The 122,023-nt window shown below is 39.8% G+C and overlaps 4 protein-coding genes and 1 non-coding gene across 5 annotated transcripts; 3 read left to right on the plus strand and 2 right to left on the minus strand.

Annotated features, from left to right (window-relative positions):
- Positions 1 to 26,386: 26,386 nt before the first annotated feature.
- On the plus strand, positions 26,387 to 42,242 carry kcnk13b (potassium channel, subfamily K, member 13b). The gene is made up of 3 exons (XM_007568934.2): positions 26,387 to 27,537; positions 36,960 to 37,741; positions 41,606 to 42,242. Exons 1-3 carry the CDS (start codon positions 27,198 to 27,200, stop codon positions 41,762 to 41,764), a joined length of 1,281 nt encoding a protein of 426 aa, XP_007568996.1. The 5' UTR covers positions 26,387 to 27,197; the 3' UTR covers positions 41,765 to 42,242.
- Positions 42,243 to 44,963: 2,721 nt separating this feature from the next.
- trnak-cuu (transfer RNA lysine (anticodon CUU)) lies at positions 44,964 to 45,036 on the minus strand. The gene has a single exon. It is a non-coding gene; the product is annotated as a tRNA-Lys (tRNA).
- Positions 45,037 to 45,112: 76 nt separating this feature from the next.
- On the plus strand, positions 45,113 to 52,234 carry LOC103149664 (26S protease regulatory subunit 4). The gene is made up of 11 exons (XM_007568935.2): positions 45,113 to 45,161; positions 45,662 to 45,715; positions 46,190 to 46,286; positions 47,008 to 47,132; positions 47,221 to 47,406; positions 47,489 to 47,617; positions 47,854 to 47,950; positions 48,924 to 49,113; positions 49,716 to 49,867; positions 50,350 to 50,504; positions 51,877 to 52,234. The coding sequence occupies exons 1-11, from the start codon at positions 45,159 to 45,161 to the stop codon at positions 52,009 to 52,011; spliced, it is 1,323 nt and encodes a 440-aa protein (XP_007568997.1). The 5' UTR covers positions 45,113 to 45,158; the 3' UTR covers positions 52,012 to 52,234.
- Positions 52,235 to 56,154: 3,920 nt separating this feature from the next.
- On the plus strand, positions 56,155 to 74,421 carry LOC103149665 (calmodulin). The gene is made up of 6 exons (XM_007568936.2): positions 56,155 to 56,286; positions 64,617 to 64,647; positions 65,345 to 65,488; positions 71,589 to 71,695; positions 71,858 to 71,993; positions 73,299 to 74,421. Exons 1-6 carry the CDS (start codon positions 56,284 to 56,286, stop codon positions 73,325 to 73,327), a joined length of 450 nt encoding a protein of 149 aa, XP_007568998.1. The 5' UTR covers positions 56,155 to 56,283; the 3' UTR covers positions 73,328 to 74,421.
- A 31,414-nt stretch (positions 74,422 to 105,835) lies between these two features.
- On the minus strand, positions 105,836 to 114,328 carry LOC103149666 (breast cancer metastasis-suppressor 1-like protein-A). The gene is made up of 10 exons (XM_016680123.1): positions 114,061 to 114,328; positions 113,765 to 113,855; positions 113,294 to 113,421; positions 113,126 to 113,205; positions 112,920 to 113,016; positions 112,237 to 112,326; positions 112,079 to 112,143; positions 111,965 to 112,004; positions 111,713 to 111,842; positions 105,836 to 107,208 (listed from the first exon to the last, which is right to left on the minus strand). Exons 1-10 carry the CDS (start codon positions 114,194 to 114,196, stop codon positions 107,028 to 107,030), a joined length of 1,038 nt encoding a protein of 345 aa, XP_016535609.1. The 5' UTR covers positions 114,197 to 114,328; the 3' UTR covers positions 105,836 to 107,027.
- Positions 114,329 to 122,023: the final 7,695 nt, after the last annotated feature.

Below are 122,023 nucleotides of genomic sequence, written 5' to 3' on the forward strand. Positions count from 1 at the left end.
ACAACTCGTAGTTACAGGAAAACCATTTATTATATTCATCAGTGGACATGCTAGCTAGCTTTAGCATTGATGGCAGGCTCTGTTGTGTTAGAAATAAGTGGAAGCTGTGAGCGGCACATACACAGACTTCATTGACAGCGCTAGCGCCCTTCGCCTGGCTGTGATTGGTTGTTTCTGACTGAGCTCTGTGTTTCTATGGTTAGTACTGGGAGCACTGGGAGAAGGCAGAGGAGCTAGATTTTTTTAATTTTATTTTCACATATTTTATGTCTCATACTATACTGTCATGACAATGATAATTATAACAAATATGTAAAAAACATATTTTTCATAAAAGTTGCATGCTGTAGCTTAGTTAGCTTAGAAAGTTAGAAGAAATAAACTGAAAACAAACTGGTGAATAAGAAATCAGTCCCGAAGTCGTGTGCTACTACAAAACCTCCAATACTTGGAATATTTACTTGCGTCAGCATGCCAAATGTTTGGAGTGGCCCCAACGGCAGGGCGGTCTGACCACCTTACAGAGCGTTTCATCTAATAATTATTTACAAACTTGGGGCACTGAGACTGTGAACGTAATAGAACTAACATTACATCTCTTCCTTCGGTGCACCTTCTGGGTTGTTGTTGCAATAAAAGCTCAAAATAATCAGAAATACTTGTCTTTGCGCGTTCGATTGCCATGGCAGGCAAAAGAAAAACTATAATGTAAAGACTAGTAACTGATTTGCTAAGATAAAAGAAAAACTGTAAAAGAGAGCGATCACAGCAGGAGGCAGACACAAAAAAGTACATAAATCAGAGAGAAGCCTGGACTTGGACACACGATTGAGTCACAAATTATTTTTCCTTTTTTGCAATCGTCAGAAATATCAAAATAATGAAATGACCCTGATATTGAAAGAAATGATAGAAAGCAGTGATGCAAATACACTCATAATTTAGAATGATCCTTCAGATAATGATGGTACTTTAACATAAAACCTCATAATATACATAATTAAGAAATATTCTAATTACAGCTTAGATGTTGGAATTTCTCTTGAACTGCGCTGTAAACGTTTCTCCACTAGGTGGCAACAGTAACCTGTAGTACTGTTCTACAGCTGCTCCAGCTGCTTCTGGACTGATTCACAGAACCTAAGACAGTCAGTGTTGCTGCAGCGATCCCACACTGCCTGGAAAATCCTGAAGAAATGAACTTGACTACTATTTGAGGTTTCTCAGACGGTATGGGCTCGTTGCTGCTTGCAAACAAACAAAACCTCCTACCTAAACAAAAGAAAAATGCAAAAAAAACGGTGGAAGCTCAGATATTAACATATCTTCATTTGACTTACATTTTAGCTGTGCTTTTGATATTTACCTACTGCTGAGGAAAAATGTTTAAAAAAGAAAAAAAAACACATCTCAGCTTTTAGATGTACCACTTTTATCACAACTTAGTTCCTTTCTCTGTGTATAAATTTACTAAAGTATTTGAAATAATCCACAAATCTAAAAGAAATGGATTTCTTCTCCTGAACCCACATCCTGGCATCAGCCTAATAAATAGCACAGCAGCCTGTGGCTACAGAAACAATATCGGTTTTTCATAAAAGAAAAAAAAATGCATTCCACTGCAACAACTTAAACATGTCATGTGATGAGGGAATTTTTTTGTTTTTAGCTGTTTAGTGGTTTTCTGTGGGGGTTTTTTAAAGTGTGTTTCTCCTTTTACAAGGAATTTGTAATTTAATGAAATTCTTTACTACACTAAAATATTTTTCTTTTTTATATCTCATTTAGGAGCATATACACAAAAACCTTTGCTCCACTTTTTAATCATTGTCAACAGAATCTGCTTGAGCAAATTTTAGTAGTTCAAAATAAAAAGCCTGAAAATATTCACATCACAGAAATGCAACGCCAAGGTCATGTATTAGTTGTTCAGAAATTGACAAAAGGCCGTCGGTAAGTTTGGTTCCTGGGATGTTCAACCAAACATCTGTGTTTCTACTGTAAATGAAGTTATTTTTATCGAATAAAAATCCAAGCTGGCCCGTTACAGATCAAATGAACATCAAATTCGGTTTGAAGCGTCTGGCGTCCCAAAGTTAATTAACCTTTATCAGCGCAGACTGAGCGTTTGCATAGGATTGTGTGGACGTAAATACAGCTACTAGCTGCATTTCCATAACAAATGTGCTCAAAACGTTGTCTATATTCTGCTAAAGTAAAAAAAAAAAAAGCAACAATACAATTTTGCAATTGCGTTGTTTAAATTAAAGAAGAGTCACAATTAAAAATCACACATGAACAATCTTGTTCAAGAAATAACACCCTCCTCATAGCACTTCTTATGGTCTACTGCTTTGTAGTTAGCGCCATTAGCAACGTCCGGTTGTTGATCATGTGACTCGTGTGATGCAAAAAAAGTGTGTCCAGTTGCCATTTCGCAAAATACACACATTTTAATATGGCCGGGGGGAAAAAAACCCTCTCTTTGTAAAAGTTTTTAAGAAATTGGCACGTCTTCCATTAAGTGAATTCATTTTCGAAACGTCAAATTTCGCAATTTGAAGGTTAACGGAAGCGCGGCTACTGTTGGGTCACTGACATCATATTTAAGTAGCAACGGTATAAATGTGAGCTTCAGAACTTTTCAACATCCCCCAAAAAATCTGATACTCGCATTAACTGTTGTGTGATGGATTATCACTTACCCAGGGCGGGGTTATACCAACATCAACATTTTTCATCATCATTGTTGTGCAGTTTGTTTTTTACATAATAAGAAGAAACTACTGGAATAGAGTGAGGCTTTTCTCAGAACTCAAGGCTATTAAAAAAAAAGAGAGAGAGCGATAGAGAGAGGGAGGGGGGATGATTACTTGGAGTGGGTGTACCTCTGTGCATCCATCAAATCTCTCTGCCCATTTGGTTCAGCTCAGGGTAGCAGGAGGCTGACCAGCCGTGGACACAATCCAAGTCCATCAAAGAGACGCAAGAGACCGACCAGCACACATGAACGCAGTCCTACCATCAGCCCAAAACAATCAATCCAACGAGCGAAGGATCCGAACCACACAGAGTAATCAGATGCAGAGAAGCCAAAGCAGAGGTCTTGTTTTACTGTATTCAAACTGATTACTGTATCATATTATCATCAACTGTCCCTGTCAGAGACGCTGACTAATCATCTGACTCACAGAGGATGACTCGGCCCTCTGTTGTTCGTTTAGTTCAAGGACCTTTAATGAGCAGCTGGAGTGGGGAATATCCTCGCTGAGCTAATTAGCATATTAGGAGCTGCAACTCACAGTTATTATTGGTCTCAATCAGGCTAAAGTCAATTGCTGACTTGATATATAAGGTGAACGTGTTGGAGCACCAAAATAGTTTGGCAGTCCAGTTCAGGGGACCAAATTTTAGCCTAACCAAATGTATCACCTGTACGTTTTGGGAAGCTGTTGTAAAAGACAGGAAGAGAAATTTGACTGTACAATCTGACCTTTAAGGATGGATGCCATTATCTGTAATGTGCTGAGCCAGAAAATACGCAGGTAGCTGGAACATTTCAAAGACAGAAGATGCATTCGTTAATTATAAAGCGCTGACCTTTTGGATTCTGAATCCTACAGTGTTCAGCAAATCATTTTGGGACTTAAAAAAAAACAAAACAAAAAAAAACAGATTAAAGATCTTCTGATCTTTGTTTTAAATGTTTTACTTCATATATAGAACATATAATTTTTTTATTTCTCTTCATAACTGACACAGACCCATTCGGTAAATTAGAATATTATAGAAAAATCAATTTATTTCTGTAACTCCGTCACCAGGTGAAACACATCTCTTAAAGGGTCAGTATTATGTGCTTTCCACACCATTTTATAGAACAATCAAGTAACTACTTTTCCTTAACTTGTTATAAAAATGCTATGTCAAATACAACTTTAAAAAATATTGATGTTGTAATTTAGTACTTTGAAATTGGGCCTCTGCCTCTTTAAAAACGCCTGCTCTTTCTGAAACTCCGCCTTTAGGAAGCCATCTCAACGTCACTCCTCTAAAACCCTCTAGTAACATTTTTACCTGCGTTTCACTGAGAATTAAGTTCCACCAGGTGTTTGCTAATTGCTGCTAGCTAGTCTGCAGGAGTTGAGTGGAGGAGAAATGGAGGATGGATGCTCTGAAACTCAGAAACTTAGAAACCAAGGAGGAACTGCGCCTCAAAGGCGGAGCTTGGTCCACCCAGACGTTTACCACAACCAAATGGTTGCCACGGGAGATGATTGGATTTCTCAAACATGCTTGAAAGAATCAAGCCAACACTCAAGGTGTGTTTTTGGTGAGGGAATATAACATAACATGGTGTAAAGCTAAAAGAAAAAAATGTGAATTTGACATAATACTGCCTCTTTAATCATCATGATTACAATTTTACATTAGACCAAAAAGAGAAATGTGGGCTTAATGAAAAGATTAACAAATTCAAAAGGTTATTTTCAAATGGTGTTTTTGAATCTGACAGAGACTCCGTTTTTAAGAATCCTGCCCTTCTTGCAGAGTGCTTTTTAAAAACTGGAGTGGAAAATAGTTCTTAAACTTTTAAACTCCAAGGAAATGAAAAAAAAAAAACCACGTCACCCAAAATGGCTGTTAAATCAGGGAGGCTTGTTAGTTCCATCCTCTTTTGCAACTTCTGCGGGCACATTCTTTCTCCTGTGAGCGTCTGAAACATTCACACTTATTACAGTCACAACCTTCTACCTTTTTTGTCTCGTGTTCCACTTATTACAGCCCCACCGCATAAAGGACGCATCAGTGACAGAACAGAGGAGCCAAGAGGAAAAACACTCCGACAGACGGTGTGGAGAAAAATAATAAAATGTGTCATTTTCCCTTTTTTTTTCTTTTCCCCATGAAAGGCTGTGAAAAAAGGTGCTTATGTTTTTGATGTATTCATGTTCCATCAAGTTAGAAAAGGATTCCAGCAACTTTTAAAGCATTTTATTCTTTTTTTCTTTCAAAGCATTATGTAAAACCCAGCCTTTTATGCTTCCACCAAGCTTTTGCACATCCATTTCATGGAGAGCTGGGCTCTCTCACTGCAATCACAAAGCGTCCTTTTCGATTGTTTCATGGTTTCACTGAGTTCTTCTTTTCACTGTACCTGTGATGTGGCGTTATCTCTTTCTTTTATTTATGAACAACTGAATCACACACATTCTGTATGTCACAGAGGAATTTCTAGACGCAGAAAACTTTCTGCTTACGGATTCTCACTAGCATAATGCAGATTATGGCTGTTGCATAAATCCACCTGGAGATGAAAACTTGACCTTTCATCTCCAGACTCTCTGCTTTTCTGCCCATTTCAGTTAAACGACAGAACAAAGGTTAATATCCTCCATTCTTATAGAAAAAGAGAAATTGCCAAATATTACACTATAAAACCATATTCAATAAATAAGAATAAGTTTCCAAATTTAAAGTGTTTGCTTTATTGGTTTGACATGATACTTTAGTACTAAATATCATGTTTTCATTAGTTATAAGCAGTAAATGGTCATAATTAACAAAATAAAGCCTTGGCAATGACAGTTTGTGTTATTAATTTATGTAAATTGTTTCACGGAGTTACTGAAATAAATTGACTTTTTCAATAATATTCTAATTTACTGTATACTACCGCATATATAGCTAAAACCCACATTTCCATTACAATTGGTGCGCAAAACTTTCAGTAATTTTGAAAAAAAAAAAAAAAAGGTTTCTCCGCTAAATAAGAAACATAATTAAAATCACATGTGAATAAGTTTGTTCACATAAGTCACTAAAAAAACATGCTATCTCTTCATCCTCCAGCTACTTCCTGTCTTCTTCTTCTTCCTGTTTTGCACCAGTGGCAACATCCAGTCGTTGATCACATGACTCCCATGATGCCAAAAAAGTGTTTCCTTTACTCTTTTGTAAAAATAGACCAATTTTGATGTGGTGAAAAAAAAAACTCATCCTGTCTCTAAAACACTTTATCAAAAAAACAACATAAGTTTTTTTTTTTAATTTGCGTGTGTACGTTAAGCAAATTAATCTTTAAATTTCAAATTGTGTGATCATATAAACATTGGAAACACAGCTAGTGTGTTGTGGGGTTGCTAGTATAGATTGATTATTAATTGTGATGTTTTCTCTCTATATGTTTGTAATGTGTTAAGAACGGCTTAGCCGCAGGACGAGAAAGAAAATGTGAAACAGAAGTTCACATTTAGCTTCTTGCTGGATGTTGATGGTGAATTACTGGCAACACAACTGGAAAGGGCTGAAAATAACAAAGTTGTCATTTACCCAGTTCCTCTTCAGAGACTCTGACGTTGATTATCTGGAATCCTCTGAAGTTTAACAGAGGAAGAAAAGGAAATGTCGGGTTTACAAGGGACTGTTTCACCTACAGGGCCACAAAGAGGAGGATGTGCTTCACACTGGAAACCAAGGATGGTGACATAGATAAGCAGCTGGTTCTTACTCACCTCTACAACGATATCAGATCTCACCACGAGGCCGGTGAATGATCTTTTTATCCATGAACCAAAGTTCAGGGGTCGGGTAAACAGTCTAGCTGAGCAACAAAAGGGCGATGAGGCAGAGCAAATCCAAAATCCATGAAGCTGTAATCAATATCCAGGTGCTTGAAGCACAAGCAGAGAGACTCTCAGAGAGAGCAGGCAGAGGACAGCAAACCAGGCAGATACACGAACGGGATAACAGACATGAACGCTGGAAGGCCGAGAGGACGGCTGACAATCTGACACTGAGTGAGTGCAGAGCAGGAGATGATGGGACGAGGCGCATCAGTCAGTAGAGGACTGGAGCAGCACCAGACTCAACTAAGTCTGTCAGTAATTTCCAGTCTCAATCATTTTTGTTTGCAGAATTCATAAACTATTTCATTAGTGGGTTTTGTGGGTTTTGTGGTTTCCATTTTGTTTGTTGTTTTTGGTTTTGCTTCATTTTGGAAGTTTAAGATGTCATTGTTAAGTTCCATTGTTCAGGGTTCTTTACTAAATTTAAGTTTGTAGGTTTTTGAGAGAGGAAACTTGGATTAGTTGGAAAAGTGAAGATCGTGACAATAACCGCAATAATATGAAATTTCCTCTTTAATTAAGATTGCCGTTGTGAAGGACATAATGGATAAGTAAAGAATTCAACTTCAGATGAAATCAACCCTTAGTAACTAGTGAGAGTGGTGGAGATATAGAAATAAGCCATTTAAGTGACTCATCTTTTATTATTATTATTTTTATTTATTTTTTTTGTATGTGTCCCGTTTGGTGGTGTGGCACTCCCAAATGTTGTCCGAGTATCAAGGTGAGGCTCAACATGTTTACTTTCACAAGTGGAGTATCACGACTTTCACCTTTAAGCTCCACTTGATATCCACAGAAATGTTATACAGAAATTTCTTTGGGTTTGTTTCAAATATAAATTATGTGTATAGATGAAGAAGAAAGGGAAAAAAAACAGAGAAAGGTAGGGAAAAGGTTTAGATGTCTGCCTCTAAACCTGCAGAAAGAGAGAAAACAAAACCGAAACACTGCAACAACGAACACATGCATATAACAGAACATCATTAGAAAGTACACGGTACAACACGGTACAAGATTTATTTCATGCCAACTGCAGCCCAGCTGAGTGTGTATCTGACAAACACCTGAATCTAAACGTGTGTGTATGAGTGTGTATGAGTGTGTGTGCTCCTCTGCTGATCTCCATGCAGATATTCACAACTTACAAGCCTTCAGGCTTTTTTTTTTTTCCCTTTCCTTTTGCATTTCATTTACACTCCAGAAGCTAAATCATGGTTCCAGTCCTCTGTGACTGCCTGTGACTTTTTGTAGCTCAAAAGCCGCTTCATGGCACTCCAGAGCTCACAGGCCAATCAAAGCCTTCGTTTATTTTTTGGGTTTTTTTCTCACAATGTCACGAGAAGAAGACGTCAATCTGGCAGCCAGTCGAGGTGAGAGCCTATAAAAAGCACTGGCACAGTAACACAGTTGTCAAGATATGCATAGTCTACATCTGGGGGTCCTTCAGGAACGGAGCCTCTGGAGGGATGAGAAGATGGAAATAGCACTTGTGAACAGAACTTGAACTGCATTAAAACAGTGCAATCTCGCACTTTCACACTCGCATTAACGTGACTATCAGCAACGAGATCGACTTTTTTTCCCCCCCCTCCTTCTCAGGCAGACTCATTTCCCCAGCGTGAGAGTCATCTGCGTTTGCCTGTACGCAATCACTCGCTGGCTTGTTCTCGGCCGTCTTTTCTTCGTCTCCCATCTGTTTTGCTTCTTTTTGGGCCTCTGCTGTACTTCCATGCACACGGCTCCGCAGCTCTCAATAACCCAGGGATTCGGTAAAACAGAGCGCTTTATTGAGAGCTGCAGAATGCTCCCGTTGAGCCAATTTCTGCTTCAGTCGAGTAAATTGAGGAGAGCAGGAGTGACGAATTGAAGTGTTTATTGATCTCCCAGTATTACTTAAATGTGAAGTCATTAGAAGTGTGACAGTACACACTTGTATGGTGAAAGTAAGCACACATTCCAAAGTACTTTGGGCCATACTCTTTCCATTGGTGGATTGAACAGAGCTCTGCGAGACGTTCAAAGCTTGAGGAATCTATTTACAGCCTAATCCCACTTTAAACTTCTCCACAACTTTCTCTCTAACCTGTCTGGCGTGTTTCTTGGACTTCATGATGCCAATATCCTCTTAACAAACCTCTGAGGCTGACACAGAGCAGCCGGATTGGTAGAGAGATTAGATTACACACAGGTGGACTGTGATTACCAATTAGCAAACATCAGGCAACTTCTGAAGACAAGAAGAGAAAAGGGGGCTGAATACTTTTGCAATACACTTCTGTATTTCTTGAATACAGTAACCCTGAATCCTCCCTGACTCCATACTCTACGTCGCCATCCCACCTCCTGCCCCAAAGGTTGCCAGGGAACGGCGCCTCCTCATGATTGCGTGGGAGTACGAACAGACAAGTGGATAGGTGGCCAGAGGAAAGGGAAGTGAGTCTTAGGTAGAAGACGAAAAGTCTTCAGCACTCTACTTGTTACTCAGATCAGCTTTTTAATCTTTTTTCCCCGCAGTCCCGGTCGGTAGTCAGACACAGTGGGAGCCCAATTAGATTTGCGCCGTTGCTACAAAAACTCTCGTCTTTGTTCCCATCGTTCCTCAAATGGCACCGCGGAATGGATGTCTCTGCTCTGGAGATTTCCGTGTGTCACAGCAAATTGATGTATAAAGTGTGTAGCAAAGTTTCCCCAAAGCACAAACATTTTGAAACGATACACGTGATCTCACATGAAGGTTTTAAAATGTGTGATTCTTAATACCAAAACTGTATTCTAAACAAATTATAAATATAAAACAGTGGAAATGTAGAGTAGAACAATAAAACTACTGCCTGGAAAAGCAACTTTCACTCTATTAAAACCAAGCATGCTTCTTCAAGTACCTTTTCCTCTTGACACCTACTTGACTCGCAAAACAGCTCACTATAACGGCGTCGTGAATGCCTTCAGTGGTTCGACCGAGTCTGATATCATTACTTTTGTTGCAGCAGTCTGGAGGGCTGAAATACGAATCCTTTTACACCGACAGAAGCCCTTCTGCCTCTGGCAAAGAGGAAGAAGCAACCAGATGTAATATATTCTGAGCTGCCAGTCGACAAAGTGTTTTTGTTGTAACACGATTTCTCCTGAGTTGGATGTATGTTTTCAAATAACAGCAGCATGGAAAAAGATTTTATTTACTTGTGTTGAACTACAAGCAATGATAGGATTTGTGCACTTTCATTTTACTCCACTGATAATATCTATTGTATTTTCCTGCAAGAAGGGTTCTGGTTTGCACTTTGAAGCTTTCTAACTTGTGTATCTTTTTTTATCTTTATTCTTCTTTCGTTATGACTTTAGAAAGGATTCCACTTGTCATGGACTTGAGGGTGTGTACTGCATAGTAGCTGCTGCCCAAACGGTCAATAAATGCACATACAATACATATAAACAGATAGAAACATGGACTGCATACACAACAGTTTAAAATCAACAACAGAACAGGCAGGAGACAGAAACTCCTGAAAATATGGCATCCCCGCTGGTTTCCGTTTACCTACGAGTTAATGCTAATGCTAATGTTAGTGGCTACAGGAAGTTATGAAACTTGACAGTGGGGTGTGAACTGTGAATAGCTCATAAACTTGGGATCCTCTCCAAAAACACTTAGAACTCCATATATTAATCGTCCAAACACAGAATATACTGCATTAATGAACACAGTGGAAGCCATCTTGGATCTACAGTGGGAGCTAACGCCTACAGTCTTCCATTTCTATACTTTTTTTGTTCAGCCATTCAGCACCAACGAAAGTAAACGACACTCCTGGATTGGATGCTTTGCTAATCCTATGGCTAATAGCGTGTCAGTTAGCATCGCAGCCAGCTATTTAAGCTGTATTTCCTTTTGAATATTTCATATACGGTCTTCTAAAAAAATTCACTAATATTCCTTAAATAATTTGGAGTTATGCCCGCTGTATTCTTAAATTTTACTCTGCTTTGACAAGCTTGTGCAATTGTTCATGGGCCGTTTTCTTGCTATACGTGGAAATGATTTAGGTTCATAATTATAGCAGCGATTTTGAGCTGGATCGATATTTTAAAGGTCTGTGTTCTGCTGAACCCTTTCTGGCTGCTGTGTTGGCTCAGACAGCCTTTATACTGCAAAACAACAAGCAGACACTCTGTCACCTGATGCAAGCATCAAATTTCACAGGTAAAGATCTTGGAAACGTATGCAGCTAGTTATTGAGTGTTTATCACAACTTCCTGTAAGACTAATAAAACAACTGGCTTTCATTCGTTTCTTTTAGCTTGTATTGAATTAAGGAAACAATTAGAGACAGTCTGGACTGTAAACCAAAATATGTATTGCAGTCTGACTCTACACAGAACCTTTCATTGTGATCAATACGACTTGAAAACCTCTTAGTCTCATCATAGAGACGCATGGTTTTTTATTTTAGTTATAAATCAGTTGTTATAAAGTCATCTGAAAGTGCGTCTGTCTGTCTGTGCGTCTGTGCTTGCTTGATGTTCTGGAGGCCCCCTTGTGGTGTGGATGCTCTAAGCAGCTGCTTAAGCTTCCATAGTTCGTTTTAGCATAGTTTTAATATCGTTTTATGTTTTGATTTTGTTCTAATGACAATATTGTATTTGAGTTTTATTTATTTTTGTTTTTTGTTGTTTTTATAAGTTTTAATATTTTTAAGTATTGAGCACCAGCCCCTTTTAAATAATGTTATGTTTATATTTATTGTTGTCTTGATGTAAAGTTTCCTGTCTGGCAATAGATTTGACTCACCTTACTGTACCTAAATCTTCCTAGTGGTATAAATAAAGTTGGTTGATTAATTGAACTCTCGCATCCCTTATTGGACCGGCTCTATGGCAGTCTAACTTAACTTAAGCTTTATTGGTGTTGGTCTGTGTGTATATATAAGTAGTTTAAAGATCACAATGCTTCCTGTGTAAATTATGAATCTATTCCCCAGCAAACAGCAGCAGGATCACAAAGTTCAAGACTCCTCCAAAGCTACACTAATTAGCAAGACACATCTTCTACGTTTCATCAATACACCACCCAAAGTCTACTGGTTACCAGGGAACCAGATTAGCAAACTCCAAGAAGTTGAGGTCCAAAACCACACACTATAAAAAAAAAAATTTTAAAAATCAGCAAATCACAAACATGACTGATTTCAGCTCAATCGATAACCAAACCTGAGCGCGTGCGAATGAAGGATGTGTTCATTTAGAGCTGTAGCTGAGCGCGTGGCGACCGAAGAAGGGAGAGAGGGATCGTTTCTAATGTTGGATGGATGCAGCAAATATGATGGTAATGCAGCTGAGCTGCTCAGCTAATGTGTGTTAAGTTTAACGTAAGTACTATTGGCAAGGTGTTTGATTGTTTCTCATGACTCAAGACAGGCTGTTTGTTTCAAGCGTAATCATGTTTTCACCTGTAAGCAGGGCCGGTCCAAGCCTTTTTGGGGTCCTAAGCAGCTTTTTTTTTTTTTTTGGCTCTCCCATACCAACACATCATCAACACCAGATGATTTAGAATTCTTAATTCCTAATCTACTCTGCGTGTGTAACACACCTACTATCATTAGCATCATCTGTAATTAGCATAGTTTAATATTCAGACGTCATTCATACCTTTGCATGTTTATATAAGAAATTATTGGAAAGTCTTTGGGAACTGTGTTTCACTTCATGTAATCTGATGTCTGCGTTCCAGTCTCTGTTGTAAAACTCACGTTCAGATGGAATATGTTTGAACTTTACAAACAAAAGAGAAGTTCTTTGAGGAACATCAGCAACAAGCTGCGGCTCTCTGGCACTTCCAGCATCATTAGCATTTTGTACTTGAAACTACACGCACTTGAAAATGAGCCTCTAAATGAAAGAGAATGAAAACCAGTTAAATCCTTTCCTTTCTGAGGTTTTTTTTTGGCTTAAAAACATTTTGATTGGGTGTTTGAGCAGCATAATTAAAGCATGAATTTCTCTCTTCATTTGCTAAGTTCTTTGTATAAATTTGGATTTTTTTGTGTGTGTATTCTGCTGACAGCGGTAATGAACACATGCAATCACTGTAATTAACTCTGAATCTCTTCCTCGGGGCGTTCTGCCTACTTTCTTTCTCGTTTTGCTCGTGCTGTAGCCTCTGATGTAACATTTATTATATTTGCCAAAAAACCTAATGGCTGCGCAACAGAAAACATGACATATGCTTCTACAGTAATCATAAAAACAAAAGAGTTCCTCACTATCTTTGCTCAATGGCACCATTATCTCTCTCCTAATTTGTGCCTTTTGTGTCTTAAACCTCTACAGATTTTGTTTTCACAGTGACTCTCTGACATCTTCACACCCATAAATTACATGTTGACTGTGAAATAAAAAAAAATGGGACGATGAGGAAATATCGACCTTACCATTTCCCACCATCAATGTAACTTGCTATATTTTATATTGCTGCAAAAGTATGGACACAATTCATCTGATTCTGTGTAAAAAGCCTTTGGATTCATTTTTAGCTTCCAGCCTTATTGAGCCGATATCTCCCATTCCTTTCACCAAAACGATGGCTTGCAGAAATGTTGCAAAGCATCGAATGAAGAAAAAAAAAAGTGTTTGATCAAAACACGACACCCACAATGTCCAAACACCAGTTAGCGTCGACCCTGACCCTCTCTGGACTGCTAGGAAACCGAAATGGGGGATATTATTTTCTGTCATTGCAACAAGTCCAAACATGCATCCCAACCAGCGAAGGAGCAGCATCAGAAGCAGAAGAAAACATTCTGAGAGTTGTTAAGGAAGAATATCTAAATTAGTTAACTTTGGAAAAAGATTGGCTCTCTCTCTTCCTCTTAGATCCCAGGTCCTCCCGGCGAGCCACGTGTGGCCACAAGGAAAACAACAATGCGTGTTGACGTCACAGAATTACAGAGTTTAATCCAATAGGAAACAATGTATGAATTAACAACAAAACTGCAGAACAACAGAAACATACATTGATTACCTGAGACAAAAAGAAAATAGAAAGGCAAATACACGTCTTTGGAGAGAGCTGGTGCAAAAAGGCAAAAAAGTGGCAGCTATCTGAATTATTACTCCTGGGCACGAACTTTTATGATGTAGGCATGTTTTTCCTCTTTAATATATTCAAATAAGGCGTACCTCTGCTTGACCAACTGGAAGCTATCTTGGACACTGAGAAAAACTTAGAACTCTCCCTAATTTATGGCAAAGATCAAAGGCCATTTGCTCTTTTGTTTAACAAAAAGAGCGGAGACCTGCAGAACATAATATGAAAGTAAATTAAGAGTCAATTTCAGCTGAATTTGGATTCAGATAGATCAAGTAGAAACTGACAAGAACCGGATGAAACAACAAAAATGAAAACAAATTTATTTTCCAATATAAGATCAAAATGGTCCCACACTGAAAACCTTTCCTTTGAACCTGCTCCAAAGTTGATGCTGTAAAAGGATAAGAATGTGTTTGGCAAATGCTTTTGACAGATTGACAGATTCGCTTCCTTATAAACACAGTTTGTCGTGTTAATATCATTTCGAAACAGTTCCTGTGTCGGTCACGTGACTTGCTGAAACCAATACGCGCACCGACACGAGCTTTGGTCTATGGGCTTGACACATGCGCCGACACATCGGTGTTGCCGGACCCATCACTACTGTAAAGATTTCATGGACCTGATGAGCTACAATATGGCCTCCTTCAGAATAACATCATATAAATTGAGGTAGTTTGGCATTTCGTCAACTTGGTCAGATGTCAACTCCGTCAGAGTTTTTCTGACTCTTTCAGTGAAATTGTTGTCAAATCTCACTTAAATGTGCAATTAATTCATTTTAATCTATTTTACATAAATTGCATTACTTCACATGTATCAAGTTTTTCTTTTTACTCACTAGTTTGTCACCACCTTCAGTTCTGTCAACTCTGTCAGATGGACTTTTTGTTGTTTTTTGTTTTAAATAATGTTTCTTTTGTTTCTTGAGAAACATTTGTCAGTAAAATGAGTAAAAATATCACTAGTAGGGTATTTAAAAAATCATTTTATATTTATTTTTGTCAGATGGTGATGACAAAGTTCTGGGTCAGGTCGATTAAAAATGTAATTTAAAAAAACAATGTTGCAACTGGGAGCCTGTACCTTAGTATCTTTACATTTCCAAACCATTATTTGTCATATTTGCATACATAAGGTGGAGAAATAATAAAAAAAAATATGGGAAAATTAAAACCCATTTTGTCCCTATTCTCAAGAATCACTGATCTATTACTGATGTTCAAGAGTTTGTTTTCGCTACAGCTGCAGTTAAATCACATTATAAATGAAGTTGTTGATGATCTTGATGATTTTTTACGAACAACAAAAAACCCCGACTGATTAAGTCAGTCATCAGTTCATACCCACTAACGTAAAGAAGTACCTATTAATGTACTTTAATTTGGTAAAAGAGTTTTTCTTAAATACACTGGGCACCAAAACTGTCTCTAGCCCAGGGGCCGGCATGCTTGCAAATTTGGCCCTGGTCACTGTATTTTGTCACTTTTCTTCACATTTTTTGTCGTCCATTCTGATGTCTTTCTTCAGTCTTTGCCTCCCTGCTCATTCAGATGAGCTGATAGCCACCTGCTGCTGTCTGAGCGAGCTCTGCGCTGGTGGCGACACAGGACATTTCTCAGACATTTCCCGACGTTCGGCTCACCCTCACCTCATCACGCTTCGGTTCAATAGCGCTATATGTGACCTCTGAGGAGACAACATGTTGAAGTTCTGAACTTATTCCTCTGTTCTCACTGAGTTCGAGGTGAGAGCTGCCTCTATTCTTTATGAATTTGTCCAGTTTGCATTACGCCCACGGTGCTGTTTAGAAAGCGGCGTTTTGACATCTCCCAGGTGAAGGTGGCACCATCAGATGAAGCACAAAAAGTGCTGGTGTTGCAGCGCGGCTCTGTCTGGTTTACCAAAGTGGCCCCTGCGGTACAAACATTCATGGGGCGGGGGGAAAGCTGGCTGACAGATGAAAGGGCCCAGCCACTGGAGGTAGCCATGGCAACCAGTCATCCTCACCATGACATTGCAACAAAACACTGTATGTGGTCTTTTGGGATTTCTTTTTCATATTAGGCTTGACTCACCGGCACAAAAGAAAAGGATAGAGCCTGGCTCTTTGAATTGTGTGGGATAGATTAACCAATGAATCATGTGGATACAATAGAGATATGTCAAAATACAGTAAAATATGCATGTTTATTGAACTATGTTTAAGCAACATATATTTTACTAGACTCCTTCTGTGGTTTAATTTCATAATAGCCAACTACTGCTGGTTAAACAAAATATAAAAATACACTTAAATGTTCTTAAAGGGGTAATATTATGTGGAATTGTCTTTTTTTAGTGTTGTATCATGTTATAATGTTGATCTCTCATCAAAATGTACCTGGAGTGTTGCCATGCGTGTTTGAGAAATCCTTTAGTCTCCAATGGCAACCATTCAGCTGGATGTACATAGCTCCGCCTTCAAGGATGAAGCTCCTCCTCTGAGCTGCAGAGTCTGAGCTTCTGAGCAAATCTCGACTGTGACTCCTCCCACTCAGCTCCTTCAGACTAGCCAGCAGCAATTAGCAAACACCTGGTAGAAATGTGGAACTGCTGAGCTTATTATAGGAGCTGCTTCTCAGAGCATCGCTGGTAAAAACGTTGTTAAAGGGTTAATATTGGAGCCATGTTGTGATGAATTCCTGAAGGCGGAGTTTCAGAATGAGCCTGACTTTCTTAAAGAGACAGGCCCAATCTCAAGACGTTAAATTAAGAAGTCAAATTTCTTCTAAGTCGTATTTCAGATCTATAGCATTTCTTTTAACAACTGAAGTTAACATAGTAACTTTATTATGAAATAAAGTGGCACTTTGTTCATGGAATACACATTTTGCTGCCCCTCTAACTCCTGTGTCTAATGTATCCACTACATGTAACTGCTTATTAATGAGGCAGAGGGTTAGCGCTTCCATTAGCACGTTCAGCTTCAGATGTGCCAACAACATCTCACGGTCAAGTGTTTCCGAGGTACTTTAGCAAAAATACAGAAATAGGCCTGTAGAAGAGAGAACCTTCTGTGCCAGCATTCATAGAGGAAGAACTGGCACAATTCTGAAGGTCGATGGGTTAGGAAAACAAGATGGAAGCTCTAAAGTAGCCTTTATTAGAGCAGGTGCATTCAAACTTTATGAGAAAACGAAGAAAGAAAACAAAAGTGGCAAAAAACCTTTGTCGGTTTTAAATGAGAATCCGTGGGCAAAACGCTCCGTCAGCGCTGTGTTGAGTCCTCACCAGATGCACACAGAACACAGGATTTGCATAGTGTAATTGCTCTATTATATGCATATCAGCTCATGATGAATTCTCCTCCCTGTTTGGAGACAAGCGTGTCACATGTGTCAGTGTCCTCACCGAGCAGCTACAGTGGAATCGCTCCAAACTACATGTAACTGTAGTTTGGAGCGATAATCAGCAGGACGGGGGCTGCAGCGATGGAGACCAGAGGGGACATGCATGGAGAATCGTTGATGAAATCTGATAAACACTTCAAAAAACTTGATGTGGTTTTTGAAGATGGTACGGACAGAATTTACAAGAGTTTTCACTCAAAGTGTAATTCAGGGATGTCCAAAGTGCGGTTCTGGACTGATTTTCTTACTGTAATTCAATAATAGGAAAAATGTATCCCCCCATCAGAGATGCAACAAAAAATTTTAGATTCAATGCAAAATATTTGCTTTAATGACAAATCTTTTTTTCATTTTCTTTCATTTTTATAGTGAATCTGGTCACAATTATCCTGGGATTTTTATTATAAAGCAGATTTTAACCCATCCAAACGCATTTAATTCAGTTATTAAGCTAACCAGCTACAGCAAATGTTTTCTGAGAAAAGGTGAACCAAATCCTGTTCTTGTGCTGACAATAGACAATTTTTTTTCCCAAATAATGTAATATGCAAACTTAATGCCTTTCTTTTGAAGGGGTGGTATTACATATTTTTCAGGCATATGTGGCATTTTAAAGCGTAATCAAAAAACTGTTATCTTCAGTTGTTATAAAGATGCTACATTTATCAAATATGACTTAAAAGAAATTTCACTTCATGATTTAACACCTTGAAATTGGGCCTCTATCCCTTTAAGAACTCCTGCTCTTTCTGAAACTTCAGGAAGTCATCGCGTTTCTCCTCTATTCACATTTTTACCAGCGTTTCACTCAGAAGTGCCTTGTTTAATGAGCTCAACAGATGCACAGTTTCACCAGGTGTTTGCTAATTGATGTTGGCTAGTCTGAAGGAGCTGAGTGGGTTCAGGGGAAGGCTGCTCTGTGAGGCAGGAGCTCTGAATCTTGGAAACTGCAGCTCTGAGGAGGAGCGTCGTCCTCGAAGGCGGAGCTAGGTTCAACCAGGCATTTTGAACAGATAAATGGTTGCCATGGAGATTAAAGGATTTCTCTAATATGCATGAAAGACTGAAGGCAACACTGCAGGTATGTTTATGATGAGGGGAAAACATTGTAACGTGATCTACAGCTCAAAAAAGTAGATTTTACACGACACTGCCCCTTTAATGAGGAAAACATGCAAAACTCTTTTTCAGGTTTCATCTACTCATTGCTTTCCTTTGAAAACTACATCTTTGTTTTGTTAAAGTGTTGCACGCTTAGTTTATAGTTGGGTATGTAAAACATTTGGACACCTTTGATGTACCTGAAGCAGGGACAGAGAAGCAGGCGGTAACAAACCATCAGCAGATGCTTCAGCTAGCATACATGCTAAGGAGATTAAAGCTGTCAGAGCAAAGGTTTCTGCAGACTCACCCCAGAGCCCTGGGCTGAGTCTTTCATGCGGGGGCTGGTGTTTTTAAAGCACTCGCAAAACTGTAAGATCAATCCAACTCACATCTATATCAAAGCGTGTGACATGGAGCCATTTCAAGAGTTTCACTTCTCCATACAGATGTCTTGTAAGGCTGCGTCTACGTGAGGAAAATCTTTGTGAGATCTCTTTTAGTCGGAATGCACTCAGGATGTGATGAAGTCGACTTTGACGCTCATTCAGTGTAGTTTTGTAGTTGTTACAAAACTACATTTACAGGCATTAGCAACACTCCAAAAGACATCAAGAAAAATAATCCATAAGGTTGGAAAATTTAGGAAATGCTGACACGCTGCTTGTAAAATCGAAATGATTAAAATTCATGTAAAACTACAGGCAGCTCTACCTTAACTCTTTGCAAAGCGAAAAGTAAACCAATACAGGAAAACGTCCAAAACGTAGCTCAAGACAAAGTAGCAAATTTAGAAATTAAGGTTGAAATCACAGATTAAAACATGCAAATTCAAAATAACTTTTGTGTATAAGTGGAATTATTTGAATGCTGAACTTAGACAATGTCCAAACATAAAACTGTCCAAATTATCATGTAAACATATGATTATTGTTGGTTGTAATATATATTATTAGTCGATAATTGTTGGTGTTTCTGTTTCTGATCCTACTGGGTTTTTTTGTTTGTTTTATTTGATGATCATCCATTCTAGTTAAAATCAAATAGGCACTAAATCGATGAGTTAATTATAAAATACGTGTTTAGTTAGTATGTGAGATTAAATGGTTGAATAAGAGTGTGAACATTTATAAGTTTATACATCCAGCCATTCCCTTGAATATGTGAAACAAAAGTTTTGACATTATGCCCTGTATTCTGTTATTAAACAAACAAAACCCAAAATATGTCAAACCAACCAAGATGTTCGTTTCTGGCACCACAAGGGCCTCTACAAAGATAATAAAACAAAGCACAATTGGTATCACAGCAATCATACCCTTCTTATAATTACTGATCAGCTGTTTGTATGTAACTTCCCATATTTCAACATTTTCTATCTGGCTTTGAGGCAGGTAGGCCTCCTTGCCAGGGGTATGAATAATTTTGGTGCTTTACAGTAATTTGTGTCTGTACTGTTTTCTTATTTTCTATCAAAGTTTTTTCTGCTGAAACACTTAAAAGAGAAGATTATTCTGTCTATTCTCTCTGAAGTTTATCCTGTTGAACATGAGGCCGGTGTGACGTAAACGTTATGAGTTCTGGTGCATTCAGGGACTTCGTTGTTGTTCGTATTTGGATCATTCATCCCTTTGTTATGCGAAGACATTAAAACTGTATGAAAATCCGAATGAGAAATTGATTTCTTCCAGTTCATTTCTTGACTTTCTCTGTTTTGAAAAAGAAAAACCATTATACGATCCAAGAAAAACTGCTGATCTACTGAGATTCTCACACAATCGTCTCTCAGGTTTACTTGGAAGAAGCCAAAAAAACAAAAAAAAGAGAGAAAATCTCCCGTTGATGACAATCGTGTGGGCTAAAATGCCTGGCATTGTTAATAGAGGAGACTGGACAGACTCAGATGAGGCGATAGAAAGTAGTCCAGATGAGCCTGTTTTACAACCAACGCACGAGGATTGCCATCACTAAATGTACAACACATCCAACCTTAAAGCAGGAGGGTATGGACGTTGAGTGACAGTATGTGTAAAGTTGCCGGCAACACAGACACAGCTCCATTTTAACCAATGGAGCTGCTATGACTTGCCCTGGCAAAAACCAAACTGTGCTTTGCTCCTTCCAGACGGCCTGAGTCCGGCTGTTGGGAAACGGCCGTTTCCTGGAGGTGTGGACTCTGTTGAAGTCGTAAATTTTACCCAATCATTAATGTTTTAACTTTACTTATCTAATGCACCAGTACGAAGCTACGAGGCTAACCACAAATTGCCTTCCTCCACTGCAAAGAGAGAAGCACCGATCCAAACCAAATGGCTGTTGATGTTGATTCAATATTTAGCCAACCTGGACTGAACGGCTCCGTTCACTTCCTCTGCTGCCATCGTTAAAACTACAGTCAGAACACAATCCTAAAACAGAAAATTGACGTCAACAACTTCACCTTTTTTGTTGCTGATTTGCCAAGTAGAATTTCTACCAGAGTAATCCGAGTCGAATCTCAATTACTGAGCTTTAAGTGAGATTTGAATTGAGGAAAGTAGTACAGGACGCCAAAAGCCAGGCTAGCGAAGACTAGCTATCGTCAAATATCTGCTATACAGGTCTGCATTTTATTAGTTTCTTCATGCTTAGTGGACGTCTGGAACTAGGTACCATTTACATAAAAGTGAAAATGTGTGGGTGTGTTTCACGTAGAGTGAAAACAGCACCAGTCTGTGTCCAGAACCATGGCTAACTTTACAAGAAGTGGATGAGCTTAAACCTTTCCCTGCTGTTGATTCAGACGTTGTAGGAAAAGGGACAAATTGATCAAGATTGTGTTTTTGCTCCATCTTACTTTATCAAGTATGTCGGTAAGCCAAATTGTTCAGTTTTATCCTATTGTATTCCATTTTTGAACCCAAACCAGGAACAGAAATAGCAGCTAAAACATGATTAAATGTCACCAATCACTAAATAACCAGTAATCACCTTTTCATTTGGAGATTCGAAAAAATGTAATGTTTCCAAAACTGAAGTGGACGTTGCTCTGGTTTTGGTTTGATATCAAAGGTTACTCTGTGTGTCTCTTTGGCCAATCAGCTGTTCTTCACATAGAACAAGCTCATTATCCCTCCTCTGGTCAATTACACCAGACCTCAGGAGGCTGTGGTCGGCGCTGTCTTCAGACTCTAATGCACCATATATCCTTCACATGTTCAGCAATGAGGCATCAAAGGCTCTGCAGATGAAGGCCTTTCACACTCTCACTCAAACCACCAAATTTTGCACGCACACACAGACACACACACACACACACACACACACACACACACACACACACACACACACACCTCACGGATGTACAATTTCACTCTGACACTAAAGCAGCTCTAACGCCTGCAGCAGCTAATTGGCTCCAAGCTAATCCTGCCTCTGGGTGTCTTCGGGTGGCAATAAAGTCTGCTGATTTCGCAGCAGCGCAATGGATGAGAAAGTGGCGACGGAGGCGCTTTGTCGCACAACATGGTTAGCCATTTGCTTTTCAAAGGCTGAGGGAGAAGGAGAGTTTGCTTCTCTGTAAATTAAACTCGCAGGCAATATGAAAAGGACGCAATCACTTTCTCAAACTTCCCTAGACTGGTCTGCCGATTGATGTTGTCCAATGAATTGTCACCAATACGTTTCATTAATTTTTTTATGCGTGTGTGTGATGTTGCTGTTTTATTATTGCTTTGTTCTCAACTATTCATAAGCTTTTCTCCAGAGGTTATTGGGAAAGAGGAGGGGTCCACCCTGGATGGGTAGCCAGTCCATCAACTCACATTTATGTTTAGGTTGAACGTTGTTCAATTTTTAATGAACTCGGCCATATTCCGTTCAATCTTCCTGTTATCTGCTGACTGTCTTCCTCACTTTTGCTGCTCCTTCATTAACCCTTTAAAGAAACGTTTTGCCACTGAGTCGTAGCTCCTATTACGAGCTCAGCTGATGCACAGACGAAGTCTTTGTCTCTCTGAAGAGAGTGCTGTGAAATCCAAATCTGTCCTAGAACGTAATTCTGCAGGTTTTTATGGATTAGCTTCATGTAAGATTTTCTCCAGCCCTCTCGCTCGTTCCTGCAGACAATCTGTCCAGAAGGCTTTTACATACAGCATAGCGACAAGCCCATCATCTTTTCACGACCAAAAAGATTATTGGAATTACTCAATCATCTTTGATCCACTTATTGAGCCGGACATGAATGCATAAAGTCTTTCCAGGAAAATGAAGAATCACACAGCTTCCAGGACTTTTTTCTCAGAGTCAAAAACGACGAGAGGTAAACAGCACACACTGTAGTGCGTGTGTTTTTCTGGACCTAACATTACATTTACAATGATATATTTTTGCCAAATTTACATTTAATTTCATGCTATCAGAGTCTTTTGGACAAGTGATTGGTTTTATTGCTTTTAGCTTCAATGGGACTAGAGATGGAAATTAGCCACCTGGAGATAATCTCATGTGTTTACATATAAATGTTCATTAATATATATTGTCCCCATTCAAAAAAAAGAAACAAAAAACTAGAACCTATTTTTTACAAGTTTCACATTAAGGACAAGAAAACTGGGTAGCAAGGCTCTAAAACATGGTGGCAGCTGCCCCCCAACCCCCGCTTGTAGATCCGCCCCTGCAGATTGGGGTTTCTCCATGTTTCACCACACAGTCAGGAAAGAAAAGAAGACCACAAAGAAGATAAAGACCTTCTTGTGATTGTGTTCCTGACAGAATATTAGCTGCTCTGACACCTTTGAGCATTACTTTACTCTTGTTTACATACAGTCCTTTGTAACCTAGTTCCTTGTTACTATGGTTACCCTGCACCACAAGGATGGATATCTCCCCTCCCTTTAAGATTGATGGTGGGAGACGAGCACTGCGACTGTATTCGCCAAAATTCAATTTAATCTGCTGATTTAGCTGAAATGAAATAAGATTTCAATTGCTCTGTTTTTTTGTCCACTCAGAAAACACATTTACTGACCTGTAAAGTCATCAGGCCGTCCAAGACGCAATGGCAGGATGAGCAGTTTAATCTCTCATTTGACTGCTACCGGTGAAGTGTTTAATCTGTTGTAGTTAAGGGCAGGCATTATTAATATTTGTAATAATTGTCAAAGCTCGGCATGTATCCTTTTTTTAATGTTTCATCAAATCAGTTGAATCTGTACTTAAAATAAATGTTCAGCTTAATGAAAAATGCTGCTCCTTATAACATCACCGCACTTTGAAAGAGCAGAGAAAGTGAGCAGACTAAAACAAACATGGCTGCTTTGTGTAGAATTGAGTGATTCTACACAAAGCAGGTTTGACCTACCTTTTTTTTTACTGTAAGCTAATGTATAGATATACTGTGTGTATACTATATAGATAGATAGATAGATAGATAGATAGATAGATAGATAGATAGATAGATAGATAGATAGATAGATAGATAGATAGATAGATAGATAGATAGATAATTTTTTTTTAAAACATCTAGGTCGGGTCAACACAAACTTCTAGTGTTGGTCAAACTGATACTCTGTGGTAAATCTTTTCTTCCAGTAGGTGCACACGGAGTTGTTTTTTTGGTTTGTTTTAAACTCACATTACATATAATGGTTTCAACACGTTCTGACCTCGCTGGTCAAGATGGGTAACAAAAGTCCACGATAGAAACTTCTACAGTAAAAACTTGCTAAAATAAAAAAAAATAAAAAAATTGAATAAAGAGAAAAAGAAAATAACCTTTTAGTTTGAGTACAGTGATTCAGTGGGGAGAAGTAAATGTTTTTGACAAAATTACCAGTGCCGTTTTCAATGGCTCCCCTACTGCTGCTGTAATTTTGTTTTGCCATTAGAACAAAACCTCTAACATTTAGAGTGACAGAGAGAGAGAGTTAGTATTTTCAGTTAAAGCCCTGTTGAGCAAACTCCACATGTTTACATTTGTTACAGTAGGTCAGAAAACACCCTTTGTTGTCTCACAGGCTTTTAGATTTAGATATCATACAATGGTTGTCATGGTGACCTGAAGGTGGCACTTTTTCCTCCAGTCCTCTAGCAGTTCCTTCTTTTTCATCCTTGTCGCTTTCCGTAGTTGCAAGATAGACATGGGTCCTCATCCATTCTTGTCTGCATCTTCATATAAATGCTAAATTTTTTCTCTGACCAAAGATTCGATCAAACATACACAAGTAGCTATTTTCTTCTGATTGTTCAACAAATATCTGCCTTACTAGAATGCTATGTCGGAAGAATAATGCCGCTTCACGTCATATTTTTTTACGAAAATGAAAATGAAAGTTACAGATTACCTACTAATTAAAATTTGCCAAACCCCATGATCTGATCGACCTAGAAAGAGAAATTCAAACCACATAAATGCTTCAGCTTTACTTTGCCGGAAGAGTGGAGTAGGTTTGGCTGAAAACATTTCTTACTGTACAAGGAACTGACTTGAATATGTAGCAAACCATTAAATGAATTAGCTAGATAAGACGTTTGTTAACGTTTGGGTTCATTCAGTAAACAACAAGATGTTTTTTTTTTCTTTTAATCAGTCCAGCGTATGCCTCGGTTGTTTTGTTTTTTTCTGTGTAATCCGACTCTACTGCAGAACAGGCCTCGTCCTTTGGGATGCGCGTTTTTCAAACTCCTCTGACCTATATCGACCTGACTCTATCATAAAACAAAACAAAACAAAACAAAAAACACAGTGTCTTATCACCGCCCACCAATGGGAGTTCAAAGGTCACGATAAGCGCAACAATTATGCTGGAGAAGCTGGAAACGCCACTTGAGGATGTTTCACTTTGCGTGGAAACTCAAAGACCCAAGAGCCCTGCTGGTGTGTGAGTGTGTTAGCAGTGTGTGTGTGTGTGTGCGTGAGGAGAAAGATGAGAGCATGGGCTTAATTATGGTGCTTGTAAACCGGAGTGAAATGATGCAAAGTGCCTTCTTCCAGAGATGGGCGAAAAGAAGCCACTGACCTTCCCAGGGTTACATGGCCAATTTCGATTCAGCCGCAGTGATGTCATCACATCTACTTAGATTTCATCTAAACCCATGAGTAAAAGTCAAATGAAGGCAAAGATACAACACACCTGTCGCCATGGTTGCGAAACGTCTTAATTTCCCATGGAAACGGACCTTTTGCTGGCATAAGCGATGAGCCTTCGGATCGTCTGTTGATTTGCCTATGTCAACAAGCATTCATACGCATTAAAGCGAATACAAATGTGTTTTTATAAATCTGGAATTACAAGGGAAAAAAACGCTTTTTGTTGGAAATTTTAAATAGATTTTGATTGTTTCGATTCATATTCAACAGAATTTCTAATCCTTGTGCTTCTTCCTGTTTTTCTTCCACGTCAGAACCACAACCTTTGACGAATTTTGTGGGGAATTTATGTGACGGAACAACACAAAGCGTCTCATACTTGTACAGTAGAAGGAATATGTATGTTTTTATGCCTCTTTTTTTTATTACTAAACCAAACAATAGTTTGGATTGAAGCACATTCAGTTGTAATAATTAAAGTCCAAACCAACATCCCGCTTAGAAAATGTGGTAAAGCTTGAAAACTGAAGTTCTCCGTCCAATCTAAGTTGAGTTGTGACTCTGAACCAGGAGTGATAGACACAAATCGACGCTACAAGTTTAAGATTTTTATCTCTAAACAAAATTTATTTTTGAACGAAAACCGAGTTTTATTTTTGTTTCCACGTCACAACTTTGTCTTACTTTGTGTTGGTCACTAATATGCCTTAAAAAAGAAAAAGAAAAAAAGTGCACTGACGTTTAAGTTGATTTCACAAGATATGGAAAAAGTAATTTGGCAATAACTTTTCGTTATTCACCGCAACAACACAAAATCTTACTGAGTATGTTTGGTCTAGTTTCTTGTGCTAATGTCTTAGTACACTTGAAATAAGACAAAATGAACTTACTTACAAATAACTTTTCAGCTTGTTTTGAGTCAATATTAATAATAATAAAAAAAGCTATACTTGCTCCGCTGGCAGATTATTTAACATATGACATTTTTCCTATTTTATAAGTTAACGAGTGCTTTTTCATCAAAATTAAGAAATTATTGTCTTCTATTTTGCTGAAAAGTTACTTATTAGTTAGTTTTGTCTTATAAAGATATTTTCACAAGAAACTAAACCAAAATAACTTGGTACGATTTTGTGCTTTTGCAGTGTTACAACTAACTCCAACAACTTAAGGTCTTTAAATTTCAGTCCATATCCTGATGTAGAACTTGTCATCCATAAGTCCGTTGGCTCCTGGCTGTTTAGTCAAATCGTCCATGTTTCCAGAATTAGCTCTTTGGGTGCCTATCTGATCCTGAATAATTTATTTCCGCGGTGACATTTGCTCACGCGGTCCCGGGGTGAAGACGCGGCAGGCGCGTGGCTCCCTCCACGCTCCTCTCCATCCCCCCACCGTAGCTCCGCAAAGGTCAAGTGTTATTGATCCGCAAACACGCTCTATAATGTCGGAATCAAACCTCCAAAAGTTTGGATCAGGTCGAACATGACGGAGGTGTTGCGTTCAGGCTCATTATTTTGTCTCTCTCTCGCGCGCGCCAGCTGAGCAGTAGGTGATCAGACTCTGGTGCGTAAAAGACGCGCTCCGGGGCGGGGACTGCTTTAGAGACTCATCAGTAAAAAAAATAAATAAAAAAGAGCACATCAGCACGACGCGCTGCATCTACAGGTTGTTTCTCGCATATCTTCTAACATTTTCTCAATCTGATAAGATCCAGCCTCTGGAACTGCTTCAAACATCTCGCTTGTTTGACTTTTTTTTTTTTTTTTTTTTTTTTTTTTTTTTTTTTTGGAACTGGTTGTTGCCAGAAACGCAATGAAAGTCCACAGCGATGGACTTTTCCGTCTCCTCCGTGGAGCGCGTACGGTCCCCCACAGCCGCCGCCGCCGCTCCTTCGCCGCGGTGACAACGGCAACATAATGGCATGCAGGAGCGGCTGCTGCTGCGGCTCCTCCGGCCCCATCAACGAGGACAACGCGCGGTTCCTGTTGCTGGCGCTCTTCATTATCCTCTACCTGTTGTGCGGCGCCGCCGTCTTCTCAGCGCTGGAGCAGCCCAAGGAGCGGGAAGCGAAGACGCGCTGGGAGCAGAGGTTCGAGCACTTCTCCCAGAAGCACAACCTGAGCACAAGGGACCTGCGCAACTTCCTGAGGAGCTACGAGGAGGCGAACGTGGCGGGCATCCGCGTGGATACGGTCAGACCCCGGTGGGACTTCACGGGAGCGTTTTACTTCGTCGGGACCGTGGTGTCGACGATTGGTGAGGTTTGGCAGCAACTGTCGCGCACCGACCGGTCGTTTCAGGTCGAACGCGTTGACCGAACCGTCTTTTGGGTCAATGCTTTGTTTTTTTGTTTTTTCACTCTTTTTCTCCTTCTGCAAACACCAGCACAAACTTATCCCAACTGTGAATGTGCCTCTAAATTCAAAATGTAAATATGTAAAAAAAAAATTAAAAAAAAGTAATATTTTCTCTCTTTCTCTCTCGTTTCTGTTCATGGATTGAGCCAACAGAGGAGTATAGAGAAAAATCTGTTCGTATCCCTTCAGAACTGCACAGGCAACCGCAATTTCACCGTAGATCTAGACCTGTGGCAATAAGCAATTAATCGATCAATCGCATGCTAAATTAATAATTTCTACTTTAATGATTAACCGTTTCTCTCTCTCTTTCTCTTTCTCTCTCTCAACTCTTCATTCATGGTGCTTTGGTCTCAAATAGTTTTATTTTGGAACAATTTTGTTGTTTACAGAAACTTCATAATTTTTTTATTTATTGTTTCTGTTGTACTGTTTATTTTAGATATTACATTACTTGAGAATGGTCTCAAAATAACAATTTTATCATTTATCGTGGAGGAAAATTTATTGTCGTGACAGATCTAAAAATGAGCCAGCTGAAGTTCAATTAGTTGAATCAACTCAGATTTTTACCTAGCTGTCATAAGATGTAGCACAGACTTGTTCAAAAACAGTAAAATATTCCTTTAATTGGTTGCTGAGTGTAAGTGTTATAGTTTGTTATAGTTTGTTCCTCGTTATTTACATGTTACCTGATCCAGATTTCCTGTTGACATGATGAAATACTCACTTTTGGGATGTAACTGATATAAATGTGGAAATCTTGTGCCACCCCCGCTTGCTGTGCCTCCCAGAGCAGAGAGCCATGTCATTCATTCGTTGATGCTGTGCTGCAAATGTATTTTTTCACTTGTCTCGTCACATTACTGAGGAGGAGCAAGCCTGGCACAGCTGAGAATGACTTGGAAATGAAAAGGCAGTCTCATAAATTAATTCTTTTGTCATTAAATGCAGCAAAAATATTAAAACATGCAAGAGTAATTCAATGATTAACAATTAATCCGACATAAATTAGCAGCTCTGAAGCTTGGCTACTTGTCAAACTGTCAAATTGGTCAGAAAATAACAATATCAGTCATGATTAGTTATAATTTTGACTGTTAAACCAGAGGATATTCTGGTTTGCTTATGTTGGTAGCTCTCACATTGGTCTCGACCGAAGTTCTGGAATTTTATTTTGCTTTTGGTAAACACACTTCTTCTCCTACTGTGAGTTTTCCAGGGCTTAGTATACGGCATTAAATGGGAATTTGGTCTCAGCAGAGATGGAGCTGATCTCATCCAACACTGGTATCGAATGTTTATTTTTCAAATACCTGCTGTATCTTCAGTATTTCTGAATCTGATGTCTGGCTGATAGGGTGACTATCAAAGACCAGATTACGTTCCTACAGATTAAACTGTCAGTCAAAAACATTCTCACACCCTTAGATAAACATAATAATCTCACCTTTTTTACATAAAAATGATTGTTTTCATATTGTAGTGTAATGTACATTGAACAAATTACATAAAGTTCAGACCTACAGATGTCAGACTGGTGTACTCTGCCTGTTAGCATTAGCTTCGTAGCATATAGTTTGGTGTCGAAAGCTTAAAATAAATGTTTTTAAAATGTGTTTTATGGAAACATTTAGAACATTATAACCTACCTCGGACTGTTTCAGCAATAATAACTGACGTTAAAACTGTTGCTCCTAAAGAGGAGCAACAAGGAGCGTTAGCAAACAGGAAAGCTAGCTGTATGCTTCCATATTCTTTTTTTTTCACCTCTTAACTTTTTCTGCCACAGTACAGTAAGTATGCTGCGACCCGTTGGAAGGCTTTCACACTAGATATAAAAATTTACAATGTAGAAATTACATATGTAGACATTTCTGTTACTGTTAGCCAATGCTAACTTCAGTAATTAGCTATAAAAGTTGTTAGAAACTGCAGTTTTACAGATTTTTTTTTTGTGCAACTTCGCTCAATCTAATGTTCTCTGATGAATAATTGATACCCTGTAAAGAAAGATTCACCCTCCTCACCCCGGCACCTTCCACAATAATTATTTATTTAATTATTTAATTTTTTTTTCTAAAACAGATTTCAAAAACACCCGATTTCACACAGGACCATTTCCAGAAATCTTTTCATCCACATGGAAATGCAGAGAACGGCCCAGAGCACTATTTCCCCCAAACCAGAAAGTGATGCGATGCTGAGTAGATAATATGCGATTGTTGTTATGTATGACTCGTTTAGGGTTATAGATCATGTTAGATGTTGGGCTAATATATAAGAGTTTTTTAAATGTGTTTTTCCTGTTCATATTAGAATGAGAGGGCAAAATTTTCACTGTGGAACCCATTTAAACCCTTTTTAATTCCCCCAGAAAAACAGTGTTTTCCATGTAGGCACAGGGGAGAAATGGTTAAAAACTGTACATTTTAGAAAAAAAAAAAGTTATAGTTTGGATTCTGTTTACACATTTATCAACTCTCTGTCATAATATAGGAATGGAAGGATTCTTCTGAACCTTTTGTTTTTTTTAGCAATTAGCAAAAACACATGGGAAGATATATTCAGTATAAGCTGACGGGCCTCTGTTCTGTTGTTGTTTATTACTTTATGCAACAACAGAACAATTACGACCCACAAAATATTTTCTGGGTTAGAAAACATTAATAGTGGAAGGTTTTTAAATAATATACTCATTACCATAACGTTGTAGAAATACATCCGTTAGAGTAAAATTATTAAAGTCCAGTCAAAGTAAAGTATCAGATCTGACGTTGAAAAGCAGAGGGAACATCAGATTAGGTTTAGATGTAATTTATATGTCAAAACCAAAGTGCAAAGACAGAATCTGCTTCTGTTCTATCAGTCTCCATCCCGTAACATGGTGGTGGCAGCATCATGCTGTGGGGAGGCTTTTCTCAGCCTGGTTGATAGAAACATGGAAGAAACGTTTGAAAACCCTCTTAAAGCTGCAAAATGGCACCGCACTTTTCAGATTTTCAGGCTCAGTAAGATAGTTGCATTCAGTCAGAGGGTTCTTCAAGAGTCGCTGTATTACAGACTGCTACAGGAGATCCTTCAGCAGTCAGCATTTCACAACCTTGGATAATATGAGTTACAATAACATTTAAATTCCCTGTCTGATTAGTAAAATATTTCTGAAGCTGAATTTTATAAAGCAGTTTGGTCATTTTGTATCACAAAAAGACTCGTTGCTCATTCGTAATTTCAAGCTTTGGACAAAAAAAAAAAAAAAAGCCTGACATTGAAAAAACAGAATTCACAAAATTAAAGTTTTTCAATGTGCTCTCCACAGAATAGCATTTCTTTTATTTTATTTTCACAAAACGTGTTGCCCAACTCTCCAGGGACAGATAAGAGTTGGCCTCCGGTGTAGAGCGCTATCTCTCCTCAGCACACAGCAACAGTGGACAATAAGTACCATCACCAGTGCTTATTGTAGGGGGCCTATCACCCCGGCAGCTAAACGACATGTAAATCTGAATGACTTGTATCTAAATATAGAAGGATTTATGTTTCAGATAGACCCAAACGGCCCTGAAAAGAAGAACGGTCTGCGCGACTGTTTGACATCGAGAGATTTGTGGAAATTTCTCAGGTTACAAGAAAAGAGGAATGTGGCTCAAAGACGGCTGCAGAATGAACGCGTTGTGAACAAGTTATTAAATCTTCTCTTCGGATATTACAGTCAGTAACTGACGACCACAAAGATCTATAAATAGGTGCGCATGTACAGAAGTATGGAAGCGTTTGTATTCAGAGTTCTGGGTGTAGCTTGTATAGACTGTAAGGGAAACTGAATGAAACATTTACAGTTTAAAGAAAAAAAAACAGATCAATTTCTTTTTTTTTCTTGTTTTTGTAATATCATCAGTGTGCTTCAGTATGAGAAACACCAACAGTCGTCTTTACTGCATGAAGTAAAATGGACGCAGAATGAGAATTAGTCTGAACTGCATTTTACCGCATTGCTTGGCAACAAAGTCTAAGTGAAGAAGATGAAACCAGAAGCAACTTTTGAGTTGAACAGAGTTAAGATTTACAAAAATAGATGCAGTGAAAAAGAGAGAAAGGTCTTGTTTGGGAATGTGTTTCTGATTTCCATCCAAATTATGCAACTTTGATTTAAAAAAGAAATAGATTTGGTCACACTTTATAAAAATAATACTGCAGGTTGAAGGCAGTTTTTTTTTGGCACTTTGGTGAAGAAGAAGCTCGTTTTACTTCTTTAAACCACTATGTGTGAAGAAATATCTGGTGTCTGCTCCTTTTACAAACACCGTCACTTATCCCAGGGACTAAATTTCTACCTGAATTCAAAATGAAGAAAAGAAAAAGTTCTGTCATTTCTGTCAATCCATGAAATCTCCTTCAATAACTCAGTAGCAGCGAACAAAGGAATGGAAAAATGACATATTTGTGTCAAATTCTCAGAACCGTCAGCCTCCGTCAGAGTCCTGGGTTCGCTGGTGTCGGTGTGAGACGGAGACAAAGCGCTGAAGTCCTTCAGATCTCCTCAGATTTGCGTCTCCATTTCGCTCCAGCGCCGTGATTGGAACAAATTTACGGTCAGCGTCAGACGGTGTGGCAGGACCTCTGATCGATAGCAGGCTCAAGGCGTGTATGAGGGAGAAATCCATGACGGGCAAAGTCATCACAATCTCTTCAGAGACATGTTGTGTCACACGGTGTCACGCGTTGCCTTTACGGCCCATCAGAAAGGTTTGCCGTGTATTCATGTCAGGGATCAGCCAAGAAGGATGTGCGAATATGTCTTGCATGTGGCCCAAACTGTTGCAAGCCTTGGTTTTCGTCATGATTGGTCCTTTATTCAGCTACCTCTGAATAAAGGACTTTGACAAGCTTACATATTCACACTTCAAAAGAGCATCTAGTTTTCTGCCACACGTTGTGTTTTGAACGTATGCTAAAAGTCCAAATCAGGCCAAATTTGGCTTATGGTACATTTTAAAATGTATCGCATTTACTACGATATTATCGGCATGGTGTCGGCCAAAATCAGAATCGGCAGGTTAGGCTTTTTAAAAAATAGATAATCAGATTACAGTTTTCCAGCCGGAAAACCGCAATCTGTGCACCACTAGCTGCCACACCCTTTATCTGTGCAGCTTTTACTTCAAAATTATGCCCTGATAATACATGTTGTTCTAATCTCACAAAATGTGATCATAACAAATAAGTTGAAATTTGAGGTTTTAATGTGATGAAATCTGAAAGTGCCTTGGGAATACTTTCACAAGGAAGTGTATGAAGCATTAATTCTTAGTTTTAAAAAATTGTAAAAAGATGTGAACACAGAACAAAATGCTTTTGTATGTCCAAGGGGTAAAGACAGGGAACTTAATGATGCACTCAGTATGTGGTGGCAGAATGGTCAATTTTATCTTTTATTCATTGTTCCTTCGTCTACTCTTTAATCCCATGAACCATTCTCATTTTTATCCTTTTCAAAAATAAACTGTCATATTAGATCCTCTATAAAAGCACTGCATGCATCATGACAGGCTGATGTGCTGTAGAGCAGCAGAGAGTGCAGCGTTGTGACGGTATCATTAGTGCATCTCTTAATGCCTGTGCATTTTCTCTCTACCTTTCCACATTCTAATGGAGAATTATATCTGGTTTGGAAACAATGTTATCCTCGTTCGCTGCCAATTCAGTTGGGGTGATACGGAACCCATCCACCCATTGTCTCCTGCAGGCCATTTCAAATGACGACCAGCAGGACACACAGGGGACCAGAAACCATTTCCATGAGGCCCAGTCCATGGATTCTCTAGAAAAGAAAAAAAAAACAAACAAACATAAAAAGCCATGTATTTTGCCAACCTTCTGAAAATCCTATGAAGATAAAAATTCCTACGTTAGTAAGGACCACAAATGGAACACCAGAGCATGTCTTAAGCTAGGATGCATTGATAAATTTGCCAGTCGATTAATTCGTCTGTGTTAATAATAAAAAATAACGTATCCAAGTTATCGTGAGTTAAGACTGGAAGGTTTCAGTTGCGTCAGCCTCATCAGCAAACATTCAGCCTGAGTTTGTTGTTTTGACCTTTTTTTTCCTGTTTTCAACTTCAGATGGTGATATAACAATGCGGCTCGGGACTCCACCGAAGTTGTTTGCAGTGGATTATAAATATTGGAGCGAGACTGCGCCGACTAAAAAGCACACCGTGTTTTTGTCATGAGCATCCACTTTCACGGCTCCTTTTCAATATTCGGATTTGAATCACATCTATTGTTAGAATTTGTTATTTTTATTTCCAACCTTACAACAAACACGTCGGTCTGTGAAGTCGCAAGCATGAAACAGGAAAGTGATTAGCTGCGCAGAGGTTATTGCTGCAACCACGACTTATTAAAACAAGTCTATTTACTTTGTGATATTTTCGACTTCTGTTTTTGTTGCAGATTAAAATAACAGCAAGGGCTTTTTGAGAACATGGTAAACAAAGGTGATGAGTCAGACCACAAGGATCTAAGGCACTGCTGTTTTCTTTCCTCCACAGGCGATCTAATCAAGTTATTATTCTAAAATAAACACACAGAAAGTAACCATTTTGTCTTTCGTCTTACTCTGAAAGATTGCCTGTGAGAATACTAACATAGTTTTAAAGAACTAAAACACTTTTCTAAAGTGTTATGTGGTTGTTCACAATAACCTGTACCATATGAATATGGTAAAGATGTGTAGAAGCTGTGGAACACATGCAGCAGTATAAACTCCATTATGCAAATTAGACTTTTTAAGGTTTACATCATGTTCTAATGTTATTTCCTCATCAAGCAGTCCTTCCCACTCAGCTCCTTCAGACTAGCCAGCAGCAATTAGCACAGTTCCACCAGGTGTTTGTTATCAGCTGAGCTTATTATAGGAGTTACTTCTCTGTGCAACGCTGGTAAAAATGTTGTTAAAGGGTTAATAGTGGAGCCATGTTGTGATGACTTCCTGAAGGCGGAGTTTCAGAAAGAGCCAGAGTTTTTAAAGGGACAGAGGCTCAATTTCAAGGCGTTAAATCAGAAAGTAAAATTTCTTTTAAGTCATATTTGATATATGTAACATTTTTATAACAAGAGAAGGTGAGATAGTTTTGATAACACTTTAAAATGCCTGGAGAACAAACAATACTGTCCTCTTTAAGGTTAAGTGTAGTGACATTTTAATAAGAGTAAAAATCTAAGATTAGTTTTATTTATTTCTCATGCAAATTAACCAATGCTACACTAATAGGAGCTCAGTGAGCTACTATGCATTATAGTTAGCAAAATTATTTTTCAAATTTGCTCTTTCCTAGTTCTCTCAAGAGGGGCTACATTTTTTTAAGCACTGTGTATTTATTGTTTTCAAGCAGTTCATGACCTCAGTGGCTGCATGGAAGTCTTTATTATATGGCTATTGCTATTTTTCTGTAAATAATCTATAGCTGCCTGAAAAATATAAGAGTTAAAGCTTAAAACGAGCCGCATGGTTAATCTTTGGTATGGATGTTAGCACGTTAGCAGCACAACTCAGAAACCATCACCGACACCGTCTAGTTTCATCCTGACTCGTGTCATAATGCAGTTCCTTTCATGCTTGTCTAACTGCAATATTATTATCACCATTACCGTATCTTAAATGGGTCAAATAGCTTGTGACATTCATGTAAATGATATCCTGAAACACAAAGAGAAGAAAAACAAAGTCATAAAATCCAGCTGATTTGGCTTTATTGTCGTGTTTGGGAGAGCGCTCTGGCTCAATTAGCACCTTGACAACCAATTTGAATGAAGAGGCAATCAAATGCTCCCCAAGAAGCCACTGTGTAGCGCAGCCAATTAGTCAGGCTGAAGCTTTTGTTTTCCGTCTCAATGCTGAGAAAAAAAAAGGTAGCAACATTTAACTTCCCTTTTTCCATCTGAAAAGGCCTTGTGGGTCACATGCATTCACCACTACTGTACCTGTTGACGTCACCAAAGGTGCTAGATGGCAAAAACTGTAAAAAGTATTCAATCATATGACATACAGTTTCTTGTTAATACACTTCAGTGTACTCTGTAGCTTAGTAAATACTTTGTAGAGCCATCTGTCAATGTAGCTGGAGCTAGAGGTCTTTAGAGTGTCTCTACCAGCTAACAGCTGCACATTTTTGCCCATTCTTCTTTGTGATGAAGTTCAAACTCACTCGGGTTGAGCTTATTGTTCGGCTTCAACTTTAACGACTCAAATTTAAAATCGGTCTGGACTTTAAGTGTGCCATTCTAACACCTGAACATGTTTGATGCATTGGATCTTGTTGGGATCTAGTAATGACAAATTGAACTACCTCCAGGGACCAAAGAGAGAGGTAGAAAAACTATCAATCCCAGAATGCACTGCAGTAATCCACCTTCAGTTCTAGGATGAAAAAGGAGGAGGAGTTTCACTGTGTGTGTATATGTGACTTCATGTTTTAGCAAAAACTTTATGTTTGATGAAAGTTGGTTTCTGTACCGCAGATTACTGCAATGGTCAAATGTTCACTTTGAGGTCTCACCTGACCAGAGCGTCATCTGCCACCTGTTAGCTTAGATAAAATTATACATATTTGGACTCAAACAACGAATCAGACAGCTTTACCTTTTGTTGCTCTACTGCATTCAGTCTCGGTGAAAACACACTCAAGTTTGTGGTTGTAACATTTCAAACGGTGAAACGGTTCGAGGAGTTCGGAAATTCTTTCAAAGTACTGTAAGTCTGAAACAAATATTTTTATTTGCCAAACAGTCCAAACAAGTTCCAGAAAACTGTAATCCCACTAAGTATTAAAGAGACAAGCATTGACTCGATCACATTAGGTGCTCGTCAGAATCATTAAGAGAGCAATGGCAACCCGGTGGAGGGAAGCATCCAATTTAAAACTTGGAGGACACCTAATTGTAACTGGGTAATTGTTTTCATTGCCAAGAGATTTTATGCTTAGTTTGAATGATAAAGCAACAGGAAGCGGCTGTGGCTCTCCTCTGCTATATGCAAGTAATCAATTTGTTTCCTAGGAGTGCAGCAATTCATTTGCAAGACCATGTGCATGAATGAAAATGGAGGTTTTCTTTAGAAATTGTGTTTGTCTAGAGACAGTAATGCTCTTTGTCCTACTCTCTCTCTCTTTAGTCTTTTATGTATGCTGTGGAGAAACAAAGATTCAAATTAAGCTACCAGTCCTAATGTTTACCTCCCCTTGTCTCAATGATAGCTGCACAATCCTTGTAGTCTGGATCAGCACTCACTATTGAATGTCTTTGTATGTTTGCCAGGGTTTGGGATGACCACTCCCGCCACCATTGGAGGAAAAATCTTCCTGATGTTTTACGGACTGCTGGGCTGCGCCGCCACCATCCTCTTCTTCAACCTCTTTCTGGAGCGCGTCATCACCGTCATCGCCTTTGTCCTCAAGTCCTTCCATGAACGGCGCCGCAACAAGGCCGTGCTGCCGCAGAATGGACGCCGGGTGTCTGAGGGCGAGAAGGTGGGCGGAGCCGAGGCGGGTGCAGTAGGAAAGCCTGAGGAGCTCGCTGGCTGGAAACCCTCGGTTTACTGCGTCATGTTCATCCTCGGGGCGGCGGCAATCTTGGTGTCCTGTTGCGCCTCGCTGATGTACTCGGCGGCTGAAGGCTGGGGCTACTTGGACTCGCTCTACTTCTGCTTTGTGGCCTTCAGCACCATCGGGTTTGGGGATATGGTCAGCAGTCAGAGGATCTCCTACGAGGGTCACGCCACGGCTGCGTACCGGGTCGGAAACTTCTTCTTCATCCTCACCGGCGTCTGCTGCATCTACTCCCTCTTCAATGTTATCTCCATCGTCATCAAGCAGGTCCTCAATTGGCTGCTCAGGAGGTTGGAAGCCTCTTGCCACTGCTGCTTCCCTAGGAGGGGTCCTCACCGGCACCCTCGCCGGAATGTGGTGGCCCCGGGACATCTCCGTACCCGCAGGGACCCCTCCATTGAGACGGATGCCATCAACGAGAGCGAGACCGACCCGGGCCGCAGGATGTCTGGGGAGATGATCTCCATGAGGGACTTCTTGGCTGCCAACAAGGTGAAAACTTTATGTCAGGAACAACTTAACTGCCTCACATCCGGCCTTGGATTTAGCGCTTTTAATGGAATAATACTAATCTTAAGTCAGATATGTGGCAGGTTTGAACAGTGGAACCTGGGTAGTCTCAAAGGATTAGGAACCACACCTGCTCATGAATAGCTAAATACTTAAGATCTTTTCTAAAAGCATTTCTAACTGCCTATGTTAATAGTTAAAACCCTAAATCTATCTTAATTTGCATTATTGCGCAGTGTAAGCCATCTTAGTGGTTTCCAAACATTTTCTGGGCCCCCCCTACGGATTACAAATAGCTGTCTCGTTGAACGACGTGTGTGCGCGCGTGTGTGGGGGAGGATGTGGGGGGGGAGAAGATTCTTAGAGACTCCCTGTCTCTAACTTTTTGGGGGGGCAAAATTAATGTATGTAGCTAGACATAGACAACAACATCGGTAGCCTACAGGCTACTTCTTAAGCTTAAGGTGCTGTATTGTTATTAGCTAGCTAGTCATCCTTTAGCTAACTTTATCTGCATCCAACAGCTTTACTCAACTCAGTCGGTTAGTTTGGAGGAAAACTGTGAAAAGTTCTTTGCATTTTGCTGGTTTGCTGCCATGATTCTAACACACCTGCGTAGCTCTGCACAGCAGCAGCAGGTCTCCTTCACTGTCACACAGATGTAAACCACACAGATGTAGCCCCTACTGTATTTGACTATTTATCCTCCTGTATCACCCTAACCGCACTCTGGCATAAAGTCACAAACTGAGCAACAGCAAAACAGCCCAAGTATTGTAACATAGTGAGGACATTTTTGGAAAGATAGCTGTTTGCTAACATTAGCGGGGTGAAAGAAAGCTAGCATGTCTGTTGTTAGCATTTTAGCTGAATTTCTCCTTTCTAGTTCATTTCTAATTTAAGTTTTACTTCTAAAACAAACAAAAAAAATCTCTTTTTCTCATGGAATATGAGTTAATGCTTGAAGGTCACTCCAGCTTTAATTTAAACTACAGAGGAACAGCAGGCTCTGATGAACAACAACCTCGCTTACCGGGAAGGATTAAAGCCTGCTCACATCAGCCCACCTCCCACACAGAAACAAATCTGGTCTCATTAAAGCTGTTGTTTTATCTTATTATATTTTTTTAAACCGTGTGAATAGACTCAATTAAAACACACTCAGTGCACCACCAACCCGTCTACCGAACACAATTTGCTGCGTATTGATTTTCAAAAAGTCATTAGTGAGAGCAGCGACGACTGAAAGCAGCGTGAGCTTTCAGAGACGTTTTTGGTCCAACACCTTCGTTTTCTGACTAGACCTAACACAAATGTTGTTCTTTAGCTTAATTCATTGGTACTGAGAGATACAAGTATCATGTTTAATATCTTAAGCCCAATATGTAACTAATGTTAGGCTTAAGAAAACTTAAAGCTGCAGTGTCTTTTGTAAAAAAAAATATATGTTTATTTTTACATATTTGTTAAAACTGCCAATCAGTCATGTCAGTACAACATGAGACAGATAATCTGTGAAAAGATCGATCTCCACTTCCTTCCTGAGACACTATCATGGTTTGAAGACTTGCACCGCTCCCTACCAAAAACAGTAGTTGTTTTTTCATATTTTGAATATGAGCTGTCACTCTGACTCCAAAGCTCAGCATTATTTTTTGAAAGGCAGTACTTTGAAAATAATGTATTGCAGTAAATAAATAAGAAGCTCCCACATTCTCAGTGAAACCAGGAGCCCTGTTGATTAGATTCAATGCTTACATCAAATAAAATTATACAGATTTTGTCCTTTGGATGTAAGAAATACAAGTTTGTGCACTCAGGTGATTTTCCTTCTCTGATATTGTGCTTTGAACACTTTTACGTACGAAGCATTGCTTTCTTTAGAGTGTTGTAATTCAGCTAAATGTATTTGAGCATCCAAAAGTATACATACCTCTGACGTTTTTCATGTTTTGTTACATTGCTACCCTCAAGCATCAGCGTATTTCTTTTTTGTTTTTGTGATAGACACAAACTTAACACTTAAAAAAAAAAAAAAAATCTAAACCTAAACAGTGTGTCATACATTTTTATTGAGCCTGTATTTTGAGTCATACTTTGCTGCTGTTGAGTTATAAAAAGCCGGCTGGTTCTTCTTCTCTGTGGTTTATTCAAGCAATGTGTAGCGACCAAAACCAGATTGACAGAGAAACGTTCAAACGCGTCTCTGTTTGCATGTTTACATCATGCAAACAGATGCCATTGTTTGCATGATGCCTAATGGATTCCACTTTATTTAGCTCCATCAGCTCTGCCCAGCTTCCTGCATGATGTCGGTGGGGAAGAGTGTGTTCAGTTTGCTCTACTCTTAGTGTTTTGCATGTGGACAAAGTTTAATTTTCATCACAATAAGCTAGTTCGCAGACGGCCTGACTTTTACCAGGTGCCAAAGCTTAGCTCCCCCTGTAGCAGAGAAAATAATTGACTTCTGCTGGTGTGATATTTAGGAAAAAAAGCACTCAAGTCTTTTTGACTTTCATAAATCCCGTAAAAATACAAATTGGTAGTAAGAATATGTAGATCCTTAAACAGATGAGCAGAGGGACGATTACAATTCTAACAAAACATTTTTGAATACTTACAATTTTATGCAAAGTTGTTGAAAAATTATTTTATAGTGAAATAAACATGGGTATATGAGACTGTAATAAAGTGTAAGGAGTGCATGTATACCTTATTAAATCTAGCCTAGCCAGGTAAAGCCAAGAAACGAAAGAAAAAGTCAAGTTATCTTCTTTGGTCACCTGTATTTTATTGAAATTCCAAGCAGAGCATCAGTGTCTGCAACAAATGTCACGCTGCTCCCTGCAATACTTTTTATGAAAAATACAAAAAATGTAAATGTCAGGTGGAATACAAACCAAAGACTTTCCCCATGTGGTCATCCTGCTGGCTCCTCGTTAAACATAATCATATGGAAGAAATGAGCGCCTTGTTCTTCTCTACAGGGAACTGGGAAACGTTGCCTTGTTGAACCACATCTTCTGGTTGCCTCTGCTGACGCGTGTTTAGTATTTATCACCTTCCTGTCTAGTTAAATTGTCGCACATAAGCAAAGGAAAGATCTGCGTACTTTATATATCGTCTGTGAGAACAAGATGTGCTAGGTGTCAACACTTTGTATTCGTCTGCTTCTGCAGGTGTAAAACTGAAGTATGTAACTTTTATTTTAAAAAATATGTTTTTTTCATAATTGTTAAAATTATCATGTTGAACAGTATAATATGTATTATACTGTTTATTATACATTTTGACAGATAATCTTAGAAAATCAAGCTCCTCTGCCTTCTCCCAGTTCTAACTGCAGTCAGTCAGAAACAACCAATCAGAGCCAGGAGGAGGGTAGCGCTGTCAATCACTCTCATGCTCACACCCTCCCTGTTTGCTCTTTGCTAATCAACACCTGGCTCACCATAACGTAGCCTGCCATTAATGCTAACACTAGTTAACTAGTTAGCATAGCCCCCGATGATGGCAGGTAAACGGTTTCCCTGTAAGGGTAAGTTGTTTCTCTGCTACTAGCACATGAGTTAGCACACACGAGGTTGATTGACAGCGCGAAGGCCCTCCTCCTGCCTCTGATTGGTTGAATTTTTTTCCAACCTCAACAGTAGCTCAGAGATGACCTGTCTCACAACGCCCATGCTGGCAGTTTTAGCATGGAAAAATAAAAGAAAATGTATTTTTGTAAAAGCTACATATTGCAGCTTTAACTGGAGGATGTTGCAGCCTCTGAATATAGGAAGCAAACTTTAACTTTTTCTATTTTTTTCCCTCGCATGCTGACTGGTTTCTCCTCCCCCGCAGGTGAACTTGGCCATCATGCAGAAGCAGCTGTCGGAGATGGCGGTCGGACACCCGCGGCAGTCCGGCGGCTCCTGCTCGCATCAGAACGGATTCTCAGGAGGGGTGGGCGCCCTGGGCATCATGAACAACCGGCTGGCAGAGACCAGCGTGGACAGATAAGGTGTTGTTAAAAAAAAAAAAAAAAGATACAGAAGAATGAAGAGGAAGAGTCTGAGGCGGGCGTGGGCTAACAACCCCCACAGCCACCTCTCAGCAGGTGCAAGCGATTCCATCTCCGTCCGCTTTCCTTTCAGGAACTTGACTCCATGTCAGTTTGCTGAAATCTTTCATTCGGACCGGAGTGCTGGAATGTTCCCTGGTGATGAACCCAGTTTCCATGGTGATGAATAAAAAAATAAAAAACCTGCCTAGAGTGTCGTTTTCTGAGCTCCTTCACACCTAAACGCAACATCCTGGCTTTGTCTGTTGTTTAAAACATGGTTCATGTTCAGGAAATGAAATGATGCCGAATACAGTATGTCATGTTCAGAAATTTTAATGCACATAAGTAATTTGTCTATTGGCATTTTTAAGCGAGAAGAAGCTGGGAATCCTACAACACATTTCTGTAATTGTTAATAAAACCTGTTTAATTTTGGTTTGAGCTCCGGGTCAGATTTGTTTTTTCTCCCCAAAGATGGATGACAAACGTCTCCAAAACCATCGCAAGAATAATAATTCCTAAGTGCTTGAACAAAACAACTTTCTTAGTTCCTCAAAATGCCACCAAAAACTGTAAGAAAGTTAATGTTTGGATCTGTCTACGCTTCATTTCGTGGTTTATTTTTGTGACATTTTATTAGGTTCCTTGTGTAACTACAGCAATCGGTGAAAGCATCGGCAGCCATTTGAAGTGCAAAAACTCCTTTATCCCGCCTCACATCACCTTTTGTCCAAGTGCTTAAGGTTTATTTATAAAATCTGAAAACCTACACAACCTATTTGTTCCAAGAAATTGTTTTTTTTTTTTTCCAGAGGCCTCACTCTGATTGCAGAAAACCACAGAAAGCCCTGATGGTTGTTAATGTGTCAGTGGAGTCGCTGACCGCGAAAAACTGGAAAATGACTTGTTGACACGTGAAAGAGCTGGCAGCGCAGTTGTCTTCTTTCTCTAACACGAATCTGTGAAGATGCTGAAGTGACCATTTTCCAGCCACCGCCGTTTTGCTTTTCCAGCTGAGACTTGAGCTGAAGTGCTTCTGATTTCCAAAGAACGAAAGCAGATCGTCGGACATTTAATAAGAAATAAATACCTCAAATCTATCCAAGTATTTCAATATACATTGTGATTGGATATAGGGCATCATTAGCTTATTCTCTTAATATCTCTCTCTGAGGGTGCGGGGCATGTTGCGTCATAAACTTTTAAGATCAGCTTAAAAAAAAATTCAGTTCTCACTACAGCCTGTTAAGGGGCGATAATGCCTGGCGTATATGCAGTGTTTGTATGAAAGAGAAGAAGAAATGAGTTGTTAAAAAAAAAAAGGAATAAAGTGATTTTGCACCAGAATCTCTTCTCATTAACTTAGTTTTTTTTTTCTTCTGTTGCTGATGATGTTCTGATCCTTCCACATGAATGTTATATGAAGTTGTTTTTTTTAATGATTTACAGAAGTTATTTCTATGTTTTGGTGGATTGTTACTACAATATATAACTTTGATAATCAGTTAAAAAACAAGACCTGGGTGAACAACAGAAGGCTTTCTGTTTTCTTGGGTTTTATCTATAATTTGTAGAAAACTTGAAATAAAACTAAGCTAACTCACAAGTAACTTTACAGCAAGATATAATAGTTTGATTTAAGTCAATAATTCCTTAATATTGATGAAAAAGTACTCGCTCCATTGGCAGATAATTTCATTTATGACAAGAAATTTTCCCATGTTGTAAGTGAAATAATCTGCCAGTGGAACTAGAACTTTTCCATCAATATTAAGGAATTATTGACTCTAAACAAACTACTATATTTTGCTAAAAAAGTTACTTATGAGTTCGTTTTGAATTGAGATGTTCTAGGATGTTGCCACAAGAAACTAGACAGAAATATTTGGTAAGATTTTGTGTGTTATTTTTTCAGTCTTCTGTCAATAACAATGGAGGAAGAGTTGAAAAGGCAAAGGTCGATTCTTTTGTTAAAAGTAGCCAGATGTTTGTGGCATCACATCTGACATTTTGTTGTTGTTGTTTTTTAAAGTTCTGTGTCTAATGAAAAATAAAAATTTCTGACTACTTCCATTTTTAAACAATCTAATATTTCAACCATATGCTTGCACTGCATCAAATTTGCTCTGTTCTTCAATTGGCACAAAATCGTTACTCATCTTTGGACTCCCCTGTCCTTAAGCCTTCTATGCTGCAGCTGAATCTCTCGACTCGAAATCTGTTCTTTCTCAGGAGCAGCAATTTCCAACACGACATGATGTTTTGAGTGAAAACCGTTACTCACTTGTCTGTGGAATCAACGGAGGTATAAGACAAGACGACAAAGATTTCAAGCACAATGCTAAGCACCTGTCTTTGTAGGCCGCAGTCGCAAGCTGTCAAATGTGAATCCCTGTTGTTTTTATTCAACTTCAAACTTTTTCTCAAACTTTTCTCTTCCTGCAAGTACAGAAAATTTGATACATCTTTCAGTGCTGACACCAGGGCACAAACGCCCCGAAATAATTTGAATTCTGAAAGATCTGCTTTTCACGATGGAGACAAACTCTTTCACACGGAATAGCTCAAAAATATTCTTAACAGGGAGTCAGAGAAGCAGTGCCTACACAGATAATAATAGCTTTGAACCAGTGCCTGTGTGCTGCTAGCTCCTGTTTGTGTGCAACGAGCATGCCATGCACTAATGCATGTATGCATGTGGGACAGCGGAGGCTCGGACTGGCATACAAAGACTCTTTTGTTGAGGCTCCATTCTGAGACATGGCAGCACCAGGAGAGTTACTGATAGGAGGGCTGAAACACACACACACACACACACTCCAATAGGAACACACTTGTTAATACCTTGAAGTTTTATTCATTTTTGTCAAATCTCTACAGAAAATGCATTACAGTGAATCGTAAAAGACTTCATGCCCCTTTAATCTTTTCCACATTTTAACTAGTGCATAGAATTAAACATACTTTGTATAATGCTGACATTTCTGTTTAAAATATGATTTTACATGATTTTATATGATACTCTAGCTTTCTGGGTCAAGAAATAATATCAAATCTTTTTAGACAAACTTGTATCACTGGGTTTTGAAAGAGTTATTTTATTATTATTATTATTGTTATTATTTTATCAATCACACATAAATAAAAAGGTGCAGACGCCCAACGTGGGGCTCGAACCCACGACCCTGAGATTAAGAGTCTCATGCTCTACCGACTGAGCTAGCCGGGCTGGCAGTTTCTTCACCTACGAATGTCTCAATACACACGTGGGCTGACAGGATGAGTGCCGTGTTTTTTGTGCCCTGCGTTGTTCCCGTATGACGTGACGTCACATTCAGTCGACAAGCAACCATGGTAAGTGAGCAAGCAATTTTTGCCACGGATAATTAATATATCATTTGTGCTCTAAACCCTAGTTTTGTGACTATGGCTTCACTTTTAGCGTCACAGTTTACACCGCGTAGTCGCTATTTATGGCTGCGTATTTTATTAGTGAAATGGCGAGCTATTTTAAAGGCAGCTGACGATCATTTAGCCTAAAGCTAGCAACATTAGCTTCTTTTTAGCTACCGGGATTTGTGTTTCTCTTTTCCATGTACTAAGTTATTCACTTTGAACTACACTTTAGTCCGTTGTTCTGTTTTTATTATTTTTTCTGTTTTTGTGGATTTTTAAAATAGTTTTACAATTTTTATAGTCTGCATTTACTGTAAAAAGCTAAGTGACTTGGCAGGTTGCAGATAGCAACGAGCTAGCTTTCTCAAGGAAAACAATGGCTTTAGAAAAATAACACATTCATGACGATTCATTCTGGACTTAATTACTGCTCTACTGAATCTTGTTTATTTTCGTAGGGTCAAAGTCAGAGTGGAGGCCACGGTCCGGGAGGAGGCAAGAAGGATGACAAGGTGACTTTTTGCTACAGTTGTGAGAGATATTACTATTTGATGCATCTGAATATGTCAAAACTGCTATAACAGCTGAAAATCGCGCACATTGTGAGGTTGCTTCAATTAATCGCCAGTTTAACATCACAGTTGTGCTTCGAAATAAGCTTCAGAATTGCAATACAAATTGACAGCGTGTTGAGATGCCAAGTCCTGGTTCTGAACATGCTTCAGCACAAGAACAATAATCGAAGATTATAGAGTGAACTTTTTACTGTCCTTGGTTGATTAATCGATCACAGTAAAAATGATTCCAGCTCCATTCAGTAGGAAAACACACAACATAAAAAATTATTTTTTTGTTGAATAGTTTTTAGTTGAATAGTTTTTTTGTGTGAAGCGTGATCGCTTAAGTACTTCAGTACTATATTCTCTTGCCAAGTCTTTAACGAGGTTCTTTTTTAAAATTTTGCTATCATTAATTTCTGTTCGAAGGATAAGAAGAAGAAGTACGAACCTCCAATTCCAACCAGAGTGGGGAAGAAAAAGAAGAAGACAAAGGGTCCCGATGCCGCTAGCAAACTTCCACTTGGTAAAGAAGTGAAAACGCACTGTTATCTGGCAACATGTCCGTTTTTGGCATTATGTACAAAAACCTGCCTGTATGCAGCATTTCAATGGAAAGAGCCCAAACTAAAATCCAAGCTGTCCATCCATATAGAGTAGGAGTAAACTGTTAAAGTCAATATCTCAGTGATCTATTCTATCGATTATTCTGCCGATTAATCAATTAATTGGATAGAAAAATTGGTATGTTCTGCAAATATCATAAATGCATAAAAATACAAATAAACAAATAATTCCATTCCTTCTTAAAATAAGAAAATAAAAATTTTATTGCATAAAATGCAACAACAGCATTTGTTGCATTTTACTGAGTGCTTGATCATTTGTAGCAAAAAAACAGCTAAGAAAGGCTTCTAACGTCAAAAAGGATCATGTTGTTCTGTCAGCAATTGACTATTTCTTTTTGTCTTTCTACTCCAGTTAACAATTAATCACTAGCAATTGATTCATCATGATTAAAGTTTTGACTTAATTACTGCTTTAAATGTGTTGTCCTTTCATCAATTAGTCTTTTTGTGAGTACAGTTAATTAATAAATTGCTTAATTAATAAATTACTCGTTAACTGGAGATTAATTGTGATGAATCGATTGTCAAAATTGTTTTGACAATCGATTCATCACGATTAATCGGATGAATCATTTCAGCCCAGTTTATTTCACACAAAGCGGTCTGTCTGCATTCTAGTCACACCTCACACTCAGTGCCGCTTGAAGCTGCTGAAACAGGAACGGATCAAAGACTACCTGCTGATGGAGGAGGAGTTCATCAGGAACCAGGAGCAGATGAAGCCTCTAGAAGAGAAACAGGAGGTCAGCCTTCGTTCTGACACTCGCCTCTTGTCTCGTCTCTCTGGTGATCACATGTGTGTGAGTGTTTGTTCCCTTCCTGCTTTAACAGGAGGAAAGGTCAAAGGTGGATGACCTGCGAGGAACCCCCATGTCGGTGGGCACCCTGGAAGAAATCATAGACGACAACCACGCCATCGTTTCCACGTCGGTGGGGTCGGAGCACTACGTCAGCATCCTGTCCTTCGTGGATAAGGATCTGCTGGAGCCAGGCTGCTCTGTTCTGCTCAACCACAAGGTGAGGTGTGGGCAAAGCCTCAGCTGGTGTGTATCTATGTTTGTTCCACGGTATAATAGACTCTGGTTGTGTGTGCCTGCAGGTTCATGCTGTGATTGGGGTGCTGATGGACGACACCGACCCCTTGGTGACGGTGATGAAAGTGGAAAAAGCTCCCCAAGAAACCTACGCTGATATAGGAGGACTGGACAATCAGATCCAGGAGATTAAGGTTCAGCGTGGCACACAGTCAAACGAACATCTTAAATACATGAAGTTATTTTTTCGTTGTGTCTTTTTAAGCTGGACTCCTACTGTGTTTAGGCAGAAAAGGAACAAAATTGAATTCAGTTTGTAGCATTTAGCTTAGCCTGACATTACAAAAGGCAAAACTTTTTAAATCTCTCTCTCTTGTATGAAATATACTGTATGAATAAAACTGTCTTGACTTTGATTGTTTGCTGTTAGGAGTCTGTAGAGCTGCCGCTCACACACCCTGAATACTACGAGGAGATGGGCATCAAGCCTCCTAAAGGTGTCATCCTGTATGGACCTCCCGGCACAGGTCCGTTCATTTTAACACTCTTTGTTGTTTTTGGTCCAACCAACCAACACAAAATAATTTAAAGAAGTTGAGTTGATACCTTGTATCTTAATATCAACCCAGATTTTCAGTAAAACTCTGTAAAACAAAGTCTAAATGAGGATTTTGTGATTTAAGATAACTTCTATTAACTCTGAGGTAATCGGTCGATCTGGACTTAAAGTTTTATCACAATATTATGTGATATAGTTGTGATGACGATAAAAGTAACGCTAAAAAACATTTATTACTTTATATTTAAGGTCACAGCCTCACATACACAAATGTACCACACCAGTCAGATAAACAAGTGTGATTTATATCAATACAATCAATCAATTCAATCATACTTTCAAATCTATTGATATTGATTGACAGTCTTATTGAACAAACACTGAGATAAGTAGTAAAAACAGAAATTCTGACAAAGTTGACAGTTTTGGGAGTTTTTTTTTAAACAATATTATTTTAATTTATTGGGAAAACTATGAATCAAAATTCTTAACATAATAATAAATTTATCACGATAAATGATATGATAAATGCCCAGCCGTACAGATTTGAAATGCTCTTTCCTTTCTCCGAACCGTTCTAGGTGAGATGTTCACAGCTTGTGATGCGTTATGCTGTGTGCCTTGGTCGCCATGACGCTGATTAATTTAGTCAAGTTGATTTGTGCAGCACATTTCATCAACAAGACACTTTATACCATAAAAACATAACACGGTAACCGCTTAAACAAGCAATAAATATTACATTTTGTCAAATGCTTTCATCAAATATATTGATTAGTGTTCCAGTAATTATTAATCAAAGGCAACTCTAAACAGCCTTTGATTAATAAGGAACTCAGTGTTTCGACTGTTTTGCAGTTTTCTGGAAGTTTGTCCCAGATCAGAGGAGCGTACATCACACTATTGGAGTCAGGATTTGTTTTAAACCTCTGTCCTCCCAGGTAAGACACTCCTCGCCAAGGCTGTGGCCAATCAGACGTCGGCCACCTTCCTGCGTGTGGTCGGCTCGGAGCTGATCCAGAAGTACCTCGGAGACGGACCCAAGCTCGTGCGGGAGCTGTTCCGGGTGGCCGAGGAGCACGCGCCGTCCATCGTCTTCATCGACGAGATCGATGCCATCGGCACTAAGAGGTACGCGGAGGTCTGCTGAGCGCTGGCTCAGACTGAGAGCGGTAATGAATCACCTACTCTCATGTCGAGGTGCCGGATTGGTGTCACAATGTACCGTCTCTAAATAATCTGTGTTTGTGTCTAATTCTCAACAAGACGAGGTGATGCAGAGCGAAAGGGTTGTTCTTTTTATTATCTTGTTGAATATATGTTTATGCCAAATTCAACATTTGCTAAAAACATTTAAGTATCCAGGTCAAAATCTCTGTTTCGTGGATCATTTATGATATAAAAACTTGCCTTGCAGCATTTCTGACATTATATGCTAAAGTTCTTCTATTGTTTTTGATACTGAGGAATAATTTTAACTAAGTTTGCACTTGTACCTTGAAATTCTAGGTATATATAGATTTGTATATTAATTTTCACATCTGAAATCTAGAAATATTTTTTAAGAGTGGAAGAAACGGCAAGCAGGAGACAGAGCTGGAAGTGTCTGAATATTCATGATTTTATGAGTTTTATACCAAATAGTTCAGGCCTCAGCTTCAAACCGAACCAGCCATGGTTCAGCTCCACTGATGTATGGATATTTGTAAAACCTGCTTTCTGCCTTTTTCAAGGTACGACTCCAATTCGGGTGGCGAAAGGGAGATCCAGAGGACCATGCTGGAGCTGCTCAACCAGCTGGACGGCTTCGACTCACGAGGCGACGTGAAAGTGATCATGGCCACCAACCGGATAGAAACGCTGGACCCGGCCCTCATCAGACCCGGTCAGCACGCCGTCTGATTGGCTCGAAGGCCGCTCGGCTCCGGCTCTCGTATCTGCAGTACTGTAAATCTGTCTGGCACTCAGGAAATGGCTCCATTCTGCTGAGTCATGGCAGGGAGGGGGAAATTGAAATGTCAAGTCTTTTTTCTTCTGGTTTTTTTCTCTGCTTTGGGATGTGAATTTATAATGCCTGTTCCCTTACGGCAGCGCTCCTTTAAACAAAGATTGTCACGTGCGGCAGGAATTACATTCACTTGACATTATCAAAAGCTGTCTTAAGACTGGGAGTTTTTTTCTTTTTTTTTTTTTCTTTTTACGCATTCTAGTCACCGAGAGCAAAATCCTGCAGAGCTTTCTTAAATAACAACCCCTCCAATCTTGTTTATTTTGCAGATATTCCCAAAAGTCTTGACGTTAGTAAATGCACAGTGTGTGTAAAGATGTTATTAATCCGTTTATGTTTTCCGTTTCTCCCACACACAGGGCGAATCGACAGAAAGATCGAGTTTCCTCTGCCGGATGAGAAGACCAAAAGAAGAATCTTCCAGATCCACACCAGCAGGATGACGGTGGCAGACGACGTCACCCTGGACGACCTCATTTTGGCTAAAGACGACCTATCAGGAGCAGACATTAAGGTGAGACGTCCTCCAGAAACAGGAACCAGACACTTCTGATTTCCTGTCACGATAACCTATTTTGCTGGATGATAAATTGTCCCAGAAACTTTTGCGATAAATGAAAATATTGTCATTTTGAGACCATTTTCATCTAATATAATAATAATAATAATAATGCCATATTAATGTGAGTGCACCCTGTCAAAGATCAAAAAACACTTTAATTTCTAAAGAACATTTAACACTGGAACTGGAAAATATTTTAAGTACCTCAAATAAATAAAGAAAAACGGCAATAATTAAAATGGATCGCGAAGTCTCTGTAACTGAAATTGCATCTCGAAAGTTTTTAATCATTTAGATTAGACAGGGAAAACAGGCAAAAGTGGCAGGCAGGACTTTTGCCAAACAAAAACAAAAAAACAAAACAGTGCAAGCTAATTACTTAGTACTGAGTAATTTAATTTCCCTTCAGGATCAGTAAAGTACATTTGAAGTGAATCAAATGTTTTTCAAAATTTCAGCAATATGAAACGGAAGCATCCTTAAATAATTGTTGTCCGAATTGAAATAATGCAGTTTATTCTAATTTATCGTGCAATTAACTGATTTATTGCTTACTTATAAACTAGACTGAACTGTCAGCATGTACTGCGCCATAGCTGCACTTCTTCTAATTAAAATTCAGCATCTATATTGACCTCCACGCAAAATTGAAAAGGTCCAGTGTAGAAAACCTCTCTTTCCATTTTATTTACCAGATTGAAAGTTGTTTACTTTCAATCTGGTAATCTGCAGGGACTTTTCAGTCGGAATGTGTTTGGTTCTGTATTTTCTGCTCTTCCTGATGGGTTTCTTCTTACGGCTGCAGTCACTTATTGATTAGTTATCCCAACCTCATCCAAATGGAGGGAGGAGAAAAAAGACAAAGTTGCTCAAACGGAAAATTCTAAGGCTGGCTTTGTAAATAATTAATGTCAGCAGTTAATTAGGTGAAATGAACTTTCCATTCAATAGTATCTACCAGCTTTAGCTCAGGTCGCTGCTGTAGCTTTGCTGCCATCTTGTGGCATATGATGGAATTATAACAAAAAACTCCAGAAACTTTTATGAATTTGTGTGTGCTTTACTGAACAGGTCAGTAGTGTTTTGTTTCAACATTTCAGCAGGTGTTTGCACAGTTGAGCCTGCTGAACACACTAAGCTAACCATTGTTCCTGTTGTGGTAGTTCATTGGAAAATATAGTACCCCCCGGCCCGCCCCCACACACACACATGTCTGGCTATGTTTCTACATTCTGTTTCACATCTTTGCTGCCTTAAAAAAAAAAAAAAAAGCACAAGACAAGTCTGACACTTCTCCTCTCCTGTATCCTCTTTTCTCCTCCAGGCCATCTGCACAGAGGCAGGCCTCATGGCGCTGCGAGAGCGCCGCATGAAAGTCACCAACGAAGACTTCAAAAAGTCCAAGGAGAACGTCCTGTACAAGAAGCAGGAGGGCACACCCGAGGGCCTTTACCTTTAACGCTCCCATCTTTATTTCTTGTTTTTGTTTCTTTATACCCTCCACCGCTCCCCCACCCAACCCTTTTGTCATTTATTAGCGAGTGGAAGAGTGGCAGCAGCTGACTCGACTCGTCAGCGAAAAGCTTTGATACGTCTTGTGCACGTCACGTCTTGCTCCATCCCCTCTTCCCTGTTACCGTTATGTGTTAAAACAGTTAATAAAAGTGATAAATAGAACCAGGCGTGGGGTGTTAGTCATCACTTTTTAACAGCTTCGGTCGCAGGAGCACTTTAACCATCTGCTGACGTTTACTTCCTGCATATGGAGGTTTGCATCATTTTCATACATTCGGTTTTTTAGAAAGTAGTAAATGTAGTCACTTCCTTTGAACTTTTTTACATTTTGTCACATTATAACCACAGATGCAACGAATGTGACGTGTTTTATTGGACTTTGTCCGTTTGCGTTTCTGTTGCAATTTTGCGTGAAACTTTGTAGATATTTCGCTACTTTTGGAAAAAACACAATTTTACGCGTGAATAAGTTCGTTCAGGCAATAAGTCGTTAAAATCATACGCCGCCATCATCCTAGTACCACTTCCTGTCATGGTTTGTGCCAGTGGCAAGATCTGGTTGTTGATCCTGTGATTCATGTAATGCCAAAAAATTGTTTTCACTGCAGTTTTGCAAAATAAACCAATTTCAACATGGCCACAAAAAACACCTTATCCCACTTTTTTTTTTAAATTGGCCTGTTTCCAATTGGCAAATTTACTTTTGAAATATTAAATTGCTGCAATTGTATGGTGATTCAAAACGCTGCTATAAACATCAACCCACCAATGGGACTAGAGATAGAAATTAGCCACTTGACTATAATGCTACTATATAATGTCCCATTATAAAAAACAAAAAAACTCTGAAGCAGTCACCAACAAATAAATGAATGCCCGTCATAAAACAAAAATAACATTTTTGTCATCTACTGACATGGGGAGTGTTTTCTGTCATAGTTTTGCAAAAAAACTGCCTCATGCTAGCGCAATTTTTTTTTTTTGATACACATGAGGGTTTTTTTTAAATGGCTGTGTTTCCAATAGGTGCATTTCATTTGGTAATTCCAATTTGCTGAGTTTTATGGTCAATGGAAACGTAGCTACTGTGTCATTTCTGGAATATTTCATATTACAGCCATAAACTGAACGATGGCATGCAAAACTCGAATCCACCATTTTATCTAGTGGTCACCTACAAGAGCTGCATTATGTCAAAGCACTAACACTCAAATGTTTACAAAGGTTTGCTTCAAAGAAAAAGAAAAAGAAAACGCAAAGATTTGGTGCATGTTTCCATTTATGCGCGCAATTATAAGCAAGTAGGCGGATGCATAACTTCAGTAAATCCAGCCAAGCTGCTGTTGCTGCAGTCTTGACATGTGGACAGCGGCAGCGTTGATTTAATCCCCCCTGATGTGGAACCATGTGGAACTCAGTGCTCAGCAGAAAGTGGCCCCATGCAGCAAGCATTGGGCCAAGATGCAGGGCCGGCCTTGAGCCGTTGCTGCTGCACTGCAGGACCCTCATCGAAAACGATCAGGCATTTCAAATGCAGGACAAAATCAAAAATCAAATACAAACCCGTTAGGGGTAGCATGTTGCACCCCATCAGCTGCAAACAGCTTTATGAAGATGCGTTTTGGTTCCAACGAGGCGCTTGTCCTGTTGGATCAAGGCAAATTTTGGGACGTTTATAAATCACCGCGAGTCTGTCCCAGATTAGTTCCTAAATGCCTTTTATTTGAGTAAACAATTAGAATAAACAAAATGTTGATTATTTGCCTCACAAATTCTCCACACCAGGCTTAAAAAAAAGTCTCATCAAGGGAGCCAAGATCGGATTCAGACCTTTCTAGACGTCGTTTGGCCGGGTTTTGGGGAGGGAGAAGAAAAACGACGATGTGGTCATATCGAATATGTGAAGGGTCCATGATTCCAAATCTGTACGGCGGGAAATAAACGAAGCAAAACGGAATAATTTCAGCAAAATGTTCTGATTAGTTTTCAGCATACTAACAGGAAAAAAAGTCTTAACCTGAGTTAGCAACCCTGATAGCAAGCTAGCAAGTGGCATTTTTAAAAAACTGAAAACTGTGATATGTTTTTGTATTAACCCCTCTTTCCTCAGATAGCCCTAAATAAAGTCCTTCAGAAGTGGATTCCTTGTGAGGAATTGAATCATGGTGTAAGTGACACGGCAAACATTAAGATTGACATATTTTTTTGTGTTAGAGATGTAAAAATTAATGTTTACAAACATTCTTCACCTCGTCTGGCTGAGGCTGAGCAAATTTTTTTGTTTGTTTCAAAGATTAAAAGTGGCATGTTGCTTCAACTTTGCAATCAGCAGCACTGCTTTGTGTTGCTCTGTCACATAAAATAAAATACATTGAAGTGTGTAAAAAGTTCACAGTTAATTGAACAAAAAAATAATCTTGTACGGTAATAAAGACATACTGAAGATACATTATCTCTGGGATGCAGCAGCAGAAATCTTTTTAGCTCCTTGTTGCTTATTTACGAATGCTCCTCACGGTCCATTAACGACTAAAACCCGTCCCCATTTTAATGGAGACGCGGTAAAGCTTCCATTAATTTGTCCACTAGATGGTGCTTTAGTCACAAATTGTGAGGCGGAGACATTACTTTGCCCTTTTCTGCATCGTCACTCTACCAATCCAGGTTACAGCCCATTATTGAGGAAACTGGAATAATTATGAATAATTACAATTTCCACGAGACTACATATTAATTTTAAAAAGGCTCGTTTTTGTGTACCGTTAAGCTACCACCAGTCCTGCCGTGGTTTATGGCTCGTTTCACACCGCCTCGCCAGTCCAAAGTGAATGTGCGCACTTCTTTCACCGAACCTATCAAACATTTCCCCTGTGAAGACCTGTCGCATTTCTATCCGACTCCGTTATAAAAACATTCTAGTACTATTAACAATAATGGATATCGCTAAGCGGACGGAATTAAGCAGTAAATATGTTCAGCTTTTTACGAAAAACAAAAATAATCCAGTATTTTTATTTATTACGTTTCCATCAAGTACCATTGCCTGGTGCAATGCAGGTCCCGTGTAGCCAATCGATGCGTCCGGCACATAGAATATAATCTTGCAGGTCTGCACTGGCCAATCAGAGAATTCCTTACATACAGGCGCAGCAAAATCTCATGTGTCAAGCGCGCTTCTTAGATTTTACGGTATCCTTCCGCAGCTACGAACTAGTGCCTTGTGTCAAGAAATTGTAACTTCCAGAAAAACGACGAAAACCGTATAAGTGGTTGAAGAAAACTCTTAATTGCTCTCTTTTTAATCTCGGAAGGGAAGGATATTTATTTGAATGTGAATGTTATCACTCAGTTAAGTTGCAGGAGTTTAAGTTTGTTATTAAAATGTAAAGGAACAGATTGTTTTATGTGAGAAGCTATTAAGTGAAATACAGCTACAAAAATAAGACAATTTAGCAAAACATAAATTAATATTTAATTGTCAGTTTTTTATGTAATTAGAAATAATCCAAAAAATAAAAGTTGTTCCAGATGTAAACAAACTATTTGTTAGTCATGCAGACAAACTAATGTAAACGTCAATGTTTACCAAGCACCCCAACAAGCAATATTAGTTTTTGAGTGAGAAAATAAGTCACTATATGGAAAAGATATACATTTATTTTAACTTATTCGGTGTCTAGAGGCACAGATAAAAACATTGCACAAGTTTGAACTTGATTTATATCAGATTTATTGGTGTGTTAATAATATGAAAACTGCTCAACAGATCACTTGTCGCATCATTGAATATATATTCTTCCTTACCTCAATTCAAACTTCTTTGTACTCTGTTATTATGTGCTCTACTTTCTGTGCAATCATGAGGAAAACATAGTCCATGCAAGATAATTTTATCAATAATTAATTGCGTGTCAAAATGAGCAGGAGGATGATCCTCTTCTGTGCACTGCAGACGTTTGAGCCGCGCTGATTGGCGTGCCGGGCTGCTGGAGGCCCGCGCTGCCGCAGACGGCTCTGAATCGCAATAAGGAAGTGAGTGATACGTGCTAGCGTGGCGGAGGGATACACAAGACAACCTGCGCCCCCCTCCTCCCACCTCCCCGCTCTGGCCACGGCCGATATACACACTCCAAAAACCGCCAGTGGAACTCCATCTAAGGAACGAGCACACTCCTAGTCTGCTTCCACAGACCAACAAGCACACAACCCATCCGACATGGTACGTATAGTCATTCATTCTTTGTGTAAGGGGAGGGAAAATGGCGCTTCAAGTGTAGGTACACCTGTGTTAGAAGTGCTTGCTGGTCTGAGCCTTACTTTATATTCCGTTTCTGTATTTGCTGTTCACTCATTGATTCCTGTTATGAGCAACTCATATCCGTACAGGAGGCGGAAACCGCCGGGGAGGCGCATTTTGTGTTTCAGCCGATTCGAATATTAAAATGGCCCTAATATTCGCCATTGTTTTTGGCTTGTTCTTGCGGGTTTATGCCTGAACATGTGCTCTACTTCATATGTGGACTCTATGCTTGATAACTGCGCAATTAGCTAGTTCATGACCGCATGCTGCAGCTCGAATTAAAACTTGGACGACATTTGGAGGTGTCGGGGGAAACTGGTGTGCTATTCTGGGTTATTCTGGGATAATTCTGTTCTTGAGCGATACGGTACTGTTTTTTTTTTTTCAACGCGCCTCCGGAGCTCAGGCGTGTTGAGAGGGAAAAAAAACGTCTTGAAGTCGTACGCTGGTATTTTTCCTTCATATAGATTCACACGGTTCAAGATATGCTTCATTTTTCGTTCTCCTTTTCTCACACATACACAAAGGTACAGTCTGGGTGAAGAAACTGTTTGGTTTCCACTTTTTTTTTTTTTCGAGGGGTTGCACCATCGCGCCACCGCCTCTTAGCTTCTTCTTGCCGCGCCTGAACCTCCGCGGTTCTCATCGTTGTACCGCAACGGAAATTGACCATACCTATTCCGTAAACTTGCGCGGTCACATCTCCATCGAAGGGAGCGGGAGGAGGAGAAGTGTCGGAGCCGAAAACGAGTCGCTATCGGACGGTGTACCGCCTCTCTCGCAGCCCTGCGAGGCTTTATCGCAGGCAAGCTGGGTTATCTAGTTGTGCTTATGTCTGCTGATTTGGTTGCCTCTTTGCAAATTTCTCGATGTTATGCAAATATGGCACCTGTGGGACTCGTGTAAGAAGCTCTGTGTAAATAAATACATGAACAGAAGGTGGAAACAAGTTGAATCAACTTTTTTTTTTTCTTCATCTTCTTCTGCACACCTAGCTGCCATCCTGCTGTACAGTTCCTAATAATTACGTATTCTGCATGTCACTCTGTTGCAGCTGACTTTCTGGTCATCTCTGTAGGCCTGGTGACTTGCAAAAAAAAAAAAAATTCCTTTTTTGGTGCACACATTAACTTGACATCTGCAGCGCAGGAACTGGAAATAATCTGCATATTGCACAGGGGCCTCTCTGAGCCTTGAAGGAGTCCAGAAGCTGTAAACCTTTCAGCTCCACCACGATCAGATGACCCACGTACAGTATCAAGCTTCCATTCAGGTTCACGTTGCAGCGCGCTGCAGCAACCGGAGTGTAAACCCACCAGCATCCATGAAAAGTTTCATTCCAAACCCCCTCACCACCACCATCACCTTATCTGAGCCCACTCAGGTGGAAACGCTCCAACCACCCACCCCCCTCCACCAGCATTGAGGTGGAAGTATCGAATAAGTGTGTTGAGGCCCTATCTTGTTCCTGCTCAGCTCTTGTTTGCTGATGCATGTTTAGTAACTCACAGCGCATCCGATACGCTGCGGTGAATAATTGATGTGTTTGGCAGCAACACCTCACTCTGCCCTACACCTCCCCCCCTCTTCCTCATGCGTCTCGGAGCGACGGTGTCCCGTCTGCAGCCCGTCGGCCGCAGAGCCCCTGTCACCTGCCACCACAAGCCATATGGTGCACTGGGTCTTGTCGCTGCGCTCTCGGAGCATGGTGTTGTTTACACCGCACACCCTACCTTTCTTTTTCTCTCTCTCTGTGTGTGTGTGTGTGTGTGTGTGTGTGTGTGTGTGTGTGGGGCTGCTTGGGCCTGAAGCCTCTCGGTCTTTTGTCCAGCTATGAAGAGAATTGCCCCACAGTGGAATGAACGCCCCGCCACCACCGCTGCCACTACCCCACACACACACACTTGGAGTCTTTGTTTCCCTCCTGAATGTTTTAGCTCGTCACACCCATCTGTCTGGGCGATGGCTGCTTGATCCAGCTCAACAAACTGGTCAGCCACCTCCATAGTTGATCACAGAAAAAGAAAGATCCATGATTGGTACTTTTGTTGTCTAAAGGAGGAAATACTAATTGCGTAAGAGCAAAAGAGGCCTGGGATGGAATGTGATTCTCTCAGTGTGATAACGTCACCAACATACCCTGGTGTGTAATGGTGTTTACACAGATTCAGACCCAAAAAACTAGCAGGATTCAGTTGGTTTCATGTTCAACAGAATGGGAACACATTTCCCTACTGCTGCTAAAGTTATCTAACTTTGATTTTTATTTTCCTCAACAACATCAATTCCTGTTTTTCTTTTTTTTAGCTAGCAGTAGCAAATTTACAAATTTTGCCGGACGATAAATTGTTCCAGAAATTAAGTTAAACGACAACCTTGTTGTTTTGATGCCATTTATGAGTAATATGACGGTAATGCCAGAATAATGCGAGTACTCCCTTTTAAAGATCTACAAACTTCAGTTTTGTACAGAACAGTCCACACTGCAACTGGGAGACATTTTACATATTCAAAATAAAACGAACCATAAATAAAGCAGATATAAAAACCACACACACAACAAAACCATAAATAAAATGGATAAAGGTCTTTAAATAAAATTGCAATTCAAAAAATTTTAATAATGGAAAAACCATCAAGCTCATTTTAATGTGTAATTAATTGCTTATCATGGCAGGCTTGCCTGATGCAATTTATTCACTTCCCGATACTTTGAGTATTTTCTGATACGTTCCCAATACAATATCAACATCAATCCAAAATACTTTTATTACATATGTTGTGTTGATTGCTAGAAAAAGGCTCGATCAAGTCATATTACTCAAGAGAACAATGGTCAACAATGGACATGACAACAACTGACCCATTCATTAACCAGTGGATCAGTCTGTGGGATACAAGCACTGCTGAATAGAAATGCTAAACTAGACTAAACGATTATTATACCTGATATTTTAGATGTCGCCCGATATGCAATCTGATACTCATTTTTCATGCTGACAACAAAAACAATGTTTTTGTGCGTTTAAAAAAACTGCATGTTAAAAGGATAAACTGTGCTGCAGTTTCCTTGATCGAAGTTTGATTAAAAACAAAATAAAACTAGAGAACGAAAGGGGAAAAAGAGCATCAATGTAAGTCTTTGTTGATGTGTAAACAGGTGAAAATGATTGGGGTATTTGAGGAAATAGGAAATATGAGTTGTCAATCACCGTGAAGGGAAAATTCTGGTTTAACAAGCTGATGTTTGCTGGTTAGTTATTGGAGCTAACTGCTAAGGTGTTAGCTTAGCTTTACAACTATTGAATGACGGTTGGCGCTCTGCTGGTTTTATGAGCTAAAATATTTCCAAATCGTGGAAAATATCAGGGAAAAAAACTGTAGTTTCTGTTTTTTTTCCTCCACCAGCTGACCTGGATTGTGCAGCTACAGGAGGGGGACATCACTGTATGCTACAAAACTTCCCAACACCTCCTTTGATTTGTCTTTAAAAGGCATTAAAGTAGGGCACTGTGATAAATCGATAATATCGCTTTGTCACATTTTTAGTATTTGATTGGTTAATATTTGAAAAAATAGGATTTTGTTTTTACCAATGCACTCATGTTTCCATAGTTCAGGAAACACGAGTGCAGGTTAGCACGCCCAAGGTCGCCATCTTGTTTGACGAGCATTATTCAAAATCCATTTATTTAGATTTCGAATTCATGTCAAATTCTATGATGGAAAATTTGCATCACAATAAATTGGTGATATTATGAGAATGCAGTAGAACTTAACACAAAAAACAAAACAATTAGAGGATTTTTGAGCATCTTGTGAAGTTATACTTTGGTATATATGTTTTACAGATTACACTTTTAACACATCATAATCAAATCATTATTAGTAGCAGGACTTAAAATGGTGCTAACAACTGTGTTTCTGTCAAAGAGAGAACTACATGAACCTGATAACCACGCATTTTTTTTCTCATTAAAACAACTTTTTGTCTTGCAATTTTAAGATGGTTTTTTTCTGGTAAAATTGTCTTTTTTTTCCCTCCTAATACAGTTATTCAAAAATTCTTGTAGCCTGACCCTAATTTTCCGACATACAACTCAGAGAAGTAGAGAAAACTACTTTTTGAAAATGTTTTCTGTATGTTTTTTCTTTTAAAAAAGAGAAATTTAACTTGCATTGAAAAAAAAAATCTGACATTTTAATTTTAATCCGTAGCCCAGCCCCAGATTAAAGCAAGAATTTTTAGATCTTGGAAAACCTTAACACCAGGAATCAACCCATGCTTGTTCCCGACCGGCTCATGGAGCTGCTTCCTGCCTGTTTGGACTGCTGCCATGGGCAACAGGGTATGCGGTCGACCCACTCATGCCAGCATCCACAAACACACACAGATTCCTGTTCCCCTACAAGCTGTTATTTAGAGCGACGGACGGTGAATCACAGGGAGTTTCCTCCGAACAGTAAGGGCTGCCACCACACAGAGAGGGGAAAGGGGAAATAAAATGGGCCTGGCATTGCTGTGGCACCAGAAGCCCTTGGCAGCTTGGGTCACAGCCAGAGGAGGAACCGTAGCGCTGAGTCACCAAACCCTTCCCTCTTTCACACACACCCTGTTCAGTTTGGACAGACAGGAGGCAGGTAGAAGGAGAACATACAGAGATAGAATCTGGTTTGTTTAATTTTGGCTGCACGGAGGCGGAGCAAACAGTCACTTTGTGTTTATTGTAAGCTCAGATTGTCCTCACCCTTGAGTTTTAAATTTATCCATCTAAAATTAAGGTCTTAAAATGTCTTAAATTCAAACAAAAAAGTAAGGGGGCCTTAAAAACTTCAATTACAGGTCCTAAAGGGGCAGTGCTATTTTTTGATCTTCACATCACAATGTAATGCTATTCCCTCATCAAAAACATGTCTTGTTTTTCCATGCATGTTTGAGAAATCCTTTAGTCTCCCGTAGCAACCATTCAGCTGTGCAAAGCACCTTGGTGGACCTAGCACCACCTTCGAGGACAAAGCTCCTCCTTGGAGCGGCAGTTTCCAAGCTTAGAGCATCTCTACCCCGCAACCCCCCATTCAACTCCTTCAGACTAGCCTGCAGCAATTAGCACTTGGTGGAACTGCGCATCTGTCCATTATTCTGTAATTATAGTTCATTACAGGAGCTACTTGTCGGTGCAAAGCTGGTAAAAATGTTTTTAAAGGATTAATAGAGGAGAAATTGTTGTGATGACTTCCTGAAGGCAGAGTTTCTTAAAGATACAGAAGCCCAATTTCCAGATGGTAAAAGAAAATTTACTGCAGAATCTAAGTCGTATTTGATGGGCATCAATTTTATTACAACTGAAGTTAACATAGCTATTGATTGTCACTATGTACCTCTAAAACGCATAACATTGCCCCTTTAAATGTTGTGGCATCTCATAAATGCAAACGTTGGAGTCACCTGTAAACATTATCATTGCGTTCAGAGACTTGAGGCAGTTGGAGCTACTGTTGACTAGCTGCTAAAATAACCTAGCCAGCTGGCTTTTTTACACCCATCATCAGTAAAGTGCAAATTTATCCCAGATGTTGGTCTTTGAGTCATCAGCTCACTTCTGTTGTACAAAGCTGTTCATACAATCTTGTTCTAAAAGTTTGAAACTACTATATAAAATTTGTGAATTTCTTTTGTCCAATTCTGTTGTCATACAAATCTTAAATTTAATTGTTAATGGTCTCAAAATATTCTAAATTTGCATCGGTGAAGCCTGCAGAAACCGTGGACTCATTCAGTCGGGTCATCTAATCATTCGAAACTCGACTACATGCCGATCGATACCTGCTGCCGCCCGGTCCACCGCGACGAGACGCCTCTCTGTTTGAGAGGAGCAAAAGGTCGGCTGGCAGCGCAGTCATGTGGCGCTCTGCTAAATGCCAACCCAGCCTAAACTAATCTAACCCTTATGCAACAAATTCAATTTGCTGACTTAATTTCCAAAATGGAGCGGCCTCGCCTCAGAGCACCGTGCTTGTTACGAGGTCCTGGTCTCCGGGAATCACAGGACTCCGGGATGATTTCTTCATTGCATCAGCGCGAGAAACACTCCATAAACACGCAAACGTAACAATGGAAGCAGAGCAGGGCGCTTCACAGGAAATGCAGGGATGGAAAGTATTGGTGTGGAGGAAGACTGCCATTAGTGTGTGTATATATAAAAGTTGCTCTGTGTGTGTTCCCCCTCCTCTTTACTGCCAAGTACACGGATGTCAGTGAGACTGGTCTGTTAATGATAATAAAAATACCTCCAGAGTCATTTACACAAGTAGCTGTTTCTTCACACTTTTATTCTAGTCTTTTCTTTCTTTTTTTGATGAGATTAAAAAAGGGTGGGGGCAAGTTGCTTTGGAAGCATTTAAAGCTTGTGTGAGTCAGCCATGATGGAAGCCGGGATGGGAGGGGGGCGACCACACCAAGCCAGCCGGTTGGTCTTTAGGCAATGCTTCATCCATAAGCAATTCATCAATTAATTACATAATAAATTAAAATGAGCTCAGTCATTTCCATTGTGGTGATTAGTAATTTTGGAAGGTCAAATTTTGTTTAAAGACGCAGTCCGTTTTATTCATGGTTTTGTTTGTGTGTAGTTTGTATTTTTTTTGTTTGTTTGTTTTTTGGTTCTGTTTTATTTATTTTGGGTGTTTAAAATATCTTCTAGTTACAGAGTTAAAGTTTTTTTTACAAAATTAAGGTGTTGAGTCTTTGAGAGAGCGAACTTGCATAATTGTGCCATTGTCAACATGCTTCTTAAAAAAGATCTCAAAACGACAATATTATCGTTTATCACCATTATTACTGGGGCTATGTATTGTCCAGGAAAATTTGTTCTCATGAAAGGCCTACTAATCTGCTTTGTTACAGTATCTTGAAGTGTTGTTGCCTGATTGTTTTTTCTTAATTTTTCTTTTTGATTGTCAATATATACCTCCTTTTTTTAATCTTTCAAACAAAACAGCTATTCAGAAACGGCTTTGATAAGCCTTTACTGTCTAGGCAAGTCAGGTCCGATAACTGATTCTGTCTTATGCTAACATTGGACTGGAGATAAATTGTTTCAAAATGGCAAAGAATTTCTGCCACTCCTGCAGATTAAAGTCCTTCAGTGACATGCTGGAGGAGTTTGTTTTGTCTAGATGTATGGAGATAAATTAATATAGTATTGTCCCAGCCCTACTTGTTGCTGTGCACTGCTAGTTGATGGAAAGCTTCTATACATTTTCCCCTGCTTTCCAGAAACATGAATTTGGCTGCTTGGAAATATTTGGGGAAATGGAGATGAACAGCAACCAAGCAGTTTGTCAGGCTCTTGATTATTGCTGATTTGAGCCCAAAAATTTGGGCTGAAACGATTGATTGCGATTAATTGATTATTGAAATCGTCAACTAATTTAGAAATTGTCAACTGGAGTACACAAACTCCAAAACAAGGATATTTGCTGAAAAAATAACATGCGTCAGAGCAGTAATTAAGCCAAAACTGTAAACGTATATATACATTTTCCATATAAGGTTAAAAAAATGTATAAAAATAAGACTTGTCTATAAATACGTCCTACTCAAAATGATCTATTAAGCAGCTTTAGCTGTCTAGTCATTAAACAATGCATCCTTTTCTACAAATGATCAAGTGTTCACTAAATAATGTCATAAAATATTGTGTTTGTTTGTTTTTGCATTTTTAAGTGTATTTTTAATGCATAAAAAGGCTGAAGTGGTTAAATGAAAAATCTTGTGGAGTACACCAATTTTCTATCCGATTTATCAGAATAATCAGTTAAATGTCAGAATAATTAGTCTGAATAATCGCTTACTAAATTGTTAGTTGCAGTTGCATATAAAACTAATCATTTTTAGTTGCCTTGTGGCCTTTATTTTGAAGTTAATAGGTTGAGTGGAGATGTTTTGCTCTGACTTGTAGCCTGTAAATATGAGACATCCATCCTCACTGCTATGCCCCAACAACGCATCAAAACTTTTTTTTTTTTTTTTTTTTGCTATGCCCCAACAACGCATCAAAACTTTTTTTTTTTTTTTTTTCAGCCTTGTTAAAAATATTTGCTTTTCTATGCGTTTGACCTCCTTGGGGTAGATTGCAGTGGAGCCGGTCAGGGTGGGGCTTCATGTGGAATTTCAGATATCTGAAATGCTTTCCTTGTTGACTAACCTGTCTGTTCTCCCTCTTCCCCCCACCCCCAACCAACCACAGGCTGATCAACTAACAGAGGAGCAGATTGCAGGTACGAACTCCCTCCACTCCCAACAAAACTTTGCTCCTTGTTATTTCGTTTACTGGCTCTCGGTGGATTAAATCCAGCCCCGCATTATTCAATAAAGTCCAGCAGTCGTGTAAGGTAATGTCTCTCATTAGGCGTTCTGGCTGCTTCCACGTCACATGAAGGGAAACAGAACATTGAAGGACTTGGCAGCAGGCTGTCCCTTCCCTTCCCTTGGCAGATCATTAGCTGTTCAAAATGAGCAGGACATAAGGGGATGAAGTATTCACAGCAGTTATGAGTCACAACTGCAACCTACAAAGTCGCACTGAATAGACACTTTTTCGTCCAGGCCTCTGATTGGTTTCAAACACAATAAGCACCTTTATGTTCTCACCATAAAGACACAACGTGGCGCTTTGGTCTAAAACTGGAAGCTCTTGTTTCTTTTCAGCCGAACCGCATTTTGTGCTTAATTAGCTGGCGCCCAGACCCTGAAGGCTAAAGCTCCATACTGCCTCCCTGCTGCATCTATTTAGTTGTTTTAAAACTTTGACTGTCACAATGTCAGCCAGGTTTCTGGGGAGAGCCAAAGGCTCATCAGATTCACAACAGCATTCCAGACGATCCCAATCGGAAATCTATTAGCCGCTGGAAAGTCCTGGTGTGACCCGTCTGCGTTTGCCTAACTCAGACATGTTTCCCTCCTCTGACCCTGCAGAGTTCAAGGAGGCTTTCTCCTTATTTGACAAGGATGGCGACGGAACCATTACCACCAAAGAGCTGGGCACCGTCATGAGGTCGCTGGGCCAGAACCCCACAGAGGCTGAGCTGCAGGACATGATCAACGAGGTGGATGCTGACGGTCAGTGGCACATGCTCGTTTCGTTTTAACTGTTACTTATTTTGCTTTTCCTGACCAGTTCAGAAAAAAAAAACATGCTGCAGATTTTGTGATGGAAGTTTGGAATCACACCAAAAATGAAGAAGTTATAATATGAGTCTTATTCAGGCATCAAATCGGATGTCAGACTCACAAAATTTGATGTTGCACTGCAAAAACACAAAAATCTTACCAAGTATTTTTGGTTTAGTTTCTGGTGGATATATATCTTGGTACACTTGAAATAAAACAAAACTTACAATTATTTTTTCAGCAAGATAAAGGAGCTTGTTTTAAGTCAGTAATTCATTTATGTTGATGGAAAACACTAGTTCTCCTGGTAGATTATTTCACTTGTAACCATTTTTTCATCAGCATTAAGGAATCATTTACTCAAAACAAGCTCCTACATTTTGCTGAAAAGTTACCTGTTGTTTTTATCTCATTTCAAATGTACCAAGATATCTATACTAGAAACTAGACCAAAAATACATTGTAAGAGTTTGCAGTGGAGATGGAGCATTTAAACTGAAAATCTTAGCTATGATGCATTCAATGAACAGGAAGAGCGGGCTGATGACTGGAGCCAGTTATAGAAAACATGTCTGGTTTAATTGATTAAAGTATCCCTATTGTCATTTTTTAAGCATAATTTCACAATTTTCTTAATCAAATTGACAATCATCCTGTTCTACAACAGGGTGTCTTCAGTCAGAGGCTTCAGTAGAACCTCTGTAATAAAGACTGCTACAGGAGATCTGACCTTCTCACATCCATCAGCTTCTACAATAACTCTTTAAAGAATCTTGGATAATATGAGTTATAACATCTAATTTACCTTTGGGCTCAAACTGTTTAAAAATTGGATTGAATTTGAAAACTTAAACTTTGGAGTTGTAAAAATGAACTAAGTTACTTAGGAGTTGAAATTCTCTTGCAGTTTTTCTCAACACCACAATGCAACATAGTGGCTGTGCATAGATAATGGTGGGCAGACACAAAGTACTATGTAGCCTCCTGTAACGAACATGTTAGTGCTACTAAAGATAGTTGGCCATATGAGGAAGTGAATCAAACTGGGTCTTTTGGGACCTGGTTCATTAAAGTTGGTTTTGATGTTTTTCCCAAAAGTTCTGAATGCCGCTGCAAGTCGAACTCTGCAAAAGTTGCCACCAAAACTCCTCCTTCGTTCAGTTCATCTGTTCACATTTACCTTGTAAATATTTGCTGCCAACATTTTTTTGGCGCGTTGGGAACCGTGGGGTTCATTTGCATGGGTCATGTTCAGTCAACCAAAATGTGTCGCAGGAAACTGCAAGTGCTCTGGTCTGGCCCACATGCTGGCAAATCCCCAAATTTACTCAAATTTTGCAAGCGAGGTGGAAGGCTTTTTAATATTTAGGTTAATATGATGCTCCCTCGTTTTTAATCTGCAAAATGACCGTCAGCTGCTACAGGAGCGCCAAAAGTGAGCCCTCCCAACCCAATTTTCTTCTTGGGGAATTAATTTGAGTTGCTGCTGTTGTCTGAGGGATACGGCTGTGATTTTTCTGTCATTGCGTGACTTTGGTGGTTAAACTCCCCCCCCCCACCCCCGCCCCGTTACAGATAACAGGGGATTAGTTGAGGCATCCATTATTGTCCTGCCTCCAAACACATCAGCTGTGTTGTTGCCCATCTCCCTGCGTTTCTCTGCCAACTGTTCGCCAACTGTCCGAGCCAACTGGCGGGCCAGCTTTATTGTCAGATGACGTATCCCTCTGTGTCAGCAGTTTAGTCACTGTGCGTTCGGCTCCATCCGAGTCCACAATGTCATTGATATGGATGAGCAGGTGGAGTTTTCAGAATAAGCCATGTGTCGAAGAGTCGGCGTTGCTTCTTGGCGTCGCACGATCACAGCCGCCGTATTGGCAATTATCGCTTTTAATTTACAGGAAGGCCTAATGGATCGGCCAGAGATCAGTTATTGTGATAAACAATAATATTGTTTTTTTTTTGTTTGTTTGTTTTTAGAGCATTTTCAAGTAATATGATGGTAATGGCATAAAGAAGCAAGAACACATTCTCCTTCAAAAACACGCTAGTTGAGACCAAAGCACCAGACTGAGGATTTTAGTCAAACAGTTTTTGGTAGAAAGAGAGAAAAGAGAAAACCAGTAAATTAAGCAAATTAGGAATTATTGTGTTCGTTTTAATTTATTATGTGATTCATTGATTTATTGCTTATTGTGACAGGCATACACTCAAATTATTAACTGTATCTAAACTAACCATGTTCGGCTTATAAACACTTCAAACAACAAAAAACATGAACTCAACCAAAAGCTGCTCCAATTAGTTAATAAAAATCAGTAGGTCAGACTGAAGCAATTAATCATGATTAATTGATTATTGAAATCGTTAACTAATTTAGTAATAGGTTAATTAACTGGAGTGTACAGATTCAAAAAGAGGTAATTGCTGAAATAACAGTCAGAGCAGTTACATCCAATGGGGTACAAGGCAGGTACCAGGTGCAAAAAACCACAGCTAAATAAATTTCCAGTTCCAGCGTTATGTTGTGAACCCAAAACCAAATATGATATAAAAACTGTATGGTGAAAAATATGTAGAAGTTTGAGTCTGGAAAAGTAGGGAATGAAGAAAATATGCCAATTCCCCAACGTGTTCGCCTTGTGACAGCTTATAGGAACCACATTGATCAGAATAAATCAATTGCCCCTTTAGTCATAGATTATCCTGCCACCCTCGCGAGTTGCATTTAAGAGCCAACACACACGCACACCATTACCAACATCCCCTTGTTCTGCCTCTGCCTCCCTTGGCTGATGCAATCTAGGTCAGACGGCAATGAAGCTAGTAATGGAAAATAAAAGTGGTTACATAAGGCCTCTCTGCCCGCTGTACATCCAGTACCCCATTGGATGTGAGCCGGCCCATTGAAAATCAGCTTTATTTACCAAACAAGCGGACGATGACGAGCGCCAGGCAAGGCGGACGAAGCGGCATCTTTGCGACACAATTGGAAAACATGAAAGAAGAACACGGACACTGGTTTCTGACCGGTTTCGGCCGTTCTGTTACACAACCTGCTGTTAACATGTGATAAAGCAACATGCACCCCAAAACTAATCACTCTCCATTACACAATCCCACCGCTCTGGGGGGAGGGAGGTTAACGCGATGACCACACGTACGAGTGTGCCGAGATGTCTCAACCATCTATAGTTTGCGTCAGCACCTCTTATGTGTAATCGCACCATCTCCCACTCGGTTCACTCCTTATATTCTCTCCTCTTCACATCTCTGTCGCCCACTCACTTCCTTCCGCCCTCTCTCTCCTTTTTTATTTTCTTTCTCTCCCACCGTCTTCTCTCTCCTAGTCTGCCTTCTTCTTCATCTTCATCCTTCCTCACCGATCCAGAACAAACAGCCAAGCATTCCCGTCCCCCTTCCTTTCCCCTCAGATTGTGTTTTCCCAGTTGAGCTTGTACTGTTATCCCTTCACCAGTCTTCCCAGTCTTCCTCATTGCTGTATTTGAGATGGTCACCTCTGGTCATGAGATCACCACCTGCCCCATCACACCACCACATCCCTTTTTGTTCCACCCACAAACACGCACACAGATTCTTTAGTTGGTTACTTGTATGTCTTGCTAAGACTGCTCTCTCATTGGTTAATCAGCCAAAAAAAACCCACCCCAGAACCAATCACTTTGGCTCTTTTAATTCATTCATGTTCCAGACATTTTACTTAATTCAGGATGTCAGTGCATCCTTAACAAATATTATCTAAAATTAAGGCATTGGAATGCGGTTATTGCATTTTAGACAATAAAATGTTTACTTATTCAAAAAATGAATTGAATTGTTTGTGTATTTGCATCTTTTAATGTGTTTCCCACGACAGATGCAAAAAACCTAGCTAGCAAGGATACATTAGCAACTACTTAGTGCTAGCATCAACCAAATTGAGTCACAGAATGACTCAACTTGTCATTCTGTGACTCAACGGAATGGTTTTCATTTAACCATTCAAAGTGGTTAAATGAAAAATCTGTAGAATGTGTCAATCCAACTAATCATCTAGATTAATCAATTACTTAAAATAATCAATAGTTGCAGCCCTAATCATAGACCTTATACCTTGTCGTGGTAGCGTTGTTTAATCTAGAACATTCTAAGCAGTTTTTTTTTTTCTCCTGTTAGGTTAAAGTTTGAGTTGCGCAAAAGCATCTTCATTGCATTTTGTGACTCAACTTGGTTGATGCTAGTGCTAACTAGTTGCTAATATATCCTTGCTAGCTAGGTTTTTTGCATCTGTCGTGGGAAAGTGCAGTTTTATTGCCAGTGGACTTGATGACGTTTGTCTTCGCCATTGGCTACCTTCTGTTACCACCCAATATGAAGCTAGGTGCATTCTGTGCAAAAAAGTTTGGCAACAATGATGGTTAAGGCTGGAGAGAATCACAAAATGAGATGAAACCCTGTATTTCTGTGCATTTCTTTCCCATTTATTTATATTTTATGATGGCTAACAGTTCTAGGTCTAGATAAAAGGAAGCTCTCATTAGATTTCCCCTCCTGCCGTGGAGCCTATGAGCTCCTTCCAGTCAGGAGAGTCTGATCCCAGTTTAATCCTGTTGTGACAACGGCTACATGGATATTGATCCAACAGTACACACACGACACTACCGGCACAGCAGCTGCCGTTAGGGCAACCTGAAGCGCCGCCACTCGTTCGTTCATTCTGGCTCTCACAGAGTCGAGGATGTGTAGCTGTAGCATCTGGTTTGAAGTGCAGAATCCTGATTTCTCTCCATACCCGATTCATTTAAGACCCTTAAAGGAATACACATAGGGCTGGGCTATTTTATTCATTCTTCAAATTTTTGGTTTTTGACGTTTATATTTTTGGAAAATCAGGATTTGCACTGTGCGTGTTTCCATAGCTTTCATATCTTGTATGACAAGCATGTTTATTTTGAATTTGAATTCAGGTCAACTCTGACAAAATACAAGAGTCAGGACAAAATGGTTTGTTTTTCTTAATGCAAAAATAATGTCATGTTAAAAGAATGAAGTCAGAATTACAAAATTTCTTAGGAAATTTAAAAGGGACCTGCTAGAGTGTGCGTGTCGATTGGAATCCAGCATTCTAATGCAGATAATTGGCTAAAGTGCTATGGTTAGCTTCAGTTGTGCCAGTAGCATGCATCTGACGTGTCGGTAATGAGTAAGTAAATACCAATGTGGACGCTCATCGACTTGTTCTATTCAGTATTGCTATATGTGACTAATATGTCAGCAATTAGCTAAAATTATCATTTTAGCTGTAAGGCTAATGTTAGCATGGGGCTACCACAAGCATGTAGAGCAACTAGCATATTGGCTAAAAGTGACATATCACTCAATATGCAAACGTTGGTGTATAAGCTAAAATTAGCTGAAAGGCCAAGGTTAGATTAAAAATGTTCAGTAGCACGTGGGGTATCACTAATATGTTGACTTACTCCATTGAGTATAATATAATTATTATCCAAAACGAGTATTTTACCTTTAATGCTGAAATAAGCTAAGGAAAAATAATTTAAGGTTGTTGGGTTTTTTTTCTTTCTTACGACTTTTTTGTAATTTCAAGACATCCCAATAAATTAGTGTCTTTATTCTGTCAATGCTGACTAAATTCTCATAATTTAAAAAAATTAACACGGCAACTTGCACAAAGGACAATTAAGATAAAAGCCATTTTTAAAAAATATTTTGTCATTTGTAAATTCTTTTTCAGAAAAGAAAGCGAGCAGATTTAAAATCAGATCAGACAAATGCACCAAAAATAGCATGCCACACTTTTCAACATTTTTAGAGCAGTGTGCAGTTTTTCTTCCAGTTCGCAACGGTGATGGATCAGATCCAGAGCTGAGGCATCTAAAGAGCTAAACCACTGGATGAATGTTTTCAGTCGGCTGCTTCTCATCATCCAAATGCTGATATAATGTCATTATTTTGGCTGATCATTCGCCTTTTAACTGATTGCCATTTTTGATGATTAATCGGGCCTCCTTGACTCATTCCTTTGCAGGTAACGGAACCATCGACTTCCCTGAGTTCCTGACCATGATGGCCAGAAAAATGAAGGACACAGACAGTGAGGAGGAAATCCGCGAGGCTTTCCGGGTATTCGACAAGGTACGGAAATATCGCAAGCAGAACCTCTGCTGGAATGCGGTGACTTGAGGAGAAAGAAAACAGAGAAAAAGTTGTTGGTGTTCTTGTTATGAAATCATTGGAAACTTTTAGTCTTTTCACTAAACAATAAGCTGTAAGATGAATTCTGTCACTTTCTTCCAGGATGGGAACGGCTACATCAGCGCCGCAGAGCTGCGCCACGTCATGACGAACCTCGGGGAGAAGCTAACAGACGAGGAGGTGGATGAGATGATCAGAGAAGCAGACATTGACGGAGATGGACAGGTCAACTATGAAGGTATGGGATCACCGAAAATGAAATGCATGATTTTTTTTAAACAAACGGGGATCAGACTGAAGCTCATCTCTACAAACTGTGACCTGAATCTGAAAAGTGTGGTGTGATTTTTATGTTGACTTGTTTCTTTTTTTGTTGTTTTTTTTTTTTTACTCTATCAATAAACAAAACCAAAAATGTGAGATAAGTACAAACCTCCCAATAGTCATCATCATCTAAAATGTTGGATAAGGAGCGTTATTAAAAAGTAACCAAAAGGACTGATCTTCCTTCCCCACTGTAAAACACGGTGGTGGTATAATCATGCTGTGTGAATGCTTTCCTACAGCACGAACAGGGAAGCTGGATGGAACTGAATACACACTTAAGTTTTAACCAGGGATGCACTGATCCACTTTTTTCACTTCCAATACCGATATCTGATGTTTAGTGTGAACCGATCCCGATCCAATCCAACGGTGCTGGATTAACTTAAAATGTTTCCTTTTTTCCAAATTCATTTGATAATGCTGCACCAGTACAGCACACTTAAATACACCAATAGCTTTCTAAGTTTGGTCCAACATATAAAAATAACTTTAATTTGTTCAGTCAGTTCAGTTAGAAGTATAACAGCCAATGGAAAATAAATAATAAAGAAACTGAAATTGACAAAAAAAAAAAAAATAGGTTGACTACTTTGGTCAAACATATAAACAAACCTTCTTGTAAATAGTTCAGAAAGTACAACTAGGAATTCTAAATATAATGCAAAATAAATGATGAATGAGACCACTCTGAACAAACCATAGAATTAGACTGAATAGATCTGCCACACTCAGTATCTAAATCAATACAGATATCGGTATCAGTTCGGTGTGTCTCTAGTTTTAATTATACTTTTCAGAAACCAAAGCTTCATGATGATACACTGCTTTGAGTTTCTCTGTTGCATAACATCCAGATTACAACACATCGATTGTCGTTTGTTGTAACGTGACACCGTCTCAACAGAGTCTCGCCGTATTGGCGTGCGCTCTCTACGTTTATCGTTTTAGCTTGTGTGTGTGTGTGTGTGTGTACCGCTGCCGCCCTGCGCACAAAGCCCTGCGTTTTTAATCATGACGGTTTAATGAGCAAAAACGCAGAAGCTGTTTGGAAGAGGGGGGTCAGTAATTAGGATGCGTGTTCTGAACCTGCTCAGCTTGATTAAAAAATTAATAAAGCATTTAACAATTTAGCAGGTGACTGCCCATCACGGCAGAGCCTTAAAGCTGGTGACCTCATTGTCCTCTTTCTCTTTTTTCTTTTTTTTTGTCTCTACAGAGTTTGTACAGATGATGACCGCAAAGTGAAGCTTGCCCGCCCCATCCTGACCCCCCTCGCCCTCCCCTCTTAGAAGAAAACAAAACAAAAAAAAAAAAACATGAAAAAAAATGTTTTACTTACCTCTTGGAAGAAAATGTTCATTTATTCATACTGTTTCTGTATAGAAAATAATTGAATGTTGACTTAAAATATCCTTCTGTCCACACAGGAAAAATATATAAAAAAAAAATACAAAAAATGTCTGCATGAAAATGATGGTTAGTGATTCTGCCCCCTCTCTCCTGTCCCCTGCCCCCCAACATGAAGATCAGTTTAGCATCAGTACGAGTAAAAACAATAACGAACCCTGTAACTACGACCTTCAGACTAAATTTAAAGCATCGGGCCAACTCCTCCCAGCTCCATATGCTCGTGGTAACCGTCTGGGCTGGCCATCTCTCTTCTTCTTCTCTCTCTGTTTTCTGTTCTTCATGCATGCAGCTTGAGACCGGAGCACTAACCCCGCCACCCAACCCATCCGTCCCCCCTCCGGACTACCAGAGCGTGCTGATTCCACTATAAGCTGTCCTCTTGTTGGTTTGGTACAGTTTTTTTTTTTTTATTATTATTATTTTGTATTCGCAGAGGAACCCTGTACTGTTAGTTGAGAGAATATACCAGGTTCTAACTCAAAAGCATTAAAGTGGAATGGGATTTAATTGTATGCTAGATAAAGAGGGAAAAAAAATTGTACAAAAAAAAAGACATTTTAAAGCGTTTGGCATGTTTTTATGTTATTCGGACGGCCATCTTAGTAGTAGTTTGTCCTTCCTTTCGCAAAAGGAGGGGAGGAGTTAAAGAGTCTTACAGTGAGCTTTTTTTTTTCTTCTTTTCGCTGAGATGGAGTGTCTGTCCTCTTTTTCTTGCAAGAGAGAATCACTGGCCTTCACGTTTCTTTCTTTTCTTCTTCTGTTGTTTCGACTCAGACGGGGAGCATAGTGAGGGGGCGGCGCCGTGTTTGCCGGCGCCGCACCGGGTCTGCGCAACTGTTCGTCCTGAGTTCAGTTTACATTCATTCCAAGTTGTACATGCTAGTCTTTAATTTTTTTTTTTTTTTTCAAATAAAAGACCATAAACTTCATCATGTCTTGTGTCATTTTTCTTATGCTTGATTATGAAAGCGATCACTGAAAACAGCATAACAAGTCTGTATGTTTACTTGACTAGACAAATGTGTCAACAATAAAACGATTACAATCAGCTCCATGTGCCGTGTCTTTGGGTGAGCTGTGCTGTGTCAAACTGTGTGAAGGGAGTGCGTTTGCCTTCGCGTTCAACTGTGGATACACACACACTCATCTATGCCAGCTCTCTTCTCTTTTTTAAGAAGACCCAGCTGGTTGCTAGGCAACAAGAGCATGCTGGAACTGGGATGTTGGAGGAGGAGTTGGGGGTGGAGGGGTTGGAAAGACAAGTGGGAGTTTGAATAAACCCTCCTGCTTCTGCTGATGACTCCATGTTGGCTTGTCCTAGTAAGGCAAACCAGGCCAAAGCACTGCTGGGTTTGCGCTTCATCATTATCCTCCTCTTTGCACTGACTGCAACACTTGCAGGGCATTACTCTTAAATGTCTACAAACTTGGAGTCGCATCACTTTCACTGTAAGGGGAGTGTTGTTTGAGCATGTGTTGGCCGGCTCTCCACCCACGCCGCGGAAAGGAAACACTTACACATATGCCTTTAAGAGAGGACGAAAAGCCACCCAGAGAGGAGAGATTCGGCTTTCAAGGGAACAAATATGGATTCTATGTTCTCTAATACTTCTGTCAAATCATGGGATGATTGACAGAATCATCCCATGATTTCAGGGTGCATGGTGCATCCTTAAGTCTTAAATTCTTTTTATTTTATTACATGGCCGGTGATGCGTTTTCCAGTCACATCGTATTTTAAATTAAAATTAAGTAAGTCAGTTGTAATAAAAATGCTATGTATGTTTATGTAATCAAAAGGTATTTGATTACATAATTAAATGTCTTGAAATTGGGACTTTGTCTCTTTAAAAAATTCCTGCTCTTTCTAAAACTCTGCCTTCAGGAAGTCATCACAACATGGCTCCTCTATTAACCCTTTAACATTTTTACCAGCATTTCACTGAGAAGTAGCTCCTATAATGAGTCTCAAGAGACGTGCAGTTCCACCAGGTGTTTGCTAATTGCTGCTGGCTAGTGCGAGAGGCTACCGCTAACTAGCTGCCAATGAATCCTTGTTAGCTGATGGTTAGTATTGTTTGCATTTGTGATCGCAAATAATCGCAAGTTGGCCAGATCACATTCGTCTTTGCCACTGGCTCACTTCTGTTGCCCACCCGTACTGTAATATGTGTATTCTGGGCAAAATAAGCTTGGTACTACAATATAAAAAATTACATTTTCTTTTGTACATTTTTGCTGTAATACATGTCTTAAAATCCATTCATCGTGGTCTTTTAAAATGTCTTAAATTTGAGTCAGTGAGACCCGCAAAAACGCTGCATCCAGTAATTCCAGCCATTGGGGCAATAGACTAACACAATGAGCTTCTCTTCTATTTCAGTCATTTCTTGACCAAACAGGTTGGGCAATAATCAAGCCTGGATGTATCTTGTCAACCTGAACCTAAACACTCCTAGGAGCTCCTGTTTGGACCCATTTACCCTGTTAAGTCTGAAATTCAAGTCATTTCAGAAACTTCTGCAACACTAACACTCCAGTGAGAAAACAGTATACAGTTACCTGTTGGCTCTTACAAACAGAAGCACATGCTAGAAGTGTACAAAAAAGGGTGTGCCACCTCACTCAACCACCAGCTGCTCACACTGACCAGCAGCAGGCTAACATAAACCCCCCCCCAGCCAAACACAGACCGTCAACCAATGAGGGCTCAGACGGGGTGTGGTTTTGGTAATGAGGCTATGGGTTCCCTGGAAAAGGCGACCCTTCCTTTCAGGGGAGGAAGGGACATCTGAGCACCCTGCGGGTTAAATTAAGAACATCAATATTTCATGTGTAAATGAAGCAGCACTGTGGAGGCGGTAACGTGAGAGGGATTGACCGGGCAGGGCTATCGCGTAGCAGCACCCCTGGAAAGAACAGGCCCGCTTGTGAGATGACATACGGTGTGACTGTGTGTTGCCTGTGTAGGACACATTCTGCATATAGTACACGTGTGCAAGAGAGGAGGGTGGAGTTGGGGACTGTGTGTGTGTTGGAGCCGTGGAGCTCTGTTTGGTGGTGTAGCATTGGGTTGCTTTAGCGTGTCGAGGAAGTGGATGAGGATGATCTCAGACTATCAAAGCTTCAAAACAAGAACGCTTCTGGCACTTTCTACCAACGTCTGTTAAGCGCAATGGGCGAATGCAGTAAACAAACACAATTCTTGTAAAGGTATTCATACTTTATGGAATTCTCAACATTGTATTCGGACTTTAAGTGACCAACAAGTGGAAAGAAGATGAAATGTTTTGCATATGGACAGATTTTTGCTGTACTGTCCACAAGAACAGTTTGGTGGCTTTTACAGATGAATGGCAAGAAGCCATAAAAGAAATGCTTAACCACAAAAAAACAGAGGACACCGCAAACATGTAGAAGAAGCTTCTCTGCTGCATGAAACCCAGAATGAACTTTTGGGCCTATAAAACTTTTAGTGGCACCAGAATCATCAATATGGGACAAGAAAACCTGTTGAAGGTTGTAAAAGACTTGAAGGGTAGAAAGATCACCCTAAGAATACAGTCCAGATTCCAAAAGAATGATTGATATGTATGTGTGATTGGAAGGACACTTTGAAGTATCTTAAGACATTTCAAAATTGTGAGTTCAGTTGATTTAGATTGAAGATATTCATCCAGTAAAGAGGTTCACACAACGTACAGACCTAAATCCAATTGAGAATTTGTGGCAAGACTTGACAAGAGATGTCAACTAATGCTCCTTACGCAGTCTGACTGAGAAGGAGCTAATTTGCAAAGAAAAACAGGGAAAAACTTAAGTCTCCAGGAAGCAAATGATGGTTCTACAAACTGTAGGCCTGCACTGTCACCTTGCAGCAAGAAGATCCTGGGTTCAAATCCCAACATGGGGGTCTTTCGGTTTCAGCAGGAACTCTGTGTGGGTACTAAACTCTGAAGTACGAGCATTTGTCTTTATGTCTTAAGTTCTTTGTTCACCCTTAACTTCTGCAATGAGGAGTTTACCCAACATCACTATCATATTGCATCTTCTTTTAAATTCTTTTAAATTCTTCATGATTACTGCACCTTTCATGCTAAAAGAAGAAGAATTGGAGGCATTGTCAGTGGTTAGCTGGTGTGGATGATTCTGCAGCCTGGCAGCTTCTTTTGGTCCTTGGAGGGTCGTTTTCTCCACGTTGTGCTAATGACAGCCGTAGAGGTGGTGGAGCAAAGCACCGCAGGGGGTGGGGGTTTGGCACGTCTTGCTTGTCGTACTCTGCAATGCAGCGTGGCCCGCTCCACCTCCACCTCCACCTCCACCCAGCTAATCTCCCGTCATGGTGCCTTTGCAAGTACTGGCAGCAAGCGTTGCTCTCTCCCAAACACTTTCCCTAACCCAACAAAAGCTCCGTCTCTTGCTTCGGTGTGTTTGAGTTTATAATCCGGCCCCTTGCTGTTCCTCATGTTTGTCTTCATCTCTTGCTCTGCTTCCCCCTCTCTCGTCCTGTCCCTTCTTCTTTCCCCCTCATTTACCTTGCTGCCTCATTTCGGCCCGCTCTATTTGTCTTACGGTGCACTTTGTGTGTGTGTGTGTTTTTTTATGGATTCCAATCACTCTTGCTCAACCTCCAGCCCGGTTTATGGTTGCGTCAGTGTCGCCGTCACCGGCTCCGAGACCGCTGCTCATTGGTGCCAGGCCTCACTCTATTTACCTAGAAGAATAGGCTCATCCATCTTTGATTGTTGTGAAAAATTACTGCTTTGTCACGAGAACCGAGCGTCTCGGAGCCTCATGCAATATTCAGAGGCGATGATATAAGATTCCTGCTAATGAAAAAAACAGCAGGCAATACAAACAGCTCTTTAATAACGGCCGAGCAGAACAGCCTGCTCCCTGTTGATCTCAGGAGTGCAGTTAACTGGCGCTGGGCAGAAGCCGAGAGTCCCCGTGACTCAGTGACGGGCGCCTGATTGCGAGGGCACCACCATTCACCGACTCGTCTCCTCTTCAGGCCGCAAATCCACCACATTGGTCCAAAATGTAGACAAGTACTGCGTGTCACGGCTAGTGACAAACACAGTTTGAATAAAGATGAGCAGTAATATCTGGCCAGGAAAAGTTCGTGGCTGCTGTAACTGCTTTGATTGTGGAGCTGAAATCAGAAAGGTGGATTTAGTCTTTTTTTTTTTTTATGTCAGACAGTTTAGAAAGTACTTCATAGAAGGAATGAAAAGGGGATTTATGATTCGAAATGCCTTTCAATCCTCTGCTTCTGGCTGACAACTCACGCTGCAGTTATGGTTTTGAACAGCAGATGTCACTATAGACGAAATCTGCCTCGCAACAATAAGTGCGAATTAGCAAATTATTTTTGATATGGCTAACATTTGCAAAGCAGCCAATCTGGTTTCAGCATTCATTGTGCAATTTGACATTTTAAAAATAAATTCACTTAATGGAACCAATGGCAATTTCGAAATAACTAACTCACTAAAACATTTTGCTGCCATAATGGGGTGTTGTGTTTTTTTTTTGTTTTTTTCTGATCATATCGAAATAGATGTATTCCGCAAAACTGCAATGGAAACACATTATTTTCATCTCACTAGTCCCAGGATCAACAACCGGACATTTCAACTGGCGCAAACCACAAAGAAGTTGAAGGATGATGGAGCGGCCATGTTTTTTAATGACTAATCGTGTGAACAAAAATGTGACTTTAATTGGGTTGCATTTTTAGTGGAAACACCGCAATTACAAAATTGTGATTTTTTTAAAACATTATTGACAAGGATTTGCACACATTTGTAATCGAAACGCAGCTTACAATATTTAGTCAGAAGACTACTAAATCACACCAAAAACTCATCATAATGGAGAAAAGCGGGTAATTAAACAATTGTTTGCAATTGTTACTTAAAGTAAAAATTAATTGCGCAATAATTTTTACTTTAAGTTGATAATTAAGTTGAACAGAGTTAGCAAAACAACAACGCTAAAATTAGAGTTGCATACTATTAAGCTACACTAAGCTAAACAGGCTAATTATGTGACTTTGTCCTTGGCCACTGTAAAAAAACAAATCTGTAGTAATTGTTTTTGCATGCTGAACAGATCCACATGTTTTGTTCAGGTAAATAAATACCTTTGTATTGAAGTTTCGGCCCATTGTTCATCGTAATCTTAGTCTGCATTTAGATGAAATTGCCATTTTAGTGCGACACCTTCAACATTTTGTGCCTCTACCTGGCTCCACTAAGGAAAAAACCAGCTCACTTCTCTGGTTCTGTTTTGTAGTCAACTGGTGTTTCCTATTTTAGGACAAAATTTGAGGGGTTGGGGCCAAGACCGTGGCTTTATCACCAACCCTAATGAATAGCTCAATCCGACTACGATTGTAACACACAGGAAACAAGAAGCAGGGAGAGAAAATGAGGCTGAGTAAGGGAAGAAGAAGAAGCAGAAGAAGAAGACAAGAACAAGAAGCAGAAGAAGGAGAAGAAGAGTGTCACAGAGAAAGCGCTGAGCTGGAATCCTCCTCCTTGGGATTTCCTCTCTATGATGAACCCTCTCCCCTTTAAATCTCCCCAACAAACCCTTTTCTTAATCTTCTTCCTTTTTTTTTTTTTTTTACTGCAATGCAATCGTTTTCAAGCTAATTGCTTATTTCCTCTCCAATTCCCTACCACCGTCACCTGTGCAGGCTACCCCAGCCCTGTCTGTACCCCTACCTTTATGCCTGACAGCTCACTGCCAATCCCCCCAGTCCCCATGCACACACACACACACACACACCCAACAGGCTGGCACCGACACAGGAGAAGAGAGGGAGACTGAGAGAGGGCAAGAGAAAGATGGAGGAGCGAAAACGGGGCCAGGCTTGCAGAGGCAGTGCGGAGGCAATACGATGCAAATGCAACATAATGCAGTGGCTTGGGGGGTGGGGGTAGTGGAGGGGTGGGGGCATTGCAGATGAGACATGGCAAGGACGTCCAAGAGAAGGAAAGCTGCTCACCGAAGGCCCCATAGGGTGACCTTGGTGAATCTAAAGGAATAATGTACGCTGCTTATTAATACGTAATTGAAATTTGCAACAGAAACCACGGATGAAAGTGAGAATGTCGGCGTCTTGTCGCCGTCAGAAGACAGGCAGGTCGGACATGACATCAGAGCCAACGACGACAACAACAACAAGCCCTCCTTCCTCTAAGCAGCACATAAACATTCAGCGGCTCTTAAATGCTGCCTCATAAAATCTGCACACGCGGGCCTAAGCGTCTTAATTATTTATGACCACCATCTGAACAGCAAGCAAGGAGGCTCAGATGAACCTCTGGCAGAGCAAGTCACTGCTGCAACATGGGAACGGCTTACAGGAGTTAAAGGGGTGGTAGGATGCAAAATCGACTCGTTTGTTATAATGTTGTTACCTCATCAAAAACCTGGAGTGTTTGCTTTGATTCTTTCATGCATGTTTGAGAAATTCCTTAATCTCCATGGCAACCATTCAGCTTGGGTGGACCTAGCTCCACCTTCCCGGTCGAAGCTCCTCCTTTGAGCTGCAGTTTCTATAAGCTTATGCCTGACAGAGTCGCCCTGCTCCTTCACTCAGCTCCTTGAGACTAGCCAGCAGCAATTAGCAAACACCTGGTGGAGCTGCGCGTTTGCTGTGCTCATTACAGGAGCTGTTTGTCACTGAAACGCTGGTAAAAATGTTGTTAAAGGGTTGATAGAGGAGCCATGTTCTGACGACTTCCTGAAGGCGGAGTTTCAGAAAAAAGCCGGAGTTTCTTAAAGAGACAAAGACCCAGTTTCAAGGTGTTAAATTACAAAGTAAAATTTTGTTTAAGTCATATTTGATGTATGAAGCATTTTAATGACAGCAATGTAGAATCAAATGTACTTGTGGGCCAGGAAAATAATTTAATAAATAAATAAAATAACCAAAAGTTATACTGAAAACTATTTATCTGCTCAAAAATAAACAAAATATTTATCTATAAATTTATTTAATTAATATGGACAATACAAACACATTGGTGTTAACCAGATCTCTTTATAGCAAACATGCTGATTTTCAACAGGTGTCTTTAGGAAGCTTTTGCACATGAATATATTTGAATTAATCGAATAACTCTTTGGTAGGTAAAAGGACATGCAGCTCAGTGTAGATTCAACACTAAAATGTTGGTTTGCATGTTTATGGTATGAAAAGGAGAAGGGATGTTAGTGAAAACATAAGCAGTTTGCCATAAGCATGTGGTTGAATACAGTGAGAACAAAAAGAATATGCTTTCACAAATACAGAATCTGTATCTCATTGCGACTATATTTTATAAAAAATTGGTTGTATTTTTGTCATCAGTTATAAAGAGCCATTGTGGAAAGACAGGTAATGAGGGGGAGTCCTGCCGCTGAGCAGAAGAGAACAAAGCCCTTTCTCTCCTTTTCTTTTCTCTTCTTTTTGTTGTTGTTGGTTTTACTTGCTGACAGTTGACTTTCCGTCACTCAACACAGCTTTGGATTACGACTGACTGTCGGCTGGCTGACTGACCCATCCGGGGAACGAACGCCGTGCCCTTCCCATCCTGTCGCCTGTCAGCATCTTTCCCATGAAATACCAGCCAAACTCAGGGGCTCTGCATTCCCGTCACATTTCTCCCCGCTGTGCCTCTGAGCGACCCCCTTTGACAGCAGCTTTTTCTCTGTTGTTTTTTTTCTCTCTCTACCTCCACATAGCACAAAATGTCGCCCACGGCTTGCCACGGCCGATGGTAATAATAATTTTTTTAAAAGAGGTCTGAGTCAGACGGTTGTCTCTGTTTTTTTTTTTGGAGCTCAGATTTACAGTTAACGTGGAATTAAGAGATGAAGGTGCTGTCGGCCATAGAAAACAAGACAAATACAGGATGTAAGCAGAAACCAAGCTGTCTCAACGCGTTATTTGGATAATTGAATCGTTCCTGGCAGCACTGAGAGAGCGCAGGCCGCTTTGTGTTTGGCTTTGCTGAATTATTAAATGACAATAAAAGGATGTTAACATTTAAGGGAACATTACTCAGACTGATGCGTGTTTTAGGCGTTGCAGAATAATAGGTTATGAATAGCTATAAATAATTGCTTAGGGCAATTATTAGCAAAATCAATAATTTACATTAGGATGACCGAGTCGGGGCAACAGCAGATTATCAGGAAATAATATCCAAATAACTTCAATCTCATTTATTGATCATGAATCAAAACTGATCAGTTTTAGATATTAAATTCAATAGACGGATTTAAGTCCAACACTAATCTTTGTGATAGACACAGGTCCACATGAAAAATGTCTCCCTCAAATATGAGTTTATCAACTAAACTGTTAAGTAAAAGATGAAAGAATCATGAAAACTAATCAACTATTAAAAGTAAAACAGTAACAACCAAGAATAAAACTAATTTTAAAAAGTGATGATGTCACCATTCACAGTGAACTGTTAATCTTAAGAAACCAGCTTTATTTAAGAGGAATCTGGAACGGCCAAATTAGCTTTCAGCTAGGGAAGATTAGCTTGTGCCAAAATTAGCTGTGAATAACTCAGCGGCACCAAAATATGTACGAATAAAACATGAAACATCTTATTGAATGATATATGGTAATACTACAGCTCAAAATGAACATACATGCTTAAACGCTAAGGTTTATATGGTAGAATTTGAAAATGAAGGCAGATTAGCTTCTGGCTAATAAAGATTAGCTTAAGACTAAATAAAGAACAACTGGATGGGTGTTCAAACAACTAGCTCACAATGAAAATAGAAGTGGAGATAAAAACATTATTTTAACAAAAGTACTTCCATTAAATAATTAATCTAATTTAGTATTTTAGGATACCAAGATGGTGGCTTGAAGATATACATCACACTGAAGGTCTGGCTGCTAGTTAAGGATATCTAGATGGTGAATTTCTGCTTCTCAGGATTCTTCCAGGATTGAACTGTTTATAATATTTCCTTAAACATAAACCATCTTATTCTGGTTCAATAATTGGTTCAATAGTTGTTTTAAGTAGCATAGAACTGCATCACAGCTGTAAAGTGAGTGTGTCTCTGTACTGCAGTTAGGGTTGCCACCCTCATATGCTCCTCATATTTCAGTCTCACTCTGTATTCTTCAACCATAACTTCTACCAGACCTTTATTGCGGGAGGCGTATTTTTCAGCCTCCCTCTTGAAGTAGTCCAGCTGTTGAAGAATACTCTTGTCGGTTGTAACTTTGGAAGAGCAAGAAACCTTTGATACACCTGTAATCTCTGGTACGTTTCTTCCATGATCACGTTTGACTTGCAGGCGACGTTCTTTTTCCAACATTTTTTTTGCAGTTTTTGAATCTCCTCCTGCTGTGATTTGACTTCAGCCTGATATGCAATCCTTCGGTCTCTTTCCTCATGGAGTTCAAAAATCTTACTCTGCACTTCTGTTTTAAGATCGTCTACCTGCTTTGTGAGATCTTTGAGGTGTTGGCTCATCTCTTTCACGTCTTCCACTAAGGGGGTGATCTTGAAGCCAGCAGAGGGAGTCGTTTTCTGCTCGACTTCCAATAATGTTGGACTCTCAAAGCACAAAAGAACTTGATTCCCCCTGGACCTCTGCTGATTCATCTTCCGGGTTAATGGGGCTGTCGCTGTCATCTTCCAAAGGGAAAATGATAGCACCGTAGTTGACTTGGATGTTGAGGTCCATCATGTTGACCCATGAAAGCTCAGCTGGAAAAGCTTCATGTTCACAAGTAATCTGCTGTTGCTTCATGTCGATATTCTGGTAAATTCTCACTTCTCTGAAAGGCGTGTAATATCTGGAATCGATATCCGGCTCTTTTCGATAAATTTCAAACGTGCTCTGAAGAGTGATCTGTCCTGATAGAACTGTGGAACAGGTCTGAGAAAACGCTGCCTGTGAGCTACATTCAAGAGAGAGATTCCCTTGTGATATCATAGAGTGATGACATCACTGCTGATGTCATTGATACCATTGGAACTGAACATTCTATTGTAGCCTGACGTAAAAACATTTTGCTAGACAATGTCAAACAATGAGAAGTTTTAACTTTTGTTATCAAACATTATGAAGCAAAAAGAAGCAAAACCTCAGAAATATACAGGGTAGGGTTGCTGCTGTGTGTTGTGATTGATATCAGACAGAATGGATCAGGAGAGGACCACTGCAGACCCGTTCGCGTCTCTTTATCCCTCAATCATCTCCTGAGGCTGATACGGTACAGAACTTTTTGTTATTGATTCAGTTTCTTCTTGTGCTTTTAAAAGACTATTATAAATTGATTATTTGCTTAGAATGTTGAGTTTGGATGATAATTTATTTAATATATAATAGTAATAATAGTATCAGAAAAAGTAATATGAATGGCAATTTAAAGAACAAATCATACTAATAGATTAACAGTACAAACCTAAATATTTCCTACTTTAAAACGGTTTGTTTCTGTATGTTTTATTTAGAAATGTTGATACATTTTATGAATAATTGTTTAGCGGTCATTTAAAGCATTATTTAACTATTATTTAACATTATTTAATTAACGTGGTTTATCAGTTTGGATAACTTGACTTCCTATCAATGGAGAAAAAACATGCTAACCAAGAATACACCAGACACAGACCTGCAGCCCAGGGGCGGTTCTAGACGGGGGCCAACAGGGGAACTGAAGAAATTATACTAAATAAATGTCTTGTTTTGATATTCAGTGGTAGATACTTTTAGCCAGTAATAAAAAATTTGAATTCTGCACTTTTAGCTGCTGTATGGAGATAGGATCACATTTTCCTTTTGCATCGGCTAGATCAGGATCTGCAACCTGAATCTGGAGACACAAGTGGCTCTTTGGCTCAGAATATTAAATGATGAAATATATTGCTCTGTTTTTGTTTGTTTTTTTTCTCATTATTTTTAAGTGCTCTCCACAAATAAACACTGACTACACTGGCCCTTCATGGTACATTTGGTCTAGAACCAGCCTCCAAACCTAACTCTTTATTTGTATAAATATTTTGGTAATACTATTTTTAATACCATAATGTTCACATAACTTTTATATTTCGGGTTGTCTGAGGACACATTTTGAATATTAAATCAGGTGTTATGATCAATTACTCAGTACTTGAGTAGATTTTTACCAAATACATTTTACACCTACTTCATTAAAGCTAAAGTAAATCTACTCAATTATAAACATGTTGAAGGTGTGCTACTCTGATTGGAGTACCATTTTGGTGGGTGTCCCTTATTTTGATTTCTGAAAGGTGGCAACCGTACTGTACACTGAAAAAAGCAGCAACAACCTTTTCATCAGCGCCACAGGGTCATAGGTCCAGTCACCAGGTGGGTGGTGGATGGTCCACTCTGACTGGCCTGCTGTGGCCGATTGTCCACACCATCCCAACGCCATGAAATAAATCAGGATCAAGCACACTGAAAAACCACATCTAAGTGAGCAAGAAGGAAGGTAAATGTAATTACATTTTACATCCCTTTTTTGTTTTTTACTGTATACAAACCACTTTGTAAACACATTCTTTCTTTTTTCATTGTTAAGTGTTTGCATAAATTATGGAGTGAAATGCTCATGAAACCCTAAGACATCATCTATAATTTAATTCAGTCATGTGATGGAAGTTCCTAGGAAAAATTCATCCTAAAATATGCAGTTAGAAAATTTTGACCATTGTGAAAAACAGTCACATTTAAATAATCAGCAACCACAATGTGGCTCAAACCAAAAACAGAAATGTAGCTTAAGCATCAAACTGGTTGACTTAAATGTAATAATATTTAGTCATCTAATATGACTCCATTTGAACAAAAAATAAAAATGACATTTTCATTGAAAGACTCATGATTTTTATCGTGAACTTTTTAACTGGCATCTATTGTTGCGGTTGATGTTGCTTTGGTGGTACGTTTACGGACTGTGTTGCCGCACCCTTTGTCCAACATAAATTTCAGCCAAGGGACACCAATAAAGAACCACCTCTGTAAAAATGAACACTGGGTGGCCTCAAAAACAAAGTTTCTAATTACATCTAAAATCCCTGTAAAGTGACAAAGAAAAATCTGCAAACACTTCAACAGTTCAACATTCTCTCAGACCAAAGAAAAAAACATAAATAAATCCCCTCAAAAAGGAGGTGGACATACATCTGACCCAAAGCTGTTATAGCTGATAAAGGACTAAAAACATCTACTGCTGAGGCAGCTTCGGTCATTAATTTCTTTATCTTTCTAAAATTCATCTAATTACTGCCCAGCAAACTAATGAGGAGGATCCTTTCATTAAATCCAAACAGCAGCCTGGTCCTTCATTAGCAGCATCCCCAGCTTGTTTTTGTTTTATAGTGGCTAATAAAAGAAACATTTGGCAGCAGTCATGATCAGACTGATGGTGAGGTGAGTCTGGGGGTCACAGACGTCTTTTACGTTAAACGGCCCCCGTTTGCTTTGATAATACTGACTGTAAAGTGGAAAGCAGCGATGCTATGTCATCAGGATTTAAGGTGGGAAAGGATCAGGCTCTTAGAATGGCACCGGCTTTCTTAAAGGTGCGGCGCAGTCAGATGAATTCATCTGTTACTGCAGCAGCGTCAACTCGCATTGAAAAAGTGCGAAAAGGCCAACTTTTAATTTGACTGCATTTGTTTAGTGGTTAAAAATATACCACTTAAAGAAATATTGATTACTTTTTATAAAACCACGAGCTGACCAATCGATTCCAGTTTAAACAAATGTAACCAAAGGATTTACTATTATTATTATTTTACGTGAGAAAGCTGAACCAGTACTATGAATAATTAGCTTTATTTTATTGTATTGCTAGATAACTGGAATGTATGTGATTGAATTGAATTGTATTGATTTATCTTAAGAATTTGTGTAATTAATACGGTGCCTTTTAAGTAAATAAGAGGGTCTATGACTCTTTAATGAGAAATCCATGCCGCCCTGTTTTCCTGGGATATAAATTTGACTATGTTGATCATAAAATAAAATAAAATAAAAATGGCTACTTGCTTGTTGCTAGGAATAATTAAAACGTTTAAACCAACTGGAGCTCTGTCATTAAAGGACCAACGTTTATCCTGCCACTACAAACAGAAAGCAGAATGTCAATTCAGATAAGCAATATGTTTATCTTCGCAAATTTTAAACACAGTTGGACGCAATTAACAGACGCTCTTGTAAAACTAATCATCTCCATTTTCACTGTTAAGTACGGTGGAGGAGGTGTAATGCTGTGAGGCTGTTTTTCTTCCAAAATGAGTTACTTGTAAGAGTGAATTCAATTGTAAATATTTTGAAACACCAGGATGATTTAATGGAAACCTGCTGGCCTCTGCTGGAAAACTGTTCACCAGACATTATTTCAGTCTTTCTTTTATGGTCGTCTCAGTCAAAACACTTAAAATCACTAGACAACCTTTGGGGTGAACTGAAGGGAAACAAGCTTAAGACAGAAACAAATACTGTGATTTAGAGAAGATCTTTATTTAGCCATTTGTATGGAATAATTGGCACTGTTCATACAAACATTATGTAGTTAAGTCATCACGGCAAACTGGCCAGTAACAGAGTTGATGAGTGTTGAGTGGCCTGGGAAACTAAAGCCGAAGACTCAACTAACCGTCAAAGACTTTGAACAAAGAGGATGAGGTAACTTTACTTTGTGTTTCTAGAGGTCGTACAGATCGTTTACATCATAAATCCACTTGAACACCGGCGGTGAGATGGTGCACCACCATCAACTGTCAAGTCTTTAAGATCCGGTTAAGAAATTCGTCTTCAACAAGAGGCAGTGACAACTCAGCAACCACAAAGTTATCAATTAGCAGCTACGAGGTGGTCTGCTGGAGTGAGACAAGCAGTGCATGGAACCGAAGGGACCTCTGGATCCTGAAGAGACCACTAATGAGACATTGGATCCTAAATGATACCTCAGCGTTTATGAGGGGTGATGTGAGATGGCCGTTGAATAATGGAAGGGCTTTTATCAGGCGTAGACAAATGAAGTCACTGTGCTGCTGTCAGAGCTCAACGCAGGAGGAGGGTAGCCACAGGTCAACGCTTACACACTCAACAAGAGCAACAGGAGAGAGGGCCACACGAAGGTCAAGGGTTGGCAGAGACCCAGACAAAAAAGATGTTATCGGCTGGTCACTGGAACTGAGTGGTGGTGGTTAGCATTAGGCACGGGTCAGTACCACTAGCTGCGTTTCCATTACAAAACATGCGCAAATCTTTGTCTGTATTCTGCTAATGTAAAAGAAAACTCCACACAGTTTCTCAAGTGCAATGTTTTCATCTAATAAGAAATAAACTTAAAAATCACATATGAATAACTTTGTTCATGTGATAAGACAATGAGAATCATCGACAGCGACAGATGTAAATGAGATTATGTTCATAATTCAACAATGGCGCTAGTGCTCATCATCTATCAGCCAATCAGAGGAGACATGGATGTCTAATTGAGGCATTGGAGCGACAAGCCCCGCCTACTTGGGAGCGGCTACACAATACAGTATACAGTGTTTTTGGGAAATTGTAGTCCACCATTTTACAGAAGAATTATGGATTCAACATGTTCGATTGACACACGTTTTTATGAACTGCGCGACGCTGTGAGAGCTCTGGTGGAGTCAGCTGCACATCGTCCAAAAAACAAACAAAAAAAAACTGTCATCCTCCTACCACTTCCTGTCATCTTCTTTGTCGCTTCCACCAGTAGAAACATTCAGTTGTTGATCAGAAAAATCCACGTAAACACAACGTGGTATCAGTGAATCCATAAATACTGAACCACAAAACAAGCAGGGCTCCATTGTACACCATGTGCCTTTTCTCTGATCGTTACTGTAGTGAATCTGTGCTGGATCTCATCTGTCTACACTCTTTAAAATTAAGCATTGACCAATCAAATTAAGACCATAATCAGTGCAAAACAGCCACCATCCCTTACAACCACTGGTTAGGTGGAAAATGTAATCTTAACAGTGGCAGATTAATCAGTGGTGGAAAAATGTTCTGCTTTAAACCCGAATTGACCTCTTCTCCTTATTTTGCTCAGACAATAGAATAACAGAGGCTGGATATAATTTCCCGGCTTCGTCGCCATCATCCCTGACCCAATGAAATATTAACCGGGGCAGATGCCCTCTCAGTAACCTCATTGGAAAATCCGACCACCGCTTTGGAGAGCGCCACCCGATGTTACGCCGTAATAAGGAACATCACACTGTGCATGATTCTAATCGCCCCGGAGGCAGAGGCGGTTTTACAGGAATCATTTGGTCTTGGAAATTATTGGATGACGCTGAGGTTCCATTAGTGGGTCTTTTCCTCTTCCGCACGTATCCACTCATGGAAGTTGTTTCGTCATCCGTTAAAGGATGCAATACCTCCCTTGTTCTCCAGCTCTGCGCATTAGCAATGAGAGCTGCTCTTTGTAAAGAGACGTAACCTATTCATTTCCGCTTTAAACACAATGTGGATGAATGGATGGGTTCAGGACGACAGAGCTGCGCTCATGCTCTGAGGGCCTTCTGTCTTTATGCATGTTCCAGTGCACAGTCTGCGTGGTCCGGCCCGCACCCGCCGGCATCACTGAGGCTCAGTGAAGCCAGCGTGGAAAGACAGCGAGCCTGCTCCTCTGCTCAGCCTCCTTCTGAGGGTTATGTAAGAGAGGAAGAGGAAGACACTCCAGCACTGTTGGTGCCTCTCGCATCAAAGGTACGTCCACACAGTGTGAGAGGAGGGCTGTAGCTAGAGAGGCACCGAGACATCTGCTGGCCGCCAGGATGCCTGACCAGAATGGCCAGAAGCAAACAAACAAAAACACCAGAACTTTTTTTTTTAATGGCACTAATAAACGCTAGCTGTGCTTTCATGACCATATAAATGGACAAGTTTACGTTTAGAAAATAAATTTGCTTAATGGACTCCCGCCAGTTTAGAAAAAACTGTTGTCTTTCGGTGAAAAGTTGTAATGCTAGAACGAGGTGTTTTTTGTTTTGTTTTGTTTTTAGAACAGAATTGGTTTATTTTACAAAATAACGAAGAAAACACGTTTATTTGCGTCCGAGTCACAAGATCAACACCGGGATTCTGGCACAAACAACAAAGAAGACCAACAGGAAGTGCTTTAGGATGCCAGTGCGTCATCGTTTTAAATGACTCATTGCGTGACCAAACTTATTCACATGTGATTTTAATTGCGTTTCTAGCTTAACGGAAACGTCACAGTTGTGAAATTGTGGTTTTTCGACTTTAGTGGAATATTGACAAAGTTGTTGGCACTTTTGTAATAGAAATGTAGCTAGTGTCACCACTGTAAGAAAATACTATGTCAGGGCTGCAGTATGTAACTTTTATAAACATATGTCCTTTACATACTTCTTACATTTTTTTACTTTGTCATGACAGTATATACTGGTTAGATTATGTGTGGAAAAATGAAACTCCTCTGCCTCCTCTCTGTGGTCCTACTGCCATCTGCAGTCCTACACCACTCCAAGTCAAAACACAACCAATCAGTCTTAGCGTTATCAATCATCCTTGTGTATGTGCTGCTAAATGTGCAGAGGAGCTCGGTTTTGTCACAGATTACCTGTCTCATATTATACTATCACGGCATAGTGACCATTTCAACAAATGTAAAAAGAAAAATCTCATAAGCTAGCTTCAGCAGCTTCAAGTGTAAATTCTTCATAGGTCTTGAAATCTGTTATAGCTGTCCCTATCAGAGATTGGCATTGCTGGATGGATTAATCATTAAGAGGCCTCAAAGTCTGCTTTTAGATGAACAGGAATAAATTTTCAGACTTGTACCCAGGGAGCACCCTCACGGGGTTTCTTCGGGTTCCTAGAAGACAATCTGTGACCAGAGCACTATTTCCACCGCCTGAACCTCTCCTGACCGCCGCTTAATCCACTCGATCCTTCAAAGGTCTCCACGGAACGACCCGAGGCTTTTACCAAAAAACAAGAGAGCCTCATGAATATTCAGCGGGCCCACTGTGCCAGAGCCGTAACAGAATCTGCTGAGATCAGCAGAAATCCCTGCTGTGTAACAACAGCGCCCAAGATCAGTCGGGCTGCTCCGTACAGTAAGCAGGCATCATGGGGCGTTCTCTCTCTCTCTCTCTCTCTCTGTCTTCGTTCCTCTTAACAGCTTGCCCACCCACGCACATCTAAATGCTGAAAACGCAAGCCCAGAATCCAACCCTCCCACACGCTTTCATGTTTACAGGCTCAGGCTGGTGGATCCCGACGTCCACATCCTCACTTTTCCTCCAAGGATGTCTGGGTTCAGAGGCTGACGATTCAGGTTTAAGGTGTTGAAATGAATCCGTACTTGAACAACTGCTACATTTTTTTTGTTCATATTTATTATTTCTGCACTGGGATGATCTAATTCATATCTCCGAATCACTGAAAAATTGTCACTTCTTCTCTGTTTAAAGATGATGAATAAGTTTGCTGCATTTGGAGACAGACCAATCAGGCATTTTCAGGCCAAGACTGACTTCCACTTCTCTTACCTGCCAAATCCAATCAGTACTAGAACACCAAAAAAAAAAAAAACAGTGCTAATACTTTGGAGTTTTGAAACCAAATGAAAATTAAGTAAAATTAAAGATGATCCTCATTTGGCTTCTGCGTAGCTACGTTGTTTTGCGATAAAGTACATGTTGTTGGATGTGTTCAACAACATACCATCATACCATATCCATGTTATCTATCTTTTGATAAAATAGATAATAGAGGTATGGCGGTGTATGTATTCATACAAAAAAATGTTTTGTACAGCCCTTTGCGTGTTTAAATGTTTAAAACCTGTGCAGGGAACTAAGGAGTGCAATCATATTCTCCAGAGTCCAACAAGATTGTAACAGAACTCCCAGCAATGAATAAAGTCAACGCAGGCGACTTCCGGTAAGCTTCACTGCCTCGAACTGCCACATTACATACAAAGTACATCGCAGGAAAATGTTAGCAAAAAGGTCAAATTTAAAATCATAACAGAGTTCACAACTCCGTCAAGCAATCACTTCTCAACAGCTGAGGGTCTTGGGAAAAGGGGGAAGGGATGAGGTGAGGCTGATTGAAGCAGAGATCGAAAAGTATCTTCCGATTGCAGTAGGACTTCTGGATCCTCTTCACAGCATCAGTCATTTACAGCTAAACACGCGAAGTATGGAATCCATGTGATGTTTTGTTTACTCTATGCCAGACCGATGAACACTCGACCTCTCGCAATCTTTCGAATGAGCTGTTCTTCTCTTCCTACGTGCTCCTTTGGGAAATCATGTGGATTTTTATTTTTCAGCAGCAAACGTAAATGAGAAATGATTAAAACATTGGTGAGTCATGCGACACTTGGAGTCAAATGTTTATTCTGCATCTAATTAATGAAAAATGCAATTATAGGAGAGCTGCTAAGAACTGCTGGACTGTTGTAGCTGCTCAACCGAAACATCGGAAAACATCATGGCCTCATTAGCTGCTGAACTAGCCGCAAAACCTCTAGAAGGTTTTGAAATTTGCAGAGACAGCTAATGCTCAACCTGCTTAGTAAGTCGACGAAAAACTATATACCCATCCTTAGTCAAGCTAACACCAATCCTGAAAACAACAGCTTCCTTTGGAGAAAGGGATGTTCTAGATAACTTCATGATTGGTTTATCCCTTTAGTTGTTGTATTAATGCTTTAATTATGGGTATGAAGATGGTGAAAATGGTCCTACTAAGGTGATTGACAACAGGTAATACCACATATCTTGTCCCCACCTGCTTACTTTCTGGTTCCTACCATAACCTTTACTCTCACACCACTGGTTGGTTAAGTCTACTCCTTAACCAACCTTTTGACATCACTAAGGGTGGAGAAATAAACACAACCCCACCCAGAAGTGAACATTTAGTCAAACATTACTGAAATTAAATTTGACCAAAACCTCAAAATTTTGCTCAAAATTGTTGCTCATCGGGTGACAACAACTTTGTCACCCTATGAGTTTGAAACGTCAGATTTATACTTCCACATTAAAACTACCAACCACTTATTTAATAAAGTACTTTGTTCTTTATGCCACTGCTGAGGAGTTGGACAGAGTTTTGCACTTACTTTTTAACTTCTGGACAATTGTTTTAATGAGCAACCATGGCAACAAGATATTGCATCTCAAAACTCAAGTAATACCTGACCTACAACCTGCTACTGAAGATCCCTGCCCACAGCGTCTCTTTGAGGATACTTGGATGATATGAGTTATGATAATATTTAATTTTGTTTTGGTAGAACATAGTTTTGAATTGAATTGAATGCGGGTTGCCTGAAGACAGAGGCTGGACAGCAGGACCATTAGCTGGACACTCCTAGACCGTTGCTTTTTCCTGCTCATGTTTTTCCCATGGAAACTATGCGAGTGCACACAGCATTTTCGTCCGTACGCAAGAGACTGCTGTGTTTTTGTTTATCTCTCTCTCCATGGCAACACGTCTGAATCCAGCTGGACTTGTCCTGTGAGCTTTGCAGCCAGCAACCCCTCCGTCCAGACGACAGAGCAGCGGGTCCACCAACAGATATCCTGTTGTTGTGGTGCATATAAATTAAAACAAAGCGGCATTTCTGCCCCCATTAGCCAGTATAACGTTGGGTTACTGTGGAGATAGAAATGTTGCTGACCAAGGTGTCGCGCTGACTTCTTGAAGACAAGGAACACTAGAGTTAAATACGTGTCAGAAATCCCTCATATGGCTATTTATGAGTCCATAGATGTTCTGTTAGACCCCCTACATATGAAGGGAGTCTCTATTTTATCTACATCCTCTAGACAAGATACATTTTCAATTTTGTGTATTTATTAGGAAGAATTATTATTATTATTATTATTATTATCATTATTATTATTATTATTATTATTATTAGGGAGAAATGAGAAAACTTTAAGTATGAGACTAAAGTCCAAATCTAATTTTAAGGTGAAACAAATCTGACAAAAATAAAAAAGTTAATTATTTTAAGTCTGAATCCTACACTCTGTGAGCCTTTTTCCATGCAAAACATGAATCCAAACACTTCTGTAAGTTACTGCACATCCCATGTAAAAACTGAGGGGAAGAAGAAAATCCCAAGGGATTTCACACGTCATATGCTATTTGCACAGCAGGTTTTAACAGTTCTGATGGCAGAGGTTTATTAAAATTGAAAGGACATGTGAATATTTCAAAATGCTAAGCCTATCTATAGTAACAGGAGTTGAAGGCTTAGTAGTCTGGAGGATATTAAAACCAGACAACTCTGAATCTTAGAGTTTCTCAAATCATTTCCCCTCAAAACTGATAAAGAGTAATAAAATAAACACAGTTTTCACAATCTGAAAAACCTTGGTTGACATCGCTCTACAAAGTTTTAAATGAAAGTTTCTAACATCAACCTTGAAATCAAATATGGCTGCTGTTGATTTACGAACATATACCAACAGCTTTATTCAATAAACTTTTTTTTTAATCTTCTGCTTATTTGTATCTCATTAAATTTGTCTCACAAAGAATAAAATACAATATGTTGGTGATAGTGATGCTACAGACTTTGAATGAAATACATCACTGGTTTGCTAGTTGCAGTTAGCCTGGCCACTGAAAACAACTATTTGTATCTCAATGGTTTTCCATTGATGTGACGGATGTGACGTCATTCCCAAAGCCGAGTTCCGATTACCAAGCACAGGGAAGGAACCAATAGCCGGATGTATGAATTATCCTTACATTTAGGATCTTTGTATTGAAAGATGAGAAATACAGAAATACCTCAGAAATACCTGCCAGGTATTTCTGAAATGCCTCACCAACTAAACTGTTACAAGACTTACAATAGTAAAAATGAAAAATTAAATTCCTAGTGTTATTTTATATTATTTATTTATTTCCAGAATCAGAATCCAATTTATTGGTCAAGGAAATCGACTTACAACTTGCTGTCAATGTGCAGACATTTTAAGTATAAAATTTGACAGGAAATAAAATCATTTAATGTAAAAATGTATAAATACAGTGAATTTAATATGTTTTGCTAATAAAACAGCTACAGTACTTTCTATGTTGATAATGTACTGATTGTAATGGTTCAATATTTAGCTGGCATAAAAAATTGAGAATCCCATCTTTGATCAGTCACAAAAACCTGCCCCATCTGTTCAAGTTAAAGCTGTTGAGAAAGGCCCAACAGGAAAACGAGCTGTGTGTCGGACAACCGGACATGGGTGAGTTTGATTCCAGCCTCTCCACCCTCAAGGTGTATTGGTGTGAACCTTCAGACACACGTAAAGACAATTACAAAGTCGGCCTTCTATAAACTGAAGAACATCTAATGGACCAATTTCCCAGCAAAATCTCGAGAAACTGATCCATGCGTTTATCATTAGTTGCATTGATGATGACTATTCTTGATGGGTTTGATGATGGGATTTGAAAAAATATGTTTCATAATTGGTTATAGTGTTATGTTTATATCATGTAAAGTACTTTGAACTGCCTTGTTGCTGAAATGTGCTATACAAATTAACTTGACTTTATGAGTGGTGACAGATGAATATCATTTGCGTATCAGTGCAATAAGTGGTATGATTGGAATAGCGCTTTGTAGCAACCCCAAAGTTTCATTACTTAGCGTCACGCTTTGACAACCCCTTTACCATCTTAACTTCTTTTCTTTAAACAAGAGCCCTTATATTTTTTCAATTCTTTTTTTAGGTATGCCGATGACACATTTAGTTTCAAGGAGTTGCGGAAAGTTCATGCAGTCATCCTGAGGGATCAATTTCGGCAAATGGTGTCAACAGAAAACTTTTTATAGCATTAAATTTGCATTTGTGAAACAACCACATCCTGCAAAACAAGTGCGACCGTAACCAAAAACAGAGAGGTCTGCACGGCCGCCGCCACCTGAGGGAAAACCCCTGCTCGACCCGCTGCAGAGCTGCAGAGCTGAGGAACAACGCATGCTGGATGTGTCGATAATTTCCTTACAAATTATGCAGGAGGGGTCAAAAAGTGCTAAAAAAAAAAGTTAAATAAATAACCCACCACTGGCATTTTCAACTTCGTCACATCAATGAAAGCTGCATTTTAGAGCTGCTGAAAGAGCGAGCGCTCACAGCATGAGGACAGTGATGTAACATTAAAAGAGCCAGTGAGAGTGGACTGCACAGCAACAACAGACTGTACTTTAAGATGTAGGGTCATTCCCTGATGGGTCCAACATTCATCTGTTTCTCTTTAGCACTTAGCCAAGAGCCAGTTTCACCTTTTAAACTCCCCCCTCGTCCCTCCCGTTTAGAGGAGTTACTAACGCTTCAGCTGATCTCAAAGCGGAGCCCCCCGTGGGCCTGAAACATTAGTCTTCTATTTATTTTTCTTAGAACATTCCTTGAAAGAGGCATGGAGTTAACGACTACTGGAACACGATAACGTTGTTTGTCACACTTGCAACCAATTATTGTTACTAATGATGGATTCATGTCACACACTTCTTGCGGTAAGTTTTTGGTTGTCCAGAGTGCAGACATTGTTATTGTGTCAACACAAGAGGCAGCAACATGCTTACAACATCTGGTTTCACCTGTAAACAGATTAGCCTACTCTTCAGCAAAGGTGAAGATTTTGTATCTTTACAAAGAACCTGAAAGTTTTGGTTACATAACAAGACTGTAAAAAAGGATGAGAAGAGGAGGAGAACTGACTGGAGATGCAGTGCCTCACAAAATTATTCATTCCTCTCCAACTTCTTTACCGTTTCACTTCAACAGCTGAAAGTCTTGGTGCATATTTATTTGCTCATTAACATTTTGGTCCTTCGGTTCTTTATTGGAAAACAGCTCCAGCTCCATCCGATTGGTTGGAGAGCACCTTCAAAAACAATTTTCCATATATATTTAACGAGATTCAGATCTGGACTTTGACTGGGCCATTCCACCACATTCATGCAAAGTTCTAAACCATTCAGCGGTTGGTCTCCCTGTACATTTAGGGTAATCTTGCTCGAAGTTGAATGTCTTAACTCATTTAAAGCCTCTAACAAATGTTCTTGATGGACTACCAGCTAAAAACAAAAAGAAAAGTCTGCCCACACCATGATGCTGCCACCACCAGGTGAAGGTGTGATTAGTGTCAGAGTAACTTCTTCCGTGTTTGCTGTGCCCCAAATATAGTTTGTACTAAACTGCTTCAAACTGCCTCGAATCAATATGTATAAATATTTAAATTTGTAAAAAAAAAAATAATAATAATGAAAAACAAAAAAACATCATAAAATCCCAATAAAATACATTGAAATTTGTAAAGTCGTTCTGATACGTGTGTGGGGGGCCAGAGTGTTACTTTGTATTGAATCTTTTTTTAACTCTCCATTGCACAAGAGTCTCAATAAAATCTGTATTTATGATAAAACAAGTTAAATGTTCCCACCACCTTAAGCAGCTGGTTTATTAAATTATTACTCAGTAATGGGCGAGTTTTATTTTTAGAACGTGAAGGAAAACTGTAGTGGCCTTCTTTCAGCCAGCTGTGTCTGGAGCAACAGACGTAGCTGGCTGGCTTGACGGAACTAAAGTTGCTCCATCTCTTTCTCTTTAGACTTTAATAACGCCATTAATTTCAGTGGTTCTGAAACCATAACTTTTTAAAAACTTGGTCAACCCTGACACAAGAAACTGGCCTGAGCCTAAACGCCAATACTCACTCCAACACTCCCACCTCATTAGGGATGGCCTTCCTCCAACCTTGGTTAGTCCCTCTGTTCCATTTTTTCCCTCTCTTCAAAATGTCAAAGGGATCCACTTGGGTTTCTTTTTCGTTCCTGAAGATTAGTAGGAGATTCTTCTGATGTGTGTTTTTATAAACCCCAGTGGAGAGGAGAAACAGAGAGAGGCCAGACCTGTCTGTGCATTGTGCTTCGTCAGCAACCCGTCAACAGACACGCTGCCAATTAGGACTGCGGCCAAATGGCTGGCTGATTTTCTCCCTCCACTGATTCCAGCGCAAAGCACACTTTCCCTGATGTATGAAAACTGAAAGAGTGACAAAAAGCCGAGGAGTAGTCAAGTGGAAATTCAGCTTAAACAAAGTGTAGCCACGTAGATTTATTCGCACGCGTGCTTTCGGTGTAAACAAACACAACCTGCAGCTTGAGAGGAAGATCCAGGATGGGGGTGTCCTTGACTGTGCAGAGTGTCTGTATCCAGGCAGTATCCAGTGCCGGTTGACCTTTTGACTACATTTCCATATAGGATTGGGCACTAAGAAGAGCCTCCCAGAGCTGGATAAGATGTGTCTGTTTATTGGTGCAGTGAGATGATGCTGAACTGGGTGTAAACTCCATGTAAAGTCTTTGACCTACTGTCTTTTCACTGGCTTGGAGGCCATTGAAGATGTGAAACAGGAAAGGGCACACACACATATATCCTTGTACTTTTATATGAACTGAAGGCTTTGTAATGACTTCCATTCATTTTAGTAATTCAATTTTTGCCTAACCATTATCAGTACATGCCCAACCCTAACCCTAACACTACGTTCAATTCACTCCTTTGTCCTAAACCTAACCCCTAACCCTAAAACAGCAACTCTTCTTGTGGGATCTGTAAGGAGAAGTCGGTCCTTACAATGTAGTATTTGTTGGAATAGTGGTCCTTACAATGCATCAAATACAAAGTCACACACACACACACAGTCTCATAAATGCTGCTCCTGTCAGACACCGCCACGCAACAGTGGCTCCTGAAGTTACTTTGCATATCAGACCTGACATAATGAGGAGATACTGTACGGTGTCTGAGGACGGTGGGTGTGGGGTTGGAAGGTGATACTGCCACCTCGTCTGGCCAGCTAAACAAATCTGACTCAGAGGAGCACCACCCTTGTTGGAGCTCCTCAGTTTCAGGCTGTCGAGTAAGGAGGAGCTGTAACTTCAGACACCAGAGATGGCTGCGGCAGACAAGGACCACCCGCCTCAGGAAGCTGTGGTCTAAACTTTTATCGTCAGCACCTGGAAGCATTCGTGTTATCCTAATGTAGAACTGCTGTTGAGAACTTGCGTCTGTAGAAAATCTCAAGTAGAATGAAGTACATCTGTACCAGCTTTCCACATTTATAGATGGAACCCTTTCTTTTTTGTAAAATAGGTCAAGCTCAGTCAGTTTGAATGGAGAATGGCCCAGTCAAAGTCCAGACCTTTCACACATATGAATATGTTTTAATCTACACCTCTCTTTGCTCACACTGTTCCTGTCTATTTAAAGTCTGTAGGGGTGCAGGGTCCTCTGTCTCCACTTGGACCTGTTGCTAGGGCTAAGCTAGGTCTTCTGTCTTTGTGTCATGCATGATGCCAGTGATTCAGCATTTCCTTGGGCACTAACATTGTCTTTTTCCAGTGGGGTTGAGGCATAGTGGTGTCTTAGCCACAGACTCGTCACTGCTGTGAATGGCGTGGCCAAACCACTACAGCCGGTCCTTCCTCATCTCGGAAGTGATGGGAGCTACTTTGAGTCTTCCTCTCGCATCCTTGTTCATGACGTGATCGAATCTGGTCAGACCACCTGACCATCTTTATTTCTATTGTGCTCTGGATTTGCTTGTTTTCAGCAACTTCTTATTTCACAGCACTCAGGTGACTTGTCACCATTTAAGCCACGTCTTGTTGGGATCACCCGCAGGCATCAGACAGTGTTTGCTTCTGAGGTGATCTGTGAGCTAAGGTATTTGAACTCTGTGGCCTTGACTACCACAGAGTAGCGGTAGTCAACCACTACTCTGTGGTGACTACAGCAGAGTGGTATTTGAACTCTGTGGTTCAAATACCTCGAACCACAGAGTTCAAGGTATTTGAACTCTGTGGTCTCGACTACCACAGAGTTCAAATACCTTGCTTGCTTTATTCCACGCCAGGGTTCTCAAACTGTAGCCCTTGAGTGTCAGTGTCCAACAATGTTTGACTGTGGCTCTGAATTAATTATCAGGTCTCAACAGGCAGGACTCTCTAGAACATTTCAGCATGCCCAGGAAGTAACTCTGCTAACTGATTCATGTGTGTCGGACCTGGGACACTACCCCACTCCAAAGTATTTCTCCTACATGGCTCATGGAGAACTGCAAACAGGAACTAATAGTTTTCCTGTAAACAGAGTCTCAGATCTGAGGACCTGTATTTATACAGATATTGTAGGTTTTACTTACCAGTTAGTTGAGAAAATTGGTTCAAGTGGATTTTATTTAGGTGCCTTATATTAAAAGGGGCTGAAAGTTAATGCTCATATTTTATTTGTAAAACCTGGAGAAATCCATGTGTCTTTCAATCGACTTTTCTGATTTGGACAATCTGACGAAGTCTTAAAAAAATCCTGGAACCACTGAAAGAGCTACAAACGTTTCATAAAGTGCTACCAGAGTCTGGATACTCAACATGCAGATGTTTGGACAGATGTTTCGCCGAGCAAGAACACTGCTGCTGCACTCCAGACAGCCGAGGGTTTTTTTGATAGTACTGCACGGCCACTGGTAGAGCCTCAGGGGGGTCTGCTCGGAAGTCAGCCCAGAAAGTGCTGCACATCACCCCAAAGCTTACGCACGACACAGACGATGCTATTTTTATTTTCTCTGTGTCCTGGTGGAGTAAACGGGGGGAAAAAGTCCTGGAGCCACGTCACTGTGAGCTTACACAACATCCTACCGCCTCGTATCTAAAAGCTGTTTGGGTGGTACAAAAGATGAGAACGTTTGCTCTGTTAAACTGTTGTCACCGTTTGACGGATAACGGCTATAGATGTGCCAACCGGAGGTAGAAACTGGGAGTGAGCCATAGGATGGAGCCGCCTCAGTCAAATTCAGAGGAGGGTGGTTAAAAATAAACTCCCTCCAAGCCCCACATGACCAGAAGAGATCAGTGATGCATACACCTTAAGAGCAGAATATGACAGACAAGGAAAGGAACACAAACCAGTTTCTCTTCTTTGAATCATTCTGCCTCTAAAAGCGCAGACGTTTTACCTTGCAGACAGGCCGAGCTGATGACATCCAGATTATATTTTCAGACCAGACCTCTCAGGGGATCGTTTTGTGCCGGGATTTAGGCTCTGACAGACTGACTCAGCGTGAGCGCACTCTTGCCAGTCACCCCAGCAGGGGGTGGGGTCAGGTCAGGTCAGGGCCGTGGACCGATGCCCGGCCCAAGTATCTGTTCCAAAGCCTGATTGACCCTATAGTGGCAGGAAATGTGTACACTGCTGTGAACTCCCAGAGCCTGGCTTCTGGGAAGATTTGGTTATCCATCAGTGAAGCTCTGCTTGTGAGTCATGCCCACTTTCACCTCAGATCACCTACGACTGCTTGGAGTACTGTCACTTTTATTGAAGTCGTTCAGCTTTCCATTATTTAACTCGACTGCAGCTTCTTCCCTGAGGTAATTGTTTGTGCGCTTGATTTGATCAAAGATATGACACTGTTAGGTGCTGTTCCCCATTTCTATAACATTTTCCACCATCCAAGAAGGACAGAAAACACATTAATCATTCTAAAAAAAAAAGCCAACACTTTGTTTTTTACCCCCAAAGGTTTGCCAGTTGACATAAACTGAGCTCTGTTTCATGTTCTAACCCTGACCCCAACCGTAGCTCTTACTAGCTTGGATATTTTATTTAATATGTTCAAATGGAGTCTTGAGCCCTAATCTATGAATTAAATATCAACTTCAGATTTGCATAATTTGGGGAAGTAATTTGGACTGCAAATTCCAACCTAAACTTAAGCAGCCAACAGACCTATGGTAACTCTGGAGGAGATGCAGGGATCCAAAGGTCAGGTGGGACAAGTTTGACCTTGATGAAATAATCCCTTCTGCAGTTTGCCACAAGCCATTTACAGGACACTGCAAACATGTGGGAGGTAAGGTACTTTTATTTATATAGCACATTTTCAGACACAAGGCATTTACATGAATTAAAAAGGAAATACAAACAAAATAAACCAAAGGAAAGAGCAAAAGAAAGAATCTAGTAATGTTGATAAGCCGTTCTTGTTCTGAGTTTCTTGGGTAGTTTTTCTGCATTCTAAGTTTGCTCTAATCCCTGTTCTGGGTTCCTAAAGTACAAGTGAGTACGTATTGCCTGGACTTTCTAAGTATGTTCTAATTTTGTAAAAATAAAATCAGTAAAAATAAAAACAAGAAGAAGAAGAAGAAGGCACTTTAGTCAGATGAGGCACCCATAGAACCTTTTGGCCTGGAAGGGTATTGCTATCTTGCAACCCGGTGTTGGCATCTCGGTGGGGGGATGATTGTCTTCACAGCAGAAAGGGAAACTGATCAAGAGTTTAAACCAGTGTTTCTCAACCCTGGTCCTCACCGCCCCCCTGTCCTGCATGTTTTAGGTATTTCCCTTCTGCCACACACCTGAATTGTATCTCTGGGTGATGAACAGGCTTCTGCAGTACTTAGTGGTCATGCAATCATTTCAATAAGCTGTTCTGGAATAGAGGCCCATCTAAAACATGCACAGCAGGGGGGCGGTGAGGACCAGGGTTGAGAAACACTGGATTATAGGAAAATGAGTGAAGCTCAATAGCGAGCATTCCTAGAAGGAAATTTGTGAGAGATTTGCAAAAGACTTAAGCCTGGGGCAGAAGTTTACCCTAGTCCAAACCTAAATCCAGTTGAGGATCTGTCACAAGACCAAAACAGATGTCTGATGTATCCTAGATGGAAAGTTGCTTTGTTTATATATTGAATCCAAAAGATGAGGTAAATAAACTCATCCCTGAGCAAAGGCTCAGATGATGCAAGAAATGTTTGGGGGGCATAAGGTGAAGATGGCGCAGAGCACTGAATACTAATGACCAGTTCTGGGGCACCGACACCCTCAGAGAAGTGACACAGGTCTCATCTGGCTGCTCCAGATGAAACCACCTCCGTGATAGGCAGCTCATTTCATGCCTTTGATGATAACCGTGCGCTTACCATCTTTTCACCCCCCACAGAAGTTCATGCCAACGCGCTGGCCTTAGCACACACACAGCGCATGCAGGGTCTCGCTCGGCCGGAGTTGCGCGTGACAGCACACAGAAATAAAGGGGATATAAGTAATTTAGCACATTGTGACACTTTCACGGTCTAATTAGCCCCAGTGTTGCAGTAAACACGCCACAATGGCCCTGCAGTTCTGGTTGCTCATTAAGTATGGATGGAGCTGAAGACGGCCAGCCTCTCTCAACCGTCAGGATCTGACTCGTCACAGGAGGAGGCTCGGCAGAACCATCCAGAACCCCAGCAAGATCTGGTTAAAGAAAGAAAAGGAAGTTCCTTCCTATTGTTCAAGGTTGTGCTGTATTCACTGCAGACTATATTTAAGCATGCTCCTGTGCAAAGTTAGAAGAGAATGGGAAGCTGCTTCAGGGCTGCAAGGACTAAGAAGAGGCAGGTTGTTTTGGTCTTCTCTGCTTCTTCCTTTGACGCGGCGATGGGGATTTTCCTCTTTCACTCTCTCTCTGTTGCAGCAGCAAACGTGGCCAGCGAGCTGTGATCAAACCAAGCTTTCATCCCTCCTCTTTTTCTTTCCTTCTCTCATCAGCTGGAAGGTTTCAGCAGCAGGATGCCCCAGATTAACAAACCACCTCCCCTCCTCCCATCCAGCGCAGAGGCTGGACCCCTTTCCAACAGCAAAGCTCTACTGCCACCTTCTGGCCGAGGCACCAACCAGATCTCGTGGCGTCAACTCAGTGAAAACATGTCCAAATAAATTACCTTACTCAAAAACGTAGCTAGATTAATCTCAACTAATTGCCGCAGACTCTTTTGAATTTCAAGACAGCAGCGGGTGAATCGATAACTGAACGTGGTGCTAATTTAGTGAGTGGCCTCCTGGCAGGGAGAGGTGACTGAGGTGCACAGCACAGCAGACCAAACGAGCCATTATCCAACAGGATGAGCTCAGCATTTTTCGTCTAAACACCCTCCGCCCCAAACACAGACACACACGCATGCGCACACACACACACACACACACACACACAACCTTCTTGTTCTGTCGGAGTGAAGTGTAGCCAGGGTTCAGCACACTCCAGGGGTGAACTGGGGTTGAGAACTGTTGTAGACTCTGTCCTCTGCTAAACTGCAGTATTACATAAGACTATAAATATATTAGTTATCATTGCAGTTGGTCATTTATAGCGCCTTTGCAAAAGTTTTGTCACATTACAACCACAAACTTTAAAATACTTCATGATTTTCTGTTGTAGACCAACACAAAATGGTGTGCATTGTTGAAAGAAAGTTGTTGAAAGTCCTCCTAATGGTCCGCCACAAGGCACATGTAGGACCAGACTGTAGCCACGTGTGCACAGAGGATCATTAGGGTCGACTGTCCCTCCATCCTGGACTTGTACGGGTCAAGGGTCAGGAAAAGGTGCAGCTCACATCTCTTCAGATTCCACACATTCTTGACACAAACTATAGATTTTTACCTTCAGGTCGGTGCTAAAGAGCGCTACAACAACCAGCCCCGCATATTTGAGAGTAATTCAATCTTGTCTATACATATATATATATATTTACAGGAAAGAAAAAAAAACAATCATGCTGTGGGAAGGCTTCTCTTCAACACAGAGAAGTTGTTCAGAGTTGCTGGGAAGATGAATGGAGGGTTAGGGTTAGAGTTTATAAGAGACTAAAATCTTGTGGGAAGATTGTCTCCCACCAACAAAACGTATCCTGTGGTCGTTTGGAAAGAGGAATGGATAAAAATGTCTGGATCCAGACTTCTGCAGAGCTGCTGGAGATAAAACTTCTGGCTGAAACAGCAGGAAAAAGTCGTTCAATACAGTCTGAACAGCTTTTACCATTAGGAAAACATTTTGAAATCCATGCACCATCTTTAGACTTTGCCTTAGTTTGTCCTGCTGTATTACATAAATAAATTGTTTTCAGCTGCAATGTGGAAAAGAAATCAAGAAGCTTTTAGCTAGATGATGCTGGCAGAGTTTTGCAAAGCACAGAATCTTCTTCAAGTGCAAGTCCACCTTGAACATGGAATATAAGCTGATAATGAAGATTAGGCATCATTACACCAATAGAAGCAACTACCTTGTGCTTTTATCGGATCACAACTAAAAACTAAGAGGGTGTCCTGTGGCGTCTGACACGGCTTTGGATCTGTCAGGTGTAAAGAGACCACTTTAATTTTTATACTCATTTGTAAACCTTTGAGACTCCCTGCTTTACTCAATCTTCAATGATTAATACAAGCATATGCATGACTTTAGATTTTTATTTTTGATTGTTTCATGTACAACAAATCATGATGCATTAAGTAAAAAAAAAACAAAACAAAAAAAAAACAGTACAAATGAAAAGACTTTGTCAAAAGTTTTAGTCAGAAAAAGCCACATTAGGCTTCCTGTACAACTTTTCTTATGACTTATGCACAAATACCTCAGTTCAATACTTCTGGCAGGTAATACTTGATGTAGACAAAGCAAAGTCAGATAAAGCTCTGAAGAAACAAATACATGTACACAGGTAGGTTGGATGGACGGATGAATCATACATTTTTCTTTCTTTTAAATCCTCCGTATTTTTACCTACTCTGTCCAGATCTGATTATTTTTTTAGTTTAAACAAAGACGATGACGTAAAACAGGAAAGAGAGCGAAGCAGGTGAAGCAGAATGGCACTGAGCTTTACACATCCGGTCACAGAAATGCAACCTCATTTTTAACTCCACCTCTTTGATCGCAAAGCGGAGGTACCATTAGCCATTTGGCAACATTACGAGACGAAAGGAAGAGTCACAAAACACAACTATATACAGGGGTAGTAATGCTTAGAGGAAAGAAAATGAGGTTAAGTCCCACTAAAAACATCTAGAGGTCATTTAACACAAAGGTTTCTAAGTTGATTTCAACATTATGACACTGTTTGTTGCCCAAATAAGATTCTAACTCAATTTCTCTACGAGCATGAAATTCAAGTTCAGAGGGTTTTTCTTCCACACGCTCACTGACCCGCTTCAGTCCTCCTGGTGGCGAAAGCAGCACTGAGTAAGGCTTCGCTGCGCTGATGGGTCAAGACCTCCTCCCTCCCTCCCTCCTTCCCTCCCACCAGCCGTCAGCGGCGGCGTCCCGTCCCGGAAAGGCACTCGACTGAGCTTTGCGCTTCACAGTTAGTTTCTGCCCCCCCCCTCCCCCACTTGTTTCTCATTAGCAGCACTTCGCATTGATCTCCGCTCCAGAGAAAAATGACGCTTTGCGAAAACGGCATGTTGGATCGCGCGTGAACACGGACGATCCTCTCGTACAGAGAGCGTCGGTAGGTGTGTGTGTGTGTTAGCGTTTACACTGTGTGTGGTAGAATGGAAAGAGACGTAAGATGGAGGAAAGACACAGCGGAGATGAATACATGGAAGGGGAGACGGGGGGTGTTAAAGTGTTGTTCTTGCCTCCTCTAGGAGTGCTTGATGGTGTATTTGCCTTTCTGCAGCTGGGAGATGTACAGCTTGGACTTGGTGCCGTCCAGCCGCTTGAACCACACCTCATCGTTGTTGATGGTGGTGATGATGGTGGACTTGGTGCCGTCCAGCCGCTTGAACCACACCTCATCGTTGTTGATGGTGGTGATGATGGCGCTGCAGGGTGAGAACACACACGCACACGCACACGCACACACATACACACACACACACACACACACACACACACACACACATCGAAGCGTTAGCATGTGATACCACAGACAGTCACTTCCCCATTAAATGCTCAGCCTCCATCGTTGGGGAAACAACCACCGGAAACTTTGCCATGATTACAGGAGAGAAAAAAAAAAGAAATGTCGGATCTGGACCAACATTTTTTGGTGTTTGGGGATTTGACTGGTTTTCAAAGCTGCAAAAAGCATCAATGTGCTCACATTCTCTGGAATATTTACTACCCAACATAATAAACAAAATGTTTTTCTATGTATCATCAGTCTTATGATTGTGGTTTGAAAATGTATTGCTGAAACTTTCTCAAATTTTGTAACATCACCATGTGTGATTTTAAGTGAGAACAAGATAAACAACTAAGCTGAACGTAAATTATTGAAGGTTTTCAAAGTGTCTGACAAATGAGAATCTTAAAAAAAAGAATAGAAAAAAGGCTTGCAACTAAATTATTTTAGCAACTGATTAATCAATTATTTTGACAGTCGGATAACAATTCTACAGATTTTTAATTTAAGCATTTTTTAAACTATTAGAAATACATTAAAAGACACAACTAATACACAATAAGAACATAAACACCTTATTGCTTAAAATGCGACAAAATTTACATTCCTTTAGTAAATCTGAACTGAGTGAATTTTATCTTAAATGCAAAATGTATAAACTTTTTGTACAGTTTTGACTTAATTACCGTTATGAATATGAGGGTTTTTTTTTCAGCAGACCATTTCTTTAAGACTGAATACTCCAGTTAACAATTAATCGACGACTAAATTAGTTAACAATTGTTTCATTAAGTGATTAATCATTTTAGCCACTACAGGCTCGAATGACTTAAACCTGTTGTAATAAATCAAAAGTTTTCAAATATGAATCTTTTTCCTTCTGGTTCACAAGAATTTGCAACTTTGTGTTGGTCTATCCCACAAAACTTTGATTAAATGATAAATAATGAGACAAAATGTGGAAAAGGTGATAGTGTACGATTATTTTTGCGAGGAACATAAGCCTGTCTCATAGTGTATAATAAATCCATGAAGGCATGACTTTTGACATTTAAGTTTAATTGCTGCATTGCTGATTTTATCTTCCTGGAGCCACATGTGACCATATTTGGACAGAGAGACAAGCTGAAGAACGATCCCTGAAATCCAACTGGACAACAGGGTGTTTATCTAAGGAGGAATGTCTGTGAGGAAGTGAATAGTTTTCAAAATGGCCACATTACGTTTCTCCTGTTGTTTATCCAAGAGCTCAGATTTTCTCCCATGGATGCTTCAGACATGCCCTGGCTCTAGTCGGCGGGTTTTCTGCTGTTCATTTTCCACATGGATTCGCCTAACGCACATTTAATCACAGGTTGAGCACATATCGAAGTCTAAACAGCGCTCTCACAAGCACTTTTAGAGTTGTCGGCTGTCAATCTGAGCGGAACGGAGAGCTAAAGCGCCGCGTTTCAAACAGAAGGTTGCGAGAGGTTCTGTGGGAACGTGTTGATCTTACATAACTAGTTTCATGAATCCAAAGGAACATTTTACTGCAGTTTTATTTCACAGTTTGTGCTGTAAACTGTAGCAGTATTTCATCTAGCTCTGCTCCTTTACTGTGTGCATCAAACCATTCAGACATGATTAATCTACACGTTAATGACCATCTGAAAATGAAGCTACATTTTCCGCAGCATGAATGGAGTTTATTCTGGCTGGGTATCTTGGAAATGAAGGATCTCTGCTGTTTATGTTTAGAAAAACAATAAGCTTCCCTAAAGAGAGAATGAAATGTAAAAACTTTGCAATAATTTGGTCCTGAGTTTACGATATGTGTAAAAACCTGGTTTATGGAGACTGCATCGTGACGCTGCTTCCTCTGAATATAGATAGTGACAGTTCCTGAGAGGAAGACGAGCAAAAAATAAAAATGTCTTATAGCTTCTTTTATTTTACATCCCAGTTGGCTACAGTCAATGCTAATGTTTCAAAATAAAAATAAAGGTACCCGACCACAAATGAGCTAACCAGAGCATCCTGGCTATTTAGGATCCTCATTGTTTATTCAGTTCCTCCAGGATTTTACAAATGTTTTTGTGATTTTCTTTTTTTTTTTGCAATCAAAATCACTGATTTTGTTTTGCTTCTTCATAAATAATAAGCTTTCCTTATTAAACTCCTTCCAAAATCTACATGTAGGAGAAAAAAAATGAGAAAAACTAAGAAGCAGATAGACTGGACACAGAAACATTTTTATTCTTCAAAGAACTGAAATAACTCGATCACGGACTATAACTTGATATCAACTAAGTCTGTGGCAGCAGAAGAAAGAAATACTGACATCTGCAGGTGCGAGTTAGCATAACTTTAACCCAACATTTTTGGCCATTTTGTGTAAAAATTGCAATGAATTCATAATTGTTCACCAACACAAAAAATGCCAGGAACTGTTGATTTTTGCATGAATTTCTGGAGGGACTATTTATTGATTTCTCATGTTTTGCGTTCTGATCAAATATAATGTTTACCCACATTTTGCAAATGTGGGTAAACAATGTTTTGATATTCCACTGTTGAAAAACCACAATTTCGCAGTCGTGGTGCTTTCAACAAATAATATTAAAAAAATAAATAAATAAAATCATGCATGAGTAAGTTTGTTTACACAATAAGTTGTTAAAAAAAAACTTGGCACACCTTCATCCTCCTATCACTTCCTGTTATGGTCTTCGTTAGTTCTGCCAGTAGTAACATCTGTTTGTTGCTAAAGTGACTCATGTGATGTGAAAAAGTATTTCCATTGAGGTTTTTCAAAACACACCGATTATCTTAAAGCCAAAAACAAATCACCTCATCTTAGAGAAAAAACATCTCATCAAAGAAACGTGAGTTTTTTTTAAAAATTGCTGTGTTTCCATTAAGCAAATTTATTTAATTCCAATTGACGTCAGTCCCGCCCCCTTTGGAAGTAGAACTGTCCTCCGACAACCCAACTGTTGCTATGGCAGATGTAACGGACCTCAATGAGTAATCTGAGACATTTTTTGAGTCATTTGTGCCTTATAAACAAACACTGAGGCAAAGATGGCAGGCAAGTAAATTCTCTAATTAGTCCAAATCAGGTCTATAAGGTTATTAGCAGGAAATAATGGAGAAGTCAACGATGAAGCCCAAGAAGGGAAAAAAAAAGTCTGATTGGATGTGAGTGTGAACGCTGTTGGACGTACTTTGCACGTACAAAATGGGTGAATAATGACTTAAATAATACCGGCTTGTGAAACATCTAAACATCAGGAAGATGTTTAGAAATGAACAGTAGCATCGAATGATGTTTAAATGCCAATATAGCAGTTAGTGCAGTCTGTTTTCATGCTGCCAGAGCTACCGTTGGAATCTACACGCATAAAATCCAGCATAACTACCTTCACTTATTGATCTGGAAATGATTAGATGTTTAGCATCGCTTTAATTTAACTGAGTTGTGTTTATTTGACGCTTAGCCGTCAGTCTTGCGTCGTTAGCACTGAGCCGTCAGCCTCGAGTCGTTAGCAGGGAGCTATCAGTAAGTGGTGGTATGTCAAAAAATGGGATGTTTATCACCGGTTACCTTCGTGGTGCTGACTAACGTGGTAGTTCCCGTCCATCAGTTTCATTCAACTGGACGTGGGCTGGGCTGCAATCCACAATCCATTTCTTGCATTATTCCAGACTCCTTTTTGGTTTTGGAAATGTAATATATTGTATTCTACCCTCTACACGTTCTAGGTAACGGCTGTGGGGATTGCATATTTCCCACTGACAATTTAGACCGTGATTATCCATTATTCTCCTCAAAATCTCTCTGACTGCAGCGTGTTTTCTTTGATAGATACTGTGAATGTTGTTGGAGTACTGTACTTGGAACACTGATTGGTCAGTTGCTGACAAAAGCCCTGGATTGATTTGGGGAGGACTGCTCTACGTCAGCATGGGGGCGAAGCCGGCGTCATGTCAATTATATTGTATTGTCAATGGAAACTCATCGAGTGACGTCTTTTGTCTATTTTCCATGGAATTAGCAGCTCCTCATTCACCTGCTTCATCTCCTCTACTGTAGGAACTCTCGGCATGAAAAGTTTAATCCCTACAATCACAGATGAAACATGTGAACCGTGGTTTTTGCACCGTACGGTTAGCCGTCTTGAATAATAAGCAAGCGCCGGGTGAATAAGTCTCACCTTTTCTACTGCAGCTATACTTCTGTCTCTGACTTTCAATCACATATAGGAGAAGAACAAAGGTTGCTTTGGTTTAATGATTGGGAGGAGGATCAATATATATCGGCATGTGGCTAATACAAGACGACAGGCAGTATTCTGACCTCAGGTCAATCAGAAAATCCCCAAATTTTGTCGTTTTAGTTATTTTTTGCTCACCAACTCAACACTTCCCCATCGTACCTGGTTGGAAACTCGTCCTTCCTGTTGATGCAGATGGTCTGTCCCCTGCAGTACCACTGGTTGTCATAGAAAAGCCGACCTTCCTCGGAGCGCGCCACATGGTGATGTCTGTCCGGTTTCACTGCAGGGACTTTCCAGTGAAACAAAAAGGAAAAAAACAAAAGTACAAAGCACTGAGTGAAGCCTTCCAGCGTTAAGCTTGGGTCGATGTCTGCGCTCTGCCAGGTATTGACTGAAACCAAAGACTCTTACCATCCACTTTCACCCGATGAGGCGCCAAGGACGCCATCGCCTTTGAGGGAGGAAGAAAGGAAGAGATCAGAAAGCCTTCACGCCTGTGATGTTTGTCCACTTTTAGGATCTTACCTTTCTTATGGCTGTCCAGTCTTCAAGAATATCCAGGTCTTGCAGCATGTAAACAATATAAGGCCGTAGAAACAGCTAAAGCTAAGGAAAAAGCTACGGTCTTCACATGAGACATATTGAGAGGAGCGCAATGAGCGAAGAGAAGGATGAAAGGATATCAGAAACGACGACAGGCTTCTTCTTCTTGACAGGACAGAAGGGATCTTTTTTCTTGTTTTTCCGAGCCTGCAGTCCATCATTCCATAACTCTGGAGGGCAAAGAGGAAAGATAAAACAACTTTATGACTAGAACCAGAGAAGTTTGCCACCAAGGCAGAGAAAGGACAGTTCCCATTCTCTACTTCTCTATTTTAAATTGGTCAAGGTTTCCTAGGAACCTTTGTTTTCCTGGGATATTAATTAGATGCGACACAGAGGTCCAACTCTTATCGACGAAAACCAACATTGATCTTTCCACCCTGCACAGCGAGGAGGATGGTAAGACACGTGGAACTGGACGTCCAAAGCTCAAATACATGTGAAGTTTGCTAAACTGTGAGGAGGAAAGGCACTAACTGAATTAGCATCAATATAAAGACTTTTTTTCTGTCAGGGAACTTTCCTGACCTGGACCAGTCATCTGAAATGCTTCGCAAATTTTTCAAATTTGACGAGACTCAATGGTATTGGAAGCACAGAACCTTAATATTGGCTTAAAACACTATGACAGAATATCACACATTTGTATCTACAAGTAAATAAAATATTTTCTGAAATATAATTTGTTGGATTGCTGCATTTTTCCCCAATTTAAAATAAATGTACATAAAGTACAACTATTCTGGTGGTGGTTTGTTATTACCTGAGGTAATGTCAATACTGTGCCTGTCCTCCTCCAGTCTTCGTATCTTCTCCTCCAGCTCGCTCTGCACCGTGTCAAAAAGCAGCAGCTTCTCACTCTGCAAAAACACAAAAAGGTCAAAACTTTGACTATTTCTTCAAAACATGCCTCACAAAGCTGACAAATATGCACGTTTTCCAGCTTTCCAGCGCATTTTGATCTCTCACCTCCCAGTGCTGGCAAGCAGCTTGGATTTCGCACTCGTATTTGTTCTTCACCGACTCTAGGCACAAGTCTTTGTAGATCCCTTTAGAAATACAGCATGAATGCGGTTAGACTGTTTGAGGTTAGCAGCCGCTGAAGGTGGGAAAACCCCCCTCCTCATTTCGACTGACCGGCTACTTTGGTCCGGATCTGCATGTTCTCCTGCAGGTTGGCCAAAGGCTCCAGGTACTCCTGGGCGCAGCCGGCCATCACCTCCTGCAGCTTTATCTCCACCTGGCTGAGGCGCTCCTTGTACAGCCTGAGAGGCAGAAAACAGGCAGATTTATTATCAGTGCATGTTTTGTTTTGTATGCTACATCCACAAACTTTAGTGCAAGTGGCTGTGTTCATGTGCTGGATCAACAAAAGCTAGTGCATAATTGGAAGATAATTTACACTGCTCTCATATTTTTAACCACTAAAAATTAGAAACTTTAACACTAAAGGTTACTTTTAAAGACATTTACCTGCAAAGGACTAAGGAAAATAATTAAAATTCACACCACACCTTTCAGAATTGACTGTTTTCCTTCCATTTGACAGTAATAAAGAGGTGACAAACATCTTCAATTTGCTCTGACTATATACATGTAATAACTCACTGCTCCTTCAGGTCGGTGAACTGTTTTTCTAGTGTTGTCATCTCATCCAGACACTCCATCCTCCTCCTCTCACAGTCCTCATCATCCATTTCTGTGAACGTGAACGCATCACAAGTCTGACATCACCTCGCATCAACTGTTTTTCTCATTAACCCCCACCTACTCCTTAAATTACTGACTCCTACAAATCAAAGCTGGAAAAACATATTTTGTTTAGCAACATATGCAAAAAAACACCTATGCAATTTTAATTTTAATTTCGGTGTATATTGGTGTTTTGGGCCTGTTCGTCTTACCAGAGCTGTCTCCATCTTCAGACACGGACGAGCTAACCGTGTCCTCCTCGTCTGTGCTGCTGCCGTCTTGCTCCGGAAAGTCCACCTCCATTTCTTCGTGGTTGCTTTCTTTCTTCTCCCGTGAGTGGACCGGCATGGCAGCTATCAGAACAGCCGAGATTGACGGCGCGGCAAAGGCCGTACCTTTATGCTTAGCCCCCCTCCAGGAAAGAGGGGAAATGCTGCTCAGACTGCTAGCCGGTTAGCCAGCCTCGCTCTTCTGCATTCTCCCAGCTGGACACACTATCATGGCCACCGTCAACCAATCACAGCAGACTCTACATATGACAGCCAATCAGCTGCCGGCATTAGAAGTAAGATACGTCACCGGAGTGGTGGGGAGTTGTAGTTTTTATTCCTTTGTCCTGTAGAGCCAGGCACTAGAGTCTGAAAGGTTAACAGTTTGTGCACGCGCTGAAGGCGTTGTTAGCATACACTTGAATATACGTATTTATGTTGTTGTACCCTGGATTATTTAGGGCTTGGCCAAGTCCTGTAATAGTTGGAAGTTTCAGACAATAGCGTCAAAGATTTTACTTAAATAATTCTTAAAGTAAGACTAAATTGTACAGGTTAATTTTTTTAATGAAAGTGTTTATGTTTTTCAGAATAATTTAAACAAACAAACAAAAACAAAATTAAGGTTTTAATATTATGTTTTTATTGCAAGCAACTGGAGTGTTTTTATAGGATTTTCCAAGCTTGTCGGCGCCTCAATAAAAACGCAGGAATTCTGACCGTGAAACCCAGAGATTTAGTGTCCAAAATGGCTGCAGTGGAATTAAAATAGAGAAAACTGAACTGTCATTAACACTTAAGACAAATTCGGTCAAAAGGACTATGCTCACCGAAAGAGGTCGTGCAGTACTCTATGAACCGCTTTTATGAGTTTAGACTGTCATTTTGGAGAATTGTGTATCTCCCGCTGGGAACTTGGAAAATCCAAGCAGTACAACAACAATAACATTCAAAGAGATTAGCTTTGGCCTCATCTGACCTGACAAATTTCTGCCATTGTTTCACTGGCTCGTCCAAAGTTTCTGCTGCAAATTTTAAATAAGTTTTTAATGTTTTTCTTCAGCAACAGAGTCTGGCATAATGAGTCTTGCATACATGCCACTGCAGCTAAGCATGTTACCTATTGCTTTCATAACAAAAATAAAAATGTGAATACAGTCTCCTCTGTCAGAAATCTTCCTGGCTCAAGCTGGTTTTAGGTGAAATGATGCTTTCTCCTTCTGGATTAAATCAAAGCTGTAACCACTGTTATTAATATGTTGTGCAACATTAAGACATTCTCTCTTAGAGTTGTGACACTGTTCAACACTTCAGTAAGAGGGAACTTTTTATACTCCATCACCTTTGCTTTCTAAATACTGACAGATTTCTGCGGATTTCTTGACTTGATAAGCCGTTTTGTAGATCCCCTTTTTTTCATGTGTTCAATAGTTCTTAAATTTCTTTCTAACCTAAGAAAGAAATTCTTAGGATTATTAGGAAGAATTTCTAATCTAAGAAGAGTTTCTGCTTAGTTTTTAATCTGATAAAGGTTACAGATAAGTGTGACCCTTATATAAATTCACAGTTTTACTCTGCTGTATTTTGTAAAATACTCTTTTCAAATGTTGTCAAGCTAAAACCACTTCTCTGTATTTTATGTGAAAAACACAAAAAGCGACGTCACTGTGAAATAGAAAAAGTGATACACACATTTCAACATCATGAAACAAATAAAATTTACAAACGCGTGGCGTGCTTATGTAGTCACAACCCTTTACTCCAATACTCCCGAGGGCAACCAGATGCAAATCATCGTAAATCTGACAGATGAAGATGGGTTTTTTTTACACACAGATTAAAAAGCCCCTCCGCCTCCCTTTTTTATTTTCCTTTTTTGAATATCATTTTAATTTCAGCGTTTCACTGTGTGGTCTGTAATCTGTTTATATCCCTGCTGTAAATCTGCTGGAAACTGAAAGAAGTGAAGGTGAAAACAAAGGTAGAGCACCAAAGAGAATGAATCACAGGAGCTGAGTCACCATGGTGACAGCAGGTCTTCACAGCGAAGGCGGCCGGCGCGGCTGCAGAGGTGACAGAGAGAGAGAGAGAGAGTGGAAGAGGCATGTAGCGCCCCGGGGTCGGAGTTGTGGCAGTGATGGACGGACCGACGCCTGATGGAGACCTGAGATGTTGCCGTCGTCTCTGAAAGTGATGGGCGAAAGAAACAAGTGTTTGATGGACTAAAGCATTTGTGACATGTTTAAAACTTGGAGTACTGTTTTATAACCCAACTATTGCCTTAATACTCACAGCTTTATTCTAATTGATTTATTTTTTGTTGATTTACTGCAAATGTAGCAAATTTCCAAAAGATTTTTGAGTATATTAAAAGAGGGGTGGGGACACAGAAAACAATTGAACAATGGGTTTTTATTTAAAAAAAAGGCAAACAATATTTCTATTTCCATCTATATTACAATTATCCACCACTTTCTGGGTCTGTTCCATGAAATTCCATTGTAACACAGAGAGGTTGTGGGCTACAATGTGAAAACAGTTTTATGTTATGTTATGTTATGTTATGTTATGGTTTTAATAGACACATTACATTTCTAATTAAGTTTAAATATGCGCTGTGTACTGACTACCTGCAGTTTAGATTATTACCACATGGGGGCGGTCAAGATCTTTAATTTAGAAGTGTACAATACGTGTTCTTATTAATTCTATTAATTGCAGTTTATTCTCTAAGTCAAAAAATAAACAGTAAGGTAAGTTCAAAAGAACTAAAGATAATAATAAAAATAATAAATAATATAAAAAGGACTGAACAAAGAGAGAAAAATTAATCATGCACAAAATATGTAACCCCCCCCAGTCATCAACTTATTTTCAGACTTCTACTGAGGGGTTTAGAAAAAGATTGTGATAAAGTAGTTCAAATTAAATCAGAATAATCAGATCAAAAGCTTGGGACTTTATGCCACCTGATACTAGCGACACCTACAGCATCGGAATACGTAGGCCAGGGCCTCCTCGAATTAAAAAAACGGAAGAATATGAGACGGCAGTAAGAATCTGCTCAGCAGATTTTGTGGTTTGCCTCACCGCCGCAGCATTTCTGTGTCAGCCCCTGTCCATTTTCACAGAGCCTGTCAGGAAACTTTGGTGATTGAAATATGTAACCAGGTCACTACAGTGTGGAATCAGAAAGTCTGAGACTTCATTTGGTGTTTTTTTTTTTTTTCACACATCACTCTCCAATCCTCCCTCCCCCCTCCCCCCTCCGTTCTCTATGTCATTCGTCATTTATCATTTGAGCGCCACAAATAAAGGAGGAAAATAGGAGAAAGGTAAAAATGAGGCAAGAGTGACTAATAGTCAGCTGTGTCTATTTTAAACTCTAATTACTTCTCCAATCTAAAGCTGTGCTCTTGTCTCATCTGCATCAGCTCTGGACGGACAACATTGGATTTAAAACGTTTCCACACCCATTTTTTAGTTTAAATAATTTAGTTTAAAACAACTTCTCCCAACAAAGTGGATAGAGAAGGAAAATCTAAAAGAAAAAAAACCCAGCAACAACCTTAGTTGCAGAAGTGTGCACCCCCTCAAACATTTCTTTTCCCCCCCAGTTTAATAATATAGAATATGTGTTCCATAAACGGTGCTGTGTCATTGTCTAAATTTGAAGTTGGGGAACTCTCTGGTTTGACCTGTTACTGTACAAAAACCAGAGAAGCTTGCTGACCTGGTTGGTCAGTACACGGCTTTTCTGAGCACAGAAAAAATACATACTCTGTACCAAATTAGTCACTACATTTGTTCAGAAAGGCAAAAACTCCACAGTTATCACTGTTTGTATGCCTCAAAGGACATATATGTTTGGGGTTTTTCCTTAGAATAATGAACTAAAAAGGCTAATAAAATCAAGAAAATCCACCATTTGGCTGAATCCATTTAATCTCAATTTTTAATCCTTAAAGTACGAATACCTGACGTGGTCCGGAGATTTCTAGGAGTAAATGTTTGCTCTGTATAGACTTTTGAACAAGAGCAATGACAAAACACCCTCATTTATGTTCTAGCACTACAGTAGTGTCCAACATGGTGGCTTCAAAAGTCAAGAAGACATAACTGCACAGGCTATAAATGTAAAACAGCCATTTTGGATTTTAAAACTGAACTTATTGAGCTTCCTCAAATGTCCCTCACATCTGAAAAGAAAAACAAAAAACTTTTTCAGGTGGTTAACATAAATTTGTTTCAGCTGTGCTTTTCGAACTTTACCATCACAAACCGGGCTACTTCCTGCTTTTACTCAAGCAATATTCTATTATAAATTTGAACTGTATAACAAGTTAAATACCAAGCTAACTAATGAACTACAGTGGACACTTACTCCAGGACCAGCTGTTCTGTGAAACATGACTCCAAAGTATTCATGGAAAATTTGTGTAGTCAGAGACTTTTGTAGAGCATATCAAAAAGATTAAACAAAAATTGCAAGTTGGGAAACTGAAATAATGCTACTTCAGACACTATAGCCAATCCAATTGTTTTGCCACTGATTGGCCACACCTCTGAAAATTGATATACGCTTTCTCTTTAAAGGTTTTATTGACTCTAATGCCCTTTATTTGATAGTGAATTAATAGGAAAGATGGCAATGAGAAAATGGGGAAAACATGCGGCAAAAGTCGAGCCTGTGACAGTCACGTCGAGGACGAAGGCCTTCATATGTGGGTTGTGCTTAACCCCTGCGCCACCACAGCACCCCCTGAGATAAGCTTCGTTAGTAGTGCTAAGAGGGTTTCCACTATGTGTATTAAGGCATTAAGGTATATCAGGTGTTTGAACAATTGAAAAAGGCACTAATTAATGGTTTTAGAGGAGGTCTCTCGACAGAATTTCTTTGAATTTCAGCTACTCGGGGGAGGTTGTGGTTCTTAACCCCTGAGAACAGCAGGGTTCCACTGTAAATGATTATTATCATATTGGCTCAATCAGATAGGTATCTTAGGGCAACAAGACTGACGCTTTATGTTGGAGAACCTTTGTTAAAACCAACATAAACAACTGTGAAAAAAAACAAGTGCTAGCTTCTTAACCATGGCCATAAAGTCTCTTTAAACTTTCTATCAAAATAATCTGAATTTTAAAAAAATTAAAATGTTATATTAAGTTACTTCATATTTGGAGTGAATATTTGGAGAGAGATGTTAGTGCCTAATGTGTTATATGCTGTGATGCTGAACAATTACATTTAAAGTGACAAAAAAAAAAAATGTAAATGCCAAAAAGACAGAAAGCATTAAGTCGAGTGCTAACAAACAGCTGTGTTTGCTAGCTGTTAGCCATTTTCCGGAGAATGAGTTAAGGCTTATTTGATACTACTTTCAAAGATCTAAATGCTTGGTAAATTTGCTGAAGAACCTTGACAGAGTTTATTAATACCAGTTAAATCCATGTAATCCATTACTGGCACAGTGAGGAAGGAGACCAGGGGGATGTAGTGTTAGCTTGGCACAACTAGAGGCAGTAAAATCACTTCTCTCTTGTGTGTTCAGACAAAATTTCTCAAAAAAAAAAAAAAAAAGCTCAACATCAACTTTACAGACTGTCCAGTAGTCATCACTGTCATGACTTTACACTGTCATCTGTCAGTAGCCACAATCTTTCCATCCTTACAGTTTACATCCATACATCCATCAATTATCTAACCCTACTTATTGCTACAGAGTTGTTGGTACCAATATTTATTAATAATTTAGTAATCATTTCTAGGTTACACTAGGCATGTAACATATCTACTATGTTACATGCATTTTTGTAATTAGCTATGGCTGTTATGGTTATTGATTTTAATCTTATAGAAGCAAAAAAACAAAACAAAAAAAAAAGCAAGCAAGGCTACTTTAATTAATTTGCATTTTGAAATGCAGAGTGGCATTTAAGTGTGACATATTAATTTAACTACTTGAAAGTAACGTCTGCAGACATTACCACAGGTTTGGCAAGTTTAATATCTTTTATTTTCTAAATTTGGACCAGGTGTGTTAAATATGCCAAACATTCAATCTATTGCTACAAAATAAAAAATGATGCTCTTGGAGGCCCCTTGATGGTGTTGGGGAACTGAGCACCCGTATAAATCGCATATGCCTTGGGCCGGTTCTGTCTTTGCAGATTAGATTTTGACGACTGATACAAATCAACACTTAAAACTAAGCAGAAGACCGAATTGAAATTGCCTGTAACGTGTAATTGAACATGTCATTTCTGATGAGAAATAAATTATAACGCCCCCACACTTATTCCTAATCAAAATGCCCAAAGTTACACATAGGGGTATCACATCCTGTGTGCATAATAGACACGTCATTACTTTGCATTTTGAAGGAGTTTTGCCTATGTAAGTTCAGTGTGCTGCATTAGTCAACATGCCCAGGTCTGACTGTTCAAGCAGGTTCACCCAGAAAAATATACAGCAAGATGCTTAAAGATAGCAACCACAAAGGGGGGCCGAAATTTACATATTTAAACACCAGAATGGCGGATATGTTTGACGTAAATTAAATACACCTTTCCAGGGAAAGACTACCAAATATGACGCATGAAGATGGAAGTGTTATGGCAATCAATAACTTCCATTTGCATCTCTCTTTCTAGCAAAAACTGGATGATAAAAGTCTTCAATCTGGTGCTTTGGTCTCAACTACTTTGTTGTTTTTGTTTGTTTATTTTGGATATTTAAAATGTCTTCCTTCTCAAGTGTTAAATGTTCAATAGAATGTAAAGTTGAATAAATTCTGAATACATGTTCTTGTATTATTGTGCCATTACCATTATATTACTTGAAAATGGTCTCAAAACAACAATATTATTGTTTATCGCAATAACTTCTGGGACGATTTATTGTCCACTTTCTTTTCCAAAGATAAAAATACATAAACTAGAGATTTGTATGTTCATATTTTCTAATTAAGAGATGAATATGTAAAGGGGAATGACTAAATTCATAAAATAAAGTAATATTAGCGGTTATTCTAAAATGTGGGGAATGCAAATGGGCATATGCAGGATGTGACTTTTTAGCCTAAAAGAAAACATACACTCTCTGTTGGCATAAAAAATTTGCATTAAAATTACCATTTCGACACATTCACCACTACCTGTTGTCGTTTCAGTTTCAGCCATGTCTCTATGGGAGTAAAGGAAGTTATTGAGGTGCGTCATGCAACTCGTTTTACAAATGCTCGAGTAGATCGCATATAACATTGTGGTAAAGGGTGACAGTCTTCAGTAGGGCTTCTATCAAAAAAATCAAACAACTGTATGTGTGTATCTGTGGAAATGCAAAAAATAAAGCTTCTATCATCGTGGGAATGCCTTGGGACGGAAACAAGGGTATTACCCCTTCTCCGAATAACGCCCACGCTTCCCCGAAAAAATATGCATTTGCACATTCAGCATGAAACTGAGTCTTCAGAGAGGGAGCATGTCGCAGTTTTCTCTTTTCAGCCTCACTTTGAAAGTATCAATCTGTGCACTGAGTCTTAGATGTCTCCAGTTATGCTTTCAAAACCATAACAGGAGACACAAAGGAGGAAACAAGAAAAAAGTCCATTATAAAGAAAACATGTTCAGAAACCCGTTTGAACTGCCTCTTTCAAGTCAGCGTCTTTTACAACAGATTTTTTTTTTCTTGGAAGGACATAAATATAAAGGTCACATAATCACCCACAATAAGCATTCGATATAAGTGTATGGTCTGTAAAAACTGTTACTTATGATGAATTTGTACAGCGTCAACATGCAGGGCTATTATTAAAAATAATAGTAAAATTATACATGTCTGAGCATCAACATGAAAACTAATAAGGTCAGGAATTACAGCATTATATTCGAATAAAGTTGCTAA

The sequence above is a fragment of the Poecilia formosa genome, unplaced genomic scaffold, assembly GCF_000485575.1.
Source record: "Poecilia formosa unplaced genomic scaffold, Poecilia_formosa-5.1.2 Scaffold233, whole genome shotgun sequence".
Classification (NCBI taxonomy): Eukaryota; Metazoa; Chordata; class Actinopteri; order Cyprinodontiformes; family Poeciliidae; genus Poecilia; species Poecilia formosa.

Bases quoted from the DNA above. Each gene is read 5' to 3' on its own strand.
- kcnk13b (XM_007568934.2), top strand. From the start codon at position 27,198: ATGGCATGCAGGAGCGGCTGCTGCTGCGGCTCCTCCGGCCCCATCAAC. The intron at 27,538-36,959 runs GTGAGGTTTGGC...TATGTTTGCCAG, and splicing joins GACCGTGGTGTCGACGATTG to GGTTTGGGATGACCACTCCC. The intron at 37,742-41,605 runs GTGAAAACTTTA...CCTCCCCCGCAG, and splicing joins ACTTCTTGGCTGCCAACAAG to GTGAACTTGGCCATCATGCA.
- LOC103149664 (XM_007568935.2), top strand. The intron at 47,951-48,923 runs GTCCGTTCATTT...CTGTCCTCCCAG, and splicing joins GTATGGACCTCCCGGCACAG to GTAAGACACTCCTCGCCAAG. The intron at 49,868-50,349 runs GTCAGCACGCCG...TCCCACACACAG, and splicing joins CCCGGCCCTCATCAGACCCG to GGCGAATCGACAGAAAGATC.
- LOC103149665 (XM_007568936.2), top strand. The intron at 65,489-71,588 runs GTCAGTGGCACA...ATTCCTTTGCAG, and splicing joins CAACGAGGTGGATGCTGACG to GTAACGGAACCATCGACTTC. The intron at 71,994-73,298 runs GTATGGGATCAC...TTGTCTCTACAG, and splicing joins TGGACAGGTCAACTATGAAG to AGTTTGTACAGATGATGACC.
- LOC103149666 (XM_016680123.1), bottom strand. From the start codon at position 114,196: ATGCCGGTCCACTCACGGGAGAAGAAAGAAAGCAACCACGAAGAAATG. The intron at 113,422-113,764 runs GTGAGTTATTAC...TCTGCCTCTCAG, and splicing joins TTCACCGACCTGAAGGAGCA to GCTGTACAAGGAGCGCCTCA. The intron at 112,005-112,078 runs GTAAGATCCTAA...CCTCCCTCAAAG, and splicing joins ACTGGACAGCCATAAGAAAG to GCGATGGCGTCCTTGGCGCC.